Source organism: Callorhinus ursinus, unplaced genomic scaffold (genome assembly GCF_003265705.2).
Source record: "Callorhinus ursinus isolate GAN/ISIS: 27379988/994484 unplaced genomic scaffold, GSC_fseal_2.0 scaffold34, whole genome shotgun sequence".
NCBI lineage: Eukaryota > Metazoa > Chordata > Mammalia > Carnivora > Otariidae > Callorhinus > Callorhinus ursinus.
Genome location: NW_027397096.1, coordinates 12,871,335 through 12,985,819, shown reverse-complemented (window position 1 = coordinate 12,985,819; position 114,485 = coordinate 12,871,335). Strand labels below are relative to the sequence as shown.

General features: G+C 38.1%; 1 protein-coding gene and 3 pseudogenes across 2 annotated transcripts; 2 read left to right on the top strand and 2 right to left on the bottom strand.

Annotated features, from left to right (window-relative positions):
* The first annotated feature begins 33,698 nt into the window (after nt 1-33,698).
* On the top strand, nt 33,699-34,469 carry LOC112808086 (homeobox protein NANOG pseudogene; annotated as a pseudogene).
* A 13,878-nt stretch (nt 34,470-48,347) lies between these two features.
* On the bottom strand, nt 48,348-48,556 carry LOC112808085 (ATP synthase F(0) complex subunit j, mitochondrial pseudogene; annotated as a pseudogene).
* Nucleotides 48,557-51,163: 2,607 nt separating this feature from the next.
* Nucleotides 51,164-105,639, top strand: DHX40 (DEAH-box helicase 40). 2 transcript variants are annotated; one of them, XM_025851434.2, is made up of 18 exons: nt 51,164-51,342; nt 52,185-52,352; nt 53,384-53,529; nt 55,429-55,548; nt 55,742-55,969; nt 56,191-56,257; nt 57,218-57,349; nt 66,928-67,027; nt 68,793-68,879; nt 69,016-69,198; nt 73,067-73,147; nt 74,148-74,305; nt 96,442-96,556; nt 97,209-97,317; nt 98,464-98,558; nt 101,452-101,521; nt 101,803-102,031; nt 104,347-105,639. In XM_025851434.2, exons 1-18 carry the CDS (start codon nt 51,231-51,233, stop codon nt 104,484-104,486), a joined length of 2,340 nt encoding a protein of 779 aa, XP_025707219.1. In that variant the 5' UTR covers nt 51,164-51,230; the 3' UTR covers nt 104,487-105,639. The 2 variants fall into 2 exon arrangements, with proteins under 2 accessions (XP_025707219.1, XP_073735636.1); XM_073879535.1 differs by lacking the exon at nt 51,164-51,342 and adding an exon at nt 51,673-51,805.
* LOC112808472 (U2 spliceosomal RNA) lies at nt 84,670-84,725 on the bottom strand (annotated as a pseudogene).
* Nucleotides 105,640-114,485: the final 8,846 nt, after the last annotated feature.

The following is a 114,485-nucleotide window of genomic DNA, read 5'->3' as shown; positions in this document are numbered from 1 at the left end:
CTGTAACACTCCAGTCCAGCACACATAATCAGTTCGAGTGCATGAATAAAACTCTACTATATATAGTACGAGTGAATTTCAGGATGCAAACTATATATAGTTGAGCTAAATAACAAGTTTGGTCTCATGTTACTCAGCTTGGCAATGTTTAAAACATGAAACAGTTCTTTCCAGTCACTCCTTGTTGAATGCTGGTCCTTACTGGTGCACCTTTGTGTACCCTTACTTTCCTTTGTGCACCATTTGTGCACCCTTACTTTCAGCTAGGCTGTTGTTATGTCTGTTTCTGGACTTCTGTCAAGTGGTCGCTGTTTCTGTCTGACTGCTGTGGATAGAAATGGTGCTAGCATTTCTAGGCAGGAAGAGCTCAGGGCAGCCATGTGGTTGGGGAGTTGCCTGGAATCTTTTTGGAGGTTACTTGGAGGGTGCTGATGGAGACTACAAATGGAGGGCTGAAGGACTCACCCAAAGCTATCTTTTTGTGCTGCCATGACCTATATGCATCTTTGTGTGTGTGTTGGGGGAGGTTTGTGTGTGTGTGTGTGTGTGTGTGGAAACTGCTCATTCTGGCAGGCACTTATCCAGCCAATTAAGTAAAGTTCATCTAACAGAAAATCTCTATTTTTTCCTCTGAACTGCCAATTTCCATCAACAGGGCATTGAGGGATCCTATGAACATTTATTTGGACATTGGGGGTACCAACATGAACAAGATGGTTCTTCTCAAGTTGTCCATGGTCTAAACCGGAGTGGGGATAAAGGAACACACAAAAACAAAAATAAGATACATGCAATGATTGGTACTTTAATGGTGCTTTGTAAAAGTTACATTGTGGGCACAAGGGAAGGTTCCATTTACCTCAGATGACGCTCCCTATTTGAATCTCCTCTCTCTAGTCTAGTGCAGCTCATACATTGTTTTTCTCCCACATTCAACTCATTTAACAAATATGGAGTATTGACTCTGTGCTCATTGCTGGGGGCTGCAGCTGTGTTGGACTTTTATTCCAGTTTGGGAATAAGATAATAAAAAAAATAAACAAGATATTATATAGGTTAAGGGATAGATAGGGACTAGGGAGGGGGCACATAAAAGGGGAAAGTTTGCAACCATAGGCAAAGAGATCACAGAAGGCCCATGTGGGGAGGTGGCATTTAGCTAGACATGATTGGTAAGAAGTAATCAGCACATAGGGAGATCTGAGGACAAGTCTTGCTCTCAGTTAAAACCGGAAGGGCAAAGACGGTAGGCAAGAAAAAGTTTGGAGTATTTCAGAAATAGAAGGAGGCCAGTGTGACTAGAGCCTAGGGTGATGGGGCCAGTGATGGGGTTGAGATCAGAGAAATCAGTAGCAGCCAGATTGTGAGGTCTGGGAGATCTTGGTGGGGTATTTGAATTTTATCTTCAGTGCAATTTGAAGAAGGGGTTATACTTTTCCAGTTATCAGGTATATGTGTGTCTCATCCAGGGCACTCTCTTCAGCATCTAAAGGAAACAGAATTAGCAATTACATTATTGGCTGTTTGGTGAGCGCAGAATTAAAGCAAAGGTAAACGAAAAGTCTTGAGAGACATTTTACACAGGCTAGCGATGGGTCCATACCATTGGGGATTTCCCCTTTTGAATGTCTGGACATTTGTGAGCCCCAGATACTACATTCCCCTGAACAGGTTTTTGTTCCCCAAGTTTCTTTGTTTCCTAGGGTTGATAGGAATCCCTGTCCATTTTTGTGTTTGCTTATTTATTTATTTATTTATCACACTGTCACCTTTTTTTTCACAACTTTCAATATCTTGAGGATCCTTGGTTTATAAATAACATTTAATCACCTCTAGAATCTACTCCAAAGCCTACTATATAATGGATCCTCATAGAAAATATGTAGTTATATAATATCCCATCCATGGTCAGTGAATGATTGTTAGAATCAATCCTTGAGAATGAGACTTCCTGACTTGGTCTTTTGGTTTAGGGGTGAGTATTCCTTTCAGGCTTGTTACCCTATAATTACTGACCATAATATGAATAGGCTTTTTAAAATTTTTAAAAAAGATTTAGTTCCAGTATAGATAATATACAGTGCTATGTTAGTTTCAGGTGTACGATATAGTGATTCAACAATTCTATGCATTACTCAATGTTCATCACGATAAGTGTGCTCTTAATCCCCTTCACCTACTTTACCCAACCTCTGGTCCACCACCCCTCTGGTAGCCATCAGTTTGTTCTCTAGAGTCAAGAGTCAATTTTTTGGGGTTTGTCCCTTTTTGCTTTGTTTATTTTATTTTTTAAATTCCACATATAAATGAAATCATGTTACTTGTCTTTCTCTGACTGACTTATTTTACTTAGCATGATAACCTCTAGGTCCCATTATGTTGTTCCCAATGGCAAGCTCCCATTCTTTTTTATGGCTGAGTACTATTCCATTGTATATGTATAACACTTCTTCTCCTTCTTCCTCCTCTTCCTCCTTCTTCTTGTATACCCCATATGGTTTATCCATTCATCTATCCATGGACAATTGGATTGCTTCCATATCTTGGCTATTGTAAATAATGCTGCAATAAATAGAGGGGTGCATATGTCTTTTCAAATTGGTGTTTTTAGTTCCTTTGGGTAAATCCCCAGTAGTGGAACTACTAGATCATATGGTAGTTCTATTTTTAACTTTTTTGAGGAACCTCCATACTGTTTTCCACAGTGGCTGCACCACTTTGCATTCCCACCAACAGTGCACAAGGGTTCCTTTTTCTCCACATCCTTGCCAACACTTGTAGTTAATATGAATATGTGTTTTTTAAAAGATTTTATTTATTTATTTGACAGAGAGAGACACAGCAAGAGAGGGAACACAAGCAGGGGGAGCGGGAGAGGGAGAAGCCGGCCTCCCGCTAAGCAAGGAGCCCAACGCGGGGCTCGATCCCAGGACTCTGGGATCATGACCTGAGCCGAAGGCAGACGCTTAATGACTGAGCCACCCAGGTGCCCCAGTATGAATATGTTTTGATGTAAAATAGAATCTTTACCCAAAGGATTTGTCCACCTTAAAACCCATATAAGATAAGTAGAGTAGTGATTCTTCTTTTGGGAACTCATCTGCTCATTCATTCAGTACACGGAGCCCCAGGCAGTGCAGTGGGTGCAAGGGATAGAACAGATGCATGATGTACTCCTAGCCTCCGGGGCTGATAAATCTTTTATATGTATCTCTGGTCCTTAAAATGAACAAACTGTCCACTTATAACTTCCTGGATTTACATGGTGTGTTCTCCATGTACCTTACAAATATGTCTTTAATTAACGTCCCAAGACTAACAGCCACCACAGCTCCTGCTTTCTCCTCTCTCCTCTCTGTTCCTCTTTCCTACCTCCAGAGCTCTTGCTGCTGTTGCCATGACAACCAGAATGAAAAACCTTGGAACTTTATCTTTTACTATGGGTGCATGCCTCCCCATAAGGACATTATTGTACATCAGCCAAACTGGACTCTGGGGGCTCTTCTTTAAATATACCATTAAGTCATGTTGAAATTGGAACTCTAGAGGCAAGATTATGATGGTATTTAATCAGGGACCTAGGAACTCTCAAGTCTTGTTTTCAACTAGCCATCTCTTTCTTTGAGGTCTTCAAAGAAAATATGTGCACTAATGACAAAGCAAGGTATAGCATGCTTCTTAATAACTGTGGCTTTATGTCTAAACCCCGGTTTGCTTTCTGGTGTGTGCATCCAGGCTTGGGGGAGATGGCTTTTGGCCTAAGCCAGGTTGGTCTGAGCAAACTGCTTGACGAAGAAACAACTCAGATCTGTCCTCTGAGCCCCCGGCTCTGATAGCCATCTGCCTGCTTGACATTTCCCTTTGGATGACTCATAGACATCTTCACCTTATCAATCTTTCCAACCCTATTCTTCCCCTAGTCTTCCTCCTCTCAATAAACAGCTCCACCATTCAGCCAGTGGCCCAAGCCAGAAACCTGGGCATCATCCTTGAGTCTTCCCTTTTCCTGGCCTTGCCCCATCCCTGATCCCTATCAGGTCCTGTCAGCTCTGTCTCCAACACAAAACTCGAAGAGATCTACTTCTCTACATCTCCACTCTCACCTCTTTAGAACAAAACGTAGTCATCTTCTGCTTGGATTGTAATAGCACTCTGACTCTTCTCCTTGATTCTACTTGTTTTTTTCTGAAGCTCTTTCCTTCCATAGAGCAGCTGGAGTGAGCTTCAAAAAAGATAAATTGGATTGTATCACTTTGCGCTTTGAAACTCTTCATGGCTTCCCATGATACTTGGAATAAAATCCATATTCTTCACCTTGACCTATAGGGCCCTGCCCTGAGCTCTCTGAGCAACCTGTCAAGCTTCATCTTGTACCACTTTCCACCTGGCCTCTACTCCAGTCATACCTTTCTTCCTTCGACTCCTCATATGTCTTGCAAATATCTGTCTTTGATTTCCTTTGAAGTAAAATAGCTGCCATAGGTCCTGGTTTTCCCACCATGCTCCTTTCACCCACTCTAAGCCTTTATGCTTTCAGCTCCTTTTGCCTAGAACGCATCTACCCCACCCTTTGCCAGTTCTTTTCTCAGTGGCTGCTTCCTTCTCAAACTTGAGGTCTCAGTTCAATTTCCCCTTCTCCACAAGCCCTTCCCTGGCCACCCTATCCAAGATTGCCCTCCCCCACCAATGATCCTCTATTAGTGCATCCTCTTTATTTCCTACATAATACTTCCCAGAACATATAACCATTTTGTTTACTTGTTTGTGTATTTACTAAGTTTGTCTTCCCAACTAGGAATGTCAGCTCCTTGAAGGCAGGGACTAGATCTGTTTTATTCACAATGAATGGCACCTAGGTAGAGCATAATTAGTTAGATACATGAATGATCCTGCCTAAATTCTAGTAGCAACTTCTGCAGCCAAGAAAGGAATAAGAAACCTTTTTCCCATTCTTCCTTTGCTCTCTCAGTCAGGGTCTTGATGGATCATACAAATGAAGAATTTTGTTTAAAGATTTTATTTATTTATTTGACAGAGAGAAAGAGCGAGCATAAGCAGGGGGAGCGGCAGGCAGAGGGAGAGGGAGAAGCAGGCTCCCTGCTGAGCAGGGAACCTGATGTGGGGCTTAATCCCAGGACCCTGAGATCATGACCTGAGCTGAAGGCAGACGCTTAACTGCCTGAGCCACCCAGGTGCCCCTAGATGAAGAAATTAAGGAATTATTAACTGAGACATGGGCAGGGTTATGAGAGCCAACACAGGATGTGGAGATACTGAAGACTAGCAAGAGCATTGAGCCATTATACCCCAAATGGCGGGGGCGGGGGGGAGGAAGGGGGAGTGAATGAATGGTGCTCCCAGGGCCCAGTAAGACCTGGAGCTATGGAGGAGGGGTCACCCAGCTAGAGATGTAGTCTGGAGAGACTGCCAGAGGGGCAGCAGCTAAGCAGGACAGTAATAGAAGAAATACCCAAAGAAATACCCATCGTCCCTCTGCTCTTAGTCTCTTCTCAGTGATCCATGCCCTTCCTTGGCTGAAGTCAACTGAAAAATAGCTGGCAAGGGAACGCAGGTGAATGAATCCATTTGTAGCCCAGCCTTTCAAAGCACAGAGCAGGTGATAAATGGAGAATAATCAGCAGAGACATTGACTCCTAGCAACCGGAACTCAGGCTGGTGTTGCTCCTATGACTTAGAGGTCAGTTGAATTTGGAGTTTATGCTTGGAATTTAACTACCATTTATAACATTATGCCTAAGGAAAAACCACGTGGATTTCTAAACAACCAACTTACTAATAAACTTGGGAACATAATTCACTAGGGCGATGGCACCTGCCTTTATAGTGAATGAGTGGGCGAGGTGTTTTTATTATTAATAAGCATAAAACAGCCAGCTCAAAAAAAAGAAAAGAAAAGAAAACTCTTTTAATCTTACTTGGCCACCTCATAAGTCAAATTATGGGGCATTTTGATGATATACATAGTATCCTCATAAACTAGATTTCTAGGTCCTGTCAAACCAGTTACTGAGAAAATATAGCTAGATTTTTTTTTTCTGAGTCAGAAATTCTTAAGGTCTTTGAGTTCCAGTTTTCATCCTGCTCTGAACAGTTGCTGTGTTAGAATGTCCATTTCTGGCTCATTTTGGTCTACAATAGGAATTGCACCCTGTTGATTTTAGGGATATTGGTTATCTTGGAGTTTTCACAAGGTCTTACAGACCATGTTGGGGAGAAAATAAGAAGTGAAATACAAGTCTTCCTAATAGCTGACAATGCAGCTTTGGGGTAAATGTCATTTCATCTTTGTAACTTCAGCCCTGGAAGTTGGGGCTGGGTTGCATAGCTGCGGGAATCATAATGTCAATATACAATTCCTTTTTAAGAATCTCTATTTTAGAATATGACTTGAATGCTCAGACAGCTGTATTGAATATCTCAATAGGAGCGGAGGGGCCTTAGGACAAAGAAGCAGCTGCCCAATATATTGTATCTTTGTTAATTAAATGCCAGATCTGTGAATGGAGCTCCATAGCAGCAAACAGAAACCTCATTTCCAATTCATTTCTCTCTTTGCTTAAAATGTTCTAAATACTGGAAACAAGAACTACCAATATTTAATAAAAGTGTCCCCCCCTTCGTTACTCTCTGCACTGTGTAGCAAGAGAGCATGCAACATATTTATTGTGTTTATTGATTTATTTACATTTACAAAATAATAGAATGCCAGTTTAAGAGAGGCTTGATTGTATCTTTCCACGGTGTAGAAAAGAGGCAAATTATTCTAGGCTTTTAAATGTTTGAAACACAGAGGCTTGTAAGGAAAATTCAAATCTCCCTGTGATTTCCCTCTCTTCTGAGATTCCACAGACAGAAAATTCTCCTAAAAAAACTATATACTACATGGCACAGATCCCGAGGGAAGTAAAGCAGGGTGGATGGCAAAGAGAAATATAAACTCAGGGGAAAAATACATGGAGAGCCACTCTTTAACAATAAATATCTTAATTAAATCACCAAGGACCTTATTCCATAATGCTATGCACCAGGTGTTTCTGCCTCCATTTTGATGCTCAGCACTATTCCCCTTTTGGAAATGACACATACTGTTGGGGTGTATCCAGCTGAAACACACATCAACATAACGTGCAATGCTATTCAAACGTGGGTCTTTTTTTCAGTGTGTATATTAAAATGGCCTCATTTCTTTCACTATCTGTGGACTGACCTTAATGGGCACCCAGGATAAAGGATGAAGTAGAAATAAGGCATTTCCACATTTATTGACACGAAAATACAATAACTGGAGATTTATGGAAACTAAGCTTAAGAAATGCAAGACATTTACTGGTTTCTTTCAGAAACCTCTCAGATGTGGGAGAAATATGTGTGAGATTTGGGCTTTCGTTTATCCAAATATGAGGATTTTGTCTGCTAGAGTTAACTGACTGATAGTAGATGGAAAGGATCAGTGTGGATCTTATTTGGCGGGCTTCTGGGTAGAAACCCATATGCTCTCTGACATTGATTATAATTATTTTTCCGTCATTCCCAGGTTAAGTTCTTAGCAGGAATGTGAGCCAACTCTCTCCCTAGGAAGGCTCCTGCTGTGAAACCATCTTTGGCAATGAATCTTTAACAAAAGATCAGGAACTTGACATTTCTTTTTAAGCATGAGAAGGAAATGTGTGCAATGCTGGAAGCAAATATAGGGATAGAAAGAGCTTCTAAACAGTTGCAGGGAGGAGCAGTGAAACAGGAAGAAACATTGCATGATATGCCAGTGGCTTTATTTTTGCAAAACAGCAACTAATGACTAGGTATGGGACATGTAGACTATATACTGTTACATTTTAATATCTTTTTAAAGTAGAAGGGGTCAGTGTGTTTAATTGTTATTTTGGACCAGGTGTATCTTTATGATTTTATAGTCAACTGATCTTCAAGGAGATTGTTAGGACATTGGCTGAAACAGAAATTTAGGATGATAGTATGAGAAAGAGAAAAGGCAATCATTCTTGTTCTAATTGACTGGACCTGCAGAGTTTTTTAAAAAAATATTTTTTCAGAAAGAGCATGTACATTCAGACTTGTGAATTTATTAATCTAAGTTACAAGGTGGATTTTTGGTGAAAAGGTCGAATAAGTACTCAGTATGCTTCCATGGGGTGAGAATTTTTCATCCTCACACTGTCCATCTACAGTAAGGAAATTGCTTCAAAATTAATTTAAACAGCAACAGATGCCAAAAATGGCATGGTGGTCAAAAATTACCAAATTAAACATAAAAGAGTGTCAGCTTCTCTTCTAAAGGATGACTATTTCTACCTCATGGCTTGGTGCACTGTAATTATTGTTTCCCCATTAAAATCAAATGCAGAATATCATTAAGTAAATCCTTCAGGTTTTGTCTTTTAAAATTCCACTAGCTGAAGGACTCACCAGAGGAAGTGATAAGTACTGTAATAAATGCCTTCCACCATAAATTTAGTTCAGATGTGACTTAAAGTCAGCTCAAACCTCATCGTAGGCACTTTTAGCCACTGGACTGATAAATTTTTTTTTTTTTGCTGAGTTAGACTCTTCTAACCTTTTGGATAAAGTTCCTATTGGTATTCCTCTTCCTACCTTTGTGAAAACTTTAGCCAAAATAGATGTGTACATGTTTATACACGAGAATGAGATTAAATGAAAAGTTTTGATTTAAAAAGGACACCACATATTATTGAAAACTGAAATGTATCATGGTAATAGACCTGTGCAACTACATCAAAATTCATTGCAGGAGGATAAATTACTCACCCTTGTAATAGGGTTTTTAGATATGGAAAATGTATATTGTTCTTCATGTTTTAACATGTAGATTTACATTGTTACAAAATCACAATTCTATTTCCATCTCAATCTCGATTGTCATTATTATATCAATAAAAAAATCACATCTCTAGAAACAATTATAATTACTTGTCCTTGGGGGTCTATTTTTACCTTCTTGGTTTGGCATAACCAATACTTCTTTTCTCACTGCAGGTGAAGATGTTCATCATACTTGGAAAATAACAATTCTCCACCTCTAGGCAAATGAACATATCTGCTAGGATGGAAGAAAGCTGAAGAATTCTCTTCATAGTCTGCCTTCTCTCTCTCTTGCATTAGCATTACAGCTAACACTTATCAAATGTGCAAGGCTGTCTGCTAAACATTTTACATGCATTCTCATAAAATTTACATTAATTCTCATAAAAATCTTAAATATTATATGTAAGCCCCCCAACAACCCAATGAGATAGGTAATAATATCCTCTTTTATACTGAGAAAACTGAAGCTTAGGGAGATTGAGTGGCTTGCCCAAAGTCACGCGGGGAGGAAGCCATCTCTTGTAACCCTCTGTGTCCCTTGTGTCTTTCAGGAAGCAGACACTGAGATGGAGTTAAGAGTGTAAGGAGTTGATTTTGGTGAAATGCCTGTGATAGAAAAAAGGGGGAGGAGGTAGGAATGGATGGGGAAAGCCTCTGGATGCCGATGTGGATCGGCCACTTGTGAAAGAAAAATAGGGAGGAAACAGGATCGAACAAGGATTGGAACACAAGTTTTGGCCAACTCATTTGGAAGTGCTGGAGCAAAGGTTGACAATTAGAGGAGATCTGTGTTGGGCAGAAAGAGGCCCTATTCTCCCACCATGTTCAGTTATTTTCTAGGGGCTATTCAGGAAGAGCATGGCTTCAGCTCAGAAATTGAGGTAGAGTCTGAAGATGTTGCCGCTGGAGATCATCAGCTAATTGCTTTCCTTGCAGCTGGGTGGAAGTTCTTTCTTGAAGAGAGATCCAAGTAATGCATCTTCCTAACTGTCACAAGTCCACGTTTTCACGATCCAGATCCACTATTTCATTCACATTTGGGGATCAGCTCCTCTAGGATTCCAGTGGATCTTTCTTCTTGCAGAGAAACTTAGAAGAAGGAGCTTAGTAAGATGAACTATAGTCCTCATCACTGCAGTTGGTCTTGGGGCCACAGTGGTACTCACCCTCTCCCTTCTCCACTGTCCATTCTAAATTTAACTGGCCCTTAGCTACATTCTCTACTGGTCTCAGTGACTTACCTGGTGGTGGAACACAACCTTCATTTCTGAGAGGTCTGAGCCACTGGTGACCATACCTTTCTTGGCTTTGGTTGCTGCACTTGTCCATCTACCTTCTTAGTTGGGCAAGGGGATACCATAAAAGCACCCAAGTGGAATGCCCGGTTTCCATACATACTCCTCCTTGCTCCCATTTTGTAACAACAGTCAATCACTTCTGCCAAGATGGTGAGTCTTCTTGCTTGCTCATCCATGGACATAGGGATTGAAAGTGCCCAGGCAGTAGCCATAGCTTGTAGTTCAAGTGGAGCTCTTGCTGGTTCCCTAATCCTGAATTTTTATTAGGGCAACTGCTCTCAGCCTCCTTGCTCTCCATCCTTGCTTTCTTTGGATGATGTATGTTAAGCCATACCCACATTGGCTGCCTATCTATTTTGCTTCTTGGTATGCCATATTCTATTAACCATCTCCACAACTCTCTTTGAGTCAAGCCCCCTTGGCTGCCATTTTACTTTGCTGGTCATTACAATAATTGTGGGATTCCCACCCACCCCCAGCCTCAGCTTATGGTAGTTAAGTGCTGCCCCCTGGTCTCTATTGCTTCAGGGCCCCAGCAGGCCCATTTCTGTCAGTGAGCTAAGCCCTGCCACAGTCTCTCCTACTGGCAGCCCTAGCCACCACTGAAATTCTTACTGATGCTGGTGCTTCTCTCACTAGCGTATTTCTGATAGCTCTGACACATGAAGCATAGTCTGGATGTATGTTATATACACATATGTAATATAATTCTTTGGTCGGTCGCCTGGCCTCCCATAAAATATCTATTCCAACATGTCTGCAGGCAGAGGGAGAGGTGGAAGCAGGAGCAAGGAGCCTGATGTGGGACTCACATCATGATCTCAGGATCATGAGATTGAGCCCCGTGTCAGGCTTTGTGCTGGGCCTGCAGCCTGCTCAAGATTATCTCTCCCTCTCCCTCTGCCCTTCCCTCCTCCCTCTCTAGTAAAAAAAAAAAAAAAAAGTAGTTTTTTTTTTTCATTTGAGTATAGTTGACATACAATGTTATATTAGTTTCAGGTGTGCAACATAGTGATTCAACAACTTTATACATTGTTGACAATGGCCAACTTATGGAAGCAGCCCAAGTGCCCATGGATAGATGAACAGATAAAGATGTGATGTATATATATCACATATATAGGTAATGGAATATTATTCAACCATAAAAAATGAAATCTTGCCATTTGTAATGACATGGATGGAGCTAGTGAGTATAATTCTAAGTCAGAGAAAGACAAATACCATATGATTTCACTTATATGTGGAATTTAAGAAACAAAACAAATGAGCAAAAGAAAAAAGAGACAGAGACAAACCAAGAAACAGATTGTTAACTCTAGAGAACAAACTGATGGTTATGAGAGGGAAGGTGGGTAGGGGATGGATGAACGAAGTGAGGGAGATTAAGGAGTACACTTGTCATGATGAGCACTGGGTGATGTATGGAATTGTTGAATCTTCATATTGTACACCCGAAACTAATATGACACTGTATGTTAACTATACCGGAATTAAAAAAAAAACGACAACAACAAACCTCTATACATTATGCTGTGCTCACCACAAATCTAGCTTGTCATCATGCAACACTATTAAAAAACCAGTGACTGAATCCCCTATGTGGTACCTTCTATTCCTGTGACTTATTCATCCTGTAACTCAAGCACATATTTTCTACTCCCCTTCATTTTGACAATTCCCCCACCTCCCTCCCCTCTGGCAACCATCAGTTTGTTCTCTGTATTTATAGGTCTGATTCTGCTTCTTGTTTGGTTATTAATTTTATTTTTTAGATTCCACATATAAATGAAATCATATTATATTTGTCTTTTTCAGTCTGACTTATTTCACTTAACATAATACCTTCTAGGTCTAAGATGGATAGACTTTGGTGAGACCACTTTCCCTAGACCTACACCTTCCCCTAGATCACCCTGATCTGAATCTTAAAGAAGGCACCAGAGTTCAGTGGAGCAAATACCAAGGCTTGGAAAAACTGCAGATTTGTTGGGATCAAAGTGTTAACCTCAGAAGGTTAACTAGGAAGTTCCTCAAGGATCTTGTAAGACTGCATATTTTAAAGGAGATTGATCTTTAGTGGTGGAAAAATGTGCTGAGTGAGAAGGTTTAAAAGGGGATGGGATAACTAGTTGGAGTGGAGAATTATTCTGGATTATCACTTAAGCACCCTGGGCATGAAGCCAAATCTCTTGGGTTAATATTTCTTCTCCTTTTCTTTCCAGGATTAGGTAACAGCATAGCCTTCTGTCATTTTGCTTTCTTTGTCCATTAAACAGGCAACAGGTAATAACCTGCTGTCTTTTTGGACCCAGAATATTTGGCCATCCCCTTACCCTTAGTGATACCAAAAATCAATGGCATTTTGGTATTGATATATTAATACTGGACATCTTGGGATGAGGGGATGCCATGATGGTGAATGAGGCTCTGATCCTTTGGAAATCAGTGCTCATGTCTAGGTACCAAACAGTACAAGATGCTAAGAACTTGAAAGCCATATATTTGGAGAAAACCTCCAAGGACAGACTTCCAAATAGGGACAAATTTTGTATTAGTATGCCACTCTTCAAGCTCTCTTGATGATATTATCTTTTGCCATGAAATGTGGGTTATTATTATAGTGATAGGGGAAGAGAGGCTGAATCCGAAAGGATTTTGAAGCATACGCTTCAAGGAAATGGCTCAAAGCATCACATTGCAGATTCCCCTTCTGTACTTGGATTTCACAGGGACAATAACATCTCCTAAGTTACTAAATCTAACTGGTCTTTATTCTTATTACCTCTTTTATTTAGCACTTCCCTCATATTAGATATCACGCTAAGTGTTACATATATTATTCCATTTACTTCTCATGGAAATACCTATGATATAGGCACTATTAACATTCTCACTTCTTTCCGAGAAACTTGAGGCATAATGCCAGCATCAGTAAGACCTTGGTGGTGTGTAGCGTCTGGATTGTGGGAAATAAGTGACTAGCGAGGGACTCAGAAGAACAAACACTGTTAAGAGTAACTTAAGAAAGGCTAAAGCATCATTATCATGGAATAAGAGGATGTAGAACTCAGAAAAGTGCTTTCCTAATGTTTTTAGGACTCTTGAAAGAAATAGATTAGATTAGACTTTTAAAATTAGAATTTTCATTTATTCATATTTTACTCCCTTCCATGAGTTGGGCACTATGTTGGGACTGGGAATATAATAATGAACAAATGGAGTTCACAGGCTATTAAAAGATCATTCAAACAATGGTAATATGGGAAGTGCTATAATATAGAGCAATGTTCCCAAAACTTTTCTGAAAACGAGAATTCCTTGGGTGACTTGTTAAATATACAGATTACCAGGCTTCTTCCATGGAAATTCTGCGGTCCTGGAATATGCTTTTTAACAAACACCGTAGCTGAGTCTTATATTCAGAAAAGTTTGGGTGTATGCACGAATGCTTTTAGTGATCAAAGGTGGAGTGTTTACCCAGGCTGGAGAGTTAAGGATGGCTTCACAGAGGATGGGATAGCTAAATAAGAGATGTAGGGACAGGAGCCATTCCATTCTCCAGCAAGGGGACCCTCGTATTCCAAAGTGTGAAAGTGTGAGCCAACACTGACCTATTTAAGATAACAATTAGACACCACTGGGACACAAAAGATGCAAAAGGATGTAGCAAAGGCTAAGGCTAGAGAGAAAGTTGGTGGTCAGATTATGAAGATTCTGGAATGCCATGTGAAGAAATTTAGATTTTAGGAGATTTTAAATGCTTTTAAAACTGTGTATTTGGGGGTACTTGGGTGGCTCAGTCAATTAGGTGTCTGACTCTTGATTTCGGCTCCGGTCGTGAGATTGAGCCTCACACTGGGCTCCGGGGGGAGTCTGCTTCTCTCCCTTTCCTTCTACCACTCCTCCTGCTCATGTGCGCATACCCTTTCTCCTCTCCTTCTAAAAAAACAAATAAATCTCTAGGGAAGAAAAAAATGTGTATTTAATCACAAAGTATAAGGAACTTTCTATATATATTTAAAGATTTTATTTATTTATTTATTTATTTATTTATTTATTTATTTATTTATTTATTTAGAGGAGGAGGAAGAGATGGAGGGGGAGGGAAAGGGAGAGAGAATCTCAAGTAGACTCCCTGCTGAGCGCAGAGCCCACCACGGCTCAATCTCAAGACCCAGAGATCATGACCTGAGCTGAAATCAAGAGTACAACACTCAACAACTGAGGCACCCAGGCACCGCAATTCTCTTATTTTAAATAGGAAGCATTTAAAAATATTCTCTACATCTTTCATCTAGTTTAGCTCTAATTTTGTCGTCTGGCCCAATATCCTGTGATTATTGCATCAAGACAATGAAATGTTGCAAAACAATCCTCCTTTTATAAAACAATTAAGTTTCTAGAAAAATAACCCATGTTTTCCTTTTGTCCTGTCACTTCAAGTTTTCATTGTTGAAAACTTTCTAATTGTTTTTAATGTTTAAAAATGTACTATTTTAGGGGCGCCTGGGTGGCTCAGTCGTTAAGCGTCTGCCTTCGGCTCAGGTCATGATCCCAGAATCCTGGGATCGAGCCCCGCATTGGGCTCCTTGCTGCGCGGGAAGCCTGCTTCTCCCTCTCCCACTCCCACTGCTTGTGTTCCTGCTCTCGCTGTCTCTGTCTCTGTCAAATAAATAAATAAAATCTTTAAAAAAAAAACTGTTCAAAAAAAAGAACAATTTATATTAGAATCTATTGTTATTTATACAAATTTTAATTTAGTGGAGAACTGTATGTCTGTCCAGTGAAGTTTTGTGAAAAGATTAATTCATTTTAGGAAAAGAAGTAAAATTATTAAACAGAAAAAAGAATAATTTAGAAAAAAAAATAGTGTAACTCCATTAGCAATTTGGATTCAGGCAATTTATCCAAGGAAGCAGTTAGTTGTACGTGTGGAATTGGGGCAGAATGTGAGCAGGCTTCATTTTCTCCTGCTGGGTCATCTTACTTAGAATGATGGGTGGTTGAAGTAAAACAGAAGAATCTCAAACATCATCTGGGTGAAGAGCTCTCCACTCTCATTCTGCATTGGAATTACCTGAGAAGCTTTCAAAAAATGCCCTTCCTCAGGTCCATCCCTTTGCGCCACCCCCTCCCACTGACTCAGTTGGGTCTGGTGAGGGCCCAGCGTCAGTACTTCTGTGCATGTGTGTTAAAATACAAAACACAAAATTCACCATCTTAACCATTTTTAAGTGTACAGTTCAGTAGCATTAAGTACATTCATAATGTCATGCAGCCATCACCGCCATCTACCTGCAGAAAGTTTTCATCTTCCCAAACAGAAATTGTACCTATTAAAAAATAACTCCCCATTCCCTCCTTCTCCCAGCTCTTGGTAATCACCATCTTACTTTCTGTCTTTATTGATTTGACTATGCTAGGTACCTCATGTAAGTGGAATCATACAGTATTTGTGGGGTTTTTTTGTGTGACTGGCTTATTTCACTTAGCATAACGTCTTCAAGGTTCATCCACGTTGTAGCTTGTGTCAGAATGCATTCTTCTTTAAGGCTGCCAGCATCAGAGGTTTGTTTGTTTGTTTGTTTGTTTGTTTTTAAAGATTTTATATATTTGACAGAGAGAGACACAGTGAGAGAGGGAACACAAGCAGGAGGAGTGGGAGAGGGGGAAGCAGGCTCCCACCGAGCAGGAGCCACCCAGGCGCCCCAGCATCAGAAGTTTTAAAAGCTCCACAGGTGATTTTAATGTCCAGAGCTGAGACCTACTCATCTTGTCTAACTCCCTCCTTATTCAGATGAGAAAACTGAGGTTCAGAGGGAGGAAGTGATATTCACTTACCATCCACTTATTCATTACATATTTACTGCCCAGCTACCATGTTCCAGACACTGTGCTGGATACAGTCAGACTCACACAAGGCTGAGTAAACTTGAACTCAGATCTCCTAATTTGAACACTTTGGACAGCTTCACAGGTTCTCCTGCTATAAGACACCCTTTCCCTTATGTTTAAACAACTGCAAATTTCAATAGCAGTAAGATATATTATTTTCCACTCTGGGGCTATTTTGGGAACTGATTTTTAATATGCTTTTCTGTAGGCTTCTATTTAGGATCACTTTATTTTCTCTAATTATAATCAAAGTTAAATATAGTAATCATGAGTCAAGCCAAACTATTAATTTAGTTAGGAACAGCTCACTTACAGTATCTTTAAGTTTACCCTCTATGCCAAGAACTACCTGGTAAATAAAAACATAGCAGAAAATCCTTAAAATGCTATTTCTCTAAAAGATGGGTGGGAAACCTCTAGCCTTCAATTTAATTTCATCTGGCCATGGGACACATCCAAAGCATGTATGCTTAAGGCCATGAAATTATAACCTTATTCTAAAGCATATAATAGCAATACCCTTAAAATGTATTCTTTGTATAATAAAAATCAATCAATAACATCCAAAAAACAATTTTAAAAAGCACACAAAAGGAACGTTTCATTTCTTTAAAGATAAAATCATGAATTCATTTTACTTATATACATTTTATGTAGTGATAAAATATACATGACATAAAATTTACCATTTTAACTATTTTTAAGTGTATCATTCAGGGGCAATACGTACATCGCAGCGTACTGTAACCAGCACCACTATCTATTTTCAGAACTTTTTCATCATCCCTAACCAAATTCTGTACCCAGTAAATTATAACTCTCCATTCTCCACTCTCCCCTAATCTCTGGTAACCCACTTTATACTTTCTATCTATGAATTTGTCTGTTCTAGATCCCTCCTATAAATGGAATCATACAGCATTTGTCTTTGTGTCTGGCTTATTGCATTTAGCATAATGCCCTCAAGGTTCATCCATGTTGTGGTGTGTGTCAGGATTTCCTTCCTTTCTAATATTCCATGATATGTATATACCATATCCACTCATTTTCGGATGGATATTTGGGTTGTCTCCTCTTTGGGGCTATTACAAATAATGCTGCTATGAATGTGGATGTACAAATGTCTGTTCCAGTCCCTGCTTTTGATTCTTTTGTGTATATACCCAAGTGAAATTGCTAGATCATATGGTAATTCTGTTTAATTTTTTGAGGCACTGCCATACTGTTTTCCATAGAAGCTGCACCATCTTATATTCCTGCCAGCAATACACTAGGGTTCCATCTTCTCAATATTCTTACCACTTTTAGTAAAATTTCAATCTTATTTATATAAACTTTATTATATAATTCTTGATATCAAAATGTTTTTAACTCTCTCATCTGTAGTTATTCTGCATTGGTCTCTTCTCAGTCCAATATAATGTATATGGTGGCCAACTGAACATAATAAAAAAATATTTAAAAAATAAAATAAAATAAATTCTTATTCTTCTATCTTAAACATATGCCTGCTCTGATTATAAAATATGTTCTCATTGAAAACCTGCAATTCATGTAGTCCATATTTCTCCAGGTTTCACCAAGCTGAGAATACTGATAGGGTCACACTAGCAGTAATATCTGAAATTTCCCTGCCTCTTGCTCCCAGGCAAATCTGCCCTCCTCTTCTGCCCTGCCTGAGGTATTCCTGGAAATCCTCAGGAAGTCACCCTCTGAGCTTGGGTATAGTCACTGGTGTAATTACTCAGAAAGCCACTGGAGGGCAGCAGCTCCCTCTCACCCTTGACCCGAGCCCTGGAGAGGATGCGGCCATCAGGTCCACAGCATTTGGGAAAAAAACAGAAAACTCTCCAAGTGCTGCAAGGCAACTATACAGAAACAGGCAGTATTCCTCTTCCAGGCTTTTGGTCAAACTTTGTCACCTGGGTTTCACAGAGTCGTGTGTGGGAACGTGAGCACAAGTCTGAATCCAAGATTAATAACTGATTGAGAAAGTAAAAACAAAAGTCCGTGACAGCCTGTAGCCTGTAGCTGGCCAGAGTGTTCCCCTACTAAAGATAAACAGTTTTCACAGAGTAACAGTAATTAGACAAGGTCACTCTGTGACTATGGTGGAAAAAGACAATAACATGACCACACCATAATCCTATCTGAACATGGACGGAGTGAGGACATTAAGCAACCATGAATAGAAGCAAATACTCCCCTGTTCTAGCAATGAGTGATGCCAGCCTTGCAGGTAAAATTTAGATACCCAATCATGGGATTGTCCCTGCTTCTTGACAGAACGCAATCTGGAACAAACCCTTGCTTCCCCCCAAATCAACCAGCACAAACCCAAATCCTAACAAGACCCTCCCCACTGGTTCTTAAAGTAGACACCCCCAGGTGTTTAAGGTTGCATTCTCCCTTGCTACAGCAAACTCATAAACCCAAGTTGATTTGACAACAGTTGTATTGCCTGTGGCTTTTGGCTGGCAGGCCATGGTGACCGCTCTGCTTCGCATTGCCTTCGTCCCCCTTCCTCTTAAAAACATTCTCATAAAAATTGATGCCTGCAGAATGACGGGGTTTTAGGTGAAGAAAAATTTTTTTTTGTATTTTCTGAAAACTTTGCAACGAACATGGAATACTTTTATAATAAAGGAAAGAATTATACCTTTAAAATAATAGAACTCATTTGCCCACTACTCCATTGGTAGGGAAACTTTGAAAACCCCTATAATTTTCTCCTTGGCTTACACATCAAAATGAAGTATTGTACTCTTTCTCTTTGTGTCAGTTTTCTCTCTCTTCATTTCTCTTCACTTTGTACTCTTTTCATTTTTCTTGGTTCACGCACATATTTTCACTTCTTTTATTCCATTTTTCCCTCTGTAAGTTGTAATGTGAGGGTCTGTGCTCTCAAATGGATAGCAGCTTCTCAGAAATGGCGCCGCTTCCTCCTGCCTCGCTTGGAAAATCACTACTAGATTATGGCTTCTTTCCCTTTGACTATGCACGGGACCTCAAAGTGCTGCTTTACGCGGCACTCCAGGTAGCTACAACTGACATCCAGGGGCTGACCTTCTAGATGAAAATGGTTTGTCGTCTCCTGACGTAGGTAACAATCTTGAAAACTAAATCCCCCCCCCCTTTTCATAATTTATGATCACTTCGCCTAGGCTGGGATAATACTCTTCAACAGTCCTTAAAGAAAATGATGTTGGAAGGACGATATTTCTACTACTTAGATTAGGGATGCCTGGGTGGCACAGTTGGTTAAGCGTCAGACTCTTGGTTTTAGCTCAGGTCGTGATATCAGCCCATGTTGGACACTCTCTTTCCCCCTCCCTCTGTCCCTCCCCCCTCAAATAAATAAATAAATCTTAAAAAAAATAAACTACTTAGATTAGAAGAACAAATATGTTCATTTTTCTGGTTCTCTAAATAACTCATTGTAGTTAGAAGCATGTAAGAAATGCTGCTAATTATGAATAGATCTATCTTATCTACTATAATGAGACTTTTATATAATAAACTGTTTTCCTTTATTAAATCTTTTAATTCCTAAATTTTTAATGAGTAAATTTTACTTATTGAGTACCCCCCAATTAATTTCAACCAATGAGATTTTTAGAGCTAGGACCTACAACTACATTTAATGTAACAGAGTCATGCATATCCTTTTTAATGTTTTCCTAAATAAATCGAAGTTGAAGCTTTTGTAACTTGTCAAAGCTTCAGTCCTGGAAAATACATTTCCCAGACTACCTTAAAGGAATACATAGGAACCATTTTAGTTTTTAGCACAGAGCCCCTTACAATATGACCACTAGAGACAGTTCCATTTTTCATATCTTCCTGTTCCTACTGGCATTAGATTTTTTTTTTTTTAATCACTGAAAAGCTCATCACTTCTCTCAGTGTTGGGGCCCAGATGAAAATCTTTGCAAGGTCAGAGAAAGCAAAATTATTATAAATAAAAACCACTGATACAAATGGAAAAGTATTAATAAGACCAATGTTCCCTCTGTATTGTTGCATTCCTGAGGCATATTTTTATTCTGATCAAAAAGCCTAAAAGTTTTTGAGAGGTACAGAAAAAGAAAGAAGCAAATAAACCAGTTTTGCCTTTTCTTTTTATTTCATTGATAATTAATATATCCATTTATACTTAACTTTGTATATAACCAAAGTAAACATTTATCATACGCTTTCTATGTGCGATGCCCTATTTTCAGAGTTTCATGTGTATTAATTTGCTAATTCAGTAGACAACCCTAAGAGATTAATACTATTCTTATCCCTATTTTAAAAATGTGCAAACTGAACCACAGACAGATTAATAAATTACCAATGTTGCCCAGCTAAATATGTGGTAAAGCTAATAAGAAACTCCAGAAATCTGGCTCTAATAGCAATAACCTCTTCTCCACTGGATACAGTCTCCTCAGATAGCAAGTAGCCCTGATCCAAGCTGGGCCAACCTAGGCGAATTGAATACTCCTTCCTATAATTCCTGTCTTTTTTTTTTAGAAGTAGAGGGTGTGTGCACTCACGCGCTAGTGCACAAGGTAGGGAAGGGACAGTGGGCGAGGGAGAGAGAGAAAATCTTAAGCAGGCTCCACACCCAGCACAGAGCCCCACTCCGGGCTCGATCCCACAACCCTGAGATCATGACCAGAGCCAAAATCAAGAGTCAGACGCTTAACCAACTGAGCCACTCAGGCACCCCCTATAATTCCTGTCCTAAGCCATGGGAAAGGGCTGCAAATATTTGGAGTCTGTGTATCCCAGATGATCATACCACCTGTGGCAAAAGCTTTTCCTGTAGTTCTTGCCTCTGACCCTCTAGATCTGCTTTGTTTCCAGTTGAATCCAAGCCTGCTTTTCCAGCCTTCCTATGGGTTCTATAAACTTGGCACATTAACTTCCAATAAATTCTCTTCTGCTTGAGTTACCAGAATTAGTTTGTTTCTTGAACCAAAGAATGCTAATAGATACCACTGGAAGTTAGGGAAAATGTCTATTATTTCTTTACATTCTTTCTGCTGTACTAGTGCTTTCCACAAGGGAGGTAGCTGGCTCTGGAGCTCAGCTGCCTGCATTTGATCCCAGCTCCACCAATTACTAGTTTCCTTTCTAAAAAATGGGGATAATAATAGTACCTACCTCAAAGGGTTCTTGTGAAGATTAAACGAGAGAAATATAAAGTGCTTCGAAGGGTATCTGCCATAGCGTAAGCACCCAGTGAACGTTACCTTGTTTTATTATCATCATCATCCTGATTTCTACTCTAATAAAATTATTCCAATTATATATGCAATATACAGTAATAATTTTAATCCACCACTAAAATTTAATTCTCCACATATTTAAGTAAGGTGTTTTAAAATTAAATTTAAAAATCTCCAAAGAGAAAATTTCTGAATAAATCTATATTTATGAAAGGATGCACTTTGGGTTCTGCAACAGCCTTTCCTTTTAATCATATTCTATCTAGTGAAATATCTCTTCTTATCTTAACGACTGTCTGAGAGACAACACTGCAAATACATTAATTTTTCATAGAAGTAGGTGAGTATCTCTAATGAAACATTGTAATAAGTCTTCATTCATGCTGAAAAGATAATCTTGAAATCTGTATAGATAAAGCCGCTTCATTTTATTTTATGTAATTAATGAAGTTTAAAAATACAAGTTTTGAGTAAAATTTACAGGAGTTTTTTTCTCTGAGAAGGTTGAATTCACTCTGGACTTTTTTGGTATAGCTAAAGTAGATAAGTGATTGTCAGATTTGTGAATTAGCTAAGTGAGAAACATACATTGTTATTTTTTTCTATTGACCTGAATTATCTTAATTGGCTGCACTGAACTTGTTAGATAAATACTCAGCCCTCAAATTGTCTTTCCTGTTTAGAAGATCAAAGCATGCATGGAGAACGGTTTTTGTTTAAAAAAAATGCAGTTCCATCTAAAATAAAGGTGGGTATTTGTTAAATATCATACCATCAAAATTAAGCTATCACTGCATGTCATTGCTTTTAAAATTAAAATTTCAATTATGAAACTAAAATGAATAGGTGAGAGTTCTCATCATGAAAAGGAGACCAAAACAAATAAACAGGACAGAGAAATTTAGAGGTGTAAGCAAGAAACAAAAGAAAACATCAAAAATAATACTATTAAAAACATCTTCAGAGAGATAAGAGAGGATATGCATTCATGAAATAATAGCATCCTTGGAAATTGAAAATATTATAGCAGAAATAAAAACTGTAATAAATGATTTGGAAGGTGAGGTTGAGGAAAGATGAGGGGGAACCCAAAAGATGGAAATTGGAGAGAGAGAGAAAGAAAAGTATAGAATCATTGCAGAATGTCCAATTTCTTTTTTCTTTTTTAAAGATTTATTTATTGGGGCACCTGAGTGGCTCAGTCAGTTAAATGTCCAACTCTTGGTTTTGGCTCAGGTCATGATCTTGTAGTCATGGGATCAAGCCCTTTATTTATTTATTTTAGAGAGAAAGAGAGGGTGGGAGCAGGGGAGGGGCAGAGGGAGAGAGAGAGACTCTCCATCAGACTCCATGCTGAGTGTGGAGCCCGATGTGGGGCTCGATCCCAGGACCCTGAGATCATGGCCTGAGCTGAAACCAAGAGTCAGACAATCAACCAACTGAACCACCTGGGAGCCCCTGTCCAATTTCTACTTAAAATGTGAACATCTCCAGGGCAAGGATTTTATATGTTTTGTCCATTGTCTAAAACAAAGCCAGACACATACTAGGTCCTCAATAAGTATTTTTTAAGGTAAGGGGTTGGAGAAATAGAAAACAGGGAAAATAGAAAGGAGCAAATCATCACAGTACAAGGACATTCTCAGCATAGTAGGAAATCAATTTCCAGAGTGAAGAGATCCACTTAGCACAAGAATGGGGAAAGACCCACAACAAGATACATGATTGTGAAACTTTAGAATGCCAAAGACAAATCCTCCAGAGAGGAGGAAAAAACCCATGTAAAGGATCAAGAATCAGAGCATCTTTGAAGTTCCCAAAGCTGGAACTATGTCAGATACCAGTTAGAAATTCTCATCATAGAAACTGGGGAGGGTATGTGCTATGGTGAGTGCTGTGAATTGTGTAAGACTGATGAATCACAGACCTGTACATCTGAAACAATACATTATATGTTCAAAAGGGGGGGGGCACCTGAGTGGATCAGTCCGTTAAGCGACTGCCTTCGACTCAGGTCATGATCCCAGGGTGCTGGGATCGAGTCCCGCGTCGGGCTCCCTGCTCAGCGGGGAGTCTGCTTCTCCCTCTCTTCCCCGCTTGTACTTTCTCTCACTATCTCTCTCTCTGTCAAATAAATAAATAAAATCTTTAAAGAAGAAGAAGAAGAAGAAGAAGACGATAGTAGGAAGGGAAAAACGAAGGGAGGGAAATTGGAGGGGCCACGAACCATGAGAGACTATGGACTCTGAGAAACAAACTGAGGGTTCTAGAGGGGAGGGGGGTGGGGGGATGGGTGAGCCTGGTGATGGGTATTAAAGAGGGCACGTATTGAATGGAGCACTGGGTGTTATACATAAACAATGAATCATGGAAATAACAACGCTTACCTCTGGTCAGTATTCATGTGGCAACCATGGCTAGAAATAGCGCCATGAGACTCCATGTGGTTGGATCATTGATTTTTCTTATGTTGTTTTTTTCTTTTTTAAGAGAGAGAGTGAGCCGTGGGGGAGGGCAGAGGGAGAGAGAGTCTCAAGCAGACTCCCCACTGAGCACGGAGCCTGTTGCTGGGCTTGATGCCAGGACCCTGAGATCATGATCTGAGCCAAAATCAAGAGTCAGATGCTTAACCAACTGAGCCACCCAGGTGCCCCTGGATTGTTGATTTTTCAATGTCTGGATCCTTTCAATTGTAAGTGACAGAAACTCCACTTAGTCTAATTTAAGCAACAAAGAGAATGTGTAGGCTCCCAGGAATGGGAAGTCCAAGGAATAGGGCCTGCTTTGAGCATAACTGGTTCTAGAAGGCAAATCATGTCATTAGGTCTCTCCCACATTTCTCTTGGTGTCTCTCCATCTTGCTTCTGTTTTTTGTTTGTTTGTTTGTTTTTTCCGTGTGGCTTCATTTTCAGGTAGGCTTTCTTCACACAGGAGCAAAGATAACCCACCAAATAGCCCAGGTTTATCATATTCTCACAATGAGCAATTCCTAAGAAAAGAGGGCAACTCTTGCTGCCCCAGGATTTACATCAATCTTTGGAAAGAACTTAGATTATGTCACCTGCTCCCTCTTGGACCAAGTGTGTGTTAGGGAATTAAGTACTCTGATTGGGCAGCCTCGTTCATAAGCCCTTGTAACTGACAAGCCCACCAGAATCCTGTGGAATGTGAAAGCAATTAACTTTCAAATGGAAAGGATGGAAGAAGACTCCCCCACCCCCAAAAGGAACAGATGGCCCCTTGCATGAGATTTCCTCCTAGGAGTCAAAGTTCTTCATGCTATAGGAAACTAAATAAAATTCAATGGTTTTAAGAAGAACACACTTGAGAAAATTGTCCATTGAAGTGTTGCATGGCTTACCTAGAGTTTAACAAGGACAAAAATTCAACCCACAGTATCAAGTAGATTACTGGAGGTATGTTTGTATTCTTAATATGTGAGCAAATGGTGCTAGGTTTGCAGCTTGAAATTGAAGCCAGATCTTTATCCATACAGCTTCACACAGAGAGGCATATCTTAGAGATGAATATAAGATCTCAACTTATTCTTATCCAAATGTGCCCCAACCTTGTACCTAATATTTGTTGGTCATGATATTCTCACAGCCCTGGGTGCTTCAAATCAGATGTGGACTCTACCTCCTTTAAAAACATCTCCCTTGTATACTTTGATAAAGCTCTGGGACCTGATCTGATCAAAACACACTCAATTAAACTTGCTTGGTAAATAATCTTTCCTTGTATCTGTGAGAACCTGCCTGATTTCCCATTTCTATATCCTCCTTCTCCGCATAGATATCAACCCCTTAAATAAATCTCAGCTTCTCAAAGGGACTCCTGCATATCACCCAGGACCTTGGCACAAAAAGTTATACTATTGACCAGCTCTAATCTCATGTTCCAATAACTGGGTGTCTGAATTTTCTCCAAGCCCACACTTTCTGGTAATCAGTTCTTATAACAACACCTTTGTCTGTTCCCTGTGCCTGAATCCTTGACTTAGGAAACCTGCTGAGAATCACACTGTCTCTAGACCTGAAGGCCCTGCCTTGTTCTTATCAGTCTTTGTTCTTACCATATCGGGGACTGAAGGTATGCACTATAACCTCAGCCTGAATACCGGAGATCTACCTGGAGAAGCATTCAACGTCTACTATCTGAGACCTTCCAACTGCTTTGTATTGAACCCTTGCTTTCTTGGATTGTAGCCTGCAGTCTTTTACTATACCTTCTGGAGATAAACTTAGTTCCAGCAACAGGAGCTCTATCTGTCCCTTTCAATGCTTTTTTTTTTTTTTTTAAGTAGGCTCCATGCCCAGCATGGAGCCCAATGCGGGGCTTGAACTCATGACTCTGAGATAAAGACCTGAGCTGAAATCAGAAGTCAAACACCTACCCAACTGAATCACCCAGGCACCCCTCAATGGCTTTTTAATTCAGTAGGGGAACTCACTTCCAGTTCTTACCCTTCTTTACACCTCTGCGGAGAACAAGATTATTTCCTGTCCTGCTGCATTTTCTCGATACCTTGAGTTTTATTTCATGAGAAAGTTACTCTTTGAGACGAGTCAGTTAATCGAGTGCTGGTAAAGGAAGGTCATGCTGGATTGTAGCAATTTTTACGCTTCTTTTGTGCTGCTCTTGTAAAAATAATTTATTCTTAACTTTCCTTACTGTTCTGAATTTTGTCAGTTTTGTCTCTTCAGTATCCTTGGTGTTGGAGAATTAATCCTTTCTAGTTTATAGGACTTTGAATCACAATAATAGCCTTGGACTCATGTGTGGGCCTATGACCGGGATCTGGCCAATTAGAGTCCCACCAGAATGACTGGTTCAGAGGTTAGGACTGACCAAGGATGGCCAACCAGAGACCCTCCCTAGAATTTGATGTATACAAGTTTGGAGAGAAAAGTGGGGTAGTTATGCTGGGGTATTGGGGCTATTCCCTACCACATGGAGAAAGGGTGAGGGCACCAAGAATGAAGATATGAAGCCAAGATATGAAGTGAGAGAATAAAGCCAAGACAAATAGAGATGAGAAATGAGAAGGAGAAACTTTGATTTAACACATACTTCTGTTCTTCCCAGTATGTGAGCCAATAAACCACTTTTTTTTTTTTTTTAGTAAGCTAGTTTGAGTTGAATTTTGTCTTTGTAATTAAGAGTCTGAACTAATAGAACTCTATTTCAAGATATTCATTCACATATCTAACCAAAATCCACCTGCTGGAAGTCTGGGGTTGATCTCTTCCCTACCTTCCCTTCAAGTTCCCACCCATTAGAAAGCAGATGAAGGGAGGGTTTCCTTGTAAATTATGCTGAGGTAAAGTGGCTTTAGCCTGAGGCTAAATTAATGTCTCTCCCAATTCCCCTTATCTAGGCCTTCCAAACCACCTCTAGAGAGGGTGGGGTCTGCAAGAAGGACACTTCCTCAGTCAGCAGTGCATAGGGTCATGACCTGTCTCATAAACCCTGTCACCAGCAGAGCTTATCACCCACAGTTGATGGTGTATGACTCTGGACCCCTTTCTCAGTGCACTGTTCCTGCTTCCAATGGCTTGTCCTGATGTCACTAATCACAGGAATCACCTGTGAATTACCTGATGGTGTAGAAAAAAGTGGTACCCTCAGGGAAGCTCAATCAGGAAAATCAATTTCTATGAGTCTTTCTTCTGTGGAATGTGAAGGAGAGTCACCCCCACTTCTTGGGTTCTTATTTCCCTTCCTCTCTTAGCACCTCTCCCTCATTCCTCCCATATTATTCACAGGACCTTACTCACAGGGGTTGGTTGATGGCTCAGAATGGACCACTCAAAGCCCATCTCTCAACTTTCTGAATTGAATTCCAGCCTCTTATGTCCCTGTCCTCAGATGCAATAGTCTTTTCTTTTCCGTAGTTATGCTTTCCACAGTTCTAGTCACCCACAGTCAACCAAGTCTCAGAAACAGATGATCGTCCTTCTGATGGATAACCCGAAGCCTCGTAGTAGCCAAATGTTACATCACAATGCCTACATCATTCATCTTACCTCACCTCATCACGGAGGCATGCTATCACCACCCCTCATCATGAGAAGAAGGATGAGTACGAGACAATATTTTGAGAGAGACCACATTCACATAACTTTTATTACAGTATAGTATTATAATTGTTCTATTTTATTATTAGTTATTGTGAATCTCTTACTGTGTCTCATTTATAAATTAAACTTTACCATTGGAATGTATGTGCAAGAAAAACACATAGTGTATATAGGGTTCAATACTATCTGCCGTTTCAGGCATCCACTTGGGGGTCTTGGAATGTATCCCCCAAGGAAAAGGAGGTACTATTGTAATGCCATCTTCAAAACCACTTTTCTTTCTCAAGACCTTCATATAAGCTCTTCTCCTCAATGGAATTGTTTTTCATGGTCATCTCACTTGACTAGCTTTTTGTCTTCCTTTGGACCTCAAATACGAGTTCCTCAGTTTATTTATTTATTTATTTATTTATTTAAAGATTTTATTTATTTATTTGAGAGAGCGAATGAGAGATAGAGAGCACGAGAGGGAAGAGGGTCAGAGGGAGAAGCAGACTCCCCGCCGAGCAGGGAGCCCGATGTGGGACTCGATCCCAGGACTCCAGGATCATGACCTGAGCCGAAGGCAGTCGCTTAACCAACTGAGCCACCCAGGTGCCCGAGTTGCTCAGTTTAAATATTAGCTCCTCCAAGACGTCTTCCCTGCCAATTCTATTTAATTTAGGACTGACACTGTGATCTCCATCTCATCAACCTTGTTTCACAACAAAAAGGAATAATCACTCTTCATCAAGTCTAGCATAAATGTACTCAGGTCTAACTGTTTCTTCAGGTCATTTCCATATGAAGGCTCCCATGTCACATAAAACTTACATTAAATGAATTTCTGTGCTTTTCTCCTGTTACTCTGTCTCTTTGTCATTTAATTTTCCAATGCAGCCAGGGGCCCTAAGGGGGTTAAGGAAAACTTCTTCCCCTACACTCATAGAAAATAAACATGAGAGAAAGGAGTCCCCTTTGCTCTCTCTAACCTGCAACATGAATGTACCTGACATTCCTTGGCCCTCTGTGACTCCCCACAGAGGCCACTGTCAAATGTCATTTCACCTAAACAACAGAAATCTTATTGTAAAAATATTAGTGAGTAATAATTTTTTACTGAAGGTTTCAAGGGAGACTGAACATTTTTTCCTCCCTAAAGTTACTTAAACATCAACCTCACATATTTCTCTTTCTCAACTCTATTTAACTTCCCTCCTTGTCTTTGACACTCCCACTTCTCCTCCTCCTCTTTCTCCTCCAAGATCCTCCTCTTTGGGTCTCTTTCCCTTCCTAAAGTGGAACAAGTGGTCCTCTTTTGGCTTCTTTGGTTTAGGTCCCCACCCCCTTAGTAGGTACTCTGACGAAAGGCTTTTCTCATGATACACCATCATAGAATATGGGAGAGAGAAAGGGATCCAATCATTTTTCTTTTTTAATATTACTTCTGTTTGAAATTGCACAAGGGGGGGAATTATTTGAGTGTGCAATACAGTAGAGAATATACTAAATTATGAAGCCTTCAAGGACAATCCTTTGTACCTAGACAGAGTGTCTGTTGGGGCACTAAAAGGATTAAATGATTTGCTTTGGCTTTTGTACTTTATAGTGCCCAAAGGGCTAGTTTTAAATCATTAACAGCTTAACTTGTTAAGGCTTTTCTTTATACATCCTAAAAGAATACATTGCAAATACCCTCTGTAGGATTTTTAACCCACTCATGGTCTCTCTCGCTTAAGGTGTCTTTTATTGTCCTCCAGATGCAGCCCCTTTCTGATTAAAAACAAAAAAATGTATTGCTGAATCTTTCTTTGAATGAGCAAGAGCTCAAGATGCAATAGCCTGCCTGCAGGTCTTCCTTCCTTTTGCCAGTGTAGGCTGTTAACTATATGAATGTGGTCTAAGGACACTGAAGAAATTTTCAGCATTGCAGCATTCAAGCAAATGTTCAATGTCCAACCAAATAGCTAATTCTACATGGGACAAATATAGATGGAAATGAGTTATTTGTGGTTCAGCTTGGCTTGCTTTTTTGACTTAGCAAAGAACTGATTTCATTTTTATATTCTGCTCTGTTCTCTACAGTGACTTAAAAACATAGTGTAGAAACTTAAAAAAAATTATGTTATTCCCAGTGGCCCAATTTGGATATTTTTAAAAGTCTAAAAGCAAAATAGAATGCAGTTCACTATAGTGCTGCTTTCAGTATAATTTAGGGCTTTTTTGGGGGGTGGGTGTGTTAAAGAATCATACCATTTTTTTCCACTGGTTATAAAAGCAATATATGTTTGTGGTGAGGATAGCATAATGCATAGAGAAGTTGAATCACTATGTTGTACACCTGAAATTAACATAACATTGCATATCAACTATACTCAAAAAATTTTTAAAGATATTATTAGATGAAAACATAATTTTTAAATACCTGGTAGTGCAATTACTGGATTGTAGGGTAGTTGTATTTTTAGCTTTTTGAGGAACATCCAAACTGTTCCCCCAGAGTGGCTGTACCAGTTTGCATTCCCACCAACAGTGCAAGAGGGTTCCCCGTTCTCTGCATCCTCGCCAACATCTGATGTTTCTTGTGTTCATAATTTTAACCATTCTGACAGGTGTGAGATGGTATCTCATCATGGTTTTGATATGTATTTCCCTGATGATGAGTGATATTGAGCATCTTTTTTTTTTTTTTGAAAGAGAGAGAGAGGGAGGGACAGCACAGAAGGAGAGGGAGGAGCAGACTCCCCGCTGAGCAGGGAGTCCAATGTGGGGCTCGATCCCAGGAGCCTGAGATCACGACTTGAGCCAAAGGCAGATGCTTAACCAACTGAGCCACCCAGGTGCCCCAGATATTGAGCATCTTTTCATGTGTCTGTTAGCCATCTGGTTGTCCTCTTTGGAAAAGTGTCTATTCATGTCTTCTGCCCATTTCTTAACTGGATTATTTGGTTTTTTGGGTGTTGAGTTCAGTAAGTTTTTTCTAGATTTTGGATACTAACCCTTTATCAGATATGTCATTTGCAAATATCTTCTCCCATTCCATAGTCTGCCTTTTAGTTTTATTGATTGTTTCCTTCGAAGTGCATAAGTTTTTTATCTTGATGAAGTCCCTATAGTTCATTTTTGCTTTTGTTTCCCTTGCCTCTGGTGACGAATCTAATAAGAAGTTGATATGGCCGAGGTCAAAGAGGTTTCTGCATGTGTTCTCCTCTAGGATTTTAAAAAATATTTTATTTATTTACTTATTTATTTATTTATTGTAAAGATTTTATTTATTTATTTGTGAGTGAGAGTGAGAGAGCACAAGAGGGGGGAGGGTCAGAGGGAGAAGTAGACTGCTGAGCAGGCAGCCCACTGCAAGACTTGATCCTGGGATTCTGGGATCATGAGCTGACCCAAAGGCAGTCCCTTAACCGACTAGACACCCAGGCACCCCAAGATTTTATTTATTTATGTATTTATTTGAGAGAGAGGGAGGGAGGGAGGGAGAGCAGAGAGATGGGGACCAGGAGGCTCTGTGCTAGCGACAAGGGTAAAGTGGGGCTCAATTTCACAGCCCCAAGATCATGGCCTGAGTTGAAATCAAGAATTGGAGGCTTAACCAACTGAGCCACCCAGGAGCCCCTCTCCTCTAGGATTTTGATGGTTTCATGTCTCACATTTAGGTCTTTCGTCCATTTTGAATTTATTTTTGTGTATGGTATAAGAAAGTCATCTAGTTTCATTCTTCTGCCTGTTGCTGTCTAGTTTTCCCAACACCATTTGTCGAAGAGACTGTCTTTTTTTCATTGTATATTCTTTCCTGCTTTGTCAAAGATTAGATGACCATATAGTTGTGGGTCCATTTCTGGGTTCTCTGTTCTGTGCCATTGATGTGTGTGTCTGTTTTTGTGCCAGTACCAAAGTGTCTTGATGACTACAGCTTTGTAATATAGCTTGAAATTCAGAATCATGATTCTTCCAGCTTTGTTTTATTTTTCAGAATTGTTTTGGCTATTCGGAGTCTTTTGTGGTTCCATACAAATTTTAGGATTGTTTGTTCTAACCCTCTGAAAAATGCTGGTGGTATTTTGATAGGGACTGCAGATTGCTCTGGGTAGTATAGATATTTTAACAATGTTCTTCCAATCCCTGAGCATGGGGGGGATAAAAGACAATGTAGCTATTCAGGGGAGGAAGTGGAGTACTTCCTTAGTCAAAGTTACTGTGTCTTGCTTGGAATTGCTACAGTAGCTTTCTAAATGGTGTTTCTGAACCCTTTCTCATCCATCTACAATCTGCTCTCCATCAACATCCAGAATGATCTTTTCAAGATTCAAGTCTCCTACTTAAAATTACAATAGGGTTCATCTGGATGGCTTAGTCAGTAAAGTATGCATCTCTAGATCTCAGGGTCATGAGTTTGAGCCCCAGGTTGTGAGTAGAGTTTACTTAAACAGACAAACAAAAAAAATGCAATGGTTTTCCAACTAGTCTTCAAAAAAAGATCAAAATCCTTAACAACATGCTCACTCTCCTGCTTAGTCTTTGAACCCCTAGTCTACAAATCTCAGCCCAAGCCTCACTTCCCTGACCATGTCTATCCTCCAGATACATACTTTAAGCATTCAAGTGAGCTTTCTTTCTTTTTTTTTTTTAAGATTTTATTTATTTATTTTTCAGGGAGAGAGAAAGAGAGAGAGAGAGCAAGCACAAGCAGGGGGAGTGGCAGCCAGAAGGAGAAGCAGGCTCCCCGCTGAGCAGGGAGCCCGATGGGGGACCCAATCCCAGGACCCTGGGATCATGACCTGAGCTGAAGGCAGATGCTTAACCAACTGAGCCACCCAGGCATCCCAACTGAGCTTTTCTTAATAGCCCTTGTTAGAGTTATAGTTGTAATTATAAACTCTATGAGGGCAAGACCCAGGTCAATTTTTGCGTCTCTAACATCTAGCAAGTACCTGGCATAGGTAATTTTTTAAGCACCTGTAATTAGCTGGGAAAAAAAATGGATGAGCCCTTTCAGCAAGAGTGAATTATCTACCTAGTGGGGTAATGGTGTAACCTTTAGTATTTGTACTTTTCAGTTTCTGGGCACCCATGATGAGTCCTGACATCATGAGACTTGACCATCTAACCTGGTTAAGACCATTCAGCTCTACAGCTCTGAGATCAAATACATGTCCAGCTTAAGTGAAGTTTTATTTGGAGATCCTCATTTTTAATATCAAGCTAGTCATCAATAACTGACATCTGCTGTCTGACTCTCTGAAAAGTCTTTCATCCCCACCTAATTTCAACCCAATAATTACCACACGGGAATTCTTCCCCAAGTTCTCTTGGCCGGGGTCCATCTTCACTTCCCAAGTTCCTCCCCTAGTTAAGGACACTTCAGGTACCCTACTTGGAAATGAGGGCTCACTTTCCAGGATTTGTATCTGACATAGAGAAGGAACATAAAACTCTGTGCAGCCTGTAGTTCATAAAATCTCCTTGGAGAATAAAGTGTCTCTTTTCTGTATCTTATTCAGTTCTGTAGCTTGTGAACCTTCTATAAGCATGAAGAAGAATTCGGAGTTACAAGAAGCTGTGTCTCAGTTATACAGAAGGAATTGCCAGATCTCCGTTCTGTGTACTTCATATAATCTGTTTGCAGAGTAAAGCTGAGTTAACAGCAATTGTATCTCCCATGGATACAATTATCTGTGCAGTGTGTCCTGCTTATAATTTGCGTGGAGAAAGTTGTAAGTTGTGTTTTGGTTGCCAGAGGGGGAGGAGTGGATGAAATAGGTGAAGGGGATTAAGAGGTACAAACTTCCAGGTATGAGGGGTGCCTGGGTGGCTCAGTAGGTTGAGCGTCTGCCTTCAGCTCGGGTCATGATCCCAGGGTCCTGGGATCGAGCCCCGCATCGGGCTCCCTGCTCAGTGGGGAGCCTGCTTCTCCCTCTCCCACTCTCCCTGCTTGTGTTCCCTCTCTCACTGTGTCTCTCTCTGTCAAATAAATAAATAAAATCTTAAAAAAAAAAAACTTCCAGGTATGAAATAAATAAGTCACAGGGATGAAAAGTACAGCATAGGGAATATAATCAATAATATTGTGATCTCTTTGCATGGTGACAGATGTAACTATACTTACCATGGCAGAGCATTGCATAATATATAGAATTTGTCAAATCATTATGTTATACACCGGAAACTAACATAACATTGTATGTCAATTATACTTCAATTAAAAATTAAATTAAATTAAAGCTGTGTCTGTGTCTCCTCACTCGCCGACGCCGTCCTTTCCTTCAAGGACCCTTTCCCTGCTGGAGCTGGACTCTGGCAAGTGGCGCCCGAACAGGGACCTGAAGATCCAGCTCTGCCCCAAAGCTGCTGAGACATCCCCCGCGGAGATCGTCTCTCCTCTTCCTGCATCCATGGATCTGCGTGTTCAGGACAGCCCCAACTCCTCCACCAGTCCCAGGGTAAAACTACCACCCAATTCTGGGGAGGAGAGAACAGTGAGGAAGGAAGATATGGCCCAGGGCAAGAAACAGAAGATCAGGACCGTGTTCTCTCAGGCCCAACTCTATGTCCTCAATGATCGATCTCAGAGACAGAAATACCCCAGTCTCCAGCAGATGCAAGAACTTTCCAACATTTTGAACCTTAGCTATAAGCAGGTGAAGATCTGGTTCCAGAACCAGAGAATGAAATGTAAGAGGTGGCAGAAAAACCATTGGCCAAAGAAGAGCAAGGGTGTGACTCAGAACAGCACAGCAACCGCAGAATACCCAGGCTTCTATTCCTACCACCAGGGATACCTGAGGAACACTTCTGGAAACCTTCCACTATGGAGCAACCAGACCTGGAATAACCCGAATTGGAGCAACCAGACCTGGAACAGCCAGTGTTGGAGCAACCACTCCTGGAACGGCCAGTCTTGGAGCAACCATTCCTGGGCCAGTCAGACCTGGTGCCCCCAAGCCTGGAACAATCAGCTCCAGAACTGTGGAGAGGAATCACTGCAGCCCCAGATCCAGTTCCAGCAAAATTCCATCAGCGATTTGGAGTCCATCTTAGCAACTTCTGGGGAAAGCCATAGTGTAATACAACAATCCGCTAAGTATTTTAGTACCCAGCAAATAATGCATTTGTTCCCAAATTAATCTGTGAACATAGAGCCTGAAGATGTGTGACGATGAGTATGTTATTTGATCTCAATTTGGGTGGTGGCTGTATTACTTCTCCTAGGCTTTTTCTTTTAGGGTCCTATAGATCTCTGCCTCGATATTCTGTTTCCCATTATTCTTATTGTGTCCACTAAGGGGGTATGATTGGAGTCAAAGAGGTTTCAGGAGCGGTGGCTGCTCTGGACAACATGAGAAAAGGTGTTTCTGGCTATAGATGACTAGATACAATCCTAATGTGGATCTCTTTAGGCTCTAGAATCTAACCTCAAGAATAGGAAGTGAAGATACAAAGACGTGTGATGAAGGATAATTTGTATTTTCTGAGATTGTGAGGCTTTTCTTGTTAATAACCTCAATTACCACCGGTGAGGGGTTAAGCTATCATGTGCTTCATTGATTTCCTCTGTCCCTTGTGATGTTTTACTAGCACTGTTAATTTGTTCATTATTCTAGGATTTGTAGAAAGATGTTTTGTATTTTAATGTATCATGATAATAGTACCTGTTTGGCTGATTGGTTTATAGGTTTAAGTACAAATAAATAAAATATCCACTTTACCCTTAAAAAATTAAATTAAATTAAAATGATGCATCAAAATGTTAAAGGAAAAGAAAAAGGTGTGTCTTGCACAGAGAAGCCATGATGCTCTACATCCCCTAGGCTACTTCCTTACTCTCTGTCTACAGGCCTAACCCAGAGTTCCAAGCCCACAGAACTCTTCATTCCCTAAATGCTCCATTTACATCTTCTCTCTTTTTCCCTGAAGGTTCATAGTTGTCCTTTCAAAAGATCACTGAATTAAAAAGAAAACCTCCCTTCTTTATTTTTCCATAATATTTATCATCATCCAACATAATAAATATTTTATTTGTTCCCATGATTTACTGTCTGTTTCCCTTCCCCTCACTAAAATGTATGCTGCATCATGCAGGAATTTTTTACTGTTTTATTCATTGATGGTCCTAGTGCTTAGAACAGTGCCTAACACATTGTAGATTCTTAATAAATATCCGCTGATGGAATTAATGATGTCTAATCTACAGAATAAAGAACATTCAAGATTAACTATATCTTGCATAGGGTTTAAAGTAATTCTTCATTTCAATTGCTGAGCAAAATTCTCAAATTAAAAAAAAAAACACAACCAACTACTTTGGAAGAAAATGTAGCATGTGGAAGAAATGAGGTGCAGAATTAGGAAATTTAGACTGGAAATAATGCCAAAGAGTGAGCACTTGGAGACAGGCTAGATATAGCAATATATCACACATGCGGCTGGAGTCTTGGTTGCTAGAAATAACTGCCCTGAATAATTTCTGGGAGTTTATGTCATCACTGCTCTGCTTGGCTCCACCTGCCCCTAGGTCTTGGCCACTTGGCTTGCTTCCTTGCCAGACAGGTATTAAGAGATGATAGCAGAGGGTCACCTCAGTTGGTTAAGCATCTGCCTTCAGCTCAGGTCATGATCCCAGGGTCCTGGGATCAAGTCCCACATCAGGCTCCCTGCTCAGTGGAAAGTCTGCTTCTCCCTCTGCCCCTCTTCCCCTGCTCATTCTCTGTCTCTCTCTCAAATAAATAAATAAACAAATAAATAAAATCTTAAAAAAAAAAAAAAGAGAGATGATAGCAGAGTCAAGGGCTTTATAGCCATAGGAATGAGGTGAAGCAAATTACTGGGGTTAAGGATTGGGTTTCCACAGCAGTTTCAGGAACCTGGTCCACCTGACGGGACCTATGCAGGCTCTGGCTTTCCCAGAGGCTTCTTGGAGAAGCCAGTTAGCACAACTGAGAAAGGCATGGGAGAGGAATTTTTTGCCCTTCTTTCCTGCCCTCAACAGATTGTTCTGCGACCCACACAGCCTCTCCAGAGATGACTCATATGACCAAGAAACCAGCCTCCTCAGGAACCTTATTCTTCCTTCCCTGAAAGTATACTCATCATCCCTCTTCACACACTCCTAATACACAATAAAAATTAGCTGTCTAAACTTTGTCTTAGGTTTTGTTTTCCAGAAAACCTGGGCTAAGACACAGAAGAGGCGTTGTCACAATTCAGTTTTGGAAAAAATGCGCAAAACATAGCCATACTTTTGAGCTCAAATTCTTCTCCTGTGTGCCTTACTGCAAAAAACGTATGCTTCTACTTCAAAATAATTAAAATATTAATATCTAGGAAAAGTCAAATAACCATAAGGTGAAAACCTGGTAGAATTTCAAGTGAAGATGAAAAGACATGGAGATGAGATATTGTAGTCAGAAAGACCTGTCTAGAATTCATTTTCATTTGTTCATTCATTCATTCATTCATTCATTCAACAAAGAGTAAGAAGCACTAATCTAGGTGCTGGAGACGTAACAGTGAACAAGACACACAGGCCCCTCCCCAAGGAGCTTAAATACTACGGGAGGAGACAAATGATAAACAAATAAGAAATATTTAACATAATGTCAGATGGCAATGAATGATATGAAGAAAAACAAAGAGGAAGGGATAGAGAGTGATGGAATACTTTGTAGGTAGCGTGGTCAGGAAAGGCCTCTGTGAGGAAAACCTAAGCAGACACCTGAGCGAAGTCAGAGAGGTATTCAAGGAAAAGTCTAAGGACTAGCACCCAACTAAGCACGCACATAAATTGTTAGATTAGCTTTGAACTGAGAATAAATAAATAGAACAAGGAAAGGAGAAAAGGTTTTGCCTTTCTTCTTTTATCTCAAAATCATCTAAGCTTGAAGCTCTCCTAAATTCCTCTTGGTGGCTGGTTGTATTTTTTAAAATTAATCAACTTAGCAGAAATTGAAGATACTTCTTCCTTCTCCAGTGCAAGGTTATTTCTTTTTTTTTTTTTTTTAAGATTTTATTTATTTATTTGAGAGAGAGAGAATGAGAGATAGAGAGCACGGGAGGGAAGAGGGTCAGAGGGAGAAGCAGACTCCCTGCTGAGCGGGGAGCCCTTATGTGGGACTTGATCCGGGGACTCCAGGATCATGATCTGAGCCGAAGGCAGTCGCTTAACCAACTGAGCCACCCAGGCGCCCTGCAAGGTTATTTCTAATCTTATGTTAGCCCCACACTTCACCTAGTATTATTGCTCTTTATACATGTACCTCTTTCCATGTAATATGGTATGTACTTTGAAAGCAAAGTCTATATATTTTCAGCATTACATTTCTGAAATATCTAGCACAGTGTCTGACACAGAGTAAGCAAATAATTACTTGCTGAATTAAAATTTTTATTTTTAATACTACAGGTAATTTTTGGACAAAATCATCTGACTCCTCAAATTTCCTAAATTACAAATAAGTGTTTAGTTTAGTCTCTTTGAAACTATTATTTATTCATGTACTGATTTTTTTTTTTTTTTTTTTTTTTTTTAGAAAGAGAGAGTGAGTGCATGTGCGTGCATGGACAGAGGAAGGGGCGCAGGGGACAGAGGGAGAGAGAGAGAATCTTAAGCAGGCTCTACACCCAGCACAGAGCCTACGGGGCTTGATCTCTCAACTGAGATCATGGCCTGAGCCAGAATCAAGAGTTGGACCCTTAACCAACTGAACCACCCAGGTGCCCCTGCATGCACTGATTTTTAAAAAATAAAATATCTTGTCTTGGAAAAATTTACCTAACCTCTCTGAGCCTTAGTGTAGAGCAAGAAGGAATAACAATTCTTATTTGATAGTACTTGGTGGGAGAATTTTAAAAAAGACATAGTATAGGGCCTGACACCTGGTAGTATTTTTTGGTCATTCAATCAATAAGTTAGGAATTTTCGTGGTGCCTGGGTGGCTCAGTCGTTAAGCGTCTGCCTTCTGCTCGGGTCATGATCCCAGGGTTCTGGGATCCAGCCTAGCATTGGGATCCCTGCTCGGTGGGAGGCCTGCTTCTCCCTCTCCCACTCCCCCTGTGTTGTCTCTCTGTCAAATAAATAAATAAAATCTAAAAAAAAAGAAATTAGGAATTTTCAAGGTTGATGTAAAACCTGGTTATTTGATCAAAGAATGTGCTAGTTATTTGTTAACAGCATGTGTCATTACTTATTTCCTATGAAGAAACCATGATATTATCACAAGATTCTTTCTTTAATCAGTTTTATTGAGATAATTTACATGCAACAAAATTAATCAATTATCAGTCTATAATCGTTGATGAATGCATACGGTTATATAATCAACTCCACATCAATATGAAGATATTAACATCACTGTAAAAAGTTTCCTATGTTCCCTTTGCAGCCAGTTCCATTCTTCCACCCCCAGACCTAGAAACCACTGATTTGTTTTCTGCAAAGATACTTTTTATTTATTAAGCGAATATTTATGGAGGCCTTCTATTTGGAAGTCCTTGAGTTAGATACTTCGTAGAATACAAAGATAAATAAGACACAGTTTGTGTCCTTAAATAGCTTAAAATCTAGCCTAGTTTTATATAATTTTGAGATTACTTGCCTACAAATAATATGGGACTGAATTTCAAAATGAATTATGCCTACTAACGAGGAATAAGAAGAAAAAGTATTGCAAATGATTCCCTAACTTTTAGAACACCAAGCAAAATAATGTACCTTCATGAATGTCACTAGCTTTGATTTATTTTAAAAGGCACAAATTTATGATTGCACGATGTCCCAGATAATTATTGAAAAGTAAACTATTTTTAAAATCAAGTAACATACATACATACAGGAAAAAAGTGCAGAAATCCTGAGTGCACAGCTTGATCTTTCCAGGTTATTTAATGTCACCTTAGACCAGTTTTCTGACCAATACAGTAAAAAGACAACATTCTAAAGCCTTTTGGTTTAGAAAGAATAATTATATCTTGGGAAGAAAGAAAGAGATAAGAAAATGATGCCCTGTGAAGGCTCACATAGAATTGTGAGGATAAGCAGTGAGAAAATGGATGACACATTAAAATTCATGAGGAGATGCCATTTAAGTTCCATGAATAACAAAGCGATTATTATGCAGGATCAGGTTTTTCTTTCATCATTACAGAAAGACACAAAATCATTATCGTGATCTGCCATGTGTTTTTCCTTTGTTATTGGATGCCGGGACAAGCCTATTAAATGTTTTGTGTTACCCAGGGGAATGGTCACTGGTGAGAAATGGTGGTCTCGGTGCACGTGGCTTTCTATGGTTCTGATTGTATTTATACCAAAGGAAAGGAACAAATTAAAAAGAAGGGCAGAATGGCTGGGTGGGCATTTTCTTGTGGTTACAAAGGACTGAATCTATTCTTAACCTTACCGCTTCTTGCTTCATGCTTTACTCTTGCCAATTTCAGAATAGACAAAGCTGGTATTTGCATTTGGAACTTCCTTGGTCAATACAATGGGGACTACAGTTAATTTCAAAGGGGGTAATATATGCGAATCGAGGAAGGGCAATAACATCAGGAGAAAAAACAATCTGGAAAAATACTCCTACATTCATATAGTGGGGTCAAAAATCTACCCATATTATAATTCCAATATGCAAAGAATAGATTGCTCTTTATTTTCTTCAATGAACATAATTTCCCTTGCAAATTTCCATAGTGGGAGCGAACAAACAAACAAACAAAACCCCCCAAACTTTAAGCTTGTCAATTCAAGGTTATAACCTTTTTCAGTTTCAATAGTTACTATTGAATAACACATTTTCTTTTGGGTAGGTGCAAAATTTTCCACATTTCTTCCTCCTTACCCTTGCTTCTCTTCAAAATAGTGTCTGGCTGTATTGAAGGATTTGTGATCTCATGGTGTCAGGAAGAGAAGAGGCCTCAGATCCCCGTGGAGTCTCAGGATGCAAATTTGTCCTTGTGACAAGAATGGCATCTCTGGACTGGCGGCCGATGAGGGCCACTTTGAGATGTGGCAGGTCTTACCTGGCCTTCAGGTAGTGCGCTGGTGTCATCCCTGGGTCTGTGGTTTAGGCATCCTCTCTAAACACTGCAGCTTCTTAGTTTCCACCAGATGCTTACGCATTTCTGTGCTTTCTGACCAGCATGTTCCTGGGAGGCCACATGGGAGCCAGGACCACTGCTCCCGGCCAATCCATCCATGCATGTCTCTCTGTCACTGCTGAACAGTCACTGTAGTAGATGTTGCACCAAGTCAAATAGAAGCAGGGCATGATCCATCTTCTCTTCAGCTTTCTCCTTATGCTATTTCACTTATTTCCCTTCTCTAGAAAGTTGCTCTAGGGAAGAACACTTAAGTCACAGGGATCTAACCCTTTTTTCCCCTTTCAGGATCACCCTCTACCCTCTACTTCTTCTTTCTTTCTAAAGAGACTTTCTGCATATCCTTTGCTTCACTAGAAGGAGGTGGGCACTATATGGCTCCATCTTAACGGCAGACAGGGTATCTTTTCTATGGCATCTATGAAAGACACCGTTAGGAGTGGATCCTGATAGGATAGGGTAAGTTGTCTTTGTCTGCAAGACAGCTGGGAACTGGGGTTTACAAAATACTGTTCTAGTTCCTCTTGAGGGAACATTAAATGCTCCCTAATTATATATTGTCATGGTGCTCAAAAATTGTGACCATCAAGGAGAGAAAAATGAAATTTGTGATTTCATATTTTAGGCTGCTCATTATTTAGGCTTTTTATGAAAACAGAATTTCAAAATGACTTTCAAATAAAAGCCTAGCTGAGGTTGAGATGGGTTATGTTGAGGAAGAGTACATTCCAATTCTTATTTGGAGGACTTTGATTCCATTTCTTTTTTATTTGGCCTTGTGCTTTCTTCTCTGTCTTCTCAAGCATCAGAGAAAGATTAATCTCATAATCCCAGTGACAAAAGACACACTTTGCCTTGAACCTATGGATAGTGAGAAAACCCAAAAGATGGAAACAACAAAGCTCCCACAAGAGATGGGTACCTTTTATATGCCTCTATTTCTTTCCTTCCTTTAAAAAATACCAAATATTGGCAATATGGACAGAAATACAGTCTTGGATCTCAAGGATCTTCTATCTTCAACTTTTCTACAAGCGGCTAGAGAGTCGTAGAGATAACTAGAGAGACATGTAGTATGGTACAGTGCCTTTCCTGTAAGCTGTGTTTACAATTGATGTAGAAAGACAATTTTGTAGTCTCCTTCAATGTCCTCATGACCAGTGAAAATATGTAATTATTTATTTGCACAAAAAGGTTTAATTACCTAGATTTCTCTGTGAGACAATGTCTTGGGAGTTTTTAATGTAGAGTCAGTATTTCAGATATATAGAAAAGTATAGAAAATAACATGGTAACCATCTATGTATGCAACAGCAAATCTTAACATGTTGCCATATTGTTTCAGATTCTTTTGAAAGAAACACAAATTCCTGGGTGGCTCAGTTGTTAAGCTCTGCCTTTGGCTCAGGTCATGATTCCAGGGTCCTGGGATGGAGCCCCACATCCGGCTCCCTGCTCAGTGGGGAGCCTGCTTCTCCCTCTCCCACTCCCCTGCTTGTGTTCCCCCTCTCGCTGTGTTTCTCCCTGTAAAATAAATAAATAAAATCTTTAAAAAAAACACACACAAATTACAAATGTATTTGAAACAACCCTCCTTCATTTCCTTCCTACTTACCATAGGTAACCTGTATCCAAAAGTTAGTATGTATCCCATGTTTCTAAAATTTTACTACGTAGGTATGTGCCTATAGCAATGCTATTATTTTTGTGTTTAAAATTTTATTTAAATGATATCATGCTGTTAAGTATACTTTTGCAACTTTACTAATATAGTAGAATTTATTTCTACTATCCTATTTTGTGTTTTCCATTTACCATGCTTTTTCTTTGCTTCCTTTTCTATACTTTCCTTCTTTCTATTGAGTTATTGAGTTGTTTATCTCTCATCTCTACTGCCTTGGATGTTATATTAATATGTATTAATATTTAAAAATATTAACCTTTATTTATTATGGGATTAAAAGGAGTTTCTCTGGTAAAGAGTTACAGTTTCAGGTTTATTTACAGAAAGCTTTATGTGACATAGAAAAAGTATCAGGAAAAAAACTTGCTATTTTCTTATAGGCTTATACAATTTTAAAATTGGTCTTTTCTTCATTATAATTATATATATCCTTTAAACATTTTTTTTTGGTTGGTTGGTTTTATCCATTTTCCTTGGATACTTTCTCTTTGTTGAGAAGTTCATGGTTGTCAAGTGTATTTTCTTTCTTTCTTTCTTTCTTTTTTTAAGATTCAATTTATTTATTTGAGAGAGAGAGAGAGAAGAAAAAAAAATGAGGGGGGTGAGGGGTAGAAGCAGGGTCCCAGCTTGATCCCAGGACCCTGAGATCATGACCTAAGCAGAAGGCAGACATTTAACCGACTGAGGCACCCAGGCGCCCCTAGTATATTTTCTTCATAGTGGTAAAATCAACAACTTAGTTTGCTTCTGTTTTACATTTATGAAAACAATATACACTTTCATTTTATTTATTCAATGTTTACCTTTAAATTTATAACATGCACATTCAACTGGGCCTAAAATATTGTCAGCCTCTTTTGAACAATACACAATATTAGAAGATTCACACTCCCATTATTTTTGTTCTTACAATATTTTGGTTTCACCTTTTCAAAAATCCTCTCATCTTAGAAGTATTTATCATTATTGCTTTTTGATACTCAACATTAATTTAGATTTACCAGTATTTTTACTAAGTTGTTCACAATTCGTACTTAGAGAAAATCCTTTTTCCTGGGTTAAATTTCCCTCATCTTGAAGAACACACTTGAGTATATTTTAGGCAATGATTTATTACTAGTAAACTATTTTAGTATATGTCTGAAAATATCTTGATTTCAGTCTCACTCTTGAATGACATTTTGAGTATAGACTTCTTGATTATTTTCCATTAACAGTGTGGTGATGCCTACTATTCTACTGTCTTTTGTCCTCAATTTTTGTTGATATCTGGTATTGTATTATTGTTCCTTTGTAGGAAATCTTTTTTATCTTGTTGCATTTAAGATTTTCTTTCTATTGTGTTCTGTGTTTCGCTTTGTTTAGGTGTATATGATTTTTATTTTTTCCTCTATAGGGCTCAAAGATTCTCTATTCAAATATTGCTTTTTTTTCCTACTCTGTCTATTCCATCACTCTGGAACTCCATTTAAACATATAGTGGACCTTTCTATTCTATTCTCCATATCTCTTATTTTCTTTTTCATATTTTCCATCTCTTCATACGTAAGTGGTACATTTGAGGTGATTTCCTCAGCTTTGTCTTCTACTTCATTCCTTTCTCTTCATTTCTTTAAACTCCACTGAGTTTTTAATTTCAATGATTATTTTTTAATTTTGAATATTTAATTTTATTATTTTTTCAATCTTTCTGTTTATTTTTATAATGTTCTCTTGTTTCATTATGATTTCTATTCTTTTATCTTTTTAATATTTTAAAACTCTTATTTTATAGTCTCCTTAGGATTTTCCTATTATTTCTAGTTCTTGGGGTACAATTTTCCTATTTGCTGGGTTCCTGATCTCTCTAATGATGGTTTATTTCTTCATGTGATGTGCACTTTTTGTTGTTGTGAACTCACCTTCAGTAGGGCATGCTTACTCTATGGAAATTATATTGTACTCTGAAAGTATCCTCACAGGGGACTGTCCCCACATAACAGTTTTTAATTTTTAATAGATTTGCATTTCCTGTTTCTGGTATCTAGGGATTTCCTTTTCTTATGTTTTATCTAGCATATATATGTTTTTGTTGCATGAGGCCAGACTGGACCACTCAGATTTAATTCACCAGCTTGCTGAAAGTCCCATATAGTGAAAAAGATGAATTTTCTGTCTAATTTAAAATTGAATGAGAAACATAGCTACTTTAATGTAAAGTAAAAATTATGTATAAGTGTAAAGTCTTAGAATTATCAACTAAAATGCCAGCATTTTAGTAATCCTTAGATTACTAAATTAGATTTGTTTCCTTTGTCTAGATTATGTTTCCTTTGTGTGTGTATGTTTACTTTGTGATGAGATTTGTAAACCCGGTGGCACTGGATAAAGCTTGGCAGTATTTTATAAGAACTGGGTTTAATTTTGCTTAGTCAAATTTCATGTACTAGATGGAAAAGCACTGAAAATGAAATGTTAGATAAAAGCCTACTGTGGCAACAAATATCCACATTTAATAAGTAGGAATAAAGCTATGACACATTTCATAAGGGGGCCACACACAGTTGGCAGAAAGAGCAATGGCCTGGAGATTTGGAAAGCTGTACCCTGGGCTTTGCTCTGCCTTCTTCTAGTTGTATGACCTTGGGCAACTCACTGAAGATCTTTGGGTCTCAGTTTCCTCATCTCTAAAAAAGGGGGGCTGGAGTTTAAAATTCCATAATTCTAGACAGTGCAGAGATAGATAGTGTCATCTGAAAATACCTTGAAATCCTACCACTCCCAAATAAAGTAAAATAAAATAAAATAAAATAAAATAAAATAAAATAAAAGGTAGAGAAACCCTGACACAAATTGTTCTTTTTAAAATAGAGTGTAATATTTGGGAAATAAGGTGAAAAAAGGGGGTGCCTGGGTGGCTCAGTCAGTTGAGTGTCGGCCTTCGGCTCAGGTCATGATCTCAGAGGCCTGGGATCAAGTCTTGCATTGGGTTCCCAGCTCAGCAGAGAGCCTGCTTCACCCTCTCCCCCTGCCTCTCCTCCTGCCTGTGCTCTGGCTCTTTATCTCTCTCTCTCAAATAAATAAATAAATAAATAAAATCTTAAAAAAAAAAAAAGAACTTCACTTTGGATGACAGAATTAAGAAAATTAAAAGACAAGCCATAGACTAGGCCAAAATATTTGCAAAGCACATAACTGATACAGGACTTGAATCCAGAATCTATAAGTTACTCCCAAAACTAAATACTGAGAAAATAAGCAACCCTTCCCTCTCTCATGCAAGTTGACAAAAGACTTGAATAGACACTTCATCAAAGATACAAGGACTACAAGTAAATACATAAAACAATGTTCGACATCATTGCCACAGAGATATGCAGATTAAAACCATAATGACATGCCACTACTACTTATTTGAATGGGTAAAACAAAACAAAACAACCTGATAATACCAAGTACTAGGAAAGGTGCTGGGCAACTGGAATTCTCATACATGGCTGGTTAAAGTGCAAAATGCTCCAGTCCCTTTGGAAAAACAGTTTTGCAGTTTCTTATAAACATACATTTATCATTTAACCCAGCAATTCCACTTCTAGGTATATACCCAAGAGAAATGAAAATGTACAGTCACTCAAAAACCTGTATGTCAATGTTTGTAGTGACTTTATGCATGATCACCAAAACCTGGAAAACACATATATGTCCCTTAGCTAATGAATTGATAAACAAATTGTGGAATACTACTCAGACAAAAAGGATTGAACTATTGATATACATTACAACTATATGCAATTCTAGATGAAACTCAAGGTAATTATGCTGAATGAAAGAAAAAGCAAGACTTAAAAAGAATACATACTATATGAGTCCATTCATATCACATTTTGGAAGAAACAAAACTATAGAGACAGAAAACAAATCAGTCATTTCCAGGGCCTAGAGGTGAAGAAGGCGGTTGACCACAAAGGAGCACAAGGTAATTTGTTAAAATGATGAAGTGTTTTATATCTTTATGACAGCAGTGGTTACAAACCATATGCACTTGTCAAAACTCATAAAACTCACTACTATACACTAAAAAAAAAAAGGATGCATTTTACCATTTGGAAATTATGTCTCAATAAACCTGACTACTCTCAAAAGATTTATAAACAAGGCTGATCACAGATTTTAACGTTAATACTTAAAAGTATAACCTCCTTTTAGGGGCACCTCGCTGGCTCAGTTGGAGGACTGTGTGAATTTGATCTCGGGGTCATGTGTTGGAGCCCCACTTTGGGTAAGAGATTACTTAAAATAAATAAATAAACTTAAAATAAGTATAATCTCCTTTTCTCTCTTATTTTTTCAAATAAAAAAATTGTATCATAACTGAGAAATTAATAAGGAAAATAAAATATTAAAATTTAAAATATCTAAGTATCTAAATTAAAAATTAAAATTATCTAAAATCTATGGCCTTAAAATAAGTAATACTAGGGGTGCCTGGCTGGCTCAGTTGGAGGAGCATATGACTCTTGATCTCGGGGTTGTGGGTTCGAGTTGCTCGCTTCGGCAGCACATATACTAAAATCAGGGTTGTGAGTTCGAGCCCCACGATGGGTGTAGAGAGTAGTTAAAAATAGAATCTTTAAAAACATCTAAATATATACAGATTTTAATATAATAATATAATGTTAGTAAGTAATGTTAAGGTTAGTAATTTTTTTATCTTTTTCCACTTTTTGATTTTATGAGTTAAATGTCAATGAAAAATTGTTTTTCAGAGAAATAATACTGTTTCATTTTTCTTTCAAATAATAGTGATTCTAAAGTTTCAAATAAACCCAGCTTGCCACCTTCAGGCAAGTGAAAGATTTACAGAGACTATGACTGGAGATAGAACATTGATTTTGTAGATTTCCCAATAATCCTTAATCATATCTTGATCACTCCATTATTAGTGCCTTTGTGAGATTTCCTCTATCCAGGATCTTTCCCTGGCACTTACTGGAATATTCCCAATTTTCAAATCTCAGTTCAAATGCCACTAACTCCGAGAAGCCTTCCCTGATCACTCTAGCTAGTTTTTCCTCTTCTAAATATTTCATCTCCTTGAATACATGTAACCTCATTGAAGGTAGGGATCATGTCTTACACATACTTTTATGCCTCTGTATGACTATTAAAAAGGATACATGTGGTCGCCTGGGTGGCTCAGTCATTAGGTGTCTGTCTTTGGCTCAGGTCATGATCCCAGGGTCCTGGGATCAAGCCCCGCATCGGGCTCCCTGCTCGGCGGGAAGCCTGCTTCTCCCTCTCCCACTCCCCCTGCTGTGCTCCTTCTCTCACTATCTCTCTGTTAAATAAATAAATGAAATCTTTATAAAAAAAGGATACATGTAAGAGTTGTGTATTCTGATATTTGCTGAATGAATACATGAATGAATGAATAGGAAGAGTAATCATTGAGCCTTCTTTTGAAAGAGGCATTATTTTACTAATAGAATAATGGAATTCTACACTTTTATTCAAGATTATATGCATACCTGTAAATCATCAATTTTTATTGGCAATGATTAGAAGTGTCTCAATCCTTATCAATCTCTCAATTAAATTGTATCACTGATGAATGATTTAATGACTGTTTGGTGAGGGGCTCTGTGATACTAACTCAGATCTTAATATCTGGACATCAGAAACATGAGATTAAAAAGAGAAGAAAGTATGATGATTTCTCTTTTTATTTTTTTATGAGATTAAGACCTCTGATTCCTTTTTTTTTAAGATTTTTAAAAAATTTATTTACTTGAGAGAGAGAGAGAGAGTAAGCATGAGTTGGGGGGTTGGGGAGGGGTAGGGGGACAAGCGGACTCCCCATTGAGCAGGGAGCCTGATGTGGGGCTCAATCCCAGGACCTGGAGATCATGACCTGAGCTGAAGGCAGACGCTTAACCGACTGAGCCACCCAGGTGCATGCCCCCCTTAAAATATTTTGTTTATTTACGAGAGAGAGAGGGAGGGAGGGAGAGAGAGAGAGAGAGAGAGAGAGAGAGAGAAACTGTGCATGAGCAGGGGGAGGGGCAGAGGGAGAAGCTAACTCCTGGATGAGCAGGGGAGAAGTGTGATGATGTCTTTTACCTTGGACTGATGATTTCTTTTACCCTCAGTTACACTGATTCATGCCACAAAGGAAACAACACGTCTACAAGCGTACAAGTCTTCCCATCTAACAGAGCTTGCTGAGATTTACAGCCAGACTGACATGTCATCTGATGTGCATTCCAAGTAAAGCTAGTAAATGACCTGGAGCAGGTGCAGGACTCGAAGCTTTAAAAGCTTTACTTCTTTTATCAGCAATCCTGATTTTCTAAACAATGAAGCCCATCAACTCCACTCCTACCCAAATCTCCTGGTAAACCTGGGTATAGCAGGGCTCATGGGGACCCAAACATTTTTCACAAGGTTTTGGAGCATCTCGGCACAGGACCCGTGGCTATGACCCACATGGCCAACAACCTGGAAAGGTCACCTTGATTTATTTATTTACTTTAAAGATCATTTATTTATTTGAGAGAGAGAGAGAGAGAGAGTGTGTGTGTGTGCACACATATGTCGGGGGAGGGGTAGAGGGAGAGGGACGAGCAGGGTTCCTGAAGCGGAGCTAGATCCCAGATCCCAGGACCCCAAGATCATGACCTGAGCTGAAGGCAGACGCTTAACCGCTTAACTGACTGAACCACCCAGACGCCCCCTCACCTTGATTTATTTTTAAAGGAGGAGGGTTCCACCTTTGAGGATGGTTCATCTTCCTGAATTTCTTCCATTAGAACTTTCCAACCTTTTTCTTTTGACCACTTTGAGGGCTCTATTCCTTCTCTTGTTCCTCCTTTCTCATTACATTCTTCCTTCCCTCTTCCCTCTCCCTAGGTCCAGTCCCAACAGTCTTGAGAGAAAATAGTTCTTCATGCACAGGAGGCTCTGGTCTTGGCCCTTAGGTCGGCAGTGTCCTTGGATCTTTGTTTCTGCTCTGGTGGGGGCTGGAGAGGAAGAAAGGCCTTTGGTTTACAAGTAAGTTAGAAATAGGGAAGGAAAATACAGAGGAACAATCAGATTTATATTTTGGGATACAAATCTGCCACAAATGCAGATTTATAATACCGCCTTAACTAAAAGTTTGTTCTGTCTCTTCCAACCCTGCATCCTTTCTCAAAATGTGAACTCACTTTTTCTCCTCATCAGTACCTCTGTGTTTCAACTCTCCCAAACACACCTTCTAATTGTACCTCAATGATTTCATTGACCACGTCTCTTTAAAATTACCATTTATACACTGTAGCAGTGGCATCTTGTTCTGGCTATTCTTTTCTTTCCCTTTCATTTAGCTCAGTTGATTCTAACCAAACATCTCCAGATGCATCATGCATATTTTTAATTTGCTAATTCTCTTCTCACCCACTTACAATCTGGCTTCTCTCTGCCTCTCTTTACCAAGACAACTATTGTTTTGGTCAAATTCATGAACTGGAAAAAAATGCATGTACTTTGACACTACTGCTCATTCTCTTTCTGCGACTTCCTGTTGTGATTAGCTTTCTACATAGCACCATTTGTCTGGTGTTTGTAACTTTCTGGATTTTATTGTATTAATACTTTGATACTTTTTCTTATGCTCCATTACTTTCTTTTAAGTTGTAACATTGATTCTATAGTCTCCTTTCCTTCCTGAAGATGATTTAAAAAATTTTATTCCATTTTGTAAATCTCTAATATTGAGCCTCCTTCCTTTATTTTGAATGCTCAGAAACAAATTGCTTGGATTCAAGACCATTTTGAAAGACTATCTATGAAATAGCAGAGTGCAATTTCTATTTCTCACACTTTTTTTTTTAAGATTTTATTTATTTATTTGACAGAGAGAGACACAGCGAGAGAGGGAACACAAGCAGGGGGAGTGTGGGAGAGAGAAGCAGGCTTCCCGAGGATGTGGGGCTCTATCCCAGGACCCTGGGACCATGACTTGAGCCAAAGGCAGATGCCTAATCACTGAGCCACCCAGGCGCCCCAAAAGTTGGTACATTTTTAATGAGCACAGAAAAATCTTGGAGTCCAGTGACATCTTTTGAAGCCTGATCAGATAGGGGCATACCGGCCTTTAGTTAATGGTGAAGGGACAACTTTGAGTTGTATTCTTTGGCACTAAGTGTTGGTTAATTCTAATAGTAGGGATGGTTGAAAAGCCCAAGAAACAATCTTCTAGCATTGATTTTGTTATAATTGACACTATTTACAAAGTTGGAAGGTTCTACAATAAGATCTGCCCTCCAAATTACCTTTTCTGAAAAAGTCACCCCACCTGATTGTTGCATATTTGCTTAACTTTTCTGCTATTGTGGTTTCCAAGAAATCCATATCCATCAAGTGAGTTTAATTCCTCTGACGATCAATAATTCACTCACCATCCAGAAAATTCAAGTATTGAAGGCCCATTCTGAATCACTTTGTTGGGCTGAGTGTACCGTGGTTTTCTAAAAGTTCCCGCTCTAGTTGGGGGAAAGGGGAATAAAATAAATTGAAATGCAGGGCCCTATGGAGGAAATGAACAGCGTGTGGGACGGAAGCTTTGGACACTACAGAACTAGAAGTTCAGCTCTGCAACTCAGTAGTTCTGAAGTGAACAGGTCATTTCAGAATGAGCAAGGTGAGAATGTGTTGTGGAACGATGCACTCTGGCAAGGTTCCAGCTCCTGGCAAAGGGTCACATCACGTTAGGTGTGTGAAGGCAGAACAGGGTTACAGTGACCACAGTAGCTTAGAAGAGGGGTGTCACCTGGCTCTTCTGCGCACAAGAGAAGTAGGAAGAGGTCCTTCCGGACCTTGGGGGTGGCATCAGCACCCTAGGCTCAGCGCACACCTGCAAAGGCAGGAAACCCTCGGGGCTGGTCCCTCGGCTGGTAGCCCCGCCGGGTCGCGCCGGTGGGGAGAGCTTTCCGGCAGCCGCGCGCCACGTCACCTAACAGCTCCCCCTCCCCTCGTTCCAAGTCGCACGCGCGGAAGTAAACACCTCGACGTCATCAGGGCGCGTCTTCGCCTTTCCCCTCCCATCTCCCCAGATCGGTGGACGTGCTCACCTCCGCTCCGGGCCAGGTCTATGTCCCGGTTTCCCGCCGTCGCGGGCAGGGCGCCAAGGCGGCAGGAGGAGGGTGAGCGGTCAATAGACCTTCAGGAAGAGCGGCCTTCGGCTGTTTCCATCGCTGATAGAGGTGCGGTCCGCGGGACGCTGCGGAGGCCAGCGGGAGTTTCGGCATGGGGGTTTTGGGGGGATAAAAGTCCGCTTTTGGCGGGCAGAGAAAAGTGGAGCGGAGACCGCAGCGTTCTCCTCGCCTCCAAGCCGGAGGCGAACTTTGCGTCCAATGAGCACTTTGGTCTAGAGGGGGGCGGTCCCAGATCCAAGTTGGGTGAAAACCTTGCTGGGGGATAAAAAAGTGAACCCCAACACCTAGACGCGTTCTCCTCTTAAAGAGGCTCATAAAGCCTTTGTTCTCTACCCATCCATTCCCCCCCGCCCCCCCAACTCGTCGGGCCGCCAGCCTGCCTTTGGGTATGGCATGAAGGGAGCCAGTTTCCAGGAGCCAGTTTCCATGGTTACCCACCACTTGGCCTTCTGGGATATCAGTCACTCTGAACAGGGACCTAACTTGAACCATGAATCAGAAGCAAACACAGGTGGCTTTTTTTTTTTTTTTAATTCAGCTGAGAGTTTCCTGCTATGCTCTAGCTTTTGGTCTATTGTTTAATAAAATTGGGTTTTGCGCTTCTATATAGGTATGCTTGCATATACATTGCCTTGTGCTAGGCTTACATTGTCAAGTACTCTGAGTCATGCATTAGCAAATGCTCATGTTATTAGATTTTACTAAAAAGTTGTTCTGGGCTTGTAAACCCTCACATACAAATTGGACATAGATGATTTACCTGAGAAGTCATGGATTGATCCTTTCCAGCCCTAAAATTCTATTGTCTTTCTCTATTCAGTTCTGGGAAATTGAGTCAAAGATATCTTGACAGTCCTTTTAATTGCACAATTGTTTTTCTGTTGTTACAGAAGAGAAAGGATGCACATCACAGGAGGGAGGAACTACTCCAACTTTTCCTATTCAAAAACAAAGAAAAAAGCTTATTCAAGCTGTGAGGGACAATTCATTCCTTATTGTTACTGGAAATACAGGAAGTGGTAAAACAACTCAACTACCAAAATATCTGTATGAAGCAGGTAATTTTATTCTAGGTTAATATTGGGAGTATTTAAAAATATATCCTCTTAAAAGCTAATAGGACTTCTGTATTGCACAAATGCCCACCATTTGTTCTACAGCCCCAGTTCTTCTCTTGGCACATCCTCCCTACATCTTCCCTGCTTTTTTATGGTCTTATTTCATATTCAGGAATTCAGATGATGATTTTTCCATTTTTAATTACTGTAATAATCTCAATTATAGGTAGATACTGTTTCTCTGTTATAGAATGAGGTTGATTTGCAGTATACTGTTAACCATTGGGTATTGAAATAATTTACAGGAATATAGTGATATCTGTTGCTTACATTAGTATTTCTTGGTTCTTTTTCCATAGTATTATCAGGTAAGTATTTATTCCCTGACTCCATAACCCAAGCCAGCTAACAAATTACCCTTAAAGTGTCTTTGCCTTCAATATGGTAGAACTTACTATCATAAGGTTGGTATAGAGCAAAATTATACTGGATGTTATTCATATAAAAAATAAACATTTCTTAGCTGATAGTAACTTATTCTAATCCATCAAATCTAATGCGCCATTTATTGAGACATTTACCACTATTTTACATACTATTAATAAAGAAAAAAATACCATCAACTGTAAGACACATCTTTCAGAGATAATAAAATGGTAAAAAAATGAATCTATGAAAGGTGGTATATTTAAACTTTTGCGGCAAAAGTAAATCTTTAGGAAGTCTGTGAAATTTTATGGATTCCTAGGACTTAAACATTTTTGGCTTACTCTTTAGAGTAAATCTTTAGACTGAAATTAGGGGGGAAAACCTAATAAAATATGTATTTTAATGGAAAATATGTATTCTTATTTTTTATTACTACTTAAATTTCCATGGTGCATTTGTAAAACAGTATGTTGTTAATTTGCAGTTTTCTTTTGGAAACACTTGGAACAGTTTGTGTTGATTGGTCTGAAACAATTTAGCCCTAATTGGAAACAATTGTTAACAATTTTGTGTTTTTTTTTTTTTACCTCTGGTTTTGATAGGGTTTTCACAACATGGTATGATTGGTGTGACTCAACCACGAAAAGTAGCTGCTATATCAGTTGCTCAGAGGGTTGCTGAAGAAATGAAATGCACTTTGGGATCCAAAGTAGGGTACCAAGTTCGTTTCGATGATTGCAGCTCTAAGGTACAAAAGTTTTATTGCAGTTTAAGTCCTATAGACTTATAGAAGGATTGGAGAAAGTTATGAAAGATTTTAACTTCAAATTTGCATTTATATTTTAAACAAAGCCCAAGATTAGAATTAATTTTTGTTGTCCTTTGTTAAATGATTTAGCTCTGAAGTGCCCAGTAGTTTTATTTTCTCCCTTCTCAATTAGTTTATAAGTGACAGTTATGTTTATTTTTTTAAGGATTCTTTTATTTTATGGTTTTTTAGCTGTAAGAATCCTGGACCTGTAACTTACATTTGTAATCTTTGAAACAATTTTTTATTGTACTAAAATATATATAACGTAAAATTTGCCATTTCAACCGTTTTTAAGTGTTACATTTCAAATTTGCCATTTCAACCGTTTTTAAGTGTTACATTTCATTGGTATGAAATACATTTACAATTTTGTGTATCCATCACCACTCTATTTTCAGAATGTTTTCATCATCTCAAACAGAAACTATATCTACTAAACATTAACTCTCCTATTCCCTCCTCCATTCAGCCTGTGGTAACTTCTATTCTACTTTCTGTCTTTACAAATTTGCCTTTTCTAAGTACCTCATATAAGTTGAATCATACAATATTTGGTCCTTTGTGTCTGGATTGTTTCATTTAGCATAATATTTTCAAGATTCATCCGTAGTGTATATTTGTATTCCTGAAGTCAACTTAGCAAAGTCAGTAAGCATATCTTCTGTATTCACGGCACCAACAAGTTTAAAATTGTGTTCTTTTTAGTAGTTAATGGTTATAATTTACATTCCTTCAGGATTTTTTAATCCTGTACCAAATACAAAACAATGCCTAATTAAATATGGTCCCTAATAGAAATGGCCATCAATTATGACACACAGTGACTCCCCAGAATACTATCTTTGCCTTCCTAGTGGTTACTGCTGGGGAGTTTTCTTTCTTTTTTCTTCTCTTGTTTTATGTGTATACTGTTGTTAACTTCTAGCTTTTGGACCTTATTCTCACCTTGTTTTAATGCTAGGTGACAGACACAATTTTTTAAAAATTTTATTTATTATTTATTTGTCAGAAAAAGAGCACACAAGCAGGGGGGATGGCAGGCAGAGGGAGAAGCAGGCTCCCTGCTGAGCAAGGAGCCCGATGTGGGGCTCAATCCCAGGACCCTGAGATCATGACCTGAGCTGAAGGCAGACACTTAACCAGCTGAGCCACCCAGGCATCCCTGACAGACACAATTTTTAAAATAAGCAAATAGGGAAGAAAGAGAGTGAGAGGAAATTGTGTACCTCTTTCCTCTGCCTTTTCTTCTGAGTCCTCTAAAATAGTGGCTAAGGCGTGCCTGGGTGGCTGAGTTGTTAAGCATCTGCCTTTGGCTAGGGTCATGATCCCGGGGTCCTGGGATCAAGCCCAGCATCGGGCTCCCTGCTCAGCGGGAAGCCTGCTTCTCTCCCTTTCCCACTCCCCCTGCTTGTGTTCCCTCTCTCGCTGTCTCCCTCTCTGTCAAAAAATAAATAAAAAAATCTTTAAAAGAAAAAAATAGTGGCTGAGACAGGGAAATGCATCCCATTTCATTGTTGTTTCCCACAACTTGCTCATGGGAAGCCATTGCATTATCTTACCACTTTCACCAGACTACTTTATATCTCTTTATTGGCCCCTTTTGTTGCTTTATCCCAGAACATCCACCTTAGTTCCTTTTCTATGTCCCTGTATAGATCACAAGTTTTACAATTTACCATCCTTGTTATTAGACTAATTTATATACTTTTTTATTTAGTCAGATTAGGTGGATCACTTAATGGCTGCACATTTGGGGGGGAATTTATTATGCAAATAGGGGTGAATTTCTCTAACACTATATATATAAGTTGATACACTCTGCTGTTTAAACATTAGGAAACTGCAATCAAATATATGACTGATGGATGTTTACTGAAACATATTTTGGGAGATCCAAATCTTACCAAGTTCAGTGTCATCATTTTAGATGAAGCCCATGAGAGAACTCTAACTACAGTGAGTATTTTAATATGCTGGTTGTTTATTAGTTTACTTATTTGGGGTAGCTTTTACCCTGTAGAGAATTGCTTGGTCTTGCTTACATTTTAATCTATTGAAATAGGAATTCTTTGGTTAGGAAAGCAAAATATTTAAAATAAGTTGGTTGGTAGGCGTACTCGTGACTTACTAGAAATTTACTTTTTTTCAGGACATCTTATTTGGTTTATTGAAGAAGTTATTTCAGGAGAAGTCTCCTAATAGGAAGGAACATTTGAAAGTTGTGGTGATGTCAGCAACTATGGAATTAGCCAAGCTCTCTACATTCTTTGGAAATTGTCCAATATTTGATATACCTGGAAGGCTTTATCCAGTGAGAGAAAAATTCTGCAATTTGATTGGCCCACGAGACAGAGAAAATACTGCATATATTCAAGCGGTATTACTTGGCATCCTTTTTGTGTCTTTTTTTTATATTTATGATTCTAGTTGATTGAGTAGTTCAGTAATTCGTTTATTCCCTTTTATTTTAATAGCAGCCCTTATAGGTCCTAGAAGTTTCGAGAACCAAATTTAATTTTTCTGTGGAATAAGGGGAGGTGGTTGGGAGTGGGGGACTGTATTTCCATCAGCATATTATGCTTGTGTTTCTTGCTTTAGATTGTTAAAGTGACCATGGATATCCATTTGAATGAAATGGCTGGAGACATCTTGGTTTTTCTGACTGGTGAGCATTCAGTATCAGGTTTAAAAATTTTACTATTTATATAAGAGCAGAATGTGGCACCACAATAGTGTTACTTTTGTTGGAAAATCTGGGCTTTAACTCATTACCTTAGCTTTGTATGATTATCTGAAAGCTTTAGATATTCTGTCTTATTTAAGATATATAAGATAATTCTATACTGCCATAAAAACTGCCAGTCTCATGAGTAAACATATGTAAACACACTGACCTTTTAGTAAAAAGATATTAAATGGTAAAGTATTAATATTTTATTAGTCTATCTTAGATAGAGCTGTTACCACACCAAAGTGGTCAGATCAGTCCTGGATCTGAATGATTAATTCCATTATTTCAAAAGACATCTTACTAATTCATTTCTTCTTTGAGTGGTGGGATGGTACTGTGTGATAGCAGTACATAAGGTATTGAATCCATGTCTCATAGACAGGCCTTTTTTGGAAGTCAAAAATAGATTAAATCCTAAGCTAGTGTGATTCTTCAGTTAGCAGCATCCTACTAACAGAAATGAGTCATTTCATCGCTCACCTCCTACTCTGCCTTGTACTGATGTCAGAAGTGAGACATTGTAATGGTCTCTGCCTTTTTCAGGTTACTTAAGTATTTTGAGATACACCTAGATGCTGTATCTCCTAGACTAGATTCTTCTATATTAATGATTAACTTTACTGAGTCTTCCTCAAATACTGTGTTAACAAGATGATAGGCTTGAAGATTATAAACATTTTTATTCCTGTAGAGGTTTAAATTCCTTGGAAACTCGTGTTCTGTTTTTAAATCTATTGTTGAGATTTGGTACAATTTATGTGTTCATCTTCTTCAGATCAAATGAGATTGAAAATAGCTATTATGCAAAAATAATCTAGAAGACTTCTTTTTTTTTCATTCTTAAATTAATTTTGCTATTCAGTTGCTGACATTATTTTCCCTTCCTCATTTCAGGTCAGTTTGAAATTGAAAAAAGTTGTGAGTTACTTTTTCAGATGGCAGAGTCTGTTGATTATGATTATGATGTTCAAGATACAACTCTGGATGGTTTGTTAATATTGCCATGTTATGGATCTATGACAACAGGTAATTCCTCACTAGAATAGAAAATTTGACTAATTTTTTAAAAAAATTATTGAATAATCACATACATACAGAGTAGTGTACAGATCCTAAGCGTTTAGGTCAATTAATTTTACGAACAACTCATTTTTATAACCAACACCCAGATCATGAAATAGAACTTTAAGGGAACCAGCATTCCTTGAGAGAAGTGATTTTTTTTCTCAGTCTTTTCATATTCACTTTTTCAGGAGCCTTGGACCACCCCCCCGCACCTTGATATTGTTTAAGAGTAGGCTGTGTCCTCTCCCAGCAGAACAAAAATATTTTTGGTAATTTTTTGAAATTAGGACTACAATTTCTTGATAGTAGTACCATAAGTCAAACCTAATTTTTACTTTAAATTTTTTATTGTTATGTTAATCACCATACATTACATCATTAGTTTTTGATGTAGTGTTCCATGATTCATTGTTTGTGCATAACACCCAGTGCTCCACGCAGAATGTGCCCTCTTTAATACCCATCACCAGGCTAACCCATCCCCCCGCCCCCCTCCCCTCTAGAACCCTCAGTTTGTTTCTCAGTGTCCATCGTCTCTCATGGTTCGTCTCCCCCTCTGATTTACTCCCCTTCATTCTTCCCCTCCTGCTATCTTCTTTTTTTTTTCTTAACATATATTGCATTATTTGTTTCAGAGATACAGATCTGTGATTCAACAGTCTTGCACAATAAGTCAAACCTAATTTAGTATTGCCTAAGCATTTCTAGAAATCATATACATCCAGCTACATCTGAGACTAAACATAGTGGATTGTTTTCTTTTGAAGTAGCATACAGTCTGCTTTTCAAGAATGATGCTGTTCTTTTGTAATTTCAAAGAGCAAATGCAAACTCTTATTCTGATATTTGTTCATAATAAATATTGTTGAATTAGGTTTAGAATTTATTTAGTGAAACTACTTTATTATGGCATTTGATATGTAAAACAAAAGGGAAGTTATTTAGAGTTTGATTGTGATTGCATTAAATGTGTAAAAAGCATTTGAATGTTTTTATATATATATTTTTTATATTTTATATGTATTTTTGTTTTTGTTCAGTAAGTGGTTCTTAATCTTACATTAACAAAAAAAGTTTAGGAATATGTGTTTTGGTAAATAACCATAGACCATGTGCTATTTTAGAAATCTCTTTTGGGATGATATTAGGCCCTTGCCCTCCATATGGAAATCTATTTTTAGGTTTTTGTATCTTTAAGGGAATTCTTAGGGTCTTTATTAGATATTTAAGGTTTTCATTGTTTTCTGGAGATTTGATCCAGTGGCTCCTTTAAATTTATTTTGTTTACTGCTGAGGTAATTCAAAACTCATTACAGTTGCTTTGTCATTAACCATTAACAATATAAATATTTTTTTCTACATAAGTAATTTCATTCTTTCTTTTGTTACTTTCACATTGAAAATAGCATTCTGAGTCTGCTAGTGCATCTTGTTTAATGGCCTGAAATCCAGTTTTTATACTATTAAAGGTTGTGAATGACCTCCTATTTCTCAAATCTTGTGGCTTTTTTTCATTAGTTTGTATTTTGATTTTGTGATAAGTCCTTGAAATGCTGTCATCTGGGATAATACTTAATTACCTGGTTCTCCTGACCACTCTTTCTCTAAGTGTGCTGCCCTCCCATCCTTCCCAGCCTTTGTTCCTCTCTAAATGTGACTATTTTTTAAGGTTTTATCCTTAGCTTGCTGTTTTCTTAGAGTTCTCTGTTTTGGAGAGGTTGACTATCTCTAGTTAAGTCTCACTTCTGCATTCTAGAACTCCTGGATCCTCTCACAAGGCTTTCTAGTCTGTGTATCATGTCATCCTAGATCATTCAGTCCAAATAAGTGACAACTCCTACAGGTTGGTTTTTTTTTTTTTGTCTTGTCCAGATCATTCATTCATTCTTTTTCGTTTTTCATTGTCATCATTAGAGTTGGGATCCTCAATTTGCTTTCCTGAGTTGTTAATATAACCTGCTAACCTGTTTTCCCTGATGTAATTTACCATCCTACCTGCAGTGGTAAGCATCATCTTTCAAAAGCACAGCTCTGATTGTATCATTTTCCTGTTGGGTATCTCAGCCATTCCCTATTACCAGCTAAATTAAAATGCTAACTTAATAACTTGGCATTCATTATCCTTCCAGTGTGATTTCAGCCTGCTTTCAGCCTTAATTGCCAGTGTATGAGATTTTCTGTGTTGGCGTATATGTGTGAATGGTAAAGATGTCGAGCTGCCTGTCAGTAGAGCCATTACTGAAGGGTTTTGTTTATTTTAGTTTCCCTTCTGGTTCCAAGGGCACTATAAGGGCAAGCTACTGGTGATCCATCATGAGCATAATAATATTTATGGGAGCAGTTTCTTACAATGCAAAGAGGCATTCAAATGGAGGTGATGAGGTACTGAGTAATGGGTGAGGTGAAGTTGCGAGTGGCAGGTTCCTGGGATCTTAGGCTTTTTTTTTTTTTAGGTCTGACTAATACAATACGGCACTTATTTTCTTTATTATTGCGACTTCGGGTGGTGGGGAGAAACACTATTAAAATGTTATTTCCTTTATTTCCTATTATGTCTTAGGAACGTAAAGCTTGTGCTTGGGAGTGAGGAGAGGGAAGAAGGGTTTCCTGCTTGTAGCCTGTTGTGAAGAGGTTTCAAAAATGACTCAGATCTAGGTTTAGTGAATAAGTGAAGATTGAGGTGAATATGTTGTATTTGCTTTTATTTCTGGGCTAGCCATGAGGGTAGCTGATTGTTTTAAAGGGACATCTTAAGAAATCTCCCTAATTGACAAAAAATTCTCAACTGTCAGATGTGAAGAGGTGCTGTGGTATCCCTTCTATTGCCAAGATTATATGATCCCACTCCCTGGGTTGAACTCTAACCCCCACCCTTTGAGGTGTTTTTCTCAAGCTCAAAGTGTAGGCAGTATTTTTTATTCCATTTCCTTCTACATCTTTTTTGTGACAGCATTTGATATTTCCCTTAACTTGAACTCCTCCTTTTCCCTTTTATTCTATTCCTCTTACTGGCTGAAATCCTGCTGTTTTGTTTCACTAGTGCAACCACCTTGATTAAAACCTTCCCTGATTTCCCACCTCACAACTGACTTTGGTCTCTTCTTCGTTTATACCTCATTGTGCTTTACTGCACCTCTTGTGGCACTTAACACATTTTCCCTTGTGTTATGGTTGCCTCATCTCCTTTCTGAAATTGTGAACTACTTGAGTATTCTGTGTTGAAAAAGTCCTGATTAGATGTTTGTTAAAATGAGTTCCAGATTTTTCACTTTCTGCTAGACATTCTGTTATACCTTGTATCAAAACGCTAACTGTGGGGCGCCTGGGTGGCTCAGTTGGTTAAGCGACTGCCTTCGGCTCAGGTCATGATCCTGGAGTCCCGGGATCGAGTCCCACATCGGGCTCCCTGCTCAGCGGGGAGTCTGCTTCTCCCTCTGACCCTCTTCCCTCTTGTGCTCTCTATCTCTCATTCTCTCTCTCTCAAATAAATAAAATCTTAAAAAAAAAAACCAAAACGCTAGCTGTGTCTAGAACCTTATTCTTGTTTCCCTTGAACCTTTTGGCTCTTCTTACTTCCCTCTTTTGTTCAAGATTTTGCAATTCTTCAGGTTTACTGAAATATACCTGTTACTTCATAAGCAATAAATATTTGCATGGAATTTGACTATTTTAGCACTATAAGTAATTATCGAAATTCGGTGCTTCTTAGCCTTTTTAGAGGGTGGAATCTGAGATTCTTTTTAAAAGATAATGAAAACCATGGTTTCTTTCTCTAGAAAAATGCACATATACCCATAAATGTTTTTCTTGCATAATCAGACTTCATTATTGAACAGATAGAGACTGATGTTCCTGAGGTCACATGGTAAACCTGCATTTGATAACTGGTTATCCATTCAGTAGGGGGTGAAAAAATAGTACATCTGTTTTCAGAATACCTGAAGAAAAGGAAAGGAGCTTTACCTTGGATTAGTGCAAGTTTCTGTCAAGCTCAAAGTAGGCAGTATTTTTTTATTACATTTCCTTTTTTATTTCCAATATTTTAAAAGAGGAAATATTGCATTAATCTAAAAGTAGTTTTATTTCTTTCTTTTTCCTGCAAAACAAAGACATTATCTCACTTTGGCAAGTACCTAGGATTTGGCTTTGTCGGTGATAATTTCCTTAAATGTTAAGATTAAAGATGAGGGGGGAATAAGGCTAATGAGCTTCACATAAAAACTTTTACTCTACTCTCTCCAAATGGGAAAATATTTCTTTTGTCTTACAAAGCAGACATAGTTGTAAAGAGTACATAGTTGTAGAGTATGTAGTTGTAAAATATAATCAGAAAAGTAAGAAAGATAATTAAACTTAGATATCACCAACATGGTTAAGTGATAATCACTATTAATATTCTGAGGTGTATTGTTCTAAACTTTTAAAATATATTTAAATATATTTTTAACATAAATATATTTTTATTGTTTAGGTTTTTCTAACAAAAAATTGCATTTTGTTATATATCTTCTTTAATGTTTTTTCCTTTAGACTTCTGTAGAAATTTTTAAAGTGTAGAAAAGTACAAAAACAATCCATTTCCCACTGTGCAGAATTAACACACTCTTAGTGTCTCCACATTTTTGCTCCAGTTTTCCTTTAAGAGAAACTATTCAATTAAGGAAAAATGATATAGTTTCATTATAAAGAATTCAAGCAGTGTCCAAAGTTAAAAAGGTAAAAGTAATTACCTCAAGTTCCTCCATACAAAAATAACCAGCTCTGTGTGTGTGTGTGTGTGTGTGTGTGTGTGTGTGTGTGTGTGTGTGTATGTGTACATACAGAAGGATAAGGAAGTAAACAGGTGGGTTGATAGAAATACTTTTTAAAGTGAGATTATGGGAGGAGGGTGGGGGGATGGGTTAGCCTGGTGATGGGTATTGAGGAGGGCACATTCTGCATGGAGCACTGGGTGTTATGAACAAACAATGAATCATGGAACAGTACACCAAAACAAATTATGTAATATATGGTGATTAACATAACAATAAAAAAATTAAAAAAAATTAAAAAAAAGGAAAAAAGTGAGATTATACTATTAGTTGCTTTTTTAAAAAGTATTTAATTTTATGTGAATTTACTTGAAGGAATTGTTAAACGTCAAGTAACTTTCTTTACCACATGAGAATATGATATAAAAGGTTGCTGTCAAGTCTAAAAAGATGAACATTTTTAAGAAGTTGAAGTTAATCGCTTCTTTTTAGACCATGTGTGATTGGAAATCTTATCTGCTGATTCTCTGATTTGAAAGATAAGAACTTAAATACTTCGACTCTTCTGTATCTTTCCCTTCTGATTTTTGTTAGTTATTTTTACATTGTTTAGATGTTTATCATCAATCCTTTTACAATGGTTTTTCCATTCTTAAGTTACTTTTCGTTAATTTTCGATTGCCTGGGTTTTGTTAACTTTTTTATTCCTAATAGAAGGGCTCTTGATACTTTTTGTTATTACTCTTTTATGTTTGAGAATGTCTTGCTTCTGCCTTTATACTTGAACTATGTTGTGGCTGGGTTTTATGTTCTTGGGTCACACTTTCTTTTCTTTAGAACTTGGTAGAAGTTGCCCACTTGTCTTCTGGCACTGAATGTTGCTGTGGAGAAGTCTGAGGCCAGCCTGATTTTTTTTTTTCCCTTCCTTGTAAGTGATTTGCTTTTTCTGTCTGCCTGAAAATTTCTCTCTTTTTTTAAAAAATTTCTTTGATTTTGAAAGTTCAGTAGTTTTAATTAGGATTTTTTTTGGTGTTGAGTGTTTTATATTAAAATTTCCTGGAATTTGATGTGCTTTTTTAAAAAATCAACTTTATTGGGGTATAATTTACATACAATAAACTATGCTTGTTTTAAGTGTATAGTTCAGTGAATTTTGACAAATGTACATACCCGTGTAATGACCACCACAAACAAGATGAACTTTTATGATGTGTACTTTTGATCTGCAAATTCAGTTCTTATTTCAGGGAAACTCTTTTGTGTTATATCTTTGAATATAATTTTTATATATTTATTGGTTTCTCTACTTCAGGGATACCGATTACTCTTATGTTGGATTGCCTGTCTTCCATATTTTTTAGCTTCCTTCTAGTTACTTTTTCAGTTGCATTTACTCATTATTCAAGCCTTTTCTCTGTGTTAGGAAGCTGATTTTCAGCTGTGTTACTGAGAATTCTCAAGATATTTTTAACTCACCCAGAAATAACTTCTTGGGTCCAGAGGGGTACAGTTTGAGCCAAGCAGTGTTGTACTTATTTCTTTTCCTCCAGAACTGTCATCTTTTTCCCCCTTTGATTGACAGTTTTTATTACTTTAAGTTATGTTCTTTTTCTTCTCTTTCTCTCTCTCTCTCTCTCTCTCTTAGAAATAGTTCTGCTTTGGAATCTTTTTGGGGGACTTTGGGACAAGATATTCTATGAGGATGTTTCATTGACCTTAACATATAATATGTCATATGCATAAACATAGGAGCGTTACTTCATTATGAGTGTTGAGTGGTCTCTCAATATCCTTATTTCTTGGTAGACTTTGGACATCTTTTTTGCCTCTTTGCCAATCCCCTGCCCTCCCTATTAATAACATCCTAGGTCCTAACTACATATTAATGAAAGTATTCCATTTCCCCTTTCCTTCCTGGAGAGTAAGACTGTGCTTTAGGATATATTTAACTTTTTTTTCAAACCTTTATAAACAAACATAAAACTGGTATGTGTTGGAGCGCCTAGCTGGCTCATTCAGAAGAGCATGCGACTCTTGATCTCAGGGTCGTGAGTTTGAGCCTCACACTGGGTTTAGAGATTACTAAAAAATATATATATATATAAAATTAAACTGGTGTGTGTTTATACTTGGGGAATATGGTATTAAAGTGTGTGGGTGAAATGGAAATGAAATAAACGTGAGTCTTGTCAAAACAATTTCAAGACTTTTTAATTGATTATAGTGAACAAAATGGTAAATTAAACTGAAATTTTGCTTGAACTGAACACTTAAAAAATTAGGTATTTTTAGAAATGGGTTGATTGAAAAATAGACCTAATTATAGATAAAAATGTTCAGAAGGGACATTTTTAATTTATGTAAATTTTTAGGGTAGTGCGGTAGAAAGGATGTTAACTTATATTTATATAATGCATTTTTTATTTAACAATTCATTGAACTCTATTGAACACTTTCTGTGGTCCAGACATTGTTCTAGGTAGTGGGGATATATCGTGGATAAAAGAAAATCCTTGTTTCATGGAGCTACATTGTAGTAGAACAAGCAGATCATAAATAAATAATATATAAGCATAATTTGAACTACAAAGTAGTATAAAACTCCTTTGAACCATCTGGAAGAAATGAGCTACCTAAGTCTAATACCTAAAAAATCATTCTTAACCAAAGTTAACTATAAATCTAAGAGAAATAGGTCTTTTTGGAATTATTTTTGTATTTACCTCAGAGCTTCTCCACAGATATCTTTTATAAGCTGCCTTTCTAGCACTTTACTTGTGAGATTAATTTCTGAATAATGTGGAAGAATAGCAACATTACTCAACTTCGTTTCAAATTTGTCTGTCTGTAAATCTTAGCCAGTCACTTGACCTCTCTGGGATTTAGTTTTCTCATTTATAAAATGAGATGGTTGGCTTAGTTCCATGATTTTAAAACTGCTCATCTGTGCCACTCCTTTTCTCCCTTATAATGGTCCAGCTTTGATCTGTTATATATACTGGGAATACATGGATCTTTGTAAGATTTTATTTAAGAACAGGTTTTGTACTTTATTATTTCAAAATAGGTTTTGTTAAGATTTTCTCGACTACTGAAAAGAAAACAATTTGAGATTGCTCAATTAGAAAAGATGAATTTTCTAAACAAATATGGGCATATCTTATGGAAAACAAATACAGCCAGGCATTTAATTTTTTTTTCTTCTTAAGGTATATATGTACTTACTGTTCTATTGTATAATGTACAATAGTAAATATATGTAACAGCTTAAAAAGATGTTACGAAACATACAAATAAAAATGGTAATAATTTCTTTTCATATCCCCAGTAGATTGACTTGTATACTCACTGGAATGATCACTCCTAAAATTTTAGGGATTATTGAAGTAGAGTGATCCACCCAAACAATCCTTTGCTTTGAAGTTCCTTGATCTCTGTACACTTATACACTCTATAAGTGATCTTTTCCTTCATCCCACTTAAGCCACCCATTCAGATGCTTCCATCCTAGACTTTGTCATTACCATCATTTCTGATCTCAGTTTTAAACATCTTTGTTTTTGCCAGATACTCTACTGTTCATAATTCAACAGTTTCCAGAATGTACTGACACTTGTCCTTTATCAGCCTTCACTTACATTCTTTCACCCATACCATAGTAATTTCCTTGCAAACATTTTTTTTTTTTTAAGATTTTATTTATTTATTTGACAGAGAGACAGTGAGAGAGGGAACACAAGCAGGGGGAGTGGGAGAGGGAGGAGCAGGCTTCCTGGTGAGGAGGGAGCCCGATGCGGGGCTCCATCCCAGGATCCTGGGATCATGACCTGAGCCGAAGGCAGACACTTAACTAAGCCACCCAGGCGCCCCTGCAAACATTCTTAACTCTCTTGTCTTATTTTGTGCTTAACCTGGCAGGAGAGCAAGTCTGGCCAAATCTATCTTACTACTTATTTTACACCCAGGCCTGGGAAGAGCCAGGAACCCAGAAATACCCTCTTACTAACTTTCATGGCTAATTCATTATTTTCTTTTTAGACTTTCTTTCATGTACATTATGTACATGGAACCACTTCCCTATGGTTCACAAGTTCATTTTTCTTCTTTGCAAGAGACTAGCCTAATCAAATAGAGTATCTCTTGGACCTTATTCCAAATTCCAGATTGCCCCAGCTTGGGGGAGATGTTTATCTTTGGTCCCATAAACTATGGTTGGAGGAACAAGGCACTATAGTACAAGCCTTGTTGCTGGGGTTCACTCTTCAGAATGTGTGGGTAGGGGAAATAAGTGTGGTGTTACTTGCTTAGAGAGGTAGCCATCAGAAATATACCTCAAAGGGTGAAAACCAGCTAGCTAGTCGATCTTTAAGGTAGAGAGAGGTCCTTAATGTGTAGTCCATGGATGGACTGCAGTGAGTCCCAGAAAACCCTGAAATTGTTTAAAGTGTCTGTGTGTGTGTGTGTGCACGTGTGTATACGTGTGTGTATACGTATGTGCCTTTTAATGGAGAAGAGGGCCACAGCTTTTAAGTATTTTCAAAGGGAGCTATGACCTACATAAAGGACTCTGCTCTAGGGTTTATTTTAGCAATAATAATCTGTGATTTAATGGATCTAGAAATGTTAGCAGTAAAAGATGAGGCAAAGATAAGTTTTGCTATTTTGAATTCAAGATAATTAAAGAGGTGAAGGAAACATAACTTTTAATGAAAAGAAGTACGTCTTTCAAAAGTGGAGTTTGGCAAATGTGTGTTGTAAATTAACATTTTCTCTTTATGTGTATTTTAGATCAACAGAGGAGAATATTTTTGCCACCTCCACCTGGAATTAGAAAATGTGTCATATCCACCAATATTTCTGCAACATCTTTGACAATAGATGGAATCAGGTACAATTTTTAAAGTTTCTTTTAAAGCCAAGGAAGCCACTTAGGTTTGAGTTTGCTCCTCTGTGCCCTCCACTAATTTCCTTCTCACCTACTTGTAATCACTTACTATGTTTTATAATTATTGTTTGCCATGATTAGGAAATGGAGTAGGAGGTACATATAGTATTCCTGATCATACTTTTTAACTACTTGTATTTGGCAATTTGTAGCTTTCTCTTCCCAAACTTAAGATTATGTGTAATGCTTCGTGGGTTTCATTATTCATTATTCATTGAATAGAAAGCCAAAGCTGTTTTTCGGTACTCATTATCACCATATACCTATATAAGATGATATGATAATTCCCTTCTCATCTGGCACCTCCACTTGGTGGGGTTGTATGTCCCAGTGTTTAGCTGAAGATACTGTTTCTCACTTTTTGTGAAATGAACTATTATGTGAGTCTTTTATTTTTTTGATGTAATCAATGATGCCATCAATTTTTGGGTAAATGTAGTGGAGAAACACTGGGAAGTTTTAAGTCTAGACTTATGGTTAATGTGAAGTTCTTTTAGTCTATTGAGCCACAGCCCTTTTGGATATTTATCTTTTATCCAATATATTTTATGTCCTTAACTATAAAAGTTTATCTGTTTGCCACAGGAAGGCTGTACCTGAATCTCAAAGATCCTATATCTTTCTTTTGGGTAAAATGATCACCCAGATCTAAGAGGAAGTTTAATTTCCTTTGCTTTTCTCCTTTACTTTAAAAATAATTATTTCACTAAGGATTTTCACTTCTTTGGAGTAAGTTTACCTCTGAATTTTCTGTTTCCAGCAAAGCTAAAATCATTAAATACTGTGTTTTGGAATGTTCCCTTAGTGAATGGTAGACTTATTACTATTCCTAACTTAGTTTTTTACCTGACTTGTTCTCTGTTTAGTTGACTTAAACTAAACCTATTAGAGTGGTCTAGAGGTGACTTTCAAGTTTGTTTTTTTTGGGAAGAAATTCACATAATATAAAATTAACATTTAAAAAGTGAACAATTAGTATTTAGTACATTTACAGTGTTGTGCAAACACTAACACTACCTCTGTCTACTTCTAAAACATTTTTATTACCCCAAAATAAAACCCTATACCCTTTTAGCAGTTACTCCCCAGGTCCCCTTCCATTCCAGCCTTTGTCAACCACCAGCCTGTTTTCTGTTTTTATGGAGATCCTATTCTGGATATTTCATATAAATGGTCAAACAATGTGTAAACTTTTGTGTCTGGCTTCTCTCACTTACCATGCTTTCAAGGTTCATCCACATTGCAGCATGTGTCAACACATCATTCATTTTTATGGCTGAATAATATTCTATTATATGCATATGCCATTATTTGTTTATCCATTTATCCCTTAATGGTTAATGGACATTTAGGTTATTTCTACCTTTTGGCTCTTATGAATAGTGCTTCTGTAAAAATATGTCTACAGGTATTGGCTGAGTACTTGTTTCAGTTCTTTTGTGGTATACACTTAAGAATGCAATTTCTGGATCATGTGATAATTCTGTGTTTAACGTTTAGAACCTTCAAACCATTTTGCACATTGGCTTAACCATGTTACATTTCCATTAGTGATGTACAGGGGTTCTCATTTCTTGACTTTCAAGTTTTACGTTTAGTATAAAAGTCATCATGTATTTGTTAGTTTGGTAGAAAAGGAGAATTCAAAGTGGTTAAAAATCAACAAGTCTTATTTTCTAGAAGCTTAACTGGTTTTCATTCTTCTTAGATATGTGGTAGATGGTGGCTTTGTGAAGCAGTTAAATCACAATCCAAGATTAGGGTTGGACATCCTGGAGGTGGTTCCAATTTCAAAGTAAGTCTCTATGCCACGCTTTTTTGTTCAAAGAACAGTTTGTTAGGTCATTTTTAACTGGCTTGGGGGTCTGATGTTAGCTATTTAGAAAACTTCCAGTACATTTTGGGGCCTTCTGGTTTTTTTTCTTCTAAAGGAGTGAGGCGTTACAGCGAAGTGGCCGAGCTGGCAGGACTTCCTCAGGAAAATGCTTTCGGATCTATAGTAAAGAGTTTTGGAACCAGTGTATGCCTGACCATGTGATCCCTGAGATTAAGAGAACTAGTTTGACATCCGTAGTTCTGACCTTAAAGTGCCTTGCCATACACGATGTTATAAGGTACGTAGACAATTTGAAAAAAGAAAAATTTGTTAGGATGGAGCCAGGTTATTCCTCAGAATTCTTTTGAAGTATTTGACTCCTACATCCCTCTCATTTCAAGGTTTAGCTAAACCCAAATAAAAGGCTTCTCTGCAGTGCTTTCCTGTGATTTGATTCCTTGCTCCTATTTTAACCTTGGCATAATGGGGTGCTTCATGCTGATGTTTATTTGGATCATTCAGTGGCCACTGCTTATCTGTAATGAAAGGTATACAATGACCCTTATTCTAATCAGAAAGTGGTTTTCTGGTAGCATCTTTTGTATGACTAACATTGTAGCAAGTACTGTGAGAGATAGAGTAATACTCTGTGGTAGTATTTTGCTTTCACTAAACTTAAGTTATATTAGAGAAACAATTTTCAGACAGATGAAGGAAAGAATGGGATAACTGTTAAGTTACTCAAATGTTAAACTATATAATTAATTGGCATAGGATAGAATATTGTAGGGGGCTTGAAATTTCATATTATACATGTTAGAGGAAGTAATCTAGGAAAATACTGTTCTTGGTCTTAATTTTAGTCTAAATTGTCTGCAAATGTGAAAGGGTCAGGAACCTTGGGAGAAGATGACCATGCATTCTTTAAATTCATAAGAAGGGAAATAATTACTAGTTATATCCAAATATGTCTTGTATACTCTTGGAAAGCCAATTAAAATATTTTTTGGATAGTTTAAAACTAGAGATTTTCTAAATGAGAATATAGATCTTAGAAAGAGGAAAGCGTATAATTATGAATGATACCAATGAGAAAGAAAAATCATTTAAAGAAATCTAAATGGCTAGACAGAAAGCTTTCAGATGAACCCAGATTTTAAAATAATATTCATAATATGATTTTTGTGAATAATATATAATTACAAAGCAACATATAATCAATAATAAATTATGTATTAGAAAAATAGGAATAATATTAAGAGTGGCATATAATTAAGAATATGTATTAGAAAAGTAGGAATAATAATTACTTAATATCATCTGCACTGAGTTATTTTTCCATCTTAAGTTTTAAGACTTAGAATGTACTAAAAGTCCCCAAAATGCTAGAGATAAAAAAAAAAAAGATTTCTCCTCTCTCTCTCTCTCTTTTTAGGATTTTATTTTTAAGTAATCTGTATACCCATTATGGGGCTCAAACTCAAACCCCGAAATCAAGAGTCACATGCTCCACCAACTGAACCAGCTGGGTGTCCCTTTCCTCTCTCTCTCTTTTTTTTTTTCCCTCTCTCTTTTTAATATGTGTGTAGAATAAGGGGGAATAGAGCCAGTATTAACTTGCAGATTTTGGGTCATCTAAGAGAAATTATGCAGAACAGGTTGCCAGAAAATTGTGAGAAATACAAATGTTTTGACTTCTTCATTTAGGAAAAGGGTAGAATCTGGAAACAACTGCCCAGTGTGCTTCAAATTGATCTTCAGCAAATTCTAGCAGAGTTTATTAGAAAAATGGTTTTAGAGAATTTAATGGTGATTTATGGTAATCCATATGAATCAAAATGGTTCACAAAGAATATATCATAATAAACCATTTCCTTTTTAGTTTGAAGACAGGACTGTCCACATAACGGGTGTACCATAAGAATTTATTGAATGATAACCTATTGTCTCTTGTTTTCTACACAGTATATGATAAGTTTATATCTATCTATTATGTATCTTTTATATCTATCTTACTCATCTTTGTGAATAAGGTGACAGTACTGCTGAATATAGTTGCCAAGTAGCCAAATCCAGAATGTATTGATTAATTGCTTAGCATAGCCCAGATAGAGGTTTTGCTGATTGTATGCTGAACTTTGCTCTTTCCTCATGAGCATTTTCAATGAAAATACTAAAGATATTGAAGTCATGGTTATAGATTGCTGGAAAATGTCTTGATGTCTAATCAGTAGATGATTAAAACTGGAAGATTTAGAATGATCTTAAAGGCAGAAATCAACAAGGCAAAAGTCTGAAAGATTACATCTTATATCCTTTGTTTTGGTTATACATTAAGGAAATACACATGGAAAAGATCTGAAATTATCAGATCACCACAACTTAGTATGAGCTTGCAATTTTTATTCTGTTTAGAAAATAAAAAATTCCTAGTGGCATAGACTTTAGTTATGTTAATGGGCTGCAGTGTTCAAATGACTGGAATTATAGCATTCCTGTTCTGTGTTGGTCACTCTACATTTGGAGTTCATTTATGGGTATCATCACATTTTTTGAGGATTTTGACAAGCTAGAGTGTTTACCATTAGGTACGATGGGTCTTTTAGAAAGCAAATAATACAAGGAATGCTTGCAAATTTGGTAATTGGTATAATCAAGGGAGAAAGGTAGTTTTTACAAATCTGAAAGGGCACCCATGTAGAAGAGGAAGCTGACTCGTTTGGTATTGCTCTAGGACAGGGGTCGAAAACTATGGTCCAGGCTCACTGGCTGTTTTTGTAAATAAAATTTTATTGGAACACAGCCATGCATATTCATTCATGTATGGTTGCTTTTGCTACAACAGCAGAGTTGAATAATTGTGACAGAGACCATATGGCCTACAAAACCTAAAATATTTACTATCTGGCCTTTTACAGAAAATGTTTGCCGACTCTTGCTCTAGAAGATACCAGGACTTGTTGGTACAAGTTGTAGGAAAACTGACTATAGAACAGTCTGCGAGATTTTTGTTTATTTGTTTTTAAATAGAGCTGTGAATCCTGGAATGGACTTTTATGTAAGGTATTGGACCTTTTGTCCTTTGTTGGACTTATTCAAGGTGAGAAATTGGAGTAGATGACTTAACCATCTCAAGACTTACGGTGGAAAAAGCAATCCAGTGCAGATAGTATTAAGTAATTATTGTTATTAAGATAATATGTATATATATTCAGGTTTGGTTATATGCCACCCTTTGTGACTATTATTGTCTTATGTTCATTAATAGTATTGTGATTATGTAAGAGAATGTTTTTATTTTCAAAGATTTTATTTATTTTTCATTTATTTATTTTAGAGCTAGTGTGCACGTGAGCAGGGGGAAGGCAGAAGGGTGGGAGAGGAAGAGGGAAAGAATCCCAGGTGGACTCTGCGCTGATTGTGGAGCCCGATGTGGGCCCCATCTTAGGACTCTGAGATCATGACCTGAGCTAAAACCAAGAATGGGACACTCAACTGACTAAGACACCTAGGCACCCCTAAATTGTCTTTATTTTCAGAGGATGCATGCTGAAGTATTTTGTGGGTGAATTGGCATGTATTTGTACCTTGTTTTCAGATAGTTCAGGAGAAAATAAGAATATGCATAAAGCAAATATGGTAAAATTAATCAAATATACTTACCATTTTATTAAAAGCCATATTGAAGTACTGTTAGCTTGTAATGTTTGCAGTTTTTCTCCACTGGTTTATAAAATTGTAATAAAAATTGTGGGCTACAGAACAGAGTAGATTTGGCATTGGCTATGAAGAATGGGGCAGGAATAAGATAGAGAAGAATGATGAGTGTTCCAGCTAAGGGGGATCAAAAAGAAGTGTTTTTTGAATTAAATACAAGCGTGTGATTCAGCACCAAGTTCTACTCCTGAAACCAACATTGCACTGTATGTTAACTAACTAGAATTTAAATAAAAATTTAAAAAGAAAAAAGAGTGTGATTCAGAAAAAATAATTTCCTCCTTTGCTGAAGGCTGATCATGATCATAGAATGCTTAGGGAAAAAAAAAAAGGAGAGAGGGGGGCTTGAAAAAGAGACGTAAAACCCTTTAAAGAAATTTTCAAGTCTGTATAAAATCTTACAATGGTCAAGGAATGGAATCTTATTCATATCTGATTTAAACATACAGGTTTCCCTATTTGGATCCACCTAATGAGAGACTCATTTTGGAAGCTCTTAAACAACTTTACCAGTGTGATGCTATTGACAGGTAAAACAACAACAACAAGCCAACCACAACAGATGTTAATCTCTTTCTGTTTCATTTTATTATTTTAAAAATTTTTTATTTTTAAGTAAACTCTGTGTCACATATGGGGCTCAAACTTATGACCCCAAGATCAAGAGTCACATGCTCTACCAACTGAGCCAATCAGGCACCCCACTCTCTATTTTATTATATTTTATTTTATTTTATTTAGTTATTATTTATTTATATATTTGAGAGAGGAGGGGGGGAGAGAGAGTGTGCCGGGGGAGGAACAGAGGGAGAGGAACAAGCAGACTCCATGCTGAGTGCAGAGCCTGACACAGTATTTGATCCCATGACCCTGAGATCATCACCTGAGCCAGAATCAAGAGTTGGATGCTTACCTGACTGAGCCACCCAGGCGCCCCCTCAATCTATTTTTCAGATAGGGTTCTTATAGTTTCCTTTATCAGTAAAAAATGATTTGTTTAAATTGAATGGATTGTTTTATCTGAAATTAGAATTTATCCTCAGTTTTTCTTTGCCGCAATTCTGAATTTTAAAATTATATGATAAAACTGTGTTTATATTTGGTATTATTTAACAAGTAATTTTTGAGTACCATTTCAGTACTAGGCTTTAAGCTGGGTATATGAAAATAAGAGAGCCAGAGTCCTTGTTCTCATGATTGTGTGATGGGGAAAGATTTGGTAATTATCATTCTCTTATTTCTTCAAGGACATCCTCTATGCTTCTGTAGCATTTTGTGTCTTTTATTATAGTACTTTATTCTGCCTCATTGTTTAATTTTTTTGGATGTATTGGCCCTTGAAAGCAGGGAATATATCAGCTTTATGTTTTCTTTTATCAGTGATCAATGTGTCATGTTTCTTATATTGAACTGAATTTCTGGAGTTGATTTAAGGTAATATAAACTATATCTGAGTTATTTTGGATGATGAACATTTCATTTGTACTCTCCCAAGGTAGAAAGACTTAAGAACCTTTTCTTTCTATTAAGGAGTGGCCATGTGACCAGATTGGGTTTGTCTATGGTGGAATTTCCTCTCCCTCCACATCTGACATGTGCAGTAATAAAGGCTGCTTCTCTGGATTGTGAAGATCTACTACTTCCAATAGCAGCAATGTTATCTGTGGAAAATGTCTTCATTAGACCAGGTAAGATAAATAATCAATAAACTTATGAGTTTTTTAAAAATTAGTAGACTTTATTTTTTAGAGCAGTTTTAGGTTTAAAGAAAAATTGAGGATAAGTACAGACGCACACAATTTCCTCATGATTAACATCTTTCGTTAGTGTGGTACGTTTATTATTATTGATGAGCCAATATCGATACATTATGATTAACTAAAAGGGTCGCTTTATTGTATATTTGGGTTTTGACAAACCTGTAATGACACATTTCCACCATTACAGTAATATACTAAGTAATTTCACTGCCCTAAATATCCCCTGTGGTCCACCTGTTCATCCCTATATCCCTTCTCCCAAGTCCTTGAAATCACTGGTCTTTTTACTGTCTCCATAGTTTTCCCTTTTCCAGAATGCCACATGATTGGAATCATATAGTACATAGCCTTTTCAGACTGGCTTCTGTAGCTTAGCAATGTGCATTTAAGGCTCCTTGTTGTCTTTTTGTGGCATAATAGTTCATTTCTTTTTATTGCTGAACAATATTCCATTGTATGGGATTTATTTATCTTTTCTCCTATTGAAGGACATCTTGGTTGCTTTCAAGTTTTGGCAATTATGAATAAAGCTGCTGTAATGCATGCACAGGTTTTTGTGTGGACATAGGATTTCAACTCACTGCTGAGTTGTAGTATAATAATATTTGTAAGAAACTGCTAAACTATTGGCTCGGTTGGTTAAGCGTCCGCCTTTTTTTTTTTTTAAAGATTTATTTATTTATTTTGAGAGACTGAGAATGAGAGAGAGAGAGAAAGCACATGAGAGGGGGGAGGGTCAGAGGGAAAAGCAGACTCCCTGCCAAGCAGGGAGCCCGATGCGGGACTCGATCCCGGGACTCCAGGATCATGACCTGAGTGGAAGGCAGTCGCTTAACGGACTGAGCCACCCAGGCGCCCAGTGTCCGCCTTTGACTCGGGTTGTGATCCCAGGGTCCCGGGATCGAGCCCCGAGTCGCCCCCACTCGCGCTCTCTCCCTTGCTCTCGCTTTCTCAAATAAATAAATGGAATCTTGGAAAAAAAAAAAAAGAACAACAACAAAAAAAGAAACTGCTAAACTGTCTTCCAAAGTGTCTGCACCATTTTGCATTCTCACCAGCAATGAGTATGAGAATTCCTGTTGCTCCACATCCTTATCAGCATTTGGTGTTGTCATTGTTTTAGATTTTGCCCATTCTAATAAGTGTGGTAGTGGTATCTTGTTGTTTTAACATGCAGATCCCTGATGACAAATGATGTTAACCATCTTTTTATATGCTTATTTGCCATCTGTAGTTTGTTTGTTTTTGGTGAGGTGTCCATTCAGGTCTTTTAATTTATTATGTTATTTAAAGATTTCATTTTTAAGTAATCCCTATACCCAGTGTGGGGCTCAAACTTATAACCCTGAGATTGAATCTCATGCTCTACCAGCTAAGCCAGCCAGGCGCCCCTGGATCTTTTTAGATTGGGTAGTTTTCTTATTGTTGAGTTTTAAGAGTTCTTTGTATATTTTGGGTAACAGTCCTTTATCAGGTATGTCTTTTGCAAATATTTTCTCCAAGTCTGTGGTTTGCCCTCTCATTCTTTTGATATTGTCTTTCATAGAGCAGAAGTTTTTAATTTTAATGAGGTCCAGTTTTCAGTTACTTCTTTCATGGGTCATTCCTTTGATGTTATATTTGGAAAGTCATCACCATACCCAACATCCTCTAGGTTTTCTCCTGTTATTTTCTAGGAATTGGATGTCCATTTGTTCCAGCCCCATTTGTTCAAAAGGCTATCCTTTTTCCGTTGAAATCCCTTTCCCCCTTGTTAAAGATCATTAAACTATATTTGTGTGGGTCTATTTCTGGGCCCTGTATTCTGTTCCGTTGACCTTTTTTCCTATTCTGTCAATTCCACACTGTCTTGAATATTGGAGCTTTATAGTAACTCATGAAGTTGGACAGGGTTAGTTCTCTGACTTTGCCCTTCCCCTTCAACACTGTTTTGGCTATTTTAGGTCTTTTCCCTTTCTATATAAACTTTTCAACCAGTTTGTTGATATCCATAAAATAAGTAGCTGGGACTTTATTTGGGATTATGTTGAATCTGTAGATCAGGCTGGAAAGAACTGATATCTTGGCAGTATTGAGCCTTCCTTTCCATATACATGAACTATCTCTCCATTTATTTAGATTCTCCAGTAATTCACTGGGCATTTTTTATTACCATATATCTAGCCCTATGAGACATGAAACTGAGTATAAACGGATTTTACATTTTGTTACTCTTTAACTTAGTTGTTTGAAATAGTTTATAACTTGTTCCTGGCTGAGAGTTAACTTCCTTCCACTGGTAAAGGGAGATAGTATGGTAGACCTTTATCCTGTTACAGTACATTAGTAATATATTAACTTTTCTTCCCTAGACTGAAAAGAAATGGAAGTTCTAAGAGAATTGTTTTGAGGTTCCCATGTCTTTAAACTTCTGCTTTCCTTTCTTGGTGTGTCCGTATGTGACAAAACTTAGTCTTATAGCAGCTTTACTTTCTTCTAATGGAGGTGGGGGGGTCACAATTTCTTTTTTAAAGGGCTTCTGTGAGAGCCTGGGTGGCTCAGTCAGTTAAGCTTCTGACTCTTGATTTTGGCTCAGGTCATGATCTCAGGATTGTGAGATCAAGCCCCCATGATGGGCATGGAGCCTGCTTAAGGTTTTCTCTCTCCCTCTCCCTCTCCCCCTCCCCCCTTGAATGAGTGAATGAATGAATGAATGCATGAAAAATAAATAAAAGACCTTCTGAGTAGTGTATCTTGCCTGTAGCCAAGACTAACAATAGTGTGTGCTATCATATTGGCCATATCCCTTTATAGGCTGTGAGTGTGTGTCCAGATTGGTTTATTTATTGCCAAGACTATGATGGAGGATACATTTTTCTATAAAAATACTCTGGTTAAATCAGTGTGCTGCCTATCCCAAAAAGACTATAGTCTTTCTTTTTCCCTCCCCCCTAGATTGTGGTCTTAAGTGTCAGAATTTTGGTTCTAGTAAAACCCCTAATTACAATTGTTTTTTTCTAGTAAAGACATTAATATGCAAGGGCTCTTGGGGGCCTTGGGCTCAGGTCATGATCCTGAGTCCCAGGATCGATCCCTGCGTCTGGCTCCTCAGCAGGGAGCCTGCTTCTTCCTCTGGCCCTACCCCCTCTCCTCTCTCTCTCAAATAAGTAAATAAAATCTAAAAAAAAAAAGACTATATTCAGTAAATAAGGTTGGCTGGGTGGTGGGTGGGGGATGGGTGAAATGGATGAAGGGAATTAAGAGAAACAAACTTCCAATTATAAAATAAATAAGTCGAGATGAAAGTACAGTATAGAGAATGCAGTCAATAGTATTGTAATAATGTTTTATAGTAAATACGCTTACTGTGGTGAGCATTGAGTAATGTATAGAATTGTTGAATCACTGTGTTGTACACCTGAACCTAATGTAGCATTGTATGTCAGCTATCCTTTAATAATAATCTTTAAGTAAATAAGTAAATAAGTTTGGCTGGGTTTCAAAGCTAAAAATATTGTAAAAACTATTAAAGAGTATTGAAGTGAGAGTCAAGAGATCAGGGTTCTAACCTGACTCCACTGCAACCTAATTATCTGACTACTGGCCTAGTTTTTCTGGACTTCATTTTTCATTTGTAAAATCAGAGTTAGATTAGATTAGGGTGATCCAAGCTAATAATCTTGTAAGGCCAGAAAAAGGAACTGGTTTTCCTCATTTGAATTTTTAAATAGATGAAGCCACTCTGGTATTAGCTCTTTTTTTTTTTTAATTACCTTTTTATTGGAATACAATTTCAAACTTACAGAAATGTTGAAAGAATAGTAAAGGAATTCCTTTATACCTTTTACCTAGTTTCAGCAGTTTTTAACATTTTGCTGTATTTGCTTTACTATTCTTTTTCTCTGTCTCTCTCTGTATATATGTATGCATTTTATGTCTTTTTAAGAATCATTTAGGAATGTTACACTCTCTTATCACAAAGTATTGATAATGTATATTTACTAAGAATAAGGGCAATCTCTTATTTAACCATAGTACATTTATCAAAATTAGGAAATTTAATATTGACACAATACTATTATCTAGCCCAACAAATTGTCCATTGTCCCTAGAATATACAAAAGTAGTTTTAGAATTCCTAAGATACACGAGTGTCTGCTTACAGTTTTTATTTATTTATTTATTTATTTATATTATTATTATTTTTTAAAGATTTCATTTTATTTATTTGAGAGAGAGAGACAGAGCGAGCGAGAGCACCAGTGGAGGTGGGGGAGGCAGAGGGAGAGGGAGAAGCAGACTGCCCACTGAGCAGGAAGCCTGATGTGGGGTTTGAGACCAGGACCCTTGAGATCATAACCTAAGCCGAAGGCAGATGCTCAACCAACTGAGCCACCCAGGTGCCCCTACAGTTTTTATTTTTGTGCTAAAATGTACATGTAGTGAAATGTATAAATCTTAGGTGTATAATTCAATTAATTTTGCGAAGTGCACACACCCATATAACCAATACTCCTGTCAAGATATGGAACAGTTTTACCACTCTGGAAAATTTCCTCAGTGCCCCTTCGCAGTCAGAATCTAACTATCCTACCTCTCCCCCGTCAGCTATTTCTCTATTATTATTATTATTTTTTTTAGGTTTCACTTTTCTGAAACTTCACATAAATAGACTTACATGTACCTTTTTATGTTTGGCTTCTTTTGGTCAACATAATGTGGTGAGATTCATCCATGTTGTGATTATCAGTGCTTTTGTTCTTTTTATTGAGTAGTAATTTGAGGTGTGAACATACTACAATTAGTTTTTTTCCCATTATCCTATTGATAGACATTTGAATTGTTTCGTGTTTGTTGCTATTTATAAATACAGCTGTTAAGGGGCGCTTGGGTGGCACCGTCCATTAAACATTGGACTCTTGGTTTCAGCTCAGGTTGTGATCTCAGGGTCCTGAGATTGAGCCCAGGTTGGGCTCCAGGCTCAGCATAGAGTCTGCTTGTCCCTCTCCCTGCCCCTTTGCTCCTCCCACCCCACCTTCTTACACGTATGCACTTTCTCTCTCTCTCAAATAAGTAAATCTTAAAAAAAAAACCCAAAAAATGGCTGTTTTGAACATTCCTGTGTAGGTATTTTGTGGATGTGTATTTTCATATCTCTTAGATAACTACCTAGGAACAAATTGCTGCATTATTGAGTAGGCATGTGTTTAAGAAATTGCCAACCCTTTGGGGTGCCTGGGTGGCTCAGTAGGTTGAGCATCCCATTTTGGCTTGTCCTGGGATCAAGTCCCCTCCCCCCACCCCCCATGCAGCCTTATATCAGGCTCCACACTCAATGGTGAGTCTGCTTGGGATTGGGATTCTCTCTCCCTCTGCCCCTCCCCCTGCTCACATTCTCTCTTGCTCTCTCTCAAATAAATCTTAAAAAAAAGAAAGAAAGAAATTGCCAACCCTTTTCCCAAAATGGCTATGCCATTTTAAAATTCCATCAGCAGTGTTTGTACCACATGTCTTCCTCAACATTTGGTGTTGCCTGTCATGTTATTTTATTCATTCTATTATGTATTGGTGATCCCTCCTTATGGTTTAATTTGCATTTTCCTGCTGACTAATATTTTTGTGCATTCATGTGATTATTGGCCATTTATCTATCTTCCTTTGTGAATTATCTGTTAAAATCTCTTACTCAGATTTTAAATTTATTAAAAAACGATGGAATGTCTGAGTTTTTAATTTATTCTGGACACAGTTTATTTGGTAGATATGAGTTGCATGTAGTTGTTCCCACTCTGGGCTTTTCTGTTTACTTTCTGACCCGTGGCTTTAGATGAGGGGAGCTTTTGAATTTTGATAAGTTTTATACATCAGTTGCTATTTTTGTGGTTACTATCTGAATGCTAAAAGATTTTTTCCTGCTTTAGGATCATGAAAATATACTTATTTCTATTGATATTTACCTAGAAGCTTTACAGTATTGAGCTTTTAATAAAGTTTAGTACAGTGATCCATCTGGAATTAAGTTTTGTATATGGTATGAGGTAGAGGCCTAGGTTACTTTTTTCCCCTCTGTGAATATCCACTTATTCCAGCACATTTATGGAAAAGATTTCTTTCCCCACTGAATTGTATTGGCAACTTTTTAGAAAAATCTATGGACTATATATGTGTGACTCTCTTTCTGGACTTTATTTTATTCCATTGATCTGTTTGTTTATCCTTATGTCAGTGCCACTTTGTGTTGATTACATAGCTTTATGAAAAATTTTGAAATCAACATTGTGTTCGTTTTTGATACCCTTGTGGTTATTCCATATTCCTTGCATTTCTGTATAAATTTTAGAATCAGCATCAGTTTTTTCAAGAAAAAGCCTGCTAGAATTTTGATATGGATTGTGTTGAACCCTTTATTCTTATTGCTGTTGGTTAACATGTCCTTGTTGTAGGGCTGATAATATACATCTTTTTATTTTATTTTATTTTTTTCCTTAAGTTTTTTATTGTTATGTTAATCACCATACATTACATCATTAGTTTTTGATGTAGTGTTCCATGATTCATTGTGCATAACACCCAGTGCTCCACGCAGAACGTGTCCTCTTTAATACCCATCACCGGGCTAACACATCCCCCCACCCCCCTCCCCTCTAGAACCCTCAGTTTGTTTTTCGGAGTCCATCGTCTCTCATGGGTTGTCTTCCCCTCCCATTTCCCCCACTTCATTCTTCCCCTCCTGCTATCTTCTTTTTTTTTTTTTTTTTAACATATATTGCATTATTTCAGAGGTACAGATCTGTGATTCAACAGTCTTGCACAATTCACAGCGCTCACCATAGCACATACCCTCCCCAATGTCTATCACCCAGCGACCCCATCCCTCCCACCCCCCACCACTCCAGCAACCCTCAGTTTGTTTCCTGAGATTAAGAATCCCTCATATCAGTGAGGTCATATGATACATGTCTTTCTCTGGTTGACTTATTTCACTCAGCATAACACCCTCCAATTCCATCCACATCACTGGAAATGGCAAGATCTCATTCCTTTTGATGGCTGCAAAATATTCCATTGTGTGTATGTATGTGTGTATATATATATATATGTGTGTGTATATATATATATATATATATATATACCACATCTTCTTTTTAAATTGAATTTTTTATTGATAGTTTAGAAATGTTTTAGACTTATAAACCAGTTTTGTCAATATTACATAGATCTTTAGACTCATCATCTAATTTGGGAAAACATCTGTCAGGTTTCTGTCATGTATGAGCTTTAAGATTGGGAGGACTTTTTACAGACTAGCTCCTGTCTCAGTACTTTTTTTTTTTTTAAGTAAATTCTATGCCACATGTGGGGATGGAACTCATTACCCCAACTAAGATCAAGAGCCAAATGCTCTGCCAACTGAGCTAGCCATGTGCCCCTGGCTTAGTATCTTTCACCATGTTTCTCTCTGACTCTACACACTCCCAGGGCTCGAAGTTGTAGGAGCCATTTAATTCCTGATGGCATCTTTGGCCCCTCATGCAGGATGATATGGGTTGGATACAAAGTATTTCAGACCACCTTAAATTAACCTTTAAGTAATATGTTATAAATAAAATCATTTTTATACCACATCTTCTTTATCCATTCATCTGTCGATGGACATCTTAGCTCTTTCCACAGTATGGCTATTGTGGACATTGCTGCTATAAACATCGGGGTGCATGTACCCCTTCGGATCCCTACATTTGTATCTTTGGGGTAAATACCCAGTAGTGCAATTGCTGGATCGTATGGTAGCTCTATTTTCAACTGTTTGAGGAACCTCCATACTGTTTTCCAGAGTGGTTGCACCAGCTTGCATACCCACCAACACTGTAGGAGGCTTCCCCTTTCTCCGCATCCCCACCAACATCTGTAATTTCCTGACTTGTTAATTTTAGCCATTCTGACTGGTGTGAGGTGGTATCTCATTGAGGTTTTGATTTGGATTTCCCTGATGCCGAGTAATGAGGAGCACTTTTTCATGTGTCTGTTGGCCATTTGGATGTCTTCTTTGGAAAAATGTTCATGTCTTCTGCCCATTTCTTGATTGGATTATTTGTTCTTTGGGTGTTGAGTTTGATAAGTTCTTTATAGATTTTGGATACTAGCCCTTTATCTGATATGTCATTTGCAAATATCTTCTCTCATTCTGTTGGTTGTCTTTTGGTTTTGTTGACTGTTTCCTTTTGCTGTGCAAAAGCTTTTTATCTTGAGGTCCCAATAGTTCATTTTTGCCCTTGCTTCCCTTGCCTTTGGCGATGTTTCTAGGAAGACGTTGCTGCGGCTGAGGTGGAAGAGGTTGCTGCCTGTGTTCTCCTTTAGGATGTTGATGGACTCCTGTCTCACATTTAGGTCTTTAAACCATTTGGAGTCTATTTTTGTGTGTGGTGTAAGGAAATGGTCCAGTTCCATTCCTCTGCATGTGGCTGTCCAATTTTCCCAACACCATTTGTTGAAGAGACTGTCTTTTTGCCATTGGACATTCTTTCCTGCTTTGTCAAAGATTAGTTGACCATAGAGTTGAGGGTCCATTTCTGGGCTCTCGATTCTGTTCCATTGATCTATGTGTCTGTCTTTGTGCCAGTACCATACTGTCTTGATGATGACAGCTTTGTAATAGAGCTGGAAGTACAGAATTGTGATGCCGCCAGCTTTGCTTTTCTTTTTCAATATTCCTCTGGCTATTCAGGGTCTTTTCTGGTTCCATACAAATTTTAGGATTATTTGTTCCATTTCTTTGAAAAAAGTGGATGGTATTTTGATGGGGATTGCATTGAATATGTAGAGTGCTCTAGGTAGCATTGACATCTTCACAATATTTGTTCTTCCAATCCATGAGCATGGAACGTTTTTCCATTTCTTTGTGTCTTCCTCAATTTCTTTCATGAGTCTTTTATAGTTTTCTGAGTACAGATCCTTTGCCTCTTTGGTTAGATTTATTCCTAGGTATCTTGTGGTTTTGGGTGCAGTTGTAAATGGGATTGACTCCTTAATTTGTCTCTCTTCTGTCTTTTTGTTGGTGTATAGGAATGCCACTGGTTTCTGTGCATTGATTTTATACCTGCCACTTTACTGAATTCCTGTATGAGTTCTAGCAGTTTTGGGGTGGAATCTTTTGGGTTTTCCACATACAGTATCATATCATCTGCAAACAGTGAGAGTTTGACTTTTTCTTTGCCGATTCGGATGCCTTTGATTTCTTTTTGTTCTCTGATTGCTGTGGCTAGGACTTCTAATACTATGTTGAATAGCAGTGGTGAGAGTGGACATCCCTGCCGTGTTCCTGACCTTAGGGAGAGAGCTCTCAGTTTTTCCCCATTGAGAATGATATTTGCTGTGGGTTTTTCATAGATGGCTTTTATGATATTGAGGTATGTACCCTCTATCCCTATGCTCTGAAGAGTTTTGATCAAGAAAGGATGCTGTACTTTGTCAAATGCTTTTTCTGCATCTATTGAGAGGATCATATGATTCTTGTTCTTTCTTTTGTTAATGTATTGTATCACGTTGATTGATTTGCGGATGTTGAACCAACCTGCAGCCCAGGGATAAATCCCACTTGGTCGTGGTGAATAATCCTTTTAATGTACTTTTGGATCCTATTGGCTAGTATTTTGGTGAGAATTCTTGCATCCATGTTCATCAAGGATATTGGTCTGTAATTCTCCTTTTTGATGGGGTCTTTGGTTTGGGGATCAAGGTAATGGTGGCCTCATAAAACAAGATTGGAAGTTTTCCTTCCATTTCTATTTTTTGGAACAGTTTCAGGAGAATAGGTATTAATTCTTCTTTAAATGTTTGGTAGAATTCCCCTGGGAAGCCATCTGGCCCTGGGCTTTTGTTTATTGGGAGATTTTTGTTGACTGCTTCAATTTCCTTAGTGGTTATTAGTCTGTTCAGGTTTTCTATTTCTTCCTGGTTCAATTTTGGTAGTTGATACATCTCTAGGAATGCATCCATTTCTTCCAGATTATCTTATTTGCTGGCATATAGTTGCTCATAATATGTTCTTATAATTGTTTGTATTTCTTTGGTGTTGGTTGTGATCTCTCCTCTTTCATTCATGATTTTGTTGATTTGGGTCATTTTTCTTATTGATAAGTCTGGCCAGGGGTTTATCAGTCTTGTTCTTTCAAAGAACCAGCTCCTAGTTTTGTTGATCTGTTGTACTGTTCTTTTGGTTTCTATCTCATTGATTTCTGCTCTGATCTTTATTATTTCTCTTCTCCTGTTGGATTTAGGCTTTTTTTGCTGTTTTTTCTCTAGCTCCTTTAGGTGTAGGGTTAGGTATTTGATACTACACTTGATCTTAGCCAAAAGGCCGAGAAGCAATTGTAGGATTAGATATTTGAGACCTTTCTTGTTTCTTGAGAAAGGCTTGTATTGCTATATACTTTCCTCTCAGGACTGCCTTTGCTGCATCCCAAAGATTTTGAACAGTTGTGTTTTCATTTTCATTGGTTTCCATGAATTTTTTTAATTCTTCTTTAATTTCCTGGTTGACCCATTCTTTAGTAGGATGCTCTTTAGCCTCCATGTATTTGAGTTCTTTCCGACTTTCCTCTTGTGATTGAGTTCTAGTTTCAAAGACTGTGGTCTGAAAATATGCAGGGAATAATCCCAATCTTTTGGTACCGGTTGAGACCTGATTTGTGACCTAGGATGTGATCAATTCTGGAGAATGTTCTATGGGCACTAGAGAAGAATGTGTATTCTGTTGCCTTGGGATGGAATGTTCTGAATATGTCTGTGAAGTCCATTTGGTCCAGTGTGTCATTTAAAGTCTTTATTTCTTTGTTGATCTTTTGCTTAGATGATCTGTCCATTTCAGTCAGGGGGGTGTTAAAGTCCCCCACTATTATTGTATTGTTGTCAATGTGTTTCTTAGCTTTTGTTATTAATTGCCTGATATAATTGGCTGCTCCCATGTTCGGGGCATAGATATTTACAATTGTTAGATCTTCTTGTTGGATAGACCCTTTAAGTAGGATATAGCATGCTTCCTCATCTCTTATTACAGTCTTTGGTTTAAAATCTAATTTGTCTGATCTAAGGATTGCCACCCCAGCTTTCTTTTGGTGTCCATTAGCATGGTAAATGGTTTTCCACCCCTTCACTTTCAATCTGTGGGTGTCTTTGGGTCTAAAGTGAGTCTCTTGCAGACAGCATATTGATGGGTCTTGTTTTTTTAATCCAATCTGATAGCCTGTGTCTTTTGATTGAGGCATTTAGCCCATTTACATTGAGGGTAACTATTGAAAGATATGAATTTAGTGCCATTGTATTGCCTGTAAGGTGACTGTGACTGTATATTGTCTGTGTTCCTTTCTGGTCTATGCTGCTTTTAGGCTCTCTCTTTGCTTAGAGGACCCCTTTCAATATTTCTTTCAGGGCTGGTTTCGTGTTTGCAAATTCCTTTAGTTTTTGTTTGTCCTGGAAGCTTTTTATCTCTCCTTCTATTTTCAATGACAGCCTAGCTGGATATAGTATTCTTGGCTGCATATTTTTCTCATTTAGTGCTCTGAATATATCATGCCAGTCCTTTCTGGCCTACCAGGTCTCTGTGGATAGGTCTGTTGCCAATCTAATGTTTCTGCCATTGTAGGTTACATATCTCTTCTCCCGAGCTGCTTTTAGGATTTTCTCTTGGTCTCTGAGACTCATAAGTTTTACTATTAGATGTCAGGGTGTTGACCTATTTTTATTGATTTTGAGAGGGGTTCTCTGTGCTTCCTGGAGTTTGATGCCTGTTTCCTTCCCCACATTAATTAAGTTCTCTGCTATAATTTGCTCCAATATACCTTCTGCCCCTCTCTCTCTCTCTTCTTCTTCTGGGATCCCAATTATTCTAATGTTGTTTTGTCTTATGGTATCGCTTATCTCTTGAATTCTGCCCTCGTGATCCAGTAGTTGTTTATCTCTCTTTTTCTCAGCTTCTTTATTTTTATCATTTTGTCTTCTATATCGCTGATTCTCTCTTCTGCCTCATTTATCCTAGCAGTTAGTGCCCCCATTTTTGATTGCACCTCATTAATAGCCTTTTTGATTTTGACTTGGTTAGATTTTAGTTCTTTTATTTCTCCAGAAAGGGTTTCTCTAATAACTTCCATGCTTTTTTAAAGCCCAGCTAGTATCTTTAAAATCATGATTCTGAACTCTAGGTCCGACATCATACTAATATCCGTATTGAGTAGGTCCCTGGCAGATGGTACTACCTCTTGTTCTTTTTGTTGAGGTAATTTTTTCTGTCTTGTCATTTTGTCCAGAGGAGAATAGATGAATGAGAGAACAAAATGCTAACAGGGTAGCAACGTCCCCAGCAAATATACTCTATACAAATCAGAAAAGACCTGAAACCAGGGGAAAAGAAAGGAAAAGAGAGAAATAAAAGAAAAGAAAAAGATAAGAACAAAGAAAAACAGAACAAAACAAAAAAAAAGCAGAATATGATCAAATATGATCAGGCTGGTGCATAGATCAGTGCCACACACTAGATTTTGGGTATATTTGGTCTGTTAGAAGAAAGTGCCTCCCAAAATTTTAAAGAAAGAAAGACTTATATATGTACAGAATAAGGGTTGATATGATGAAGGGATGGAATATGATTGTAAAGAAGAAAATTACAAAAAATTTTATAAAGGGAATTGATAAGTTGTTTGAAAAAAGAAAGAAGAGGATTAAAAAAAAGAAAGAAAGAGAAAAAAAGGGGAGAGAATGTGATCAGGCAGGAGAGTAGAACAAAGCCATACACTAGAGATTTAGGGTATATTTTGATCTGTTAGAAGAAACTGTATCTCAAAATTTTAAAGAGAGAACAACTTATATATATATATATGCCCAAAATAAGGGTAACTACTATGAAGAGATAGAATATGACTCTAAAAATGAAAAATAAAAATGTTTTTTAAAAAAGAGATTGAGAAGATGTTGGCTGAAAAAGGGAAAAAGAAAAATTAAAAAAAAAAGGTAAAAAAAATTAACTTTGAAAGACTAAAGAATCATGGTAAAAAAACCATGAATTCTATGTGCAGTATTCCCCTAGCGCTGGAGTTCTGCCGTTCTCATTGATTGGTAAACTTGGTCTTGGCTGGCTGTTCTTGCTGATCTTCTGGGGGAGGGGTCTGTTTCCGGAGGTGGAATTGCCTGCCCTTGCCAGTCTGGGCTAAGTAGTCTGCTCCGGTTTGCTCTCGGGAGCTTTTGTTCCCTGCAAGCATTTGGTACAGCTTTGGAGGATGAGAGTGAAAATGGCGGCCTCCCAGTCTCCGCCCCAGAGGAGCTGAGAACTCGGCCGCTCCTCAGTGCGCCCCCAGAGAAAAGCAGTCAGTCACTCCTGTCTCCCCTGTCCCCCGTCTCCGCCACACTCCATGCCCACCCGGCCTGTGATGGAGCGTTTCTGTCTTTGGCCCCTGACTAGGTGTGGAGTCTCCAAACCCAGCAGATCTCTGCGGTGTGCTCCTGCGCCGCTCCTCCCAGGGGAGGAAGGGGAGTCTCCCCGGATCTGCCGCTTGTTGGGTCCCTGCTGGAGGAGCAGTGGCCCGACTGTGCCGTGGATCACGGTTTATGGCAACCCCGAGCTGAGAGTCCGCGCCTCGGCTCCGTCTCTGCAGCCGGCTTCCCTGCTCTGATACCCAGGAGCTCTGCCGCACTCAGGCACTCCTGGTGTTTCTGTGACCCTGAGGGTCCTGAGACCACACCGTCCCAGCGAGGGTTCCACCCTCTGCTTAGCAACACTGGAGCAACGTCCCTCAGCGGAGCTGACTTCTTAAAAGTTCCGATTTTGTGCTCTGCAGCTCTATCACTTGCCAGAAGCGGCCCATGGAGGCCCCCTCCCCCGCTGTCTGTCCTCCCGAATATCGCCTCGGATTCACTTCTCCGCACGTCCTACCTTCCGGAAAGTGGTCGCTTTTCTGTTCAGAGTTGTTGCTATTCTTTTCTTCGATCTCCTGTTGAGTTCGTAGGTGTTCAGAATGGTTTGATCTCTATCCAGCTGAATTCCTGGGACCAGAGGAAATGCAGGTCTCCTACTCCTCCGCCATCTTGCTCTGCCCCATAATATACATCTTTAATCACAGTTTACTCAATGAATATTTTATTGCCTCTTGTTTTTTTTTTATTGCCTCTTGTAAAATACAGGAAACCTTGCAACAATTTAGTTCCATTCACTCCTCCATCATATGTGCTATTGTTGTCATATAAATTACATTTACATGTTATAAACTTCAAATACAGTATATAATATTTCCTTTAAACCCTCATATGTCTTTGAAAGAAGTTGAGAGGAAATGAAAAATTAAGTCCATTCCAGTCCTGGAAGTAGAAGGTCAGGTATTGGTTTAAAATTTTTTTTTCTTTTAAAGATTTTATTTGTTTATTTTAGGGAGAGATAGTGGACATGCGTGTGTGCCTGCCTGCGTGAGCAGAGAGGGGGGCAGAGGGAAAGGAAGAGAGAGAATCTCAAGCAGACTCTACTCTGAGCGTGGAGGCTGAGGCCACTGCGGGGCTCGATCCCACCACCTTGAGATCATGACCTGAGCCGAAACCAAGAGTTGGTCGCTCAACCGACCAAGCCACCCAGGTTTTAAAATTTTTGTTTAGAATCTTCTGTCTGTGGATGGATTGTTGACTCAACTTTTTAGCTTTTTAGGTTGTTCAGGTCTTGGGTTATTTGTTTGTTTTTAAGATTTTATTTGTTTATTAGAGAAAGAGAGAGCACGAGCAATGGGGAGGAGCATAAGGAGATGGAGAAGCAGATTCCCTGCTGAGCAGGGAGCCCAATATAGGGCTCTGTCCCAGGACCCCAGGGATCATGACTTGAGCCAAAGGCAGACACTTAACCAACTGAGCCACCCAGGTGCTCAGGTCTTAGGTTTTAATTATGTGTTCTTTGTTTTTTTGTTTGTTTTTATCAAGTCCTTGGGTTGGTTTTTGGTATCTTGAAGGCCTTTATTTGGGACCTACACTTTAGGAAAACGTTATTTGAAAATGAGCTATATTTGTAGGCACTCAAGGAAAAGGGAGACTTCCCTTTGTTAGCCTAATACTTGGCCTTAGATATCTGTGGACATAGATCTAACTGTTTAGAATATTCATAGATCTAACTCTTTAGAATATTCAGATAATATAGCCAGTAGGAATATGTCTTATATTCTGTGCTTTGATTTGGTGAGGTTTTTTTTTTTAAGATTTTATTTATTTGAGAGAGAGGGAGAGCCTAGAAGGAGAGTGAGAGGGAGAAGCTGATTCCCTACTGAGCAGAGAGCCCGATGTAGGGCTTTATCTCAGGACTCTGAAATCATGACCTGAGCTGAAGGTAGACGCTTAACCTTCCTACCCCCAGCCACCCAGGCGCCCCTGGTGAGATATTTTTGATTAAGTCTTATGTTTGTGAAGCACTTGATGTCAGTCGTTTAATGGATATGAAACATGCATTACCCCCAAAGCTCTAAGGTAACTCAGAGATTCAGCATTTCTAAATTCCACAGAATGACAATGCAACTATAAAATAGCAGTGGCCTTTTCTATTGTTATGTCAGATACAGGATTGAGGTTTTTTTTCCCCTTAAATACTGACCTAGGCCTCTTTTTTTTAAAAATAGGTAGTACATAGGTGCTTGGGTGGCTCAGTCCGTTAAGTGTCTGCCTTCAGTTCAGTTCATGATTCCGGGGTCCTGAGATCGAGCGCCACGTCAGGCTCCATGCTCAGTGGGGAGTCTTTCTCCTTCTCCCTTTGCCCCCCCCCCCCCCCGCTCATTGCTCACTCTCTCTGTCTCTCAAATAAATAAATAAAATCTTTAAAAATAAAAATAAAAATAGGTAATCCATGAGGTGTTGTTATCAAATATATTTCTATGTTAATAGGCCCAACAACACAATTTTATAGGTGATGTTTCATGTAATTTCTTTTTAAGTCACATAAGGGGACATAATAGAAGAAATAATTGTACTCTCTTTTTTATTTACCTACATACTTACTTTTACCAGTGCTCTTTTTCAGTGTCAAATTACTATCTGATGTCACTTCCTTTCAGCCTGAATAACTTCCTTTATTATTTCCTGTAAGTCAGGTATGCCAGCAATGAATTCTTTCAGGTTTTGTTATCTGGGAATGTCTTTATTTTGCCTTCATTTTGAAAGATCATTTTACTGGATATAGGATTCTTAGGTGACAGTTTCTTTCAACACTGAATAAATATATCATCCCATAGTCTTCCAGCATCCATCACGTCTAATGAGAAATCATTTGTTAATTTTATTGGCATTCTCTTGTGCATAATAAGTCATTTTCCTTTTGCTGCTTTCAGTATTTTGGCTATTATGAGTCTGTGGGTCTTTTTGCTTTTATCCTACTTGGGGTTCATTAAGCTTCCTCAATGTGTAGATTAATGTTTTTCATCAAATTTTGGAATTTTTCAGCCATTATTTCCTTAAAATTTTTTCTACCTCTTCCTCTTCTTTCCTTCTGGCAGTCCCATTATACAAGTGTTCATGTGCTTAATGGTGTCCCACATTGCTCTGAGACTGCTCATTTTTCATCATTCTTTTTTTTTTCTCTGTTCTTTGGATTGCATAATCTCTCTTGATCTATATTTTGCTGATTCTTTCTTCTTCCAGCCCAAATCTACTATTGAGCCCCACTCAGTGAAGTTTTTCTATTTCTTATTGTACATTTCAGTTCCAGCAGTCAGCTCCTGGTTGGTTGCAGGTTGTACTTAATACCTTTAAGCTAGTGATGTTTGCATCCTTTCCTGTTGAATCTGTGTTATGTGGTTTGGAGACTGCTTTCACAGTTCAGAGTTTATGAGTTAGTCCTATGTTCAGCCATAGACCAGAGGCTCAGATGTTCCCTTTCCTTTTGTACCTCCTCAGAAAGTACAACCTTGGAGATCTGCATAGTCTTTCAGAACATCAGGACAACTATGGGTTTAGCTGGTTTCTCTGATCTTTCTGTGAAGTTTTTGGCCTGCCTTAATTTCTTGCTGGTCTGCCTCTAATGGTAACAGATTAAGCTGTTAGTCTCCACTGATTGCTAGGTGATTGCTCTCTTGTTTTTGACAGTGCCTTTGGGGCATAAATTACTCTATAGTCTGATCCAAATAAAGTTGGGCACCTTGGCAGGGGCAAAGTATTGCTGGTTTTTAATAGTGCTTGTCTCTGTCCTCTTCTGGGAAGAACCTCTGTGCTGTGGAGCAGGAGCTGGGAGTTGATTGGGAATGGGTGGGTTCTTCACTGGCTGCCCCACCAAGATCCTCCCAATAGAGCAGAAGCTTGAAGTGGGAGGTGGTGGGAACTGGTGCTTTGGTTACCACCACTGCCCAGTATACATCTTCCTTAGCATAAAGCTTGGTGAGATGGCATCTGTGGCTGCAAAAAGAAAAACAAAAAAACAAAAACAAAAACCTGGTATAACTCTAGGAAACTGGGAGTAGTGGGAGCTACCACTCAGCTGCTGAACTCACTAGAATAGCTTTCCTGCAATCCAGAGCTGTAAGGGAAGGGAAAGCAGTAATTCACAGTCATGAGCTGTTGGGCCTTGATCCTCCTTACAGAGTAGGAGCTGGAGATGAGGGAGAGGCTGCCACTTTCTGGTTGCTAAACGCTCTGGAATAGTTCTTCCACACACAGAGCTATGGGGGGTTGAGTGTAGTTCCTACTCGAATGTGATCCTTCCTTCTGTTCTTACTGAAGTCCATAGATTCAGTCAATCTCCAGAGACTTTAAATGATTGTCTTTGGTAATTTTGACTGGCTTAACAGATGTCTGTCTGGGACAGAGGTTTCACCTAACTCCTCACATCACCATTTCCAATATATGTACATAGTTAAATATTCAAACACTGCACAAAGAATTAAGTGAAAAGTAAGTCTTCCTCTCTTAAAGATGTCCTTAGGTCTGATTCCTAGAGGCAACAATTGCTACCAGTTTTTTCTTCATAACTTAGAGAGATACTTTAGCGCATATATATATATATATATATATATATATATATACACATATGCATATATATACTTAATTAATTTTTAAATCTGGATCATGAAGAACTTTAGCTGCTGCAGAATGCAGCTTCAGGTTTTGAGCATGTGACTTGCTAGGATCTTGTTACACCCAAAATGTGTATTGGCTTTCCAGCTGCTTCTATAAGCATTTGTAGTCTTTATAGGTTAAGCAGTCCTTTCTGGCTTGGGTCTTGGAGATCACCTAATTTAGTTTATCATATACTTACTGGTAAAACCGGATAGTATTCTCACTTCTAACATTAAATTAAGATTATAAATATCAAGATGATCACACTGTCAACATTTTTAATGATCTGTCTTTTGCTGTAGTAAACCGTATCCAATATCTGCTAGTATAGATGTTGTTTTAGAAGTCAGACAATAGAGTGAGAGCTGTTAAATATTTTTTAGGTGGTAAAAAGCATTGCCTTAAAATGGAACAAATTTAAAATAACACTGGGTTGGTTCTGTAGTCTTTAATTATGTTAATTGTGACATTTTTAGACATAAAGGGCATTTTATGTGCATGTGACACTTGTGGTTTTATTCCTCCGTTTCAGCTCTGAGGACTTATTATTATTGAAATCCTGTTTTGTTTTCTGTTTGATTGCTATATAGAAAAGTATTGAATTATTTTTCCAAATGGAGAAGTTCAGCTCATGCAACCTTGTTTTACTGCTTCATCTTGTTACTTACAGTTCTTGCTTCAGTAGATCTACCTATTTGCAAGACATAAAACTGATAACAGAATTTCATCTGGGGACGGGGCGCCTGGGTGGCTCAGTCGTTAAGTGTCTGCCTTCGGCTCAGGTCATGGTCCCAGGGTACTGGGATCCAGCCCCGCATTGGGCTCCCCACTTGGCGGGAAGCCTGCTTCTCCCTCTCCCACTCCCCCTGCTTGTGTTCCCTCTCTTGCTGTGTCTCTCTCTGTCAAATAAATAAATAAAATCTTAAAAAAAAAAAAAGAATTTCATCTGGGGAAAGATAATAAAGTGACAAGTCTACTGGAAAGTAATTAAAGATGGGTAGTCAGACTGTTGTTTAGCAGATAAACTTGCTGAAATTTTAGGAACTGTGTGTGATATGGGTTTTGACTTTCCCATACATATCTTGAATTTACTATGGGACTTCTGCCTGTTTTAATTTTAATTAATTAGAATTTTGGGGGGGGAGAGTCAGGGAAAAGGAACAAAAAAATGTTATCTGTTCTCTTGACTTTGAGAATAATGGAGGAAGAGACAAAGAGAAGGTAGCAATGTGGGATGGACATCCAGGGAAGCAATATGCTCTCTACATTTTTAAAAACGTGAGCAGGTAGCCACTCTAAACAACAGGGATCCAACACTAACCATGCAGAGTTAATCTTCAGAAAACATGAGCTGAGCTTAAAATTGTAATCTGTGCTGAAAGTTGTTGCCGTTCTACTGACCTTTTAATAAGAGATGGTAAGCCACCTGTATAAATTATGCTAGGAGGTATTATAGCCAAATTGAATGGTTGGCTAGAGGCAGAGAAAATAAGAACTGAGCCAAGGTAGGAAGCTTCTCTGAGGCTTTATAGCCCAGGGGTCCAAGGCAGCTGGTGCTCTACATTTCTATAGCAGGAAACACAATTGAGGGATCCAGGGGCCCCAGCCTGATAGATAGACTTGTCTCTTAGTGTTGGGAGCCAGAACAGGGTGATGCTCAAGTCTAGTGCAATTTGACTTTTGGCATAATACCTTTTGGGCAGTGGTGATTCAGTACTTGAAATTAAATGTTTTGGCTTAAAAATCAGTTTCCCTGAGTGGTTCAAGAGATGGGAATTGTATTTTCACCTTGACAGTGCTGTTTGTATGGTCTGTAATTAATCATATTCTCTCTCCTCTTGTCTCTAGCTGCTTCCCTCATTTGTTACCTAGGTAACAAAGGTGGAAGCTACTTAAAGCCTGGGATGAAAGACTTTTTATCTTCATAAGTGTTTGCTTTAATCAGATTGCTTTCCTCCTAATACCAGAACTGCTGCTTTGCAGATTCACATCGTAGTCTATATAAGTGCTGCTTTCTAGTATCAGGCATCGTGGTGCCTATGCTAAATCTAGTTGTGATGGGTATACTGAAGGAATAGAAATTGTGGTATGATGTGGTAGAATGAATGAAGGAACCCTAGGAAATTTTGAGGAAAAAAAAAAGTGGGACTCTGAAAGAAATTTAGCTTGGGTAAAGTACTGTGTGGGGAACTTGGGCAATCAGAGAGCATATCAGTGCTGAGTGGGATTGGGTCTATGTCAGTAACAGATAAATCTCAAAAACATAATGTTGAGCAAAAGAAATCAGACACATGAAGTACATTTATACAAAATTTAGAAGCAGGCAAAACCTTTCTGTGGGGTTAGAAGTCAGGATCTGGTTACCCTTGTGGAGGGGAATAGATAGTTATTGGAAGGAGAGCAAAAAGAGGGCTTCTGGATGCTAGTAATATTCTATTTGTTGATCTGGGTGTTGGGTATATTGGTATGTTGTGTTTGTTAACATTGAGCTATGCAGTTATGACCTGGTAGTTTTCTGCATGCATGTTTTACTTCAATATAAAGTTAAAAAAAGGAAAGAAAAGCTTGTAGTAGTTCAGTTCTGCTTACATGGTAGTCCTATCTAATTGCCCTTAATTAGGAACTGGATAAATAGGGACTGGTTAAATTGTGTTATGTTCCTTATACCCCCGGGGATACAATGTAGCTATTTTGAGAATGAATAATTCTACATTAGCCCAGGGGTCCAAGGAAGCCATTATTAAATAAAGGAAGTTTCAAAACATATAACCCATTTATGTAAAAATAAACCATCATATACATACGCTGGTATATACATAGAAGATATCTTGAAGGCATCAGGGAAATACAAATCAAAATCACAATGAGATACCACCTCACACCAGTCAGAATGGCTAAAATTAACGAGTCAGGAAACAACAGATGTTGGAGAGGATGTGGAGGAAGGGGAACCCTCCTACACTGTTGGTGGGAATGCAAGCTGGTGCACCCACTCTGGAAAACAGCATGGAGGTTCCTCAAAAAGTTGAAAATAGAGCTACCCTGTGACCCATCAATTGCGCTACTCGGTATTTACCCCAAAGATACAAATGTAGTGATCCGAAGGGGCACGTGCACCCCCATGTTTATAGCAATAATGTACACAATAGCCAAACCATGGAAAGAGCCCAGATGTCCATCGACAGATGAATGGATAAAGAAGATGTGGGGTATGTGTGCGAGAGATGGAATATTATGCAGCCATCAAAAAAATGAAATCTTACCATTTGCAGTGGGTATTATGCTAAGCAAAGTAAGTCAGCCAGAGAAAGACAATTATCATATGATCTCACTGATGTGTGGAATTTAAGAAACAAGGCAGAGGATCATAGGGGAAGAGAGGAAAAAATGAAACAAAACGAAACCAGAGAGGGAGACAAACCATAAGAGACTCTTAATCTCAGGAAACAAACAGAGGGTTGCTGGAGGGGAGGGGGGTGGGGGGATGGGGTGGCTGGGTGATGGACATTGGGGAGGGTATGTGTTGTGGTGAGCGCTGTGAGACTGATGAATCACAGACCTGTACCCCTGAAACAAATAATATATATGTTAATAATAAAAACTTTTAAAAAAAATTTAAAAAACAAAAAGGAAAATATCTTGAAGGATGCACATTCAGTAATTAACAGTGGTTAGCCTTGAGGATTAATTTGTGGGTAATGTGACAAAGTGGTAAATGTTGAACTTTTACATAATTTTTTTTACTGTGAACATGGGTTACTCTTATAATCAAAACAAAATAAATTCTAAATACCATTTTAAAGGCAGATGTATTGGGAGAATTATTATTACTATTCTGGTTAAATATCCAAAGTAGAAAAGGACTTGTGGGAGTAATTAGAGCCCCCCCACCCCCCAGAAGTGTTAATATAGTTCACCTTATTCCACTGTAGATGATGAGGCAGATTTTAATGACCTTGAGTAAACAAAGTGAATGTAGGCATTTGATGTAAAGTAGAACTAAATTGCCTCTCTGATTGTCATTTTAGTTGATCCAGAGTACCAGAAGGAAGCAGAACAAAGACACAGAGAATTGGCAGCTAAAGCTGGAGGATTTAATGACTTTGCAACTTTAGCTGTCATCTTTGAACAGTGCAAATCAAGGTATGTGGAATAGTTCTATGTACTAGAAAGTTGTCAGTTTGAAATATAGCTCCAATATGTATTTACCATGTGACTTTAGACAGTAAGATTCAGTGGGGGTACTACTGACCTCAAGGTATTTTTGTGAACATTAGTGAGATTTATCTATGCCAGCTGACTGTTACTAAGTAGGCGTTTATTATATAGTATTAGTTCTCTTCTTTTTTTCTCTCCCTAAACCTTTCCTGAAGATGACCTTATAGAATTTTGGTTCTGTAGAAGTAGCTTAGATGAGAAAATGATTGTATATATTTGTTAAAGCATCTATGTATAAGAAGAAATTCATTTATAACTTGTTTTTTAATTCACTCAGAGGCACCTACATTAGTTTTTTCAAATTCTTTAAAGTGCTTTCTCAGTAATTGGACAAGTCTCATAAAAGAACTGACTTGCTTATTTGTTTCTAGTTTTGTAATAGAAATGAAAATGTTAGACTTTTTGTTTTTTGTTTTTGTTTTTTTTAAGTAAACTCAGTGCCCAACATGGGACTTGATCTCATAACCCGGATATCAGGAGTCACATGCTCTACTGAGTGAGCCAGCCAGGTGCCTCTGTTAGACTGTCTTTCTCTTATAGAAGTTATTTTCAAGATACCAGTATTTTTGTTTTGCAGTGGAGCTCCAGCTTCGTGGTGCCAAAAACATTGGATTCATTGGAGATGCTTATTTTCTGCATTTCGTGTTGAAGCTCAACTTCGAGAACTAATCAGGAAGCTTAAGCAGGTAATTATTATAACGATCTTTTCTTGAGTAGCATTTTGGCAAGATTCTCTGAGTACTGTCCCCCAGCTATGGAAATTATGAGGTGTTCTGATCTCTGATTTGTAGAAATAGGCCCCATTCCTAACTGTGTGAGTACAAGCACTGTTACCTCTTATCCTTTGGGGAGGTTCTTTTCCTGGTCTTGGGTAGTTGCCTCACATTTATATGCTAACCAGTGCTCAGCTAAACACTTGTGGAGGCCCTTCTGCAAATCTCTGGAGTTTTGTCTCTATCAAGTTCTCTTCTCTCCTGAACTCTTGGCCTGTGAACTCTAGTCGTCTTAATCTTCCTGGACTCTCAGCTCTTTCTCTTTATGTTTTTTAAATTCTTTAAATTTTTTTAAAGATTTTATTTATTTATTTGACAGAGAGAGAGCACAAGCAGGGGGAGCAGCAGAGGGAGAGGGAGAAGCAGACGCCCCGCTGAGCAGGGAGCCCGATGCGGGGCTCGATCCCAGAACCCTGAGATCATGACCTGAGCTGGAGGCAGACGCTTAACTGATTGAGCCACCCTGGTGCCCCAGCTCTGTCTCTTTAGCTCAGGGAGTTCTCCAGGTTCCACTTGGGTTTTTCCTTCCTTGAGTCTTCATCCAGAATCTCTCTCCAGGTTGACTGTAAGCTGGGCCAGTCATTGGGCTTACTTCATTTATTTCCCATACTTCATTTATTTCTCAGAGATCACTATCCTTTATCGCTTGATATTCAGTATTTTGGAAATCATTATTTCATATGTTTTGTACATTTTTGGTTGTTTCTAAGGAGAAGAGTAAATCTGAGTTCTTTTTTTTTTTAAGATTTTATTATTTATTTGAGAGAGAGAGAGAGTGCGATCGAGGGGAGGAGCAAAGGGAGAGGGAGAAGCAGACTCTGTGCTGTGCGTGGAGCCTGTCATGGGGCTCGATCCCACGACCCTTGAGATCATGACCTGAGCTGAAATCATGAGTCAGACGCTTAAACAACTGAGCCACCCAGGTGCCCCAAATCTGATCCCTCTTACTTCATATTGGCCAGAAACAGAAGTCTCTAGAAATGTGTAGTTTTCAAAATAAAAGATTATTTCATATTATTCTGTGATATTACTACTGTATATATATTATTATTTCTATAGCAAAGTGATTTCCCAAGAGAGACCTTTGAAGGCCCTAAACATGAAGTACTACGAAGATGTCTTTGTGCAGGCTATTTCAAAAATGTAGCTCGAAGGTAAGCAATATGAGCTTGAGAAATGGATAAGAAATACTACTGTATTTGGCTATAATGTTGAACTATTAAATATTAAAGATCAATGATTTATCTAAGCTCTGTGACTATCAGACATCAATTACAATGACTCTGTAATTGTCACTTGTGTAGGGGGAGCTGCAGTGGCTCAGAGTGGGATATTCAGTAAGAGGGAGTTTGTAGGATAGCTGTCTAGCATGGGGGATCAGCACCTAAGTTGAGTGACAAGGGTTTTCTTCCAGAGGGGTGGCTCTGGGGAATATGAAAGACAAACATGTTGAGCATGGCATCTCTGAGGAAGAACAACTTGGTGTGGAGTGTCAGCGATTGAGCAGGAGGGGGAAGGCACTCATACAGGAGGTGTTTGGTGTTGAGTTTAGAGTCTGAGTTTGAGTCTGAGTGTAGTGAGGGGGAGGGCATCTTCTTAGGGAAAGGGGTAACAATGGTGATCATAGGAGACTCATTATATACAAAGGAATTGATCACATAATTAAATATATTAAAGAATGGTGAAGGGAGTATTAGAAATACTAAAAGGGAGAAAATGAGAATGAGCCCTGTGGTGTTGGATTGGAATTTCAGGGTATCATTGTGAACTTACAGTTTTCTATATAGTTAGATGGATGAATAGATAGATATGGGAATAAAAATAGATGTTACTGTGTATATTTATAATATGTATTTGTATATGTGTAAATATTTATATACAAATACACCCTAGCTCTGAGATGGACTGGGAGCAATAACACCATAATAGCAATGAATATACTTAGTGCCCAGATCTTGACTTGAAACAACCATCTGCTGCATAAAGGACTCAGAACTGTTTGGAGAAATAGGGGTGGGAAAGTACAAGATCAGCCCAGAACATCTTATTTTGCTAGCAAGCAAGAAGTGATCTATGAGGTTTGAGGCCATGTTAGAAGTACACTGGAGCTAGCTTGAATAGGCCCCAACTGATCCAATATAGGACATTCTAAGCATCAAAATTGATAGTAATGGATTATATAGCCCATTAAATAAAATGTGAAATCATGGGTCTATAGTCATATAAATTAGTAAATGAGTAAATTAAAAGTTTAATGACAAATGGAATTAGTTGAGCACCTCTCCACAAAAGTCTTTTTTTTTTTTAAGATTTTATTTATTTATTTGACAGAGATAGAGAGAGCACAAGTAGGCAGAGAGGCAGGCAGGAGAGGGAGAAGCAGGCTCTCTGCTGAGCAGGGAGCCCGATGCGGGACTTGATCCCAGGACCCTGGGATCATGACCTGAGCTAAAGGCAGCCGCTTAATCAACTGAGCCACCCAGGCGCCCTCCACAAAAGTCTTATTAATTACAACGGGGAAGGAGAAAAGTAACTTTTAGTGGAGAAACCTGGCAGATTTTACCCAAATGAAACCATCAAAGTGAACACCATCAGTAATGAAACAAATCGAAATCATGTTCTTCCTGATAGGATATAATGAAAAATACAGCTTCACTTCTGTGATGTTCTTGCCAGAGATGTATAACCTAAATCTAGTCATCCTGAAACAAACAAACTCAAATTGAGGGGCATACTACAAAATTATTATTCAAAAAGCTGTCAAGATCATGAAGATCAAAGAAAGACTGGGGGAATATGCCAGAATGAAGGAGACTAAGGGGACATGAAAAGTAAAATTAATACTTGATTCTGAATTGGATTCTTTTGCTATAAAGGATATTATTAGGACATTTGGATAAAACTTTATTGGGGTCTGAGGATTAGATGTTAGTCATGTTCAGTGTTAATTCCCTGGTTTTGATGGTTGTATTATGTATTATGGTCATGTAGGAGAATGTCCTTGATTATAGGAAATACACACTCAGGTATTTGTGGATGATGGGGCATAAGGTTGGCAACTAACTCAAATGGTTCAAGTAAAAAAGATTTTTGTACCATACAGTATATAAACAATTATAATGCAGTCTGATCTGAGTTATAATGGGAATAATTATAAAGTATTATAGGAAATCATCTGTGGTGATGATTGAACTAGGGCTAATATTTTGACAAGTTTTTGGAATAACATTTATGTAGGGAAGTATAGAAGAGGATAGAAATTTTTTAAAAAGATTTTATTTATTTGAGAAAGAGAGAGAGCATGAATGGGGTGGGGGGAAGAGGGAGTGGGAGAGGTAGAAGCAGGCTCCATGCTGAGCAGGGAGCCCAACGTGGGGTTCAATCTCAGGACCCTGGGATCATGACCTGAGCCAAAGGCAGACGCTTAACCAACTGAGCCACTCAGGCGCCCCAGAAGAGGATAGGAATTTGAAGTTAAGAACATGAATTAGAGAAATGATAGGTACAATGTTCTAATTATCAGATTTTAGAATAGTGAAAATTATCTCTTTAAAAAGAGATGTAGCATACTATAAAGAACACTGTATTTAAGTCAGAAGACCTATGTTTGGGACTTGCTTTCACCATATATTAACTCTGTGATCTTTAGAAGGCTAGTTGACTTATTTGAATCTCAGTTTTGACTTCTTAATAAAAATGACTTGCTCTCAAAACTCACAGGTTGTTTTGAGGCTTTATTATAAAATCATTTTGGAAACTTTAAAGCACAAATACAATATTATTGTTGATATTACTACTTATTAGCCAAAAAATCTTTGTACTTAAATGACTGTTTAGGTTGTATGTAATGAGAAGTTGTATCATTATTTAAGAGGAGTTGGTAGAGAAGTTATAGTGACACTTGAAAAAGTTTAAACTTATGCTTATAACACTTTTTGTGGTAGAACATATTATAATTGTTTATTGTTAGAATTGGTGCTCTACTTATTTCATTATTTTACTGTTCTTGTCTTTATCCTTTGATTTTTGTTTTGTTTTGTTTTTTAGATCTGTTGGGAGAACGTTTTGCACAATGGATGGGCGTGGAAGCCCAGTTCACATTCATCCTTCTTCAGCAGTAAGTGCCTTATTATTATTAAAGTGTCCTATTTTTAATAAAGGAAAGAAATTTGTAAAGGTGTAGGACTAAGTCATGCATAAATGTCTTCTGCTTTTCACTTTGAGGCATATATCTTTATTACATAAAGCTGTAAAGGTACTGGTTGGCCCATGCCCTCTGTTTGATTGAAGAATATAGGAATTAATTCAGAAGAGTTTGGGCTGTTAGTATGTGGCTTGTTAAATGTGGAATGAGGCAAGTTACTGAGTTATCATCCTTAAATGAAATCTTTTGTATAGCTTCATGAACAAGAAACCAAACTCGAATGGATCATTTTTCATGAGGTATTAGTTACCACCAAGGTCTACGCAAGAATTGTGTGTCCAATCCGTTACGAATGGGTGAGAGACTTGTTACCCAAGTTGCATGAATTTAATGCACATGATTTGAGCAGTGTGGCCCGACGTGAAGTGAGAGAAGATGCAAGAAGGAGATGGACAAATAAGGAAAACGTAAAACATCTAAAGGGTGAGTCAGTCGCTTGTTCTAGTGATGTAAGTCCAAGGAGCATATATATCCACATTATCATATAATTACAGAAATACTGTTACAGAGTGTAGATTCTGGTTCTGTCTCCTCAGAAAGCAAGGAGTTGTCGTAAGTCTCAGACTTCGTTACTTTGACTTCCTTCTTTCCTTCCAGTTAATCATGTTTTCTATAACTCCTCTGTCCAACATTATTAATAACAGTATCTGTTGAGTTTTTGCCATGTGCTAACAACTGGCATTACCCCATTGAGTTTTCACAATAACCCCATGAGGTAAGTACATATCTCCATGTTATAGATGAGGAAATACTTAGCAGTTAACAATAATTTGCTGAAAATCCCATAGCTAATAATTCATGAGTCTGGATTTTGAATCCAAGGAAACTGACTTGATGGTCTATACCTTTTTTTTTTTTTTTTTAAGATTATTTGAGAGAACACAAGCAGGGGGAGCAGCAGAGGTAGAGGGAGAAGTAGCCTCCTCACGGAACAGGGAGCCCAATGCAGGACTCAATCCCAGGACCCCAGGGTCATGACCTGAGCCAAAGGCCATGCAGGCACCCCTTGATGGCTTATACTCTTAATCATAATAGCATACTGCTTCTCAGTAGTCCTTTGCTATTTTTATTTTGTTTATAAAATTTTGTGAACTATTACTTCAGAACATCTTTTTTTTCCTACAGGATTTTTCTGTAAAACATTAGGTCTCTAGTTAGGAGGCATAAACAGTTATACTGAACTAGGAGACAAAGTTTAATTTTCAGCTCACATATACAAAAAGCTTTTCAGTAAAGCTTTCTGGGGCTGATTTTTTAAATAAGATATTTATTTATTTATTTATGAGAGAGGGCACAGGGTGGGAAGGGGCAGAAGGAGAGAGAGAATCTCAAGCAGGCTCTGTGCTAAGCTAGGGCTTAATGTCTCAACCCTGAGATCATGACCTGTGTCGAAATCAAGAGTCGGGCACTTAACACACTAAGCCACCTAGGCACCCCTATGATTTTTTTTTTTAAAGATTTTATTTATTTATTTGAGAGAAAGAATGAGAGAGAGAAAGCACATGAGTGGGGGGAGGGTCAGAGGGAGAAGCAGACTCCCCGCTGAGCAGGGAGCCCGATGTGGGACTCGATCCCGGGACTCCAGGATCATGACCTGAGCCGAAGGCAGTCGCTTAACCAACTGAGCCACCCAGGCGCCCGGCACCCCTATGATTTTATAATAAAGGTCAACTTGGGGTGGAAAGACCAATGCCTTTTAAAAAATAGATCTGCTGAAATCAGTGGTTGTCAGGAGCTGGGGGTGAGAGGAGGGGCTGACCACAAAGGGATAGGAGGGAATTTGGGGGGTTGAGGGTTCTGTCTCTTGAGTTTGGTCACAGACTGTAATGTACTTGTGAAAATTCATAGAACTGTTTACTAAAAAGGGTATATTTTATTGTAGATAAATTATACCTTAATTTTTTAAATGAAAAAAAGAAAAAATACATAAACTATACAGCCTCATACAAAAAATTAAGATATATAAAAGATAGAGAAATGTAAATATAGATATCTGCTGATGGATTTTTCACCAGCATTACCATTACCGCCACAATGTATATATATTGTCACGAAGACCTAACAATATACAACTGGCCAGAAGAAATGAGGGTCATGTCCTCTGCATTTAGTAACATTTATTCATGCCCTCAGCTAGAATTATGTCTAATTCCAAGAACCCATGTTAATTCTCATACCAATGCAAGAACCTAAGAGTCTAAGGCAGTGGGGTACCCCAGTGGCTCAGTCAGTTAAAGCATCAGACTCTTGATTTCGGCTCAGTGATTATCTTAGGGTTGTAAGATCGAGCCCCGCATTGACTCCACAATGCGCCTGGAGCCTGTTTGGGATTCTGTCTTCCTCTTCTGAGGCTGATTGATGGAGCAAATTATATTATCCTTTTTTAACATGATGAGAAATAGAGTGGTAAGGAAATTTGCCCAAGATCTGGAAGAGCGTTTAGAAATGTAGTGTTTTGTTGCAATGTATAACTGTACTACATGTTTGAATTAGGGTCGGTTATCCTAACATTTAGGCCTTCATGCTTGCATTTCTTTCTCTCTTCCTTTTCTTCCCTTTCCCTCTTTCTTTCTTCTTATTTTCTAACCATAGACTATTTGTTTCTTTTGAAAGAACAAAATTTAATTTCCTTTTTTCCCCCCTTAACATTGAAAAATCAGAGCATCTCCTTCTTTTAACACTTCTTGTACTGAGTTTCACGACTAAAGTTTTACTGGATTAATTTGTAATGTTTTCAGATGGAATCTCAAAAGAAGTCCTAAAGAAAATGCAGAGAAGAAATGATGATAAATCCATATCAGATGCACGTGCTCGTTTCCTTGAGCGAAAGCAGCAGAGGTCCCAGGATCACAGTGACACACGGAAGGAAACAGGCTAAGCAGTGAACCCGCCAGTTCAGGAAGTAGGAAAAGCAGCCAGGAAATGTGCTTCTACTTTGCCATTTATATCAGACAGCACTACCAAGAGGAAGTGGTCAGCAGCTGTTTTTAGCATACAAGCTAAAAGCAAATCCAAGTTCATCAATACCAATTAATGAAATTTTCAAAGAAAAGATTGAGTTGCCATTGTCATAGGCAATGATATATGAAACCAATGAAAGACAATACATGTGATATTTTCCTCACTTCACTTTTGCTGGCCTTAACTGGTATCAAATGCTGTCATTGAGATATTTTCAAAGAACATTGAATTGTATTTAATCAGCGTGTATTCCATTTGCATTTGAAGCATTAAAAATTATTTTCCTTAAATCTCTTTAAGGCCTTCTTGTTGCTGTTAGAATAGTATTATATCAGGTTATCAGGTATGTGACCATTTCCTTCAGAAGGCTGAATATAAGAGGTTTTTACTCAGCAATACTTAGATGTCTAACCGTTTAATTGCTACAGAGCTTTATAGATATTTAGAGAAAAGACTTAATCAGTTAGTAAATAAGAAAATTGCCTATGGCAAGTTTCTTTGTTGAATTAATATTAATCCTTAAATTGATTTTTCTGGGATTATACAAATTCCTTTTTATATAAAAATATATTGTTTAAAACAGTAGCTATAGCCATTAACCAAAGGACAGATGATATATATATGTTTTTTTTTTTTAGCTGTCCCTACATACTTGTATCAGCACCATGTATGTAGGTGTGACAGTGTTTCAAACAGCCCTTCCACCTGGCCTACTCTCTTGCCTCCAGCTGCTTGGGTAGGACCATTTAAACATCTGTTATGCTGATCTTGAGATGGGAGTTTTTCAAAGCAGCCAACACCACATCATCAGTGTTTCAAATTGGAACCTTGAGGCTAGTTAAAATCACACTCAGGCCACACTCAGCACTTGCCCACTCTGTTGTTTACTGCCTTGTATTCTAGTTATTTGTGTATTTGTCTGTCTACCCCACTAGATTATACGCTCCTTGTGGGCAGGGACTATGTCTTTCTCATCTTTGTATCTTTCATGGCACCTAGCACAGTGCTTTGCACATAGTAGTCACTCAATGTTTGTTAAATAAAGCTATTAGTGTCATTAAAATTCAAAAGGTAGTATAAAGTGTTGTTTTTAGATATTTTTTGTAAAAATTAAGGATCTAAATTTTTCATAGGTAACTAATTCTTTTGCAGTTATTTCCTTTGGTGTCTAAACAGTTTTCTGTTCAATATTAGAAACTTGAGCCTTTATTGAAAAATCCCGTGAGGACCCAAATCTGTGGGTTTGTTCTTAAAGTAAGGTGAGTGATGATGGTTCCTCTAACATTCCCAGCATTGTTGCTTTGCTCATTGTAATCTTCAATGCTTTTGACACTATTTCAGCACATTAGTCTTACCAGGTTCTCTTCTCAGGTATGTGTATCAGTGTACTTCCTTAGATGTGGTAGGGCTGTATGTGGACTCTTAGAATAAATGCTCTTTCATTTCAGTAAATATTAGCCACACATTCTAAATCTATAGTACGTAATCACATTTCCCAGTAATGTTCTTTATAGCATTTTGCCTCAGTTCAGGATCCAGTCAAGAATCGTATACTGTATTTAATCTTTTAGTCTGCAAAATGTCCTCAGTCTTTCTTGAACTTTCACACTTAACATTTTTGAATAACATTTCTGACAGTTTTTAGTAATACAGGCTAAGTTATTCTTTTTTTTTTTTTTTTTTTTTTTTTTGAGAGGGAGAGGGAGACAGAATCTCAAGCAGCGCAGAGCTTGATCTCATAACCCTGAGATCATGACCTGAGCCAAAAATCAAGTCCGACACTTAACTGACTGAGCCACCCAGGTGCCCCCAGGCTGTTATTTTATAGAATGTCCTCAGTTTGGATTTCTCTGATGTTTAACACATGGTAGGAATTCCATGACTGGAAAATTGCATATGTAATGCCAATGTCTTTCCTAAGGCATCAAATCTGGAGGTACATGGTATTTGCCCCTTATTGGTGACATTAATTTTGATTACTTGGTTAGGGTATTTTGATTTTTTCAGTGTTAGTTACTCTTTTATTAAGTAATTTTGGGGAGAGATATGTTGAGATTATGTTAAATAGCCTATTCCGCATAAATTACCACCCTCTGGATTTACCATAACTTGATGATTCTTGCCAAATCAGTGTTATTTTTATGGTTGCAAAATGGTGATTTTTTTCCCCCTCATTCTTTCACATATTTATTTGTTGGCATTATGAGAAAGAGCTTTCTTTGAAGAAGAATTTCCAGTAAACAGATGGATGCTACGAGTAGCATAGATCAAGACAGAGAATTAGAAAGCCAGGGGCTATTTGAGAAGGGTGGCAAACCAGTTTATTTGGTGCATAGAGTACATGTAGGATAGTAATAGGCTAAAAATATTGGTTCAGAACAGATTATACAAGGCTTTGAAAGCCAAGCTATGGAATTTGGACTTATTTTGTACTATACAAATGTATTAAAGGAGAATGACATCATTAAAGCTTTAAGGTAATTGTGACAACAGTTCCTATAAAAATAGGTGACTTCCCCTGAGAGAGGCTGTCCATAGGATGAGAAGAATACTAGATCTAGTTAAGAAGGTGGAAGAAGCCTTGGAGGAACAGTAGTGGTAATGGACAAATTTATTCTTTAAAGAATGAGGATTCACCTTCAAATTACTAAATGAAACAAAATAAAAACAAATGATAAATGTTAACATAGAAAAATGGCCAAAGGACATGTTTTCTCACAAAAGAGGAAAAACGAATGGTCAGTAAGATAAGGTACTGAATCTTACTAGTAATTAGGGAAATCCAGTGTAAAACAGTGAGATGCCATTCTTTTTCATCAGATTGGCAACAATCAATATGCCTGAAAAGTGTTGGCGTAGAATAAATTGCTCTTATTTTAGAGAACATTTTGGCAATATCTAGTAAAGTTGAAGATGTGCATAACCTATGACCCAGCAAGCCCACCTTTAGATTCATATCCTAAGAACTCTTTGGGATTATATAAAATACTCTGTTCCTCATAAAGTTTGACTCATGTAGATTTAGCATCATTTGATGATTGATGTTCAATACTTAAAAATATGCTAAATACAGCATTCATAAAATTGTTATACTCCATTGTTTCTAATAGCAAAAATGAGAACGATATATACGTATCAGTAGAGAAATGGTTGAATAATTGTTCTATGTTCTTATGGTCAAATTCTATACAGCAGTGCAAGTGAGTTTTGAGACTCCTGATGCCTACTCTTAAACTGCTTATGCAGAACAGGTGAACCAGTTTGCATTCCCAACAGCAATGTCATAAAGTGCCTGTCTTACTGTAGTCTGTAGTCCCTCAAAAAAAATTTTTTTTTTAAAAGATCTTATTTATTTTTGACAGAGAGCACAAGCAGGGGGAACAGCAGAGGGAAAGGGAGAAGCAGACTCCCCACTGAGCAGGGAGCCCGACGCGGGGCTCGATCCCAGGATCCTGGAATCATGACCTGAGCCGAAGGCAGATGCTTAACCATCTGAGCCACCCAGGCGCCCCAAAATTCTTCTAATTATAGACAAAAGTGCCTCATTATTATGTTAATTTACATATTTAGATATTCAGCTCTTTTTCCTTATGTTCAAACTGTCTATAAGAAATAACTGATTTGAATTTGATAAGGCCAGATAGTAAATATTTTAGGCTTTCAGGCCATACAGTCTCTCTTGAAACTACTCTGCTGTTGTAGTATAAAAAGCAGCCATAGACAGTACATAAACAAATGGGTATGGCTGTATTCCAATAAAACTTTACTTATGGATGGTAATTTAAATTTCATGTAATTTTCCTATCAGGAAACATTCTTTTGACTTCACTTCTTTACCACTTGGACTTTAATCCAGGAAAGCTACTTTTCACATACCCATTCTAATTCAGATGACTTCATTTGTAAGAAAAATCTTAATTTCATGAAATATCTGAGATTTTTCTGGCTTTTATTTTTCTTTATAGCAGAGTTGATAGGATTGAGCATAATGTTAGGCATTAATGAATTTAAATTATCTCAGAGTTTTCAAAGTAATCTATATTACCACTTGCTAGCTGTTTCTTTAACCTTAAAATATGAATAATAGAAAATTCTCTTGTGAAACTATTAAAAATTTTCAACTTTTTTTAAAGATTTATTTATTTTAGAGAGAGTACAAGTGGCGGGAGGGGCAGAGGAAGAGAATCTTCAAGCAGATTCCCCACTGAGTGAGAAGCCTAACACAAGGCTTGATCTCATGACCCTTGAAATCCCCACCTGAGCCAAAAAAAGCATCAGACGCTTAACTGAATGAGCCACCTAGGTACGTATTTATTTATTTATTTATTTATTTTTAAGTAGGTTCCACACCCAATGTGGGGCTTGAACTCAACCTTGAGATCAAGAGTTGCATGCTTTACTGATGAGCCAGCCAGGCACCCCAACTATTAAAGATTTTTAAAGAAAAGAATCACATTACTTGTCCAGATAAAATCTACATGTTTCTTAACCTAATATTACTTGGTGCTCAGCTAATACATAGGAAATGAGATGGGTTAATCCAAAATACAGCATAGCACCCAGTTTGGTGCCTTTTGCATATGATAGATGTTTATAAATAATTGTTGTACTAGCTCCAGGTATGATTATTGAAAACATAAGTTGGCCCAGGCTTTGAATTAAATAGGTGATATAGTCAATAAATGTTGTAATAGCTTAAGAAGTAGGATAAATAGATTTTAAGCTGAGTTTTTAAGGCAGAGTAGGACTTGGACTAGATTAAGAAAGGAGACAGAGTTTGTGTGATTGGGAGAGGAACCAGAATTAAGCATGGAAAGAATATTAGTGTCACCTTGAGAGGGGCTTTTTTGAAGTATTTTTCAGTTTCCAGTCTGTAATGTGGGCTAACACTAGGTCAAATGAATAATTTGAGTGCCACTCATTCTTGCAGACAGAAAAATGTGAAAGCTGGCTTGGACTTGGGTTATCCTTTTACAGCATATAGCACTTAAGAGACTGCCATTGTGTGCCTGTCTGCTACTCTATTTAGTTACCTTTCAAGAAATGGAATTTTTAAGTCCTCCTCAGTAATGAGGAATATAATCTCATCTCTACATCTGATTTGGTGGTTTAGCTAGATAGCCCAAAAATATAGAGATGGTAAAGGGCTGTTTTTATCAGGTAGGTTTTTATTTTCACCCTAAAGAGAACTTTTCATGTCTCTTGGTGCTAACAGGGCTGGCTCCAAAAAGAAAAAGAAACTTAAATCAATAAATGAGGTAGGCTTATATGAATGCTACATATTTTTCTTTACTGGAATGTTATGGAATGAATAGTTGTGTAGTTGTATACTGTACAACATTATAAACTCACAGTTACTTGGAATAAAAGCAAACAGGAAAAGGAAATAACCAAGTTTTTGGTTAGTTTTACATAATCTACTTTTATCAGTCATGACATGTTAAGGTAAGTCATTTTTAAAAAAGTAATTTGTAGTGTGTCCTAAATGTGGTACATATTCAGATCAGGCTACATATGTAGGTGTACTTACAGAAACTTCACAGTGATGAATTCAAGGACTTTAAAATTCAGAATTGCTTTCCCCGTATAAAAAATTGTTTAATCAAAAGATTTTAACATTATTTAATTTTTCATTGTATGTACTGAAAGGTATTTGTTGACCAAGTAAATTAGATTATACTTCCTTGAAACTTAATTATTGTATTAATCAAAACCTTTGTTTACCAGATCTGTTTTTAACCATTCTGTTCTGAGAGTTTACGACCGTAAGAAGGCTGCGTATATGTGTTGCTACTAGTAGAACTATCCCTGGAGTGTGACAGAATTTTAAGATTGCCGAGAAAACATGTTTGTGGGTCATGCCTTGCTTTGTAGATGGTCATAACTCTAGGATGAATAGAGACAGTTCTACGTATTTAGAAAGGAAGGAAAAAAAAAACAAAAACAGACCATAACAATCATTCCAACATCTTGATCCTCATCGTCCCTTCATTGTATAGAACTTCTCCAGCTCTTGTGACTTTTATTCTTGGATATGAAGGGGATATAGTGACACAGCGTCTGACTCCCTATCGATCAGCAGCGTTATAACTCTTCTGAGTTTTTCTGTCCATAATGCTCTGTTGTATCACTCTATTTGAACCAACTTTCCTGAGATGACTTTTTAAGGTAATGTTATGAGCCACTTCATTCCTCTGCTGGAATCCGATTTGACCTTTAGACAACATGGGAGGGGCTTATATAATAGGACTAGATTCCAGTTTGTATTCCCACAGGGCTTCACTTGGGGATTCACTTGGAACATGCTCAGTCCTGACACAGAATAAAGATTCATTATAGATCTTATTTGCCATCCATGATACATTACAAAACTTGTCTGTATAAATTAGATTTAAGACAAGCCTGAGTAAGTGAATGATATTAAGTATAAATTCAGGTCCATCTCATACTAAAAAGGCCATGAAAATTTTTTTCTGGCTTTGTAAATGTTTCTTTTCAGGTGAGCTTTGCCTATAATCAGTGCCTTGTACAGGGCCAAAATAAAGTGGGCACTGTAGGTTGACTGATACCTGAGTCACTGCATTTGACATGCTGCTTTTTACTTAATCCTGAGGGATTCATATCTGTGGCCCTAGGGGGCTGAAATGTTTCAAAGCTGCTGTTTAAATGGCAAAACCGTTTACTGGGTAATGTTAAAGTATATCCCTCTTGGTTTCATTAAAATCTGAATTTTAAATAATTGGTATGGTGGGTTAGGCTTAAAATTCTGCTTTAAAATTAATATATATTTTTTAAAGATTTTATTTATTTATTTGACAGAGACAGTGAGAGAGGGAACATAAGCAGGGGAAGTGGGAGAGGGAGAAGCAGGCTCCCCGCGGAGCAGGGAGCACGATGCGGGGCTTGATGTGGGGCTCCATCCTGGGATCATGACCTGAGCTGAAGGCAGACGCTTAATGACTGAGCCACTCAGGCGCCCCTAAAATTAATCTCTTAATGTTTGAGAAATGCCTTTACTTTGTGGCTTTTGCAATGTAGCCAGCTCCCGATGTTTTTAAAAGGTCAAGTTAAAAGGCAGGCACCTTAATTTGGGGGCTGCTTGAAGATAAACAACTATAGAGGAATCTAGTGAATGTTCTTCTGAGGTGTCATTCTCACTGTATGTGTTGTATATATTTTATATAAAACATATTATATTTTACATTATATATACATATTATTTCCTGGCATAAAAATTACAGATACAATAAAGGTTTTTTTTGTATAGGTTTTTGAGAAACTGACACTCCTCAAAATAGCATATGAGCAATGCAGTTTTTCTAATGGTGCTTGCTGTGACTCAGAGGGAGAAGCTACTATTGAATATTCTGATAAAAATAGCTTCAAATTGGAAGAATTTGACCACTTATATTAATATGGCTACTTACTAAAATATTTTCTGGAACTAAAAGCCAGGATGATAATACATTAATCGCAGTCGAGATAGGGGCACCTGGGTGGCTCAGATGGTTAAGCATCTGCCTTTAGTTCAGGTCATGATCCCGGTGCGGGGAGAGGGGGCCCTGGGATCAAGCCCACGTTGGCCTCTCTTCTCAGTGGGGAGCCTCCTTCCTCCTCTTCCTCTGCTGCTCCCCATGCTTGTGCTCCCTCGCTCTCTCTCTGCCAAATAAATAAAATCTTAAAAAATTTGCAGATGTCTTAGAAGACTTTGTCATAGTTAGAAAAAGACCCCCAAAAACCCAGCATTTGTTTTCTGATTTATAAGGTTATCTATTTTCTCTAACTTAAGGTAGCGCCTGAAAACAAAGCCATTTGATTACTGCTCAGGTAACTGGGAACAGTGACTCAGCCTTCGGGACTTCTAAGCCAAGGATAACCTTTCCTGCCTTTACACCATTAGCAGGAACAGCTTACTACCATGAAAAGCTCTCCTTATTACCTCAGCCAAAATTATTGATCTTTAAAATGCACAGATTTGGGTTTTAATGTTTATCCTCTGGATCAGCTTTCCTCTTGAAAAATTTTGAATTTATTGATTTGAAGGATACAGTGTTCAAAATGAACTGGTAAATTGTAATCTATTTTTCTTGTCTAAATGACTTCTGAAAATAATGCATTTATTACATTTCTATGTGTGATGACACAGCAGTCATTAACAGAACCTCAGTGCACTTTTGGTTAGATATTCCACACATTCAGACATCCAAGCTAAAATCCATTGCTTTGGGAATTCTAAATGTACTTAAAATTATAGTCTGTATGAAAATGCAAGACAGTTATTAACAAATTAAAGAAAATATTGGTGGCCCAATCGTGATATAGCTCTTGTGTCCCAGATTCTGAGATTAGACATGTAACCTGATTAAGCTACTGCTTTTACTATAATAAAACAACTCCTTTAGATTTTTAATTTAGAATTTGTCTACTTCCCAAAAGGATTGAAAGCAGCTACTATTAAACTGGAATTAGAAAGGTTATTTCAAATGTTGCAGAATACAGAACATCTTCAAGCATCTGGCCTAATAAAACACAATTTTGTCTACCATAAATATTCACTCTTATTCTTTGCATAATAGCCTTCTGTCTCCTCTCTTACCTGCCAAAGATTCTTCTCTCACCCTAAGTATGTGAGATGTATTTTGGGAAAAACATTAAAAGCAATTTAAATGATTAAGCAAACTTATCTAAGCAAATCTGCTTAACACACAAAATTATTGTATACCTAATAGGGTTTTATGTTTAACTGATAAGGGCACTAAAAAGAATTACTGTGTACTTGTTTTTCCTCAAGATCGTTCTGGAAAAATAGCCACATCTCTCATAAAGATGAAAGGCACATAGCTAAATTCTTAAACCTTTAATGCATTTGTGCTATTAATTTAATGTTACAGCTTATACCTTAGCAATAAAGTATTGGGAAGGTTATTAATCGATAATGAATATTGTAGTTATCTTAATGCTGTTGGAAAACAAGATGCTCCATTTTTGAAGCCCTTATATTCCCAAATACTGCTAATTAACTGGCAATGTTAAAGTGGTCCTACTGAAATATACAGCTAGTAGTTAATCCCCTTTTATAAGAATGTGTATTAGCCACACCTTAGAAGAACCTTAAGGGTTTCAAACCTCCCCCTTAAACTCATTAGCGAAGTCTTTAAGACTCCTTATTTGATGTGGCTAAAAAAATCCTGCCACAATTTTGGTCCAATTCTGTAGCACATATACGATATTCAAAGTCTCTAACTCTGTACGAAGCTAGACCCGTATCACATACATGTCCGCCAAAATGTCCGCAGAGTAAGAAAAGCTATCGCAAGGCCAGCTGAGACACCTCATAAATGGCCTTCACTCTCCTTTGAGCCAATTATTTAGGTTACATACAAAGAAATTGCTAGTTCTAGTCAGAATCCAAGCGTCCGCTTCTCCAAGCGTCAGGAGGATGTGCATAAGGGCGGGGAGGATCTTAAACCCCATTTCATTCCCCCTCCCTGAGACGTAAGAAACCACCCACGGTATGAAAGTAGGCGGGGGAGGAGTGCCGCAGCCGACTGCCAAGAAAGCTCTCTGCAAGGAGGCCGTTTCCCTGAGTCACGGAGAGGGCGGGAGGCTGGGCCCATCTGCCCACGCCACGTTCTCTTCGTAAGGGACTCAGTTTAAATAGGCAGAGTCCAAAGGGAAAGGGACTAGCATCGCCGTTCCTCAACTCGGCCCAACAGCCACCCCATTCCCAGGAGACTCTGCACTTCCCTAGAATTCGCTCTGCATTCTGGCTGCAAGAGCCGACCATTCCCGACCAGTATCACGTGCACCCGGAAGTAGGTGGGTGGGACCTAAGCGCCCGCGGAAATGACGTAGTCACTGCTAGTCGCATGATGTGGCAAAATGCAAAAAAAAGGAGCGGGGGGGAGGAAAGGCA

Bases quoted from the DNA above. Each gene is read 5' to 3' on its own strand.
- DHX40 (XM_073879535.1), top strand. From the start codon at position 51,688: ATGAAGGGAGCCAGTTTCCAGGAGCCAGTTTCCATGGTTACCCACCAC. The intron at 55,549-55,741 runs GTGAGTATTTTA...ACTTTTTTTCAG, and splicing joins ATGAGAGAACTCTAACTACA to GACATCTTATTTGGTTTATT. The intron at 101,522-101,802 runs GTAAGTGCCTTA...TCTTTTGTATAG, and splicing joins ACATTCATCCTTCTTCAGCA to CTTCATGAACAAGAAACCAA.